At 40.6% G+C, this 117799-nt stretch overlaps 1 protein-coding gene across 2 annotated transcripts; it reads left to right on the forward strand.

The window, feature by feature from the left end:
- Positions 1-4885: 4885 nt before the first annotated feature.
- On the forward strand, positions 4886-117223 carry efr3a (EFR3 homolog A (S. cerevisiae)). 2 transcript variants are annotated; one of them, XM_064346865.1, is made up of 24 exons: positions 4886-5192; positions 5521-5662; positions 34857-34933; positions 40721-40848; positions 42943-43093; positions 52761-52882; positions 57630-57779; positions 65838-65972; positions 78327-78405; positions 84706-84841; positions 87254-87418; positions 89551-89665; positions 91722-91773; positions 93355-93527; positions 93671-93746; positions 99155-99316; positions 102455-102586; positions 103580-103647; positions 103996-104123; positions 108441-108526; positions 109420-109468; positions 110713-110816; positions 111063-111112; positions 112436-117223. In XM_064346865.1, the coding sequence occupies exons 2-24, from the start codon at positions 5653-5655 to the stop codon at positions 112539-112541; spliced, it is 2454 nt and encodes an 817-aa protein (XP_064202935.1). In that variant the 5' UTR covers positions 4886-5192; positions 5521-5652; the 3' UTR covers positions 112542-117223. The 2 variants fall into 2 exon arrangements, with proteins under 2 accessions (XP_064202935.1, XP_064202936.1); XM_064346866.1 differs by having other exon boundaries at positions 4886-5132.
- Positions 117224-117799: the final 576 nt, after the last annotated feature.

The following is a 117799-nucleotide window of genomic DNA, read 5'->3' on the forward strand; positions in this document are numbered from 1 at the left end:
ATGTAACATGCAAAAATGTAAACAGAAAGATTTGTGGGAGTGGAAGTGAATAATGAATCTTTAGGGCACATATGAGTTATATATTTAACTGTAGTCCATATTCAGATTACTTGCAATGCATTCTTCTGAGGGTGGTATGCTTTCTTTTTTTCAACTTTTCAACTGGAATTGCAGCGCTCTGAAACTAGCAAGAAATGTTTTGAAAAAAAAAAAAAAAACCTTTTGGTTATTGTTTCCATGCCTGGTTACCAAACTCAGTTTTTCGTCTTAGGTAGCTTAGCTGTACAGCCCCAGAGACATAAACAAAAGGCAAAAATATTGAGAGAATTAGCATCTCCATCACCACTTCAGCTCATTTTGTGAGTCACTCTCTTGAGTATGATGGGGAGGCGGGGGGGCAGGTTATGAAAAGAAAGCTGCTATTAATGCTGATGTGTCTACCACTGTAAGAGGCTTTCAAAATATCATGCACATCAACCAAAGCAATAACTTGAACATACATTTTTAGACATTGATTTTAATTGCCCAGAAATTATTCCTTAACACTTAAAGAAATGTATCTGTCCAAATCAATCATGATAAAATAGGTTTCTGTGTGAGTATCATAAACATAGGAATTTGGCAACTACATGTTTAAACAAAAGCCAGCATCCATATATTACAACATGAAAGGATAGTAATGAAACAAATGTAAAGAATAATGAACAGTGTGCCCAATGTGCTTATTGATCTATGATCTCTGTCTTTTAAAATTGATGAATTTTTCATCTCTTGTCATGTTTTCCCAGAAAAGGGCTATCTTGCCATTGCACACTCTGTGAGGAAGTTAGGGGATTCTTAACCTTGAGTAAAGTTAGAGCTGGTCAGCAGCTTTGGCAGTGCGATTAATTACCAGTTACCCTTAAGCCAATCAGCACAACTGATCAGCCAGACACAAGATTTGGGAGTTCTCTTCTTTGCTACTTGCATCTCTGTTCCCGACTGGAATGCATTACAAGGCCTTTGAAGCAGCAGGCCTCACCCTTGTGGTGAGCCCTTCCATCATTCAAGGCATTTTCTATCAGGCTGGGACTCATCTTTGCAAAAAGGAAAAACTCTTTTCACTTCAGTACTCGCAATGGAAGATTCCAAGTAACCCTGAGGCTAGGATATTGGTTTCAGTGAGAAATCTATCCCAGCAGGCCTTTTACAGAGAGATGTCCCAGAAGGAGATGAGAGTTATTTCAGCATCACTGCGTAGCCGAAGGACACCATCCAGCCACATGGCCAGCCATTCCCCATCAGACCAAACCCCATTGGACACCCGCCCAACAGCAGACCAGATGAACCCTTGTCTTCGGCGAACAACCAGACAGAGTATAAGAATCTCAAATAATAACAGACTTGAATGTATAATTAAAGAATTTTATTTTTGCATATATATCAGAACTTTTAAAAAATAAGAATTCTATGAATGCTATAAATTTTTTCTCAATGACTTATGACAAATGACAAATTGTGTTATCAACTGAATATTGTTGTATAAATTGGTAATGTTCATTCCTTAAATGGAGCCTCTTATGTACAGCTGCAAAGTTCTAATTAAAAGATGTAGATAAACACCTAATTTTGACAAAACTTCACAGTTTTCCTTTTAATCATAATTACTTTGGCCTTTAAAGCCCCGCTCTGGCATTTAAATAAAGTCTCCATCGCAGTACATCTTGGTTATTCATCACTGAGCAGTATAAGGCCAGTGCTTTTATGCCAGAGAAGTGTCTTGTGTTTAGTGGTGTGTCGTTTGTGAAAGATTAGTTCTTTTTGAACAAATTCTTTTGGTGAAGGAAATGTACTGACTCACCTCCGTGTAAAGATTTGTTAATTTGGCTGCTCTCAGTAAGCTGAGAATTTACCATTCGCCGAAGCTGCGGCTACCCCGATTTAACAGTTTTCACCATTGAGCTGTGTTCCAGCAATTAGCCAATGACAGCATTGATCCGCTTGAACAGGGCGTGCTCTCCGATCCCATCCCGTCTGTGTGATCAAAAGCAACAGTCCCTACACTGAAAGAAACGGCAATGTTGAAGAACAAATATGTGAAGGGACCAGATCCGCAATGAAATAGCAACACAGTTGCTGGACCCCTACCACTCTCCCTCACCCAAACGTCTTCATATTGCAATGACAAACACTTGCCTGCATAAAACTGAAACTGTAAGCAATTGGCTTACAACTTACCCCAGCTTTTTGACTGATTTAAGATTGATATTGCAGAATCAATGTTGTTACAGTTGCTAAAAATGTTCAAGTGTCATAAACTGTGCTTAGCAGTAGCTTCTGTTTAGATAGTTCTTGAACAGAGGGTGAATTCACACCATGCGAGAGTTGGCTGTGTGTGGGAAAGACATTGTTGCACTGAATAGAGCTGTTAACCTTGCTGGTTAAAGAGCATCTATTTAAGAGAAAGCTTGATCTAGTAGTAACTAGGCAGGAGAAAAGACATACAGTCTCTCCTAACTGTAATGCTGAATTGTTATGAGCACCTACATTTTGTCAGGAGCCGTAAGTGTATAATTCCAGCTAACAAATAACTCAAACAACTTGAAAACTCAAAAGTTTGATTCATTTTTATGTACAGGCTCAAATGTACTGAATCGTCAAGATGTTTGGGACAAAGCCATATTTTTTCTTGATTTAGCTCTATTCTTCATAATTTTATATTTGTAATCAAACAATTCATATGTGGTTAACATTCTCAGCTTTTATTAAAGGGTATTTTAATACATTTTGGTTTAACCATGTAAAAATAACAGTACTTTCAATCACTGATACCCATCATTGTGAAGCATTGCGAATTGGTCATTGGAATCTTTAATAAGTATCTAAACTATTCTTCATTGCACACAAAAACTGGGCCAATAGAAAGCAGACACATTTGAATAATGTTTCTTCAAATATTCAGAAAGTGAACTATCCTTTTAAAAGACATGTTCATTATCCTCCTAAGACTCGCAACTCATTTTCGTCCCCTGTATGAATCTCTGGTCTGAATCTCTAGAACCATATACTATGCTGAAACCTTGACAAGACACATTCAATAAACACTTTAAAGGCCTTTTGAAAGGATAGTTCACTTTCTGCATTATATATATATATATATATATATATATATATATATATATATATATATATATATATATACACACTCACCGGCCACTTCATTAGGTCCACCAGTTCAACTGCAAACTGCACCCGTTAACGCAAATATCTAATCAGCCAATCACATGGCAGCAACTAAATGCATTTAGGCATGTAGACATGGTTAAGACGATCTGCTGAAGTTCGAACAAAGCATCAGAATGGGGAAGAAAGGTGATTTAAGTGACTTTGAACGTGGCATGGTTGTTGGTACCAGACCGGCTGGTTTGAGTATTTCAGAAACTGCTGATCTACTGGGATTTTCACGCACAACCATTTCTAGGGTTTACAGAGAATGGTCCAAAAAAGAGAAAATATCCTGTGAGCGGCAGTTCTCTGGGTGAAAATGCCTTGTTGATGGCAGAGGTCAGAGGAGAATGGCCAGACTGGTTTGAGCTGGTTCCTCGGTCTTTTGACATAATTGAGTTCACCAGTTGTTTTTTTCTTGTTAATGATGAACCAAACTGTTGACCTGGGCATGCCCAGGGTTTTTGCAATGTTCCTGATTGATTGATTTTCATTTCTGAGCCTTATGACAGCCAGCTTAATTTGCATCGACACTGCTGTCTTCCTCATGTTGTCACACCACAACAACAATCTCCAAAGGCAATTGCAAATTCTAGAATCAAGACTAGACATCAACAGCTCTCTTCTGCATTCACTAACGACACAAATGAATACACCTGCCAAACGAAACACATCTGTGAAGCCAATTCAACAAATACTTGTAGTACCTTAAAATGGGGAGACCATGTACAAAAGGTGTTGTCATTTCTAAACGGTTCATCCGATATGGATGAAAATACTCTCAAATTAAAGCGCTAGAGTACAGAACCAAAATAACAAAAAATGTGTCACTGTCCAACGAATTATGTTGCTCACTATATATATATATATATATATATATCCATGTGTAAAATTTATAATATTTTTGAAAATATTTTCACTGCAACATATTTTTGTCATCCAAGATCTGCATCTTGTTTAGCCTATAGCCAATGTAAACGCCAGACACTTCCGTGTGTATTTGGCTGTCCATCGGAAAATCGCTATATACTTATATACTTATATATACTGGACATTACGGTGGGCCTTACCGAGACAATTTTCGTGATGACTCAGACAGACCCTGCGGTCATTGGATAAGTGTTGCTTGTGTTTGAAGATACATTAGGAAACGCTTCCCCTCAAGATTCTTTATTTGTCACATGGGCTTGATTTAATTGACCCAAATATCAGACTAAACGTTTTCATTTAATGATGTTCTACACATTGTAGTGCCCTGCTGCGCGTATTTAGGACATGTTTTGTTCTTGTTCTCAGGTAGGTTACGTTCATGTGTATGACTGCGATACAATCAGATAGTCCACAATTAAATTATTTCCCCATGCTCGTTTTTATTGACACGTTACATGCATTTGTGCGTAACAGTTTTTACGCAGTCCCCCAAGTTTTCATTCTGGTTATAAGCGTACGTATGGCTGTTAATGTTTTATTTTCACCAGAAGACACGGACGCATTGTTCTCAGTTTCTGTTCATTGTAATGCATTCTGGTTTTAACTTAAATGACTGAGTAATTTTGACATCGGAGAACTAACTTACAGTTTCATCACCGTTACCAATTTGATACAGTGTTACTGGTGCATTGCTATTCTACATGTCCGCTCTGGTAGTGGGAGGGAACGACTCGACTTACCCTCACTTCCTTATTTATAGAACAAGATTGACAGGCTTGACATCAGCGGAAGAGGACACCCTTTCTATCCCAACACAAACCGTTCTGATCCTATTAACTTTTATTTTTTCCCCCTCTTAGAGCAATTGTTGACGCTGCAGAGCGAAAAATGAGGTTATGCAGCGGACTCTGGACATAGGCAGCAGTGGGTGGAAAGGGGACCTTCTTTACGTTTCAAGAGAAACTCCTACTTCCGCGTTAACTCTGCTCCGCAACAAGGTAAAGCGGACTTTTTACAGGAAGCGGTTGTCTAAAGGGGTTAATCCACACCGTTCACAGGTATTCAGCATTAAAGCCTCTTAACATTGTTGTTAATGTTGCTGACAGTTAAACCATAATAGCGATGATAGAGGACACTAAAGCGACAGGCGATGTTGCGTAGAATCTAACATTGGCGAAGGTTTGGCGTGGCAATGGTAGCCACAGTAGCAGCGAATTGCAGTCATGTGTGTCCGATTTGCAGGTGAAAATGTTGTCACGTTTGAATCCGAATGAACATATGTAACAAACTGGCCTATGTCTACAAATTAAATATGAGTGTGTTTTTGTAATAAAACGCTGTGGTTTCGTGTATTGTATTTATACCATTCCTTATTTTACATTGTAGTGCCCTTCCCGGACCCACGTCAATGCCAAACTATGAAGTAAAGGAGACTCGACAGTTGTGAATTCGGAAAATAGCACATAATCTTGAAAGAAACTGTACCATCAGAGGACCTTGCAGTAAATTTACAGAAGAATGCCTGCTGGTAAGCAATGTGACTTCTGAATTATGACTGGGGAATAACGTAATCCGTTTTTACCTTAGGCTCACTGCGGTTTCGTGGAACCAGGAATAAATGCACCCAGAAATGATAAAGCAAGATGACAGCCAGTGCAATGGGAAGAAAGAACCTTTGCCGTGTATGTCAGAAATATCGGGGTGTTCCCGTATCCAATTAAACGTCTGTGTGAGACACAGATTACGTTAGGGTCCCAGAGTAAAACTGCCAGTGTAGTTTTGTAAACACAAAAATCAGGCGCTCTGCTTGGTCGTTTCAGACCCAGTGAACTTAATGCAAAGTGCACACCACATGCAGTCGCTGGTGGTCGGAGTGTTTTAAAACAGATTATGAGGATATGAAAATACCACTTCAATGCATGGCATAAACACACTTCGTGTGCGCCTAATTTTGTAAGTTTTGGAATTCTGTATTAAAATTGGACTCGTTTCTAAACCTAATTTAATGCCTTTGTGAGGAGCTACAGTAAACCGAAAGCGATCATTTCTCATGTCAATGACAAATGGTGTGTGAATAGACAATAAAAGGGTAGTTGAGATTAAGAGGCATATTTTTTTTTTGGGAGTGGGAGATGCGCTGTTAGATGGTAGCCATTGTTCAGAATGATGCCTTTCCTCCTAAAAAATGTCATTTATTTTACATGTAATGTTTATTGGTGTACATTGCACAGCTTACATTCTTTAATGTTTCCTTAATCATATGTGAAAACACAGGCCATGTGCAGATTGGTAACGGCTCTGCTGAACACGATTACATAGGGAAATTAAAATCTCTTTGGGGCCTTTTTATCAAACAGCTGTGACCTATCCTTGCCGATCCAGTTATTAATGGACATGCCTATATACATTTAAAAACAGACACATGTTCATTTTCAACTTGCCAAACAGACTCTGTGGATGTGTTTCATCAATAACTTACAATTTAAAGGAAAAAATGGAAAATTCTACAGGACGCAATATATGTTTTTGGGCTTAATGAAAGAATCTCTGTTTTCTCATGCATAAGGGGCCAGGTTAGAATTTCATATATGTAATTAAATCATATCACAGAGGATGCTTATTCAATTTGAGTTCACCTGTCGTTTTCTGAATGGACAACATAGTAGTTAAATGTTCCTTCCTTATATGGCTAGTTTGGCTAATAATGTGGCACACCTTCTCTGGGTTGTCTATATTCGTGTTTTGGGGTTATTTTGGGAATGCCTTGATTGCATACTGTAAGCCTTGTCTCCTTTTCTATTAATTATGACCCATCTGTCAGAGTTCTGCCAATACTGTAGAAGCTGGTGCTTTTGCTTTCCCATAAAACACAATTATTGGAAATTCCCAAGACTGATATTGATTTGTTCTCTCATCAATCACACCGTTGGCCAAACAGTTCTGATGCATGTGGGTTTGCATGACCTGTAGAAGTTTTCGGTTACTCTGGTATGCACATTGGGCATTCATTGAATTTTCTTAGGAGCATATCTCCCATCTCTGAACATTCTCACAATCTTGGCTGATGATGTCGGATGTTACTGGGTGGTTCTGAATATGATTTAAACCATATCTGTGTTCCTTGTGGCTGTAAACATTGTTTACTCTTGGCTTTTTATAGAGCCCTTTGGTAGCCTTTGATTTCTCCTTGTCACCCTAACTGAAGAGAAGACTTGCATTCAGCTGCACACTGCTGAACCGGTATATTTAGAAAGAACTCATTTCTGGCACAATGGAAAATCGCATGAATTAACTGAGGGGTACAGGTGTTCCTGACCAGCTCAGATTGGACACTATGGCCATGATTAGAAAACCATCAGACATTCACTGCAGGTGCTGGTGATGAAAATTAATTCATTAAACAATGATTAACTCTGTGCGCATTCATTATTAACATTTGGGAAAATAACACTTTGTTGATGTAGAAAATCCTCTTATGCATAGTTTGTCATTAGGGTAGGGACCCATATTTTCAAATGTGTTATTATCTTTGTTTCTGTATGCGTGGCATGTAGGATTTATCCAAATCAACCTGATCCACTTTGTAAGCAGCTGAACAAAGAGTTTTATGTATTTGTAATCCCTGTGCAGCAGGCAGTGCATTTTTAAAATTTATTTTATGATGCAAAAACAAAATCTGCAATATGTACTGTAGGAAGAGGCACATTCAATTTAGATTCAATAAATTGTATGTTGACTGTTGTGACTAATGGACAGTTGGGATGAAGAGAAGGGGTCACTGTGAACTTGAATATTTTCAGTTAACTCATTTCTGAAAATGTGAATTTAATTTCATTTGGCCGTGATATGAAGGATGGATTTAAGAAATCAACTGACCTGCCTCCATAATTTTAAATCCTAGACGATGATTGGTTATAGAAAATGTAATCCGACTTCTGCTGGGCATGTTTTCCATTGACAGGGCAATGTGTTACTATATTTTGCTGATATATAGCTGCCATTTGTTTACTTTAAAGAGTTAGCACATCTTAGTCTGAATTAATTATTGCCACTACCTTTTGCAACAGCCCATCCCAAGTCAGGTGTGGAATTAGCTGCATAGTCGCTCCATGCATCTAACATCTGGGGCAAAACCAACAGAAATGTGTAGTTTTGTTTCCCCATGTATTCATATTTACATATGTGTTAGCACAGGTTTGTGTTAATGTTTGTGAGTGCGAACCTACCTAAATGTATGTGTGTATGAGTGTGTGAGTGGGTTAGATATTGCTAATCTTTGTGGGTTTCCCCATTTACTATGTTGCATGCAACTACTTTAACATAATGTACTTGTTTGGAAGTCCTTTAAATAAGTAAATGTACATTGAACGGGCATGTGTGTTTGCATATGTGTGTGTGTGTGTTTGTCCAGAAGATTTTCAAGTATTTCACTAGTCTCATTCTCGAGTGCAATTTGAGAGCTGCGAGCCAAGGGTATTATTTGATCTAACAGATCATTAGAGCTGCTGTGTTTGCTGTCTTCCCGCTGGAGTTTTCCTACCAATGTCTTCCAGTTGCCTGGGTCAGAGGCTTTCATTATAGTTAAAGGCGTTAACAGCCTCAATTAAGTAATTGTGCCGTAACAGAACCAACCCCCCCCCCACCCAAAAGAAAAGAAAAGAAATCCACCACCCAACACAATTGTCTAAAATTGGTGCCTTTGTCAATTCTTGACACTAGTCGAGGACCGGCTCATGGGGTCTAGCAGCCACAGATTGTTCATCTACAGCTCAGGGTTGCCTGCCTTATGGTGTTCACGTTAGCTACTGTTCAACACAGCAGGTTGTACATTCTTCCAATTACGGAACTTAATTGGTAAGAACTTTTGCTGGCATTGCCATTGCGTTCACGTCTGGCCTTCCTCTGCAGTACCGTGTCACGTCCCCTCAGAAATAAGCGCTGCACTGCTGAGCTGCTTTGGCAGAATTTCTTGGCAGTGTCCTTGGAGTTTGGTGTCTTGGGCAACTGGTGATGATATGGAGCATGAAAGCATGTCTCTCATTGAAAGCCTTTACCAGTATGTAAATTGTGCGCGTTTGTGAAATTATGTATGCTGCTTTGACTCAGTGGTACTTTTGTAGACAAAAATCTTGATGATCAGTGCTTTATTATTTTCACTCTCTTTAAGCATGTGTTGTGTGAATGCATTACAGAAGGTTTAAGTCATAGCATTCAAAGCATATAGGGCTAAGCTGCCTAGGATAATGGTGTCTGCATTCAGGAAATAAGTAATACGGTTTTTTAAGCTGTCAGACAATTGTAATGACAAATAAAATGCATTTTAACCAATCAAATACACGGTAGAGCTCCCACACAGAAGTTCTGGTTTCTGGTTTCTATTAGTTTTTCATTGTTAAATATTTGGTTATCATCTTCCATGTGCATTTAAGACATTCCAGCAACTCATGTTGAGAGTTTATATAAATTTGACTTACTTGCCTCTTTCACCCCATATAAAATTCAGACACAGAGGGGACATAACAGTATATGTCAAGAGATTTATAGGCATAACACTCACAAATTCCACAAGAAAGCCATTCATTTCTGAGCTAAGTTGCACACTGTTTATTTCCCTGAGTAATTCTGCATAAATAGGCATAATGCACACCACAATGCTTCTCTGGTCTGGGAGTGAGAATATTCTGCCTCCTGTTTTCTCCCATAAAGCCTGAAAATTGCCTGAGAAATGAAAGTTTATAAGTCTGGATGGAATACATCACATAACAAGCGCTGCTGGTATGAATATCTATTTTAGGAAATGGTGTACAACAGAGGCTGTGTTCTGCTCTGTTTAACATTCAGTAAACTGTTATTACTTTAGTCAGTTTGTGGCACAAAGGTTAATGCTGACTAATATTAACCTTCTCTGCTTGAGAGGATTGAGGATTTGAGGAAAAATCTTGAGTGTTGCCTTGGTCTCTGAGGCCAGTAGCAGGAGTGTAATTAGAATTGTTCTTTCTTTGCAGGCCTGGCATGGCGTTTTGGTTTATTAGCATTCACGGTTGCTACACCCGCTTTCGTTTCTTATGACAATCTTTAATAGTCTATGTACATATATGTAGGTATACAGGTGGATCATTTTCTCTTAACCTCCAGGCTGTGGTTAACATCTTGTTACTCTAATGCTGATACAAATGGATTCAAAATCTGTATGTGCCTTTGCCTCATGCCTAGTATAAGAAAAGCATATTTGCTTAATGTATTGTCACTAATGATGAAGAGGACTTTTAAAAAATGTTTTTCAAAATCTTTGAACAACACAAATGACACTTCATTTGGTTAAGGCGAATGCCTAATGTGACAGCAGGTCATGTTGATGGTGTTGCCCAGAATCTGTGGTTTCTTATGTAAGTGAAGGTGCTATCAGTAGCGATCACAGGGACCTTGCTTTAAATTGGTCGATAAATAAGAATTCGTAATAAACAAACATCATGTTAACACCTGAATTAAAAGTTCAAACATATCATGCATTTTAATTTCTTGAAACATCTAACCCCTATGCATTATGATTAAAAATTAAACAGCCGCAAAAGCAATATGGGCCTATGGGTCTTTTTCTGCAGAATACATTTGATGGAATGTAAGACCAAAAGAAACCAGTTTCTTTCTAGCTTTAGTCTAATCCTATTCATGCAGCATATTTTGCATGAATTTGCAAATGAATGTTCACAGTGTTTTGATCGGTAGCACAATCACCACTCCAGTTTGTGTCAGAGGTGCTGAAAACAAAGCTGTCAATAACTTAGTATTTTTTTTTATTTCTTTTATTGCATTTTGTTTGTTAGATCATTATGTCAGTACAATACTTGATAATGTCAGAAGCCTCAAATGCCATTTTTTAATTGCCTGTAATGTCATAATGTCTATTGTCATCTAATGTCATAGTTGACAATGGCAGAATGTTCTTAAGCTCTGCAAAAACTGTACTATTGTAAATTTTACTGCATAAGACCAGCTACAACTGCATATACACAGTAGCTTAACAAAAGTCCAGGAGACTGCTGTATTCTCGGTCAAATAGAATCAATGTTGTGCTTCAAGATATAGGCCCAGGTACAAATTAGTTAGTACATAATTTGATAGCCATGAAGAGCAACTCAAACTGTTTGATCTTTTTTCAAATTGCTCTTGTTTCAGATATATTCTGCGTTTTATGCCATTAATTTTACAAAAATGATACATCCTTACACGCCCATTCTAGTTTTATACTCAGATCGGAAAAACTGACATACTGGCAAGAATTATAAGCTGCGATTGAAAAATGTAAGTGTTGCTGCAGTTTTTCATTGTGTTTAGTTACATTACATTTATTTAGCAGTCACTTTTATCCAAAACGGCGTACAAAAGTGCATATCATGGTCATTGGACAACTACAAAACACATGTCCAATAAAGTACAAAGTTGAATATCGTGGGTGAAAATATTTCAAAACTTCTGTATTGTGTTGTTATAATGTGTTACATTAATAATTGGTCAATTGTATTCAGTCATTAGTGCATAATTAGTCAATAATAATTAGTCAATGGGAAAGTATAATTTCTTGGTGTTTCATTGAAGTAAATCTAATCCTTTAATTCATGGTCCACAAGGGACTACTTTTTGTTAAATGTGTGAAAATTTCAGAGCATTCCATTGTGTTACACATGAGATATTAATTAAAGTTTAAGTGCTTTCAATTTCGGAAGCATTACTGATCATTTATTTATTGTGGTCACTTCCTTACATGCCATTTACACTTAAGGCTAGGAGTGAAATACACATTAATTGTCTTTACTCAAGATAACCTAAATATTTACTACTTTGCTGAAAGTGGTAAATAATTGACACTCAATGAACATTTCAATTGTTGTGCTATCTGGGTTGATCTGGCCCAATAAGACCTTTTATTGCAGTCTATCTGAGTGCTTGTTGGCCTTCTTATCTTTCCATTGCTTATTTACGTCTGTCAACTCAGGGTTCAGAAGGTTAGAATTGCATTTTTAATAAAAACATTGCTTGATAAGAACATATGGATGTACTGTCTAAATGCCGTATTATAAAGACCAGAATGGCATTTCCTGCATGTTTTGTTTTTAAATAAGCAGGGAAAACACAGTGACAGCTCTTTGTGTTCTTTAATTTTCAGTTTTTGTTTCTAATCTTTTGTTTGTAACTAATCCTTTGACGCTGATGAATTGTTCAGAATTACTGATCTGAAATGATTGTTTGCCAACATTCTTTAAGCCTCAGTGAGGTTGATATTTGTGTACCTAGAAACTAAAATGAACTTTCTTTGCCCAGTCAGCACCCGAAATTAGAAAGGTCTGTGAGTTTGGCCTAATTATAGTGGAGGGTTCATTCTGCACAATTACCCACAGGTCTGGACACTGCCTCATTGTAAATGAGAGTAAATGCTAAAACCTTCGTTATCCGCACCACACAGTTCTTAACATGCAGAACAATGTGAAAAATATATTTTTTAATTGTTTTGGGTGGATTTTCTTCATGGTTTTTCATTCGATGAGCTTCAGATGGCACTGCAATGGCTTCTGAAGCTCAGGTGAATGAAAGTGAATGGGTTTTGTTTGAATTTGAGTCTGGTACCAAACATTCACCTTGGTAAGCTCTTTCTTTTTCTGGATTATCCCTGTAGAGCACGGTTTTCACACTTTATGCATTCCAGATGCAAAAAGGTTTCTTTTGGGGCTGCAACAGGAAAAAGATGGGTGCACTATGAACCTGGAGAAGTTTCTGTTCTTTTATCTCTTGATATTTGCTCCCCCTCTCTTTGAGATGTAAATTACAGAAAAATCTCAAATTCAAATGCAGTGGTTGAATTGCTGGCATCAGCGATTACTTATCGTTTTTGATCTGCTGTTCAGTAGCTATATGGTCATTGTGGTATAACATGATCATAGATTTATGCTTTTTTTGTCAAAATTCAATTTGCATGCTTTGCGGATCATGTTCTGTGAAGTAGGAGCTAAATATAACCTTTCTGAACTGATGCTTTTGCATCTCCTTTATCCTGCTGAATTTCTCTTTTTAGAACATCTCATGTGCCTGATAAATGTTCTTACAGATTCTGCCTTTATTTTGCAAGTAAAAATATAACTTTGAAGTTGTGTAAGCCTATCCTTACATGTGATGAGGTTTTGTGTTAAAATGTTAATTCTTCTCTTAGAGTTACAACAAGTATGGCAGGCTTATAGCAAAAAAGAGGTCATTGTCATTGCTTTTCAGTTCACCAAGCTACTACTAACTTCTGCTTCTAATTTGCTAGCCTTTGCTATCTCAGTGTCTTACAATGGGCTCTGTTTTGAGGAAGCAAGAGCACTTCTTTAGCACAAATGGAGCTGTAAGGGTATATTTGTATTTATATTTGTTTGCACCAAGGTTTGTATTTTCACCCCCTGTTGTGCTGGTCATTTTGGGCTATGAATCGGTGTGAATGCATGGTACAGTGGTATTTTGAGTAGTATGTTTAGGAGTTCTGAAAATTCTACCACCAGAAACCTGGTCTAGGCACAGTGACCACTATGCTCTAGCAAAAGCAGAGGTGTCAATAGGGGTTATTAAGAGAAAAAATCAAAATGTGCTGCTATCCTCTCACAGATGTAGCAGTATAGTTTTTAAAGCCATCGTAGTGGAATAAATAATCATGATATATTTATTCTACAACCCTTATACATGTTACACTTTCCAATAGTAAACAACAAGGTAAAGCACATATGATGTATGCATTATGCCAATATCTAATTTCTCTCAGTTACAGACCAAAAGAGTTGAAGTCCTGAAATTCACACTGGCAAGGTGGTTCATAATGGTCTGTAGGCCAGCAGCAGTTCTACTTTGCAGAAACATATCATTGGTTGAAACAAAACAGTTAAAAGTATAGTGTATACAATATTGTGGCACAATAGCTTTAAATAAACAAGATGTTGCAAAAACTTGTGAATCATGTTAAAAATACGTGAACCCATACATAAAAGCATAATCCATTCAAGCCCAGTCAAGCTTCACCTCTCTCAAAGACCAGCTTCTGACATATGTCACTTTTTGAGCTTCCATTTGCCTTCTTTTATCTGTCAGTGACAGAATTGGATGACTCAGCTTTGTCATTTAAACATGTGAACCATAAGTTGTCCATTCTATCAATGTTAGATGGCTTGTAATGAAAAATGCCTCATGACTCATGTTTGCTAGCTATCCACGGCCTGCAGAATTCCTTAAATCTCACCAACTTGCTTTTCTTCAAAATTTCTCGGGTGACCGTAAGCGGAAAGAATCGCATTTGTGGTGCAATTATACCGTGACGGCTGACTGGACCAAATACTTCAAGACACCTTAAAAACTTCAGTTCAGTATTCAGCAGTGGTAACCTGTCTCACCATGAAAGTGTGGACAGGCAGATGAGAATTTTCTATTTGGCCGTTGCTCAGCATGTCCTCAATCTCATGGCCTTGCTGTCACAGGACAGAGCCAGTTTACTGCTTGGCCTCTCCAGTGCAGCATGCTATGGCTAGAATATTTTTTTTTTTTTTTTGGGAATAGGCGCCATAGGAGCCAAAATGACGTAGCCTCAGGCTGCTGTTCTCCCCATGCATTCACGTTCACAGAAGAAGACTTTAATGAAAACACTGTTGGGGCGCCTGCAGCAAGGACTGTCGTTAAGTGAGGTGCGCTCCTTGATTGCCCCTTACTCTGCGTGGGTTTTGCTGCACTGATTATCCACTGGCAGCTAAGAGCAAAGCCTGGACCACCCGGTTTAAGCTGTGGTATTGCACACTGGAATGTGTACACCGTTAACCCGGAGTATAAGCCCTCTAGCCCCACTCTGTGTCCACAAAGCACTGGCTTAACATTAGTCCAGGGGGTCATATCCCAACTTAATGGTGCTAGCCCTCACAAAACTATACTGGGTAGGCAGGTTAAATAGTCTGAAAACTGCAACCCCCTCCTCCCTTGGTGAGAGGCTAAATGCTGTACGCCACTTTTTTACTTATAGTAAAACAAAACAACAAAAAACGCTTATTTGTGATGTGTCATACTCGCTTTAAATCCGGACATGAAAAATAAAACTGTAGGCAAAGTGTTCCGTCTCTCGGTGAGGGGCCGGAGCTGACAGTGCAGGTGAGGTGAAGCAGCAGGCCATCGCCGCAGCTACCTGCACCCATCAGCGATTCTGCTGCAGAACGGATAAGGAAACTGCCGCAAGGTCACAGATTAAAAGCGAGCGGCGAGCTGAATGAGAAGAGAGACCCGCTGGGCCCGAAAGGAGTAACACAGCGCAGAGCCTTACCGCTGGCACAGAGATGGATTCTGAGAACAACAATTCTGGTAGGGTGCCTTTTATGTGTGTGTGTGTGTGTTTGTATGTTTGTGTGTATGCTTGCATGAAGAATGCCAAGGACGTTACCCCCCACGCGCGCACACATTCACACGCAAACACAAAACACGCACACAAACGTTCACATGCGCACACGCCCCACTTGTCCTTTAGTGCAACAAAATGCTTCTCCCTTGCTGCCCATTAGTCTTGTTTCTTTCTCTAACCTTTTTTTCTGCTCGATTGTGCTTTACTTTTTGAGGTGGGGTAGTGACACACCAGTTTTCACAGGTCTATTGGAAGGGATGGCAGGGGAGAGGGAGACACGGTGGTCTGGTTAGTGACCAGACTGTGTAGAAGTTTTCTACACTTTTAGTTTGCACTAAACCACTAAAAAGTACCTTAAAGAGCCTGCAGAATTCTGGAAAAAGTTCTTGTGGATAAATTACACTAATATTAACTTGTATCAGAGTGATGGCAAAAGCTGCACAAGGTCTAAAGCACCCCTCCTCTTCTGTGAAACATGTTGGTGGGGGTGTTATGGTTTGGGCATTTATGGTTGCCACCACAGGTACTGGCTCGCTTATTTTCAGTAATGATGTAACTTCTGATAACAGCAGCAAAATTACATAGTTCTGAAGAGTACAGAAGCATCTTATGTGCTCAAGTTCTAGCAGTGCCTCCAAACTAAAGCAACTACTAAATCAACAAAGGAGTTTTTCAAAGCCAAAATGGGAAAATTATTATTCTTAATCCATCTGAGCATGTATTTCAAATGTTATAGAGAAGACTTAATGCAACTAAATCCCAAAACAAGTAGGTGCTGAAAATGGCTGCGGTACAGGCCTACCAGAGCATCACCAGAGAAGATGCTCAGCACCTGGTGATATCTATGGGTCATAGACTTCAAGCAGTCAGTGCTTACAAAGGATATGCTGCATGACTAGTGCTAAACATGACTACATGACAAGTCCTACTACTTACAAATAACATGTATATAAATACCCCTAAATAAAAGCCGAGAATGTGCATCTTAACCACATGTGAATTGCTTGATTACCAATCTAAAAGTGGAGTACAGAGCCAAAATTACGTAGAAATAGGTCTTTGTCCATTAGAAAACATCAATACAACATTATTGAGCTCACTGTATACAGTACTATGCATGTACTAAAAATGAATCAAATGTATGAATGAATTCAAAAAGCAGTGATTTTGTGACTTCTCAGGTCCCTGGCTGGAACCTGCCAGAATGAAATCTGCAGCATTGTGTGGGGCTATTTCAGTATCAGCAGTCAGCCAGCTCCACACCTGAAAGGCTCCCTTTATTGTCTTTTTGAAAGGCGTTTGTCGGAATGTGGGCAGCTACTGTAGCGTGCACAGGGAAGGTACGGGGCTGGTTGCCGGGCAGCAACAGAGACGAGGTCATCTGCTGTCTTTCATGCATGATTAAGCCCTTCATCAACAGACTGCAGAGGGATGCCGGCCTCTAGCTCCCTGATTGGAGAGAAGCCACTGTTGCTTCTCTGGGGTCTGTCAGATCTCAAACAGACCACCAGGGATAGAAAATATTACAGAACTAATATATCTGTATGCTGTATGGGCAGCATATACGAAGTATACAGAAAATCAAGAATATGACATTTAAGAATACTGTATGCTTGGTACTAAATTCATCCTGAATTCTGATGTGTTGGATTATACAGTATCAGATTGACATATGCCTATAATTTATAGTTTATGACTGTATGACCATTTTATATTAAAGGGAGTAGCTGGTAGTTGGGAATTGCATTAAAGGGAGAATGCAAACCACACATCACTTTCTTGTTGGCCAGCCAGAACAGCACTTATTGTAATGCAGCTTACTGTTCAGCCTGCATTCCTGAGCTATTTGCTTAAATACTTTTCAGTATCGATACTGATGAACTGCCAGAGCTGTGGCATTATCGCACTGTGGGCAATTTCAGATTGAATATTGCAGTATTCACTGATGGAAATTCCAAGGTGAATCTGAGTTTTCTTTAGAAAAAAAAATGTATTCCTGAATTTCTGTAGGCCTCTAGACCATATGTCTGGAATTTGGCCATACCCATGCTTATGCTGACATTTCATTGCACTGTTATCTGTTATATAAATACAATACTGGATTATATGTTCTCTAAATTCAGCAATGTATGAGACCACATTTACATTCTGATAACTCAATCTTTTGGATAAGTCACTAATGAATTTGACTTGACTATAAGGTTCTTCTCATGAATCACTAATGCGCAATGTGATGCATGACATCTTTGTATTTTGCTTGGTTAAAATTGAGAAGGATGAAAAAACACTTTGGTACAATTATGTAATTTATGTAAGGATTTATTCCTAATCCCTTCCCTTTCATTTATGTATAGTGTTGTATATATTTATGTGTTTATGCACACACGCACAAAGTATTATTTGTGTGTACAGCTAATAAATATCATATTTGCTCAGAAACTATATAAATGTCAGCTTTATTTGAAAGACTGAAAACGAAGGAAATTTCAAAGGATTCAATGGTGTGCAAATTAAAAAAGGCTTTAGAGGAGGAGAAAGCAAGAAGTGGCATTAACAGTGGCATGTGATTTACTGAAAGAATGTGGTTAATATAGTCGCTTTTCCACCGCGTGTTACGGGCTCGACTCGACTCTGCTTGACTTTTTTGGTTTTCCATCGGGAAAAACTTGTGGATAGTACTTGGTACCTGGTACTTTTTTTGGTATGACCTCCGTTGAGGTTCCAAGCGAGCTGAGGCGATACCAAAAGGTTACATGAAAACACTGCAGACCACTGATTGGTCAGAGATAATCGTCACTAGAATCGTCGCTTTTGCGCAATCAGAGTCGTCTCGATGTCTGAGCTCTGATGTAGGATTTCCCAAACTCTCCTGTTTTTGTCAGCAGTCTTTTGTCTTGCTGCCTCTTCTGAAACAAAATTTGTCTCCTTGCTGTGACAAACAGCCACATACCGAGAATCAAGTACACCGTCCCTTTGATATTCTCCATTGTTCTTGTGTGTGTCGCGTTGAAGATGATGTCACGGTAGTTTCATGCGGCGTTGCTATGACGACCAGCTACATTGACGGGGGTACTATCTGCAGTGGAAAACGAAGTACCTGGCACCGAAAGCGAGTAGAGTCGAGTAGAGTCAAGTCGAGTTGAGCTGGTACCATGCGGTGGAAAAGCGGCATATGTGCTTCTAACTGCTGCACTCAAACAGCAGAAAACAGCCCAGGTCTGTCTTGTGTATATGAGCTGGATTATGTTTGTGGCCTCTCATTCTGGCAAGGCCTCTTGTGTTCTGATCCATCAAGAAATTGCACTCAAAACATCTTTAATCTTGAGTTGGTTTAAGCTCGATAATATGATGCCTAATGCATAAAGCACAGCTGCAAATGGCTCTACCGAAAGGGAAGAGGTTTACAATCGCTCAAAGGCAACCTATGGTACTCCATAGGTTTTCCTTTTGAGCCTCAATCATTAAAAAAACGATTTCACATCAAAGCAATCGCACGTTCTGAGAGTACTAGAAGGCAACGGTAGGGAATAAATCGGATGTTTTCTGTCAATTTCAAAGGAATTTCTGACTATGTAAGCTGATAAATTCTTTGATGGGGTGGGTAATGTATTGCTAATGATGTATGTGAATGGTGAAGAAGCTGTGTGTGTGTGTGTTTTATTTTTTGATCCGGTATGACAGAGCTGAAGTGCAGATCATCTCCTCAGACTGAGGCCTTGCCCAAAGACACGCTCCAAATTCAATCTGCAGTAGTGTCCATTCTGTTCGGTTCCTGCACCAATGTGAATGCACCTCTGTCTGTTTGTGTTAATTATGTGCTAAAAAATGTTCCAAATGCAATATTCCTTAATATAGTAACAGTCAAGAAATTGAATTTAATATGGCTGCCTGACACTTGTATACACTTGAAATTTTAATATATTTTTGTTATAATATATTATATTTTTTTCCTTCTGTTAATTTCTCTCAAAGGGTAGCTGAAATGCAAATTAATCTTATTTCATGAGCAACGGTTGAAAGCTGAGGTTTTTCCAGAGTATAGAGAAGAGATTTAATTGAATCTTACTGTACTTAGATGGACGATAGCTGTAAAAGGTTTGTGCTTGTTGGTGCTTTTATTTTATCTTTCAAAAATTAAAACAGACAAAAAATAAATCGCATAGTTGCAGGATAGCAAAATTCCATACTCTTCCGTCCTGGTCATCCTGAGGACCCAGAGTAGCCTGTGCATCACTGACATTCAAGATACTCAATGTATGAGACTGCCAAGCTCATTGGCTGCATGGACCCACAAGTTAACATTTTTATCCTTCTCACTGTGCATTTGTTCATGGGTGTGTATAGATTTGATCTGCTCCTTAGCAACCCAGATCATTATTATAGCTATTATATAACTCATTTAATCACCTCTCAGCACTGCGAGTGTTCGTAACTTCACCATATATGATAAATATGTAATTTTGTTGTGATTTACTGTATTATGAAATAGAGAAATGAAGTTACAGGTTTCTTGTTGGGTAGCTGATGCAGATGTTAAATCACCGGGCTATGTCTGCTGTCTTGAGCAACCCTAGTCCAGAACATGTTCCTCCTCTCTTGAATTCAGCCACACTCTAGAACTAGGCAGTGGAATCAAGACAATAATTTATCAAATTAGGTAGATCTGAGGTTTGAATGAAAACCTGCAGACACTGTGGCTGACGGGGCACAGAGTTTAGGAATCCAGCTCAGACTGCCTTGACTTGAGCCGCGGGCTGTTAGCAAATCATTGGGATTTGACAATTTAATGTTGTCAGAAAATAGAGCCGTGGAAGCAATAAAACAAATATATAGCCCATTACATTAATATTGACAATGGATGTTTGTTTTCAGTAATTGTTTGTCTCTTGAAATATGGTCTACTAGGCAGTTTTAAGGCTCCGATTCAATCAAAATCTTGACTCGCCAGCTATAATCGCGTCCTGCAAGCCAGCAATAGCGATGTTTCACTGTCAGGTCAATCTCATAATAGTCAGACATATTTTATTTGGGCCATGAGCACTATGTCTGATTTAAGTTCAGGCTCTTATATTCATGGTTGTTCGGTCGACTTTATGCCTGGATCTTTTTTCTCCTTATTTGAGCCATAAACTGTGAGGTTCATTATAAATAAAAGTTAACAGACAAACATATTTCTTCACTGACTTAGTTCAAGGAGTTGCTTTTTTTCTCGTACTGTTGTACAATACAGATATTTCTCCTGGGTGAAAAACATTGGTAACTGACTTTTTGAGTTGAAGGTAATGCTCCACACAAAATAAATCCGCATTTTATGGTGTTGTGTTTTGCATTCTTTCATTTTTCATCCTCTATCAAAAACTTGGCCACATTTTGTGATTTCACTCACCTTTCGTTCTTGTTTTAAAAAAATGTTAATTCAACTCCAGTTGTATTCCTCACCGATCATAATTGAAAAAATCTTGATAATTTGACAATTCGTCATCATTAATAAACTTGCTCTGTCTTATTGTGTGGTCATGAACAGTGACATCAGCTGAGGCTAGATAGGCCTGCAGCTCTTTGTATGTTCTTCTGGGATCTTTTTTGTATGCAATAATAGAGGGGAAATCAGGAAGGGGAAAATATTTGTTCACAGTAATGTAAGTAGCAGAGTGTCCACTAGTTCACGATCTGCAAGAAACTGGCTTTCTATGTCATTCCTGATTAAAAAAAAAAATCTGCAGAGGTCCATGTTGCAGTAGTGCTGGAGTGCTACCCTGGAACAGTTTATATAATGAAAATGTTGATGGACTAGTAACAGATTCATGCATCAGAAAATGCATGCACCGTTGGTTTATTTCCTCAATTTAAAGCAGTTTACCTGTGTTGCCTGATTTCAACAATCTCTTTACCACATCTCAACACGGAAAAAGTAAAAAATAGATCATAGCCTCACTGTACTGCGGCTGAAGATATTGCTTTCATGAATGCAGGCTAGCAGTTTGTACCTTTAAGTCCAGGCATTGGAATATGACCAGGGGGTCATGCTTTTAGAATGGACTGAATGCTGCAATTTTATCCCTCAAAATTGTGCTTTTGTAAGCCTGTCATCATGGACAAAAACAGCAATTGGATGATCCATTTTCCAGCTGGCAATAGTGGCCTGACTAACGGTTAGCATTGTCCAACATTATCATGGACATGGAAAGCGGAGGGAACCTTGCCAGCCATGGCCACTATCCTTATGTGCAAGGACCCACATCATTTGCACTAGTGTCAGCAGTGGGAGCTAAAGGACAGGGAATCAATCTGGAGGGAAGATTAATTGGACCCTGAGGTTTAGCGGCATGCTGTGCTCATAAAAAGGGGTTGTTGCCAGTGAGGAATATTCTTCATGCTTTATTAATGACTCTCCAAGCAACCCAACAAAGTCCTTTTTTCCCGTGCCCTTTCTGAATTTTAAACACCCTCTGCACAAAGCCAGGTAATCTTTCCTCATCAGCTGTCAATGCATTTCTCCTCCTGGGCTCTGAGAGGCATGACTGAAGAACTGGCAGATCTATGGCTCTATTTGACTGAAGGTAGGCACACTCTCTTTGCTATGATTGCCCAGGTCTGACAGGAAGAGATTATGTATCAGACACTTATGAGGTTGGACAAAAACCAAAGAGGAGGCTGTTAACGGGTTCATCGAAAACTGAGAGGTTGTTTAGGAGCATAATTGGAGTCCTGTGTGACTGTAGAATGCAAACGGGCGTGGATACCATCATTTGAGAATGAGGTAATTTGGTGGAGCGGCTGAGTAAGGGAACATCCATCTCCATTTGAAGTGCTGGATAGCATGCTATCTCTCACCACTCCTTTGGAATAGCAATGATTCTTGAGGAGGTACCCACTGTCCGTTTATGCACTTGTTTGTGTGTGTGTACATTTGTATGTGCATGTACTATGGCAGTTGATTTGGCCATTACTTGGCACTTAATTTCACAAGGTGAACTGTTTGTTGTTGAAATGGAGGCAGCCCCCCCCCCCCCCAACCCCACCCAAAAAAAGTCCAGTGTGGGATTTGGAGCCTTCTTTAGATCTGTACAGAAGTTTGCCGTCCTGCTTACTGAAGCGCAGGAGTGGATGCTGTCAGAAACCAAAACCATCTGTCCTCCCACGCATGCTGCAGGGCTCTGCAGTTTCAATGTCATCTCCCTGACCTTTTCCAACTGAGGCTGTCTCAGCCCTCCCTCGTGTTGCCTGTTTACGGAATTTCCCTCATAAATTGTTGAGGTGTTCACATCAGGTCTCCCTGCTGGCTAAGGAAAGGACATCAACTCGGTCGGAAAGCATTTCAGCGCAGTGTTTATGGACTTTGTTATCTCAGGATAATAGCACCCAGTGGTAGTCATTAATGGCCCCATTAGGTTTTTGTTGCCAGAATCAAACTGCAAATTTCAAATGTCCTTCCAGGTCACAGGAGTTACGGAGAAACTGCACAGATGTGGGAACAAATGGCTGCCATGAAAAACGTGCAGTTCTACTTTATTTGGAAATTGGAATTGAATTGGGTTGGGATAGTGGTTGACTGGATGTGTATACAAAAATCTGCAAGAATTCATTTGAAGCAGAAAGCCTAATTACCAGGCGGAGAGTACATTCCTGGCTGAATTAATTAGGTGGACAGATTTACTGGTGTCCTGACTTACTCTCATAAAGTAGTTCACAAAGGCAAAATACACATAGATACATTGCAGTTTGCACATAAATAACAAGCACATATACCATGAATCATCCAGCTCCTATTCACAAATTCTAAGTGTGAATTTATTAATATTATCAGAATTGATGTGGTGCACCCACCAGAACATAGCTAACTCACTAACAGAATTCTGTTAGTACAAGATCCATCACTCAAATGTTAGTCCTGCATATATATATTATTCATGCTTTTTCTCATGCTAAATAAAATAATATTTTTAAGCCGAGGAAGCCTTGCTTGTACACAACACTTCATCAACAATAGACTACATGGTTAGGAGTATGTAGGGCTGAATACAAAAGTTTGAAAAAGGACTGCCCATCAGTGCTCATTGGATTACACAGGATGTATAAGGGCCAAATAGTTCAGGAAACATGCAATTTCATGGTATTTACAGTAAGGGAAGTATAAGTAGTGTTCTCCAGTGTGCATGCAAGCTCTTTGAATTCATTTCTGTTTTCCTTATTTCAAACAGGTGGGGTTACAAGGTTAAAAAGAAAAGCAAGGAGGCAATCTCAAGGTGCATGAAATAAAGCACTTGTTTATCAGACCCACCAGGATTTTGAGGGGCTTTTTTTGTGAAAATGACTTAATTTGCAGCAGCTTTTTAAAAATGCGATATAATTTGTGGTGTTTTTTGTGTTGTTGTTTTTTTTACGTTCATTGTGGGAATTAATGTAAATTGCAATCAGTGGCAAAAATGTTGTTATAAAAATATTATAAAATGACCATGCAAAGGCATATCTATGGTGCACTGGCAATCTCTGTCTTTATGCACTTTTGCCGAATTTGTGCACCTTCACCTGTATTTGTTATTCTAAAATGTGTTTGGGATGTTTCTGGGTGTGGTTCCAGAGCCTGTGGTTTGGGATCAGTTTTCAGCGGTGTCTGTTGCTAGCTAGCTAGTTGCTGCAATGGCTGAGGCGAAGCCTAGATATAGTGAAACAAAAAGCTATGTTACATAGCTAGATGACCAAAGTCGGGTACTCGGGGAGAGTGGGCAGGGTTGAAGATGGAGGAGGCGACTTATAAACACAGGACCACAGCAAGGCTAAAAAATCCTGCATATTATGCGTTTAACAAAAATTTAAATGAACTCTAAATATTTCAAACTTTGAACATTCAACCACAGTGAGAACAGTTCATGTTATTCATGCCAGTGTGATCAGTGCGGAGGTGATTTTTTTTTTCCTGCAAGAAAGCATTTTTGTTGATGTATGTTTTTATTGGATAATGGTCGATAATTATGTCTCTGCGTTAGACAGTTTATGCATAGATTGTGATTGCATTTTTTTAAAACATTTTTTTCTGATTTGACCAGTATATGCAGAAATATTACAGTGATGGTGGCCTGAAGTGCTTTTTTAAAAATTTGCTATCTCTAATCCCAGATTTGGAATGCCCAATTTGGTAATTATGTACCAAGTGTGCCCATATTATATGCTTGTACATAGTTTGGTGAAAACAACTCAGGGTTATCCTCTGGAACATGCAGAGCCAGCCAGATGTTTCTTTTCACATTGCAGGAACAAGCTGCACATGCGCAGAGTTAGGATGGAGGAGACCCAATCATATACATGCACAGAGAACAAGCCACAGGTGCTCGGATGTCCAACAAGGGGGGTCGGTCGAGTGAACACTGAACACTACTATCCCTACTGACTGAATCCCAATGAACTGAATTGCAATGCCAATCGTGCTCCACCTCTGCAGGGTTGCCGGCCATAGTCAGATCACTGCACTTTTACCTAGTGAGCTGCCCAGCATCCCCAGCCTGAAGTGCTTTTAAATTTGAAAGAATGGCTGCTCTGTGAAATTCATCATATTGAAGGGTATGGGGAGCATGGGCAAAAAGGTATATATAGGTCACATGGTGGTTGGTCTCAGTATTCTGCCTTTGTACTCCTGTCCTGAATAGATGGTCTGGCTTTTGAAATTACCACCTGGCCCAGGAATGGATATCCAGGGATTTAAGAAGTCTTCCTATTTCTGATGCCATGCTGCACAGATAATAGGAAGCCTGGTGTTTGTTCTTATGTCTATAAAGTCCCCAGAGATGAGGAAAGGCTAGTGTCATTTATAGATTGACTTGGGTTTAATATGCTGGCAGCATGGGAGAACTCAAAGCAGTCAGATGTCCCTCAGACGTTGAAGATGGTGCAGATTTTTTTTTTGATTGCAGGTTTAGACAAACATTCATTAACCTTTGGTAACCTTGTAATAAGAGATGACCTTGGGGCCTCAGCCCTAAGGATTAGAGATCATTCAGAACTGGAAACCTCAGGGGATGATGGACAGGCAAGATAAGGGAATAGGCTGCAGCTGCAGGTCAAAGACAAGGCAGTAACACGGGTCTTTAGAACGTCAGTGTCCTCCCATTCATACAGACCTGTAGAATGGACCCATAGCACACTAAAAACCATAACAAAGCACGCTGATTATGCCAGGCACTGCAGGGAACAGACATAAGAGAAGATTAGGTTCCCCAATGGAAAGGAGCAGGGGAATTCCAAGGACACTTTCCATATTCAGGTCCATCTTAAAGTCCTTTTCTGAGAATCACCAGAGATTAAGACCAGCAGAGCACTGGCAACCGCTAAAATTACTTTTGAGAAAACGTCATTGCCTTATAAATTTAGATAGCAGCAGGGCTGTGTTGTATTGTGCTATGCAGACAGAGATTTATAGGTCATCATCTATTTTACATGTGGCCTTCCCTTCAAGGTTCACAAATCTTGGTGCCATACAGGGGACACCTGAAGCAACTGGATGAAGTACCACAGTGTCAGCTTTTATGCAATCAAGCAGTTGTGTCTGTTGATTTAGAGAAGAAGTAATAATTTGAGACTCGACTATGGTTATAGCATTCAGTTTTGGAATTTTCTGCAGTCTGTGTTTTTGTCTGTATGACTGTGTTTCAGAATCATTGCTAGCAGCACTCCAAGCAGGGTGTTATATAGTATGTGAGCTCTCACAAAGAATTTTACTATAAATAATAATGCCCAGCGTTTGATTTTCTGGCAACTTTGGTTATTATGATGCACAATTGTACATTTTGACATTTTATATAGAACAACTAAAGCGTTTTTTTTTTTTTTTTTAACAAAAAATCCATATGTAGAGATTAATATTTAGTATTTGTGGTCTAAGCCCACTGAACTTGGGTGGGCAGAGCAGGTTGGAAGAACAGGCCAGTGGTTTTATGTTAGAATTCAGTTGTTAAGAATTAGTCTAAACTCCTTGAAGGTGAGCGTGGTGAGTGGACTGGTTTTGTCACTTAGCTGAAGTCATGCATGTCTCAATTTTTCCTGGTGCTGGCAGTCGGCAAATGTTATGAGCTTATCAGAGATAGCTATTTACCTGAGAAATGAGACAAAGTAACCAACAGACATTCTCCTGTATACAGGTCTGTGTACAGTAACCAATCTTTAGTAGTAAACCACTAGGTTTTCACTTTATAAAAATGGAAAGTGAATTACTCATTTATTGTGTTGATTATTGGACTTGTGGAACCATGTTGCTTTTGGTGTATTTAACTGTAGCAGCAAAAAGATGCAGTAGCTTTTCTTTTTTGGCTTGGAGGTAAGAGACAGTTAAAAATAACATGCATCCAGACATATTTAGTAACAGCTAGCTAAGTAAGACAGTAAGTACCCTAAACATATATAATAGGCAATGTTGTTACCTAGCAGCACTAATTTATTATCCATCATGCTATCTCTTTCTATTTACATACTGTATATTCAGATTTTTATGGTATGAAATTAACCAAGAAGAAGCCAGTCAGGATTTTAATGTGCATTATTTTGCGCTGTAACACTTAGGACCTCCTAACTAATGCATTTCAATAACACTCACATAGCTGGATAAAGCGTAGCAGCATTCTTGCCAGATCTGCATGGTTGTCTTTCTTGGCCAGTCCCTTGGGTCCTTGTCACAGTAAGCCATGTGCAGTGTGTGACTGATGGGTTTCCCTTTTGCACAATATCAAACCACTCCTCCTCCCCCCGCACTTTCCATACATTGCATTTAATGAAATGTCACTGCAAAATCCTATCATAATCTTCACATGCAACACTGGGTAGACACATGCAAATCTATTTTCCGTGTGTCCACAATGATTGATTGCAATTCTGTATGTCTCTGTCAGCACTAATAATGTCTCGACTTAGTCGTGTCTGTGAAAAAGCAGCTTATAAAATGTGATAATTTTGGAAATATAACATTGGCAGTCAAGTGACATTTCATCATAAACCAGCTTTTTTTTGCTCCTGAGGTCCCAAGAATTAATCGGAGCAACACTTTCATCATCCAGCTTAGAAATCACATGGATTTTGCAGATTAAAAATGTACTGGCATGGAGCTCCACACACTAATTGAAATGTTCCAATGATGAGTACCACTCGGGTCTACTAAAAGGGAATCTTGTAAAGATACCTTGCCCAGCACAATTAACCTTGTTGGAAATTTTGTTACTGCTTTGTTCAGAAAGCAGCTCTTGTTCTTTTAAAATATTCTCAAAATATATGAGCGAATGGAACATATTGTTAAATTCATTTTCAAGAAGTTTCGATCTTAAACTCTGTACGTAGAGTCATACTGAAAAACATGAAATAGTTCTTAACATTACTGAATAACCCATATAACTGGATCTTATTAATTTTATGATCATTTAGTGTAAAAAAGACAAATGATAAGCAATACAAAACTATTAAAGGTTATGAGTATTGTACAGAGAGTACAGTATGTGGCCTTCACAAGGGTTTATTTGACATAATAAGGACCACCAAATATGTAATTCTGTAATTCACATTAGCCTACCCCCCATTAATTCCATATTTGCAGAAGGCCACATTGCACCATAGCTGCTGTAAATAAAGGAAATGATTAACCTTGGCTCTCGCTGCTCTCTGATCCATTGTGACCTTGACAGCTCCCAGGGAAAGATGTAGTGCACATGATGGTCATGCAGGAAAAATGTATGCGACCTTCCATTATTTTCCTTCACAGCAAAGCGTGTATTTCACTCTGCCCAGTGGTGCTTTCTTCCTCACCATGAAGCCAAGCTCCATCAATGAATTACAGAAGACAAGATGAATATGATGTCCCCTTTCTATGTTTACGCAGGGATTGCCTGTCTCTCTTCTGGCATTTTAATTGAACGCTCAGTGAGAGGATTGGAGAGGATGTGGTCCGCTTCGGTAGGCCATGGAAATTAATGATGTGATGGTCTTGGGCCGTCGGTCACAAGATTGTCATTTCAACACATAAATGCAGTCCATTAGTGGTCCTATCATTGGCCCATTCATTATTATGCTTTTCTATGTAAAGCACATTAAAGGCATCCCTTTTAGTAGAAACAAGGATTTGCCTGTGGTATACACATAATGTATTAATATTGAAGTCAAGGTCTTAGTCTAGGAAGATACTGATCCTACTGGATCACAACTCGGAAAAGGGTTTGGACGGAAGAAAATATGGTCCATTCCACTTTTAAAAGAAATGCTGGTTGCATTGATTTTTAGAATAGGTTAGTCAGTCTGGAGTTAGGAGAGTGAGTATTAGGCAGGGAGTTATTTCCAGAGCTCTGGAGCCTAATCTTTCATGGCTCCTAAAAAAAAGATCATGTGCATGCTTACTTTTCAAAACAAAACACATTTATATACCTGGAGGGGCTTGAAAGGAACGACCCATCATGCTCACACAAAATGTAACAGAGATTAATATCCCAGGGGAGAAGGAGGGAAGCAACATCCATTTTGTTTTAGAGTAGCAGGCATGGACTCCATTTGAAACCTAACTCTAATTTTCTGTCAATGCTGCATGCTGAATTTTATGCTATTCTGTCCTTTGTTGAGGGGATTTGGTTTCTCCTAGTGCAAGAATAAATTGTAAAGTGCAAGGTGCAATTAAAGTGGATGTTTCAAAAATAAATAATTAAGGTCTTTTACGAAAGCAGCTAAATCAATGTATGCTTAACTACTAGCAGGAAATTAAATTAACAACAAAATAATCCAATCTGATCAAGAGTGATTTTTATTTTCTTCATCGTCTTGGTAATGAAAAGGACAGGGAGGCTGAGGTAATTCACTGCCCAACCGATAACCCCTCTTCACTACTTGAGGCAATTTGACAAGTGAACGGCCACACATAAACAGTCTTGGGTCCACCCTTCCTTTCCGCTGTGGTATATTGATGCATCCCTCTCTTCGATCCTGAGGAGACATCCCATAAGGCAACCCGATACGCTCCAACCGGAGATCGGTAACGACAAACCGGCCTTCCAGCCACATGGGCTGTTAATTAGAGACTCGGGTGAGCGACCGCGCCGGCAGACTGCTATCTTTCACCGAGGACGAGATTCGACCCAACCCGGCGAGCAGGGAGGGAAGTTGAGCTACGTTCCACAAGCCTAGAGGCTGCAGCCCGACGGATTCTCCCCAGCATCTGTGGCCATGAGACGGTACATGCAGGTTTCTCGCTCAGAGGCTGACGGAGCCTTCACCTACAGCCGCGACAGGGAAACAAGCCCTTTCTTGAATTTGGGTAGGTCAGCCGCAGAGCTGGTTAACGGGCCACCAGGGCTAGAGGAGGTAAAGCCTCCTGATTCATGTCGGAATAAGCAAATCACCATTAGAAAGTCATTTTCCGGGAGCTCTCGGAAAGTACTTCTCAATGGTGTGCTCGTTCACTTATGAGTGATTTGTCACTCTTGAAGCAAGCTCATGCATTGTAGCCTTACTATAAATGCTGTGCCTTTCTCTCTTCAACTGTAGCTGATATGCCTTCTTTGTTCTTTCTTTCTTTCTTTTTGTCATAGGAATTTTTAAAAATCTTTTCGGAAGCAAGAGGTTAGTGTGACTTTTGGGAGTAAGCCAGGTTGTAGAAAATGTTGCTTCTTGTGTATTTAGCAGGTCTCTTCATTCAAGGAACAATCGAATGCAAAATGATCCAGCTTTCTGGTACCTTCTTTGTGCTTTCCATAGCAACTGTGTAAAATGAGGGGCCAGGAGGTGAATATTCTGAGTAATCGGCAATTCATTTTTGATGGGGAGATGGAAAACAGGATGAGATTGCTTCATTTATTGTTCCTGCCTCCAAGGTTTTGATGGAAATTGATTAATTTGTCCCACCATGCTGTTTTAAAAGATGTCCCAGTGGCCCTAATGTATACATGTGTTTTGCCAGTCACTGTGAACATGACTGGCATACAGGGTGTTTTTCCATTTTCTTTCATTCATTTGTTTTGTGAATGATTTAAGACACAAATTTATGAAGGGAGGGAGTCTGTTTACAAATGTAATGTTGAGAGTGTTCAGAAATTTTCCCTTGATCAGGGTGTTATTAAGGGGGGTGCCAGATTGTCTCTGGCCTTGCTCACACTGGGTACAGACAGCTGAGGCTCGTAGGGTCAGGCGGCATGAGGATCACGGGGGCCCTGCGAGCCCTTCACCCTGACCTGAAGGTTTGCTTCACCCCTCTCAGGCCTGCCGCCAGCATGGCCAGGATCACATCCGAACCCCAAAAAGTGTGTGCGGTGCCGACCCCAGGATTGCTTTTCTTTTGCAAACGGGGCGTAACTTTGTCGTGTGCAAAACGTGCCGGATGCTGAACCAGGATCAGTGCAGACTGCAACTGGGGGAAGATACCGAGCTGTGATACTGAGTTTGGAAGGTTACAGCTTTGAAAACGGGCCTTTTGCAGGACTGACGTTTCATTGACCCATGATTGTGTGCTGTTGATCCAAGTTTGTAACATATGCCTCAGTTGCAGTGTCTATGTAATACTGATGCAAGTGTGTTTCAGAAGTGTTGCCTGGGTGAAGTGCTGGTGGAATATTGATTTAGGTGGGGTACAGATATTGCTCTGGCAAGGCGCATTACAGGTGTTATTTAAACTCTGCTGTGTTACAGGTGCACTGAACAGGTGTGGTACAGGTTTGCACAAGACAGTATGTACAAGAACAGTCCTCTCCCCACTCAGTGTCCAGGGAGAATGCCCTGACCCAGAATGAATAAGGTTGTTTTTCCGCACACTTGCATCTTCCATCTGCTGTTTGTTTTTAGTGGATATAGGCCGACTGGTGGAAATGTATTTCTCTCACCTCGGCTTTTAGCTGCTGTGAATAAATCAGAGGCACTGCCAAGTGGCTTGGTGCCACTCAGTTGGAAGATTCAGTGGCCTGCAGGTTATTGCAGAAAGCTCTTATATTTTTTTTAATTGAAGACACTGAATGCATCTGTGATGCATAGCTGGTGCGTCCGTTTATGAACAGAAGTGTGCTGTGTAGTTCCCTTCAGTCGAGGCAAGACATTCTGGTTACATAATCAGCATAATGTGGTGTAGTAGGTGAAGATTTTGGCTTGCAAAGTAATGGGTTTTATTCTCTCTTGTTTAAAATGAGTAAATCAGTGTGGTCAATATGGATGTGAAAACGTATTGGCCTGGTGGACGCATGCAAAGCAAACTCAGTCAAGCAGCAATACGTGTGTAGTGACATGCATATCGGGTTGTGAAAGGGATATGTCGGCTCGGGCTCTGTCTGGCTGCTCGTATTGCAGCTGTATTTGTTCTGAATCAGTCCCCTCAGCAAACGCTGCCTGCACAAGCCAGTTAAACAAGCACAAGTTGCAATGGCCGCTCTTTCGCTTGTGCTTATCCCTACCGGGTGCGTCATTCCAAGTCTTGATTCAGTGACTAATAAGAGCGGCTGTTGTGTAATGGAAATGAAAGTCCTTGCAAGCCACTGGGAGTGCCACTGTCCTCTGAGAATTGAGCGGAGGGTGGCGGGGGAGGGGGGGGTGGAATAAACGGTTTCAGTTTCCTCTGTGGCACTAAATAATTAATCGGCAGTTGAGGACGCTGCTCGAGTATCCTCAGAGAAGCTTGGTGATTTGGGGCAGGAGAAGCATCGAAGAAACGGCGGCAGTCCAGTCACCAGAGCAACGACAAAAAAGCAGAGGAAGCCTGAGTTTAGTGGCTTTGATTCCCCTCGCAGCACAGGCATGCCGAGGGATGCAGTTAATCACATTTTAATCATAAGAAGTCGCTTGGGAAACATCGGGGGAAATTAGTTTTGGGGATCAGTGTCCTTATAATCCATTTTAATTTACACACGATTATATCGGTGAAATGTTTGCTCTCCTGGCCGTGTCTTTTTACACATGTTGCCAGATCCCTGTGTGTCTAGCTAAAGTAATTTAAACCTGGGGATAATGAAGAGAGCTTTTGCTGCAGTGATTTGACCGTGGGTTCAATCAGTCACTTGTGCTTATCGATGGCAATTCTGTTTGTCTGTGCACAGCGAATGTGTAACCACACATAATCCGCAGTTAAACCCTAGCAACATCAACCTGGTATTTTAATAGTAGTGTCCTTGTTTATTTTTATTTATTTATTTTTTCACATATTTGAGTGAAGCCAGGCCTCTCAAGACAAGAAATTGCACACGATTTGCTCATTTAATCTGACTTAAATCTGTGGTCATCACTGCGAACCACTGGTCAAGTTGCCGTTGACCTTAAATCTGTTGCTGTCATCAAAGTAAAAAATTTGGACTTCAGCCAACTGTCGCAAATAAATAACATAATTAATAACATACACAGACTCATTCATTATTTACCAAAGGCTCTGCCTCCTGTGCTCTAATAAGGGAGGTAATTGCTATGTTCATAATGAACATGTTTAAGCCAGACCTTTAAAGGTTGACTGTCGACGGGACCGTGAAATGAACATTAATGAATTGTATAAATCTGCAGCCCTGCGGGACTGTGCATTTGTATGCTATAAAATGGCTTTGACGGTGTATTTCTGACCACACCTGAGAAGAGCTCTCATTAAACAAACCAAATCCAAGAACGCTGTGCTTCAGAAATGCAGTACAAGCTGTATTTAACTTGCATTAAAAAGAGAATTTCGTCTGCACGTCTGATGGCTGGAGTTACTCGAAAGATCCCTAAGCAGGTGCTGTTTGTAATGTCCATCTCACTCTGGTCAATCTCTCTCTCTTTGTCTCTATCTGGCTATGTATCTCTCTCTCTCTCTTTGTCTCTTTCTCTCTCTTCCTCCTCCCCCCTTTCATATTAGCTATGCTTTATTTCTGGAAATCCATGGCAGTCTGTAGCTCTCTGAAGTCCACCTCTCTTAAAGACCAGCCTGGATACAGGCAGAATGCTTCTCATCAGGAGATTTCACAGATTTAGGGAGGACGGGATTCGTGAATTGCAGTGCTTGCCATCGATCTGCTTCATAGGTTTGAGCTATGCGTCCTTATCGATTTGCACATAAGATCGCGCACAGCTCTATGATTTGGCATTGATCTATGGTGTAAGGCCTTTTCTTGCCACGTGACCTTTAGAGCACAGTCGCCGGTTTCCGTCCGTTACGTGTAATCCGTAAACTGCACTCAGTTTGACAGTTCATCGCTGATGCTCAGCCTATACTATATATAGACTGCAGCTGAATTTGAAATGAGCTAACTTCAGTTGAGGTGGGTGGAATGAAACATATTCCTCCATTGGGGAATTAATTTGTTTGGAAGAAAGGAATTCAGTTTTTAGGTCAGGATTGGGGGTTGGGGGGCAGGACTTGTCCTCTGGTGATTGTTTTGTCTTTTGTTTTTTTAATGCATCTGGCTGATAGTGTTTTGCACAAGAGCCTACCATGACACATATTATGTCACCCAAAGATTTGGATGTATTGCCTCCTGTCCTTGCTGGCAGCCGTAATTGACCATAACACAAACAAATTGAATTTTGGAGCTTTGCCTGAAGCAAGTATTGGATGCCAACTGCTCAGCATACATCTCATTTTGATGTTAAGAAATGTGTTGTTTTTCAGTCTTATTATTTTTATCTGTTCTGCGCTATATCCTGGAATTGGAAATACAGGGGAAAAAATGGTTCTTCATATAATATTTGTCCTGAAAATGATGTCATCAAGCTTATTAATCCTAGTAACACAGAGGCTTCTTAACTTCTCAAGCTTAATTAAATTTCTTAAGGTTTTGTTTGTTTGAACACGTTGTTCAGTTTGTTGCCCTCCATTTGTCCTGTGGTTCTTAAACATCAATACAAAATCCAAATCTTTGCATATGCAAGTTCCAGGCTATATGGCATGACCTTGGAAGTTTTTTCAAGTAACATCACTGAACAGACTTATTTCAGGATGAACCATTTTGTTCAGGCTCTGGTTGTTGGCTTTGGGAAGAATGCTCTAACTCCAATCCCTGCTACTCTGGCTCAAACCTTAACAAATGTATTGCAGAATCAGGATCAGCGATTATGTCTTCTACAGACTCATCAGAGTCATCTGAGTCATTGATAATTTCCTTTGTTTTGTCCATTTTTGTAACCTTTTCAACCTAACGGTATAATAGCAGAGCTGTTTGTGTTCCTGTGACATCACACATTGCAGAAGTCATTTTCCGGCATGACATCAGGTGTTTCCATCAGCAGTGATCAATTTGTCTAATTTGTAGGCGTACTAACCGTGATTTCAGCTTAATTTAACGAAAAACCTCTAGATATCTTTTGGGGATGCTGTTACGTGGTGCTTACCCTTTAACAAAAGGATCTGTGTTTGTTCTTTTTCCTTTCCCAGGTGTATGCGGCTGCTGTGGCCCCCTGAGGCCTCGCTACAAACGCCTGGTTGACAACATCTTCCCCGAAGACCCAAAAGTGAGTGCCCATTGTCACTCTTCAATGACTGGCATGACCCTGAACTCGGCCTGCTTTGAGGAGAGGAGTCACAGCCTTTCTAGCAATAACCACTCGCTATGCTTTCTGGGCTCTGCTTTTATGAATATCTATTTACTTTCTTCATGGTATTTTGTATTTAATATTACATGAACATTTTATGTAACATTTGATGTAACCCTAAATATGTATCACCAGTTTTGAAATGGAAATGCTTCATACGATATTTCATCACAGTTCCAGAAGTATATGATGGTTAATTTTACATTTTTTATTGATAAGCTCTAAGCATCATTATGTATTGCTCATTTGGCTCGCATCAACTGAAGGAAAATGTTTCGTTAATCTATAAACATAACATAATGACGAGAACAAGCCGTTCAACCCAACGATGCTCGCCATTTTCATCAATGGTAACCCACCATTGTACCCCCTAGGCACGGTGGTTTCAGCTTTTAAACATACTCACACTTTAAGTTTTACTCACAGAACCCCATTTAAGGGTTGTGCCCACTGAAAATGGCAACATGGACTACTAGTCCTACTAGTGAGCAGGCTTTACTGTGAGTGAAAGTCCCATATCGGGCACCACCTTTCTGGCCTGGCTCCGGTTTATTAATCTGAGTGGCATTCATTACTGTACAGCTAGTATTTCCTTTCCACATTACCCAGTTTAAGGACCCCTGTTGAACATACTTTTTATGTATATTCATCCCACACCCTGATGCAATGCATCGGTCTTCATCAGTTTGTTTGTTTGTCACTCTGTAGTATTATGTATATTATATCCTAGAACTAGCTTACAAAACTTACTGTTTGAACAGTTACTGACTAACAATCTTACTTCTTGCAATGACCAACATACAGTAGTTATATCATAAACACCTTGATTTATAGAAACAAGATGTACTGTTCCCTGCCAGATTAACAATGTTATAGATTAACATATCAGTTCCTGAACATTTATACTTACCTCACAAGTTGGTTAGGTCGCTAGTGTTATCTGGATGCAGTTTTTAAATGCAGAATGTCCTTGGGTATTGTACGTGTAGCTTAGTTTTGGATATAGCCAAGACAATGAAGTGTTTCATTTTCAGAACTCGTGATCATTTATATTAAAATAATAATCATAATTATAATTTATTAGAGTGTAATAAAAGATTAAGACAATGACGCAGAGTCCAAATATCATATTAGGTCATCCAAAATAAAAACTGATACTTACATACATACACTTAATCATGCTCCAAAATAAGCTTAATATTATTTTCAACCATTCCAAGTCACAGGTTTTGATAAAGACCAGTGTGAAAATAATAATAATAAAAATAATAATAATAATAATAATCATTAGCATGCTTGAATAAAATATTAATCTTGTTTTTAAGTGTAAGTATGTGTGAGTGAGTGTTAATTCTTCAGTTTATCTGTTGCTGTTTCAGAGGAGCTGTCGTGTTTCATGAACATGTGACATTAAACCCAATTAAAGCCAGGGAAAGTGTTCTTCTGTATTTACAGTGTAAGACACCCACATCTTCCATGTAAGGGTCATGGGCCTGCTATGTATAATTCATTTGGCAAGCCAATCATTTTCAGTTAGTTTTATTGAAGTGACAAATGAATGTGACTCAAACTGCCTGAAAATTGTCAAGACAATAGAAACAGTATTTCTGTACTAGGAAGAAAAAACTAACCTCAAATAAAGTCAGATTCATTTAAAAATGTGAGATGATGAATGGATCTGCTTTTCAAAAAAACGGTTTCAACATCTTTTGTATCCTCCTTTTTTATGCCACCAATTTTTAAAATCAACTTGATGTCTAAATGTGTGTCTAATTAGTTTCTTTCTGGGTAATTGTATTCTACTTTGTGGTGTCTGCTGCATGCAGTCATGTACATGTTTTTGGAAGCTGTTCACATTCCAGTCCATGGTATCCAAAATGTGGTTTTGATTTCAGGATGACTTGTGTATGGTTTCTTCCCAGGAAAGTGAAATGTGTGTGAATGCGAGGGCAATATTTGGCTCATTATTAGGTGTTATTTTGCTCCTAAGTATGATTTCAAGATTTTTGTACCATTGACCTGATGCTAAAAACATGTTATTGATTCTGGGTTCATTTGACCTCAAGGAAATGTTGGCACTCCAGTATTCATCAGTGATGGTGGAGTGATTGAAAATGCAGGTGCTTCCAAATGCAGCTAACTTTCTCGTTAATGATTGACCATTCAGAACCAATCAAAGTCATTCACAGCAGTGAGGAAAGTATTTGATCATCTCTGCCTAGCCAATCATTAATGAAAATTTCACAAAGTCCTGATTTTTCCATCACTGATGCTTCTGTAAAAATCCTGAAGGTGCAATTAGTCCTGAACAGTGACAAATTAGTTTGAGAATGAGGCATTGGTGAAACATGATAAAACTGAGTGTTATTGTTCAGGATTGAGCAGTCCTTTCAGTAAAAACCACCAGTAGAAGTGAGATAGCATAAATCAACCAAATCCATATCCTTATGAGGTTATATAGAGGGATGGCAATTACATTTTGTTGAAATTATGCATGAGGTGCCAGCCACAGTCTGCTTGTTAGCTTAAATAGCAAAAAAAGGGGTGCCGTTTTTACCCCTTTAAGGAATAGTTCATTTGCTGGGTTTTTAATTTAATTTTTGGTATTATTCCAGTTTTAGTGTGTGTTTGACCCAGACAGCTTTTGTGTGCAATGAAGGACATTTCAGATATTTGGGAAACAAATGCCTTATACCTGCCATTGTCAAGTCAACTGGTCATTAGAAACTTCGAATATCTTTAATATCTAAATATCCTTCACACACTTCAAAACTTGACTGGGTTTATTGGAAACATGCACTAAAATTGAATTAATGTCAAACACATATGAAAGTGAACTATCATTTTTGATTTTTTGATGGAAAACCTCTTAATGGTGCCTCCAATAGAAACCTCCAGTACAAGCAATGTATCATGTATTCATTAGGATGTTTAGTGTGTGACCTACAGATACCAAAATGATTTTACCAGTACCCGTCTTTAAGAACATCTGTTTTAGCTGTGCCGGCTGGAAATGCAGACAAAAATACTGTTCCTTACTATGAGTTGGTACTTAATTTAGAAAATGATTCCATTATGATAGCATTACGTTTATCCCTTCTAATTTTCCTCTTCTTAACACTTTAGAAACTTGGTAGCCTGCAGCTATGGAAAGTACAATCAGATGCTTTTGCAACTGTACATTTCACACATTTTACATAAGGGCAAGGCTTTGCAAGGTTATTATGGCACCTTTTTAATTAGAGTCTACAAAATGAATCTATCACTTCTCCTGTTGGAACATTCTCCTCTTTCCACTACACTTTTTTTCTTAAACTTTTTGAAAAAGACATATTGCATGGCTGCCATGCCATATGCTTTCTTATTTTTTGTTTCTGATTAGACGTTCATTGCGCGGTGCACATAATAGAAAATGTCGATATTATTGAACAGGAAGGTTGCTTTGAAAGCCTGTGGAAGGGAAACTCATTAACTCTAATTTTAACCTGTGGTCTTGTTAATTAACATATGTAGGCATATATGGTCTTTATAAATAGATAAAAGCTTCATCTCATTCCAGGATTGCTCCACGTCTCTCTTGAGGCTCTCAGTGTAAGCAAAGATTTACTGAGGAGAATTTTTATGCTAAAACGGTCATGGCCTCGTTGGATTAATTATCGCTCATGGGGCTATAGGTGGTGTGTGTTCACAGGGGCCACTTTAAAGTAAACCATCCTCATTTTTTTCTCATTAAGCAAACGGTATCCCACCCCAGTCCCCACCCTTAAAAATCCCCTCTGTGCCAAAATGGTGTGAGGGTATGCCTTTATACTTTTTCACTGCAGCATCAAACATTGTATGTGGTGTTTTAGACAGACATGGCAGACTTTCACTCAATGAACCTCAACAGATTATGTCTGAGTAAAAATGGCTCCTGTACTGTGCATTATCTAATGACACAATGATTTCCAATTACTGTTCCACTTCTGCTATCATTGTAGTCGTATAAATTACTAACACTGAAAAACAACGGCCTTCAATTCCAACAGATATTAATTTTAATCATTTACTTTGGAGTGTGAGATTTTTTTTAAATATGTTTTTTTTTTCAGATAGTTCTGCTTGTTTGTCAATCCAGCTACAAAACATGCCTGGCCAAGGCAGAAGGGAGAAACTGGGATGGGTCATGCTTAGCAAACACTAACAGGCATAAAAATACTTTGGCGCTCTTCCTAGTTAGAAAAGATGTTTTTGATTGATAGCTTGTATTATGAGATAATTTCTCCATTCTTGTCTGTCTTGAAGACGTTAGACTGTGTGTTTTTTATGAGAAAAGGAGACAATGAGGTGACATGTGTTGCTTATTTAAAGGAAAGAACACTTGCATTCATTTTCCCAGGTGGTGGGACAGAAATATCACTTGGAAGCATAGGGAACAGAAACTCACACAGCCCACAGAACACTCAAGTTATTGTTTAGCTATCAGCTGTCCTCACAACTTTATCCCTGCCCCCCTCCCACCAGTTATTCAACATCAAGGTAGTAGGCAGTGCCAGATATCTTCTTGCAATGATGATTTAACAGGAATAGTTTCATGCTGTAATGACACTCCCAAAAATATTTGAGCTTTTATTGGTTTCTGCATTATTATTATTATTATTATGATTATTATTATTATTATATTGTCGATCTCTAGAATGTGATTTGAAGTCGCTTCCCATAAATTACTCTTGTTTTTGGAATGGCCCATCCTTTGTCAGGTGTCATACGTTGGCAGGAGCCCGTGGTCACATGGAGGTATGGGAGAGTGCTTTGACAGCACTGTCAGGGGTCCTGTCAGGGGTCACCACGGTAACAAAGGCTTGCAGGTGGCTCCTCACTGATGATAAATGAGCCCTGTCTGTAACGGTGGCTCCTGCTCCTGCGTCTGCCCTGGACTGACAGGTTTTCTTAGCGCGTTTTCCGTGACGGGTGCTCAGTGCCTTCCTTCGCGGTCACAGCTTACCTTTCAGGCAATCCTGTGGACTGTCTAATTTGACGAGCTCTGTCTCACCTAGCAAAAGACTTTATTTTATCTGCGAACAATTGAAAATTGTTTTGTTCTTTGCGGGTTGACATTTTAATTGGAGAATAGATTGCATTTACACAAAGCATGTCTTGGAAACAGCAACATAAAATTATAAGAGAAACGGTGCTCCCTGAAAAAAATGATCACTGTTGTCTTTAAAACTTTGAATGTAGCAAGTGTCTGTCGTAGGAGCTTGAAATGATCTTTTTTTTATAAATTTGTCAGTATTTGTACATTAACCACAAATTTCATTGGAAGCACACATGTACAGTATTAATGGTACTGTTCAAGCAGATGCTTAATAAAAGCTTTTCCTTAGTTTCATTATTTTGTATTGTAGGATGACCTTTGCTTTCTTTAAAAAGTTGGAAGCAGTTTACACAACTCTGTTCACATCTGTGTATCTTTCTAACACAGAGCAAGGCACCCGTTAATAATACAGAGGTGTAAGGAACGCACAGGTTTTTGAATGTGATTATTAGTGCCTACAGTATGCTTTCATCCTTCATGATCACACCTCTCCCTACTGTTGGTTCACAAGTCTAATTAAATCTCATTCCTTCCACTGCAGTGTTTCAGCTTAACTAAGATGTGAGAAAAGGGTTTTCTGAAAAGTGTTTTGCTCTTGACTAACGAGCCGTTGCCTTTTCCTTCGTTAGGATGGCTTGGTCAAATCGGACATGGAGAAGCTGACGTTCTACGCTGTGTCTGCGCCCGAAAAGCTGGATCGGATCGGGGCCTACCTGGCGGAGAGGCTGAGCAGAGATGTGGTCAGGCATCGTTACGGGTGAGGGGTGAAGATCAACAGGAAAGAGCGGCTTCTTTCTGAGTCAGTCTGACTTACTTACTGAGTCAGTGGCCTGGTCGTGCCGGGTGGCCATTGTTTCTCCGGATTGTTCTTCTAAACAAAGTTTTTTTGGTACAACGAGTGCAGCCATCGGTCAAATCTAGTGGCTCCTACTGTATATCAGTATCTTGGGCTTCATTTGTATGCCAGGGCTGTGCCTCAATGTGTGTGTACAGGAGAAGGAGGCATAGAACCAAAACTCTTACATACATCGATGACACTGACATCAGGTCTGTAATTGAGTTATTCATTTTTATGTTGTTTATATTGTTTATCGTACTTCAAAGGTTCTTTGTGTTAAGCAGATGCATTATATTTTCTTTTTTGCCTGGGTTGCCCAGAATATCCATTTCTGATAGCCTGAACTGTATGCAGACATTATTGGTTGCTTTCTCGTCAATGCAGATAAAATGACTTTCTTTCCACTCGTTGCTAAGAAACACGCCACTGTGGGATATGCAGTGCACTTCTCTGGAAAAGGGGTTGTGACTGTTTGAGGGAGAGTGAAGTCTTATTTCTTAATATGAAAAGCCCCATAAAAAAGGTGTAAACTGCAAATAATACATTTTTTTTAAATATACAGTATGCAGCGCACACTATATAGCTGAATACATTTCCACAGTTTAAACTCCTTTGCCAGAAAGATGGCTGTGGATATTCTTATTATGGTGTACTGTATGAGAGGTGATGCTAAATTTGTGATTCCACAATGCATCGAGTTCTCCTAATCAATACCTAACAACAGCAAACAGTGTGCCCCTGCTGAACGTAAACTCACCCAGTATGAATGCAAGATTGCTCTATTTCTGCAACCCCCAGCTCTCCCTTTCACTCTCCCTCTCTTTTCTCTGTCCTTTACACCTTCTCTGCTGTATGTCTACTCCTCTATTTCCTTTCATCTGGCCTTTTAGTTGTCTTTCTCTGCCTCCCCCTCCCTTTCTTAACTTTCAGGGAGGAACACTGTACTTCTGTGCTCTTCATCGGTATTCTCAGCACATTTTGGATTAAATGAATGGTGAAGAGTACGCCATTTCTAGAAAAGACAAAGCAAACTAAAACGCATATGTATCCAATCTCTAAACTGATGAAAGATCGCTTGTAGATACACAAAGAAATCTAAAGGTATGTGTGGGCAAGAGAATTAATTTCATATCCAAGTAACTCTTTAATCTGTGTTACATCATTAGAGGTATCTCTAACAAACTGGTTGGAACTGTAGGCTTCACTAAACTAGGGAAAGTCCATTTATAAAATAAAAAAAACATTAAAAGCATGCAAATGTACTTAATGAAAGTGCTTCATTATCTTGCGTATACTCCCTGCAACCATATTCATGTAGTAATTGGTTTCTGTTCAAGAGGAACTTTCTGAAGAAACCTCTGGGGACAATCAGAATTCAGATAATAATTTTTTTAAAAGGTACAACCTCCCCTCACCCACTGCATATTTAGCCATTCCATTTGAGTCATTTGTTGTACAGTGGTGCCTTCAAGAAAGTAATTAAAATGGGAGACGGAAGCTAAAAATAGACGCAACCGATGGGGAATACACCAAATCAATACGGCCCGATAGCTGGATCATTGCATATTAAAACTGGATTTAATTGGACAAGGTTTACATAAACCAGTCTTTTGAGCAAAAACAAATGAGCCCAAAGAGAATATCAGTCATTTTGGATTTTTCTGCTTTTGTTCTCTGTGGTGGGCGGGGATCGCCAGGCCTCAGATTCTGCCAGTAATACAGCATCCATCCAGATTCCTGGCACAGTTCCAGCACCTTTCCCTGCGTATCCTTTCCATACTGCAACGTTAATACTCACGCCTGAACAGCTTTTGTTAGACGGGTGCGCCATTAACGTTCCCAGTGGGCCACCGCGCGGTCCAGTCGAGGGGGTGTGCGCTTCGAGCAGGCATCAGGACGGTGCTCGCTCTTATCAGCTGCATGGAGCAGGCCGGTGTGTTGGAGAAGGGGGACGGGACGAGACGGGCAGGGGTTGTGTGTGATGATAAAGGGTTTTATCTCGCTCGCGCACAGGTACGTCGTCATCGCCATGGAGGCCCTGGACCAGCTCCTGATGGCGTGCCACTCCCAGAGCATCAAGCCGTTCGTGGAGAGCTTCCTGCACATGGTGGCCAAGCTGTTGGAGTCTCGGGAGCCTGACCTGCAGGTCCTCGGAACAAACTCGGTGAGCCCTCTCTCCCTCGCCCCTAATCATGAACCTCACGCTCCCTCCCTCGCCCCTAGTGAAGAACCTCGCTCTCCCTCCTTCGCCCCTAATGTTAGAACCTTGCCCTCCCTCCCTTGCCCCTAATGAAGGACCTTGCCCCTCCTCAGCCCGTTTGAAGTCGTTCGCTTGCGCATGATGTCCCCGGCGAAGGTTGCCAAGAACACAACAGCTCCTGCTTCGGCTCGGGCTGTTGCCTTCGGCTCCGGCTCTGGCTGTTACCTTATCCGGTTCTGTAACCCCCCAGGCCTATAGGGGGGTGCTTTGTTCCCCTCAGCTGTCCACAAACATACAGTCTCCTTCACTTTCTCTTGTGCTCCACGGTGGTCGCCTGACATACCTGTCTTTTATTCATGCCGTAGCTCTCAAATCATCAGGTACATCTTTGTTTTATTGAGCTTGTAATGAAAATGGGAAAAAGGTTCAACTCGTTATTCCGTCATTTCAGCTTTCAATCACTTGGTGCAAAAAAAACTATGGGATGCGGGGTATGAAGGCACTAGCAGTCCCTGGTTGAAGACGTACGAGGTTCCTGTAAATCTCAAAATATTTCCTGATCATTAATTGCTTTCATTTTGAATTGGTAACTTTAGGTAGGTGGGTTGTCCCAACTCTTTCTTTTCACCAGACAAAATAATGTGCTGTCAGAGTGTATAGAGACAACCTATTCCACCTATGAATAGCTGGGTGTAGCAGGCTGCATGGTCCGGTATGGTTGAATCCTCCTGATGTTGCACAGGAGGAACCTGCAGGACCATGATGTTGCTGTGATGTGCTCCTTGAAGTCCAGCTGGTCATTCAGGACCACCCCCTCGGTGTTTGTGCAGCAGACGGCAGCCACCTTAGATGATGGTGGCAAGCTCTTGAAGTAGTGAGAACCTGTGTGCGATGAAGAGCTGCTTCGTCTTTGTCACTTGTATGTCATTGCAAGATTAACTGAATTAAATTAACGCTATTGGCATGAAATGTAAAAATTTACACATGAAAATAAAAATGTTTTTCCTGACCTACTCAATGCACTATAATATAGTGCAAAGGTAATTAGCATGACCTCTTCACAGGATCGATCATGTAATATGTAAAATGTAAAAACCTTTGAGCCATCTGTGACCAGGCTTGATATTATACCATAGCAACCACTTTATAGAGCACAGTTTAATTTATCAAAAGACATTAATGCCCACATTAGTGCATACAAATTAAATGTGTGCACTCTAATGTAATTGCATAGCGACATAGTGATTGGTTTTTTTTTAATGCACGTCTCACATTTAAGCAGTTGCTTCATCATAATGGTAATTGAAAATGAAATTGAAAATGGATATTTCAGAGCATGTGATCCTTTTTTGCGAAAGTTAGCATGCCAGTGGCTCCGTAACCTTGTTTAGAGTAAAGGGTCACATTGACTTATGCATTCATGGACTTCATTTGTTCATCGATACATTCATTTGCGTAGTGAATTATCATAAATTGTTAATACAGTTTTTGTTTTAGTTATTTTATAGTCCATTTGGTCTAGAGGAAGCTACTGCACTGGACTATAGATATTAAGGTTTAAAGATAATGCCACTCAATGAAAAACGTTCGTTTTCAGAATGGATTATGTTGCTTTACATTTTTCTATGCATTAAGTATGCATTAAGTATGAAAAGCCAGGAACACTTTTAACTACAACTTGATACCCATGCCCTTACAGGAATTCATTTAATGTATGCTCTGAAGTATGGCATTCTCGCTCTTTAATGCTGACCTTTGCACCTGTGTTTGAATTTTAACTGATCTGGATTAGCGTGTCTGTAAAGAAAAGTTCCTGTTTGCATCCGATTCTCAAAATGCATTGTGAAACTGGACACGTTCTCTTCTGCCACATGGCTGCCGATCTGTTAATGTGGAAACGGATTAAAATATGTGATGGTGAAACACGTACAAGCCGACTTAGCATGCAGTACACAACACAGTATAAACAGCTTAGCTGTACCTTTGGACTCTATATGTATGCTTAAAAGTGAAAAAGGCTGCTCTTTTAAAGTGACTGATCTCTTTTAAAGTCACCATGAGAGCAGGTGAATTTGAGCACACTTTGCGGTTTGATAGAATCTGCCTGGCCAAAAAAATGCCAAAAATGTTTCAGCTGAGCTGATCTTCTTACTGTACTTAGCTGAAAAATAATGAACTACCCAGTATGGATGCCTACTGTATTAAAAGTAAGGAACGAACTATTTATTACTACTCACTGTACAAATAAATTGCACTATTCCCCATTTACTCATTCAAGTTGAACAGACCCATAAAGTGGTTCCATATTGCCCACACACCATTGGTAGGAAAGAAATGGGGAAGGCAGCTGAGGCAAGGAAGGGAAATTGTAATGGGTAGTGAAGGACAGAAGCAAAAATACACAGATGCATGGTGGGTAGAAAGAGGGGATGATGGTGAAGTAAGGAAGAGGTGCAGGCACTAAGGAGGACGCCATCACCTCCAGGCTTGTTTGCCTTTCAACAAGGAGACTCTGAGGACCATAGCTACTGCTGCATGTTATTTTGTATGAGGCTTCTGTGTCCTGACGTTAATGCAGGGTCATATGATTCCTCACATAATAATAAACCTCCTAAAGGAGAAGAGCTCATCTTTTTATAACCTGTACATTGTCCCATGGGACATGGTTAGTTGATGATGACAAGTGAGAATTTGAGGCTCTTAAAGTATGCCCCCCAGGAGAACCTTGTCTACCTGTTATTTAAGCACTCATCATTACAGTGGAGCGTTTGGCTCTCTTTTCTAGAAGTGAGAATGAAGTGCTGCTCCCTATTTTGCCCCGAAGGTCATCTAAACAATTTCACTAACCTGCCAGTAGTGAAGTGGGCTCATTTCTATGGCACACGCTTCCCCATTTGAACTCGGGCAACTCATTACCATGTCATTATGTCCTTCCCATTTTACACTGCATAACAATGAAAAACTGCCATATGGTAGGTTAATGAAAATTATCGATTATGCATTGTAATGGAGGTGGCATATGGTGGTGGAAATCTGGATGATTTTCAGTTTCACTGGGTCAGACCTTGCAGTATTTTATGTGAAAGTTGATTATATAAAAAAGTATTATTATTATTATTATTATTATTGTTGTGCTGTCATTTCATAATCTACAGTAAGAACTGGAATTCAAGTAAAGTTTTGGCCCATCAGGCTAATTTCAATATGTGGCCTGTTTTGATTTCCAGTTCAAATGTAGTCATTGGGAATTTATTTGTGATAAGGTGAGTGTTGATCTAACATGGCAATAAAAGAAGCATAAGAAGGACCAAATGACTTTTTTGGATGAAGGGATGATTGTTTTTTTCATCCCATAATTTGAAATTGCCCGCAGCCACTCACTACAGCGTAAAGGCATGGATTGCTTCAAAACTTCAAATTTAAGACAGTTTTTTTTCCCCCGGAAGGCCACATATTACAACAGGAGAGCTGGTGCTGATTGGAGGAGATGTGATCTCTCACATGCCTGTGGGTGTCTGGGGTATCCAGGGAAGCAGAAACTCAAAGAGCCCAGCCCTCTTAGGCTCTTCCGATCCCTCGCAGGACAATGGCATTTGTGTCCTCCTGCTGCAGACTCCCAGTCACAGTCATATAATGGCACAGCACAGACTATAGGACGCACCCTGGCTTTGTGGTGAGCACCTTTTGCCAACTGAGCCACACAGGAGCCTCTGTGTAATCAGTTATTGTTCAGAGAACTACATTTCCCATGCTTGTGTAATGTCCACTTTTTTCTAAGTCTAAGGGATATCCAGTCACAGGAATATCCCGACCGCTTATTTTTCCTCCTCTGAGTATGGCTAATCAGAAAATCGAGAGAGCGTTTTTGATCTGCAAGCTCATCCATTATTTATGCTTGGTATTTAGCAGTGGTTGGGGGGGCTGTGTATCCCAGAGGTGAGAGTGATATTAATGAAATGTCCTTTCTAATATGGCACAGACCGCTGAGCCCGGACTAGCTCTTGAATGTTTGATGATTTGCAATGCTTAATTAATTATTTTTCCTTTCTGAGGCCACAGGTATATGCAGTCCTCCTTATGGAGAATCCATTATATGGATCTTTCTGCTGCTAATGGCCTTCCAACAGCAATCTACTCCCTCTTTACACCTTTAGTCTTGCCTAATCAAATTCAGCTCAACAATTACTGTATTAGGACAACAATGGTTCATTGGTAGGAGAGAAACTCTAATATAGACTCCACTGTCTTCCCTAAAAGAAATCAAATGTACTGCAATATACAATATTGTTAATGGTAAGATACTATACTGTTTTTTAGCACATTTCAGAGTGCATACTCTATGATTCAGTGAAAATAAATAATTTTAGAAATATAAAGGTGAAATACCAGGGGCAATGCCAGGAAGTCATACGGCAGCTGGTCAAGCAATCATGCATGTAGGCTTTTGTTGGGCTATCTTCAGGCAAATAGTGTTAATATTTATGTGTGTGCGTGTGTGTGTGGGCGTGTGTGAGTGTGTGTGTGGGCGCAATAGAATTTGTGTGACAGCACAAAAGGGAGAGAGCATTTTCCTGTCCTCTGTCTCAATTTTAAGCTCATAATTAGAGTATATACTGCCCTTCTTGTGCAGCTGGTGCTGGGGCACAATGATGCTGGGGATTGTCCACTAACTGAAATCCTTCCCTGTCTGTGCAATGCTATAATCAGCTGCCCCATAGTACTGCCTGCATCAGCCAGTGCTAGGACAGTTTGTTTCACTGCCCCATAGCCTAATGGTTCAGCTTGATACACAATCTGACAGCTCGACTATGGATATTTCGGCTGAGCACGGAATCCCTTTCTACACATTATTCTTTATGCTGGCGCACTCTACACAGACTCCTGAGAAAGTTGCAAACCTTGTGACTTCGCTCAAGAAACAAGTTACAATGCCTGGCATTTAGCAGTTAGTCTGTCTTTCATTTGGATCATTTTAAAGGAGAGCCACTGAATGAATGACTCCATTTCTTATGTTTGGTTGCCCCATTGTCGTTTGCGCTGCACCACGAGTAGCTTGGCACTGCTTCAGTAATCCCTGTGTGCTGCGTTATTGGGCCAGTCTGTCAGCTTAAGCCCAGTCAACAGAAGCCCTTTTAATAGCCCACAGCAATGCTTCAGTCTGCTGGAGGAAATGGGGACCCGGTTCAAAAGAGACGGGGCCACGAAGCGAGGAGATGAGAGGAGGGGCTTTCTCCACAGCAGCGAGCAGCGCCGTGGCGATCAAGGTGTCGCTTTGCTGTTGTCCCCCAGCGGCAGAGGTGTTGTCTCTTGCCGAGTTACGCCAGCCCTCGTTTCCTTTTCAGAATCACACTCTCTCTAGTCCAACTGAGCATTTCCTTCCTACTTACAGGGGGGTGTTACAGCCATTTTATTTTCAGGAGATACAGTCTTGCATAACCCTCGTGAATTTTTTTTCCGTGCTCAGGATACCTGTGATTGAGTAAAGAGGTCTGGGAGGAACCTGTAACCAGTTTCGACTGCTTGCCAGCGTGCCGAGAGATTTCAATTGGGCCTTTGCCACTGATGCAATCCGTTGAGCTGTCCATGTCATCGTACGATCTGGTACACTTTGTAACACTGTTCTTGTGTTTTTGTGTCAGGTGGGGGGGGAGTTAGGGGTGTGTTAGGGAGGGGAGTGCGCTCAAACACCGCTACGCTGGGTTCTGTGGGCTTTATGCCGTTTTGCTTATTTGAACACATTCTGTAACACTGGAGATGTGCCTCAGTGCACTCTATTTCTGCCACCTGCAGAGTGGGATATAGCTGAATCGCCTGCGGTTGATGAAAGGACTGTAATCTGCCTCAGCGTGAGTTATATTTTGCCAATGATGAGTCCAGTCAGAGGCCTTCAGGAGGTTATAAGAAGTAGTTTTAAATTAAAATTTTGCCAGTACTCAGGCACTTCACCACTGAAAAAAATGTGTGTGTGTGTGTGTGTACACAGACACTATATGACCAAAAGTGGACATATCTGGACACCCCTTGGTCTGAGGCTGTTTTTTCATGGTTTGGCCTATGCCCTTGTGTGAAAGCATATCTAATGGCACATCTAGATTTCTGGATTTCAAGGGTATCCTCCTTTCAGAGCTGAGGCATTAAAGTTTTGTCGAACGTGTGAAGACTTGATGGCCTCAAGCCCTGACCTCAACCACACCCTCTGGGATCAACTGGAAAGCCAACTGCGAGCCAGGATTAATTGCCCAATCAGTGCCCGACCTCACTAATGCTCTTCTGGCTGAATAGAAGCAAATCCTTGCAGCAATGCTCCAACATGTAATCTAAAGCCTTCCCAGAAGAGTGGAGGTTGTTATAGTGGGCGGACCAACTCCATCTTAATAACCATAATTTTGGATGAGATGTTGGATGTCAGGTGTCCACATACATTTGGCCATGTAGTGTGTATATATTTATATATATATATTTTTTTTCTAAACCCAATGCAGGAAGCACTTGTCCACTCCCAGGAGTTGAAGGAAAAGGGGGGATGTGGGCTTAAGGAAAATACTATTTGATGAAGGGTCACACATCTAACAAATGCTTTTAGCGTCAAAGACCAGGCCTTCCACTGGTGCTCATTCCTATTAGGGCAATGAAAGCCGAAAAGCACTCTGACCCCTGTTCTGTTCACCCTACCACTTTGATTTCCCATATTGAACCAGGGAACTTATAATGGGCTCTTCCTTCACTCCTCGTTGAATCCATCTAGTAGTGTTTGTAAGTGAATGTTGCACAAAAGCAGGAATGGACACTTTGGTTTGTTTCTTTGAGCCAGCCTGCATCCATCGCCAGCATACGTCGGCAATGCTTTGTATAAGAATAAGCCACTCTCATTTCCCATAATGCAGCACACATCTTAATTTGACGAATGCCAGCAGCAAAGAGGTTCCTTCTTTTGACTATTATGGGTTTGCTGACTTATTAATTGAGGTTCCTTCTGTTGACTGTTATGGGTTTGCTGACTTATTAATTGAGGTTCCTTCTGTTGACTGTTATGGGTTTGCTGACTTATTAATTTTTGCTCTGTGAGTGGGAAATCGGTGATGAAGGTTCTAGTACTGAATTGGTCGGTAGTGTTTTACCATTTGTAAAATGAATTATTGGCGCTGCAAAGCTAATATGAAAAAAAATAATCCACTTTGAAAAAACAATATGCTGAGTTTCATTGAAAAGGTGAGTTTTATGTTTTGTAACAACGTGCACCTTATAAGAACTAGACTCAAAATTTATGTAAAAGAAGAGAAAAGGTCTCCCCAGACAGTTTTTTTCCCCTTAAAATCTCCACAAATAGCCTTGTAATCATCACAAATGACCTTATTACAGCTTTCTGTGAAAGGCAAGCAGGCTCATTCCCAGCCATTGGCACAGACCACCTTGGTCTTGCCATCTGGAGCATCTGTTCATTTCTTCCTTGGACCGAAGACTAACTGTCCTCCTCTCCATTTGGGGACGCTAAATTTAACCTGTCTCTCTGAGCTCTTCCTCTGAGGCTGCAGCTCCACATGAAGATACTTTTGCTGATTTACTGTCCTTAAGGTTTTGCAGCTTGTAAATCTGAAGGTTTTAGACTCCTCAAAACTTAACAATTTAAAGTCAGGATTCACACAAGTGCATTCTTGTTTTCTCCTCACCAGAAGCATTATCCTTAATATCTGATTAAATGGTAAATGGACTGCATTTATATAGCGCTTTTATCCAAAGCGCTTTACAATTGATGCCTCTCATTCGCCAGAGCAGTTAGGGGTTAGGGGTTAGATGTCTTGCTCAAGGACACTTCGACATGCCCAGGGCGGGGTTTGAACCGGCAACCCTCCGACTGCCAGACAATCGGTCTTACCTCCTGAGCTATGTCACCCCTATTAGACTCTATAATATCTGATTAATAGCACGATTAATAGCACAAATATATACAAAAATAAGAGTCTTTGTCCCAAACATTGTGGAGCTCACTGTTTTGTTGTTTTCATCCAGAGGACTGTCGCTAAGTGTTGGTACTGAATGACAGGCTTGGAGGAAACGGCTGGTTAATTGGAGGTAATGGGGGGAAGGGGTGCATTTATCAGGGCTCTTGAGAGGGGCAAGTAGGGCACTGTAGCTGAGGAGTCTGATCAACTGCCAGTCATCTGAGATTACCCAGAATCCAGTTTTGCCTTAATCCTGTTTTAATGCGGCACTTTTGTCCGGCCTGACTTGTGCCCCACCCATCCTTCAATTCCTTCCCCCCACCCCAATTCACCACAGGCTTACCAGCCTGATGCATCCACACAAGCCTCATATGTACCTGGGGCAGCTGCTCTGAGTCATCACATTTACAGGCTGCTGCCAAGACCAGTAATTTCTCCCTTGCCATTGCTGTGCATACACTCCCTGTCCAAAGCTGCCCAATTATCATGCAATAAGTGCTGCTATTTGATAAGGGAATCAACACAAAGTAACATTAGTAGACAGTAGCTCACAAACAGGATGTCCCATTTAGCGTCTGTTGAGTTCGAACCTCCATAAATAAGACTAAAAGCTCCTGTGCAGGCAGCAGTATAATAACCAAAGGAATTACGATATCTGTCATAGCTGTTTTTTTTGTCTGAGATTGAGATAATATGTTTCCATCTAAAAAAGTGCGGGGCTAAGAATTGCGAATGATTTTCTTTTCTCTTCAATGTGTTTGCCAAGCAGAGAATAATGCGCCGGGTCTATTTAACGGTCAGTTACCATTCGCGATTCATCACCCTTGTTTTGCTTTCACTTTTTTGTTTTGCCGATGGGAAAAAAGAGCCCAGACGATGGCTTATTTCTCCTCAAATGGCCTGCCATTATGAATGTGTTTCACTGCTTAAAAGCCTTACAAATGTGTTTTGTAAAGTGCTCTGCTGAGTAAATTAAAAAGTTTTAAAAAATGTTCTGTAATGAAAGCTGAATTATTTGCTGCATCAGACTGCCCTGTTGTTTGAATATGTGTTGCCTTCCATCCTTCTTGTTCAGATGCTGGCTGTAGCCATCAAATCCACAGGGGTCCTTCTTCTCTTTAGATGTGTGAAGCAGGCCTGAAACTTGGCATTACACAATAGTGATAGATCAATGCATGAATGTTGTGCAGCTGGCATTATCTGTCATTGTTTTTGGTCTTTCACTGTAATAAACAGCAGAACCTGTTGATGATGATCAAACTGACAGAAATGACTCCACATTTTTACAGTCACATCAGTGTCATGCATTCAGACTGATCACTAACAGCATGACTGGAGCATTGCTTCATCTTATTGCTTAACGTTACCTCGTTAAAGTTTGAAAAGAGCCTAAATCTATCTTGCAAATGGAAAATTCAGGGATTAGTGGAATTTTTATTGTTTAAGATCAAAATGTTGAAGGTCTGTAAAAAGCAGAAAAAAACAACCTAAGTCTTTCCTTGGGATGTATAATTAATATAATAATTTGGCGCCATTTTAAAATTAGGCTTCTGGCAGTTCTTGTTTTATCAGATTAGTTCAAAGATTGAATCTTGTTTTATATTGCATTATGTCCTATGAATTATGTTGGGAACACAGGCCTGGGAGAGCTTTGGTGGCCTGTGCTGAATTTGTTCTCTGTCCCTCCACAGTTTGTCAAGTTCGCCAACATCGAGGAAGATACCCCTTCGTACCACCGTCGGTACGACTTCTTTGTGTCGCAGTTCAGCGCCATGTGCCACTCTACCCATGAAGACCCTGCCACCCGAAGCAGGTGAGTGTAGAGGCACCTTCATCTTCATATTGTTAGGAACTTGTATGGTTTTTTCCCTAAACATGCTACATTTCAATTCAAACTGATGTACTACCCATACTATAGCCGGAATGCTTTTAAATACAATGTTGCCAAAGCCGTTTTTACAAATCATTAACCTGATAGTGACAGAGCATAAAGCAAAGTTGAGTAACCCTTACACGGGAAATTCACAGAGAATATTCTCGTTTACTACAATGACCTGCAGAATTGAGGGAAAAGCCATCCTGTCATAACATACCAATGGTTCCCTGTCTGTATCTGCATTAACAGGATTCTTTGAATGATTCTTTGGCCAGAACAACAGATTGACAGTCTTACAATAGATTGTGGGGTCTTATTTTTTATATTGACTACAAAATTATAATTTCATAAGAACAACCCAGGGAATATTCAGAACTACCCCAAACACACTGTGATGGAAAAAATTATGAAAAACTGATTCAGTTTTGGATCCTCTATTAGGGATCCTCATGTAAGACTATTGATCAAAAACATGAGACGATCCACTTTTTAGGTGAGCACTGTGCATTTCTTATTTACAATGGTCCCTGCTGAGGAAACAAGCTTGTAGCAGTACTGCCTTTCCATGCAGCATCATTTCTTGCTGTAGAACATTAAAGTCCTTAGCCTCCCCAGTGACTTCCTCACAAAAGGTGTTCCACGAAATATGACCAAGGACAGACAAGGGCATTTTGTTTCTGCGATTTCTCCGCTCACGCGCCTGTCCAAAGCTGCCTCACTCTCGCCCTCTGCTGCACAGCTTCCCATCGTCTCCGCCAGGATTCTGGTATATGCACATCACTCTGTTGTTGTGCTGTCAAATGAATTGGATGATGGAATCATGGGTCCATGGCTAACTGTGTAAAGGAGCTAGCTGTGTTAGCAGTGTTGCTTGTCTTATTGTTTGATAAAATCTGCCTTAATTACATCTCATTCAGCGCTGCACTCAGGCATGGCTTGGTGATTATATATTCAAATGTTCTTAATGAATGTTTTAAATATATATATATATATATATATATATATATATATATATATCCTCAAGCATTTAATCTAAATTTGACAGGCCTAAAATGCACTTTGATTGTTTTTTAATAATAACAGCTTGTTTTTTGGAATTCACAATACAGAAGGTCCATTTGCACGTAATTCCAATATAGGAAAATCTAAACTGTGTGATTAGTCTGGTAACACAGTAATTTCTCCACATTTGTAAATGCTGAACTATCTTCCCCTTGATGAATTTAGGCTAGGTTCATTGGGTCTCCTGAAGTCCCACGGGTTTGTTTTTAAATAAATTCCCATTCCCCCTGCTACTGTAGCCTCTCTGATTTTGTCTCATCTGGCCCTCTTTCAGTTGGAAATGAGAGGTCAATCTGTACCAGATACTCATTTTGATTGGATGCTTCACTGTCTGAAGCTGGATAATCAGCTTTGTGTGTGTGCATGTATGCATGTATTGCTATGTATGTGTATGTGTGTGTGGGTGGTCATGTAGTATAATGGGTCTCGTAACCTGAAGGTCACAGGTTCTATTCCAAGGTAGGACCAGTTGTACCCTTGAGTATGTTACTTAACCTGCATTGCTTCAGTATATATGCAGCTGTATAAATGGATCCAATGTAAATGCTATGGAAAAATGTTGTGTAAGTCGCTCTGGATAAGAGTGTCTGCTAAATGCCTGTAATGCAATGTTTGCATGCATGCCTGCCTGTGTATGTGTGTGTAAATCCATGCCTGCATGTGTGAGAGTGAAAGAGAGCGCCTCTCTCAGATTATCTATCAGGGCTTGTTAATTATGTAATGTATTTCTATTTTCTTTTTTTACATTACTGGAAACATGTCTTGCTGAAATGACAACATTGGATAAAAATGAGGGGCAGACTCTGAGAGCCATTTCAGTTGTGCTGACAGCTTTACCCCTCCTGGGGAAATGCCACAGCCTCCTCTGGAGTGAAAAATTCTGAAACGTCAAACGCAGAGCAACGTCACAGGTTCTTACTGCATCAATAAGATCGATCTGATTTTGTTATCAATTCCAGCAGCAAAATCGGCAATAGTTATGTGGCTTAGATCTTGTCGTTTGCTGTTCAGTGAAAAGATCTTCATGTTTTAATTAGTCAATTCCACGCAGCGGCTAGAAAAGAAACTGTCACACTTGGGCTCCTTGTGTTTTTGGGTGGAAAAAGGCAGTCAAGCAAACATCTGAATTTGTCACTTCATTACCATTGTCAGCCTCCATCCTCTAGTGACATCACCAGGCTTGTCATTTGCCCTTCCAAGACAGACACATTGATTTTCACATCTGCTCAGTTAGACAGTCACAGCTATTAGCTTTTCGATATATAAAAATAACACTCTTGCATTTGACATTACATTACAGTCACTGGGCAGACACTATTCTGAGTGATGTATAATAGTGGAGAACATTAGTGTTAGTCTCAGGAATGCAAAAATGCGGTATCATGTGCCAAACAATGCATTAAATAAAAACCTGCTTTAAAAATATGAAATGCAGCTTATTTTTTGGATCGTCATCAAAGGTGACTGTTGAGGGAACTGTGGCCGGGGCCGGTTGCTGCATCAGCGCTCGAGTGGTTTCTCATGCGCCTCTCAAACGTAGCGCGGCGCGTGAATAATGTCGCGTGTGGCCGGCTTCCAGCCCCGCGGGCCCCTGTGAGTCAGAGCTGAAAAAGCCCATCTGTCTGAACTATGACCCCGGTGCTTTCTGGGAAATCGGCGGCGTCGGAGTCGAGCACCATCCGCGCACGCATCAGCGTCAGGAAGCGGGAGGGCGGGCTCCGCGCGATGGCTGCGCTTCAACCCGTGAGCGTCGAGCTCTCCTGCCCCCCCGCCGCCAGGTCAGGCATTGCGAGCGTTCCCGCAGATTTAGCAGGGATATCAGCTTCTGAAAAACAAAAACCACTGCAGGTGACAAATGCCGTATGAACATCGTTGCTGATCCATTTTTGTTACCATAGCGCGGGTTGACTACCTCTCCATTGTGAGCCTTCAATCGGTTTTCAGAAGGCTGCTTTTTGATGTGGGGGGAGGATCGTGACCTGTGTCATTGTGTAATTTGGCCTTAAGATGCTACCCCAAAAATATGTTTTTTGAGCACCCCTTTGAGTATACTTCCTTTGGTTAAAGTAATGCTCTAAATATCTGCCTCCCACTGCAACTGCACCATGCCTCGTGAAATGGAAGCCACGAGTGGTTGTCTTCGGCTTGTGCCGCGGCTGGCATTAGAAGCCAAAGAGGCAGAAGTGGAGCGTGGTGGTGGACTTTTCATACTGTCAGCTCTTATGGGCAGGGCTCATATCTCCCCACAGGGGCTGGCAGAAATGCTTGGATAGGGATTTGCTCTCTTCCCACGCACAGGCAGCGCAGACTAAACAAACAATATCCACCCAGTGTGGCCGTGGCACATTATCGCCCTCTTGTGGTAACCCTTTTGTAATTGTTATTTTGGAAAACCTTGTCGCCCAGACCCAAGATTAAACATAAACAAGACCAGGTTAAAACCTAGTATATGGCTGGACAACACACGTGATCCGGCCGACCGATGGTGTAACTTCAACACTTCAGTCACTCACTCAGTCACAGACATTCGCGTTTGTAGGGCTGGCCCCGCTGTTGCGGTCCAGCCAAAAAGACATCAGCTATATTCACATGATGTAAGACACCACATAAGAAAATATGCAAGTGCATTTGATCCTGTTGCGTTTGTCTGTGAGAACAGAGATCTTTGACAGTGCATTGTGATTCATGATTCAGGACACCCAGACAGGACTTGATCTGGACTGCATTGCGATTAGTAATAACGCCAGAAAATTAGGATTTTTAGAAACTGTCTTTTCATAAGCAGCCGAGACAGCAAACATCAATGAATTCTATAGATGCTGACCTAATAAAGGATATAATACTGCAGTCACAGAGCATCAGTCATGGGGGACTCAGATTATGTTTCTCGATATTGCAGTTGTTAAAAAAAGCAGTGTCAGTCTGACATTCTGATGCCACAGAGGAGTATTGCTGTTGTTGGAAAAGTTAGAAGACTCATATTTGAAATCGGAAACTGGAGAGACAATATTGCTGGAACCAATGAAAGTCTCAAATGTAATAGGCAATAAACCAGATATTGCATGAATTTTCATTGCATTTGTTTTCACTGTAAGCTTTGATTTTGAACCACATTTCCTTGATATATGGCCTTTGACTTAACGGCACTATGAAGAAACATTTTCACTCACTGAAAGCACTTTATGTTCTTCACATATCTTGTTACGTTGTGTGAAGTATACTCGTATGTACTGGCCCTAGTTACATTATGTGGTTTATACCATAACGTCCACTACACATCAAGCTACACATTGAGTCACTTTGTGAATTATACACCTTGATGTTCTTTACACCTCAAGTTACTTTGTGCTACTTGTTGTCCTTTACTCATCTAGTTAGATATTGGGGTATTAATCTAAGACACCCTTACCCATCGAGTTGTGTGGTATACGTCTTACTGTCCCTTGCTCACTTATTGGTGTATACTCTACTGTCCCTAACAGGTCTAACTGTTCTCTGCGGTCTGTACTGTATTGTACGGTGAAGGTAACATGTATGGTTCACACTGTACTGTTCCTGTTTACATTGGCGTGTTTTGTAAGGTTTGCGCTGTGCAATCCCTCACACTCTCTATCCTGGGCAGGATCCGGGTGGCAGGAATCAAGGGCCTGCAGGGCGTGGTGAGGAAGACTGTGAACGATGAGCTCCAGGCCATCATCTGGGAGCCTCAGCACATGGACAAGCTCATCCCCTCCATGCTGTTCAACATGCAGGAGGCAGAGGACTTTGACAGGTGAGAGTCAGCTGACAACCTCCATCTCACCACGGCGTCGGCATGTGACTCAGGCTCAAAGCATGCACCGCTGTTAACTCTCTGCACATCTTTCTCTATATTTTATTGAATAAAATTTTATATTATTTACCCAGGATATAAATAGCATGGAATGGGTGACTGAGAATTGCTCTGGTAGAGGTAACTGAAAGAAGATGTTTTTTGAGCTAGGTCTGCCTTCTCTAGATCCCAGCCTCAGGTCAGTTTGAAGCAGAAATGCATCAGAGTTGTAGAAATTAATGTAGCGACAGAGCATCATCATAATGAGTCTGCCACATGCCAGCGTGACACCCCTGGGAGGGAGATGTGGCAGTTTTGGGAAACACCGTTGGTTGCCACATGGAGAGAGAGAGAGCGAGAGAGCGCACCCACACAAAACACGAAATCAAATAAACGGCCGGCGTGGCCGAGACCAATCCGCTTCTCTGACGGCCCAAATGCCAGACTGAGCCATAATCATAGACTCTGTGCAGTCCATGCTGAGTTAGGCCTATGTCAATTAATCTGACAAAAACAAGTAAAATTCATATATTGTGACTAATAATAATAATAATAATTCAAAGTTTAAATGCAAATTGGTTTTCTGGAGAAATTCAAGCAGTTTGAAAATGAAATTGAGTCTTCAGTTTGATTGCACGTGAATGAGAAATCATTCATAATGCTAAAATGTAAACGCGTTCATAAACTGACCACAAAACTTGCAGCCTACTGCAATAATGCTTTTTCTGCTACCAAAGTGGTGTAAAGCGTACAGAACCATAATGAAATTGTGGGGTAAAATTCACAAGGTAAGTGAAGGAAACCACCTCCGAATCCGAAAGTTGAACTCGTCCAGAAATTGTAATGGTCTTTTACTGAATTAGTCGTGTTCCGACACCATGACTCTGAAAATATGACTCCCATTTGGCTTCTGTCTGCCTATTACAATCTCTGCTCCGAAAGGCGACATTTCATTTCAGATAAAGAACCTTTAATTTCATTATCAGAGTCAAGCACATGGTTGCAGGATGTTCTGCACGGCGTTCGACAGGCAGCTCCCTTCTCTTCGGGCGGGCGTACATTATACGGTTTTCTCACGGGTTACGACGACGGGAGTTTGGATTCCATCTCACTCTTAACAACCTTCAGATTGTGACCACCGTTCAAATGACAGCGTAGACTATACGAGCTCCCGACCAGATCACATGTCATTACCGTCAGCAAGCACAGCGAAAACATCATACACGGATCCACCCCCTGATTGGTCAACGGGAATTGAAACACAGAATCAGCTCGCATGACCTCTCACACCTGACAAATTCAAGCCGCCTGCATGCATTTGACATGTCAAAAAACAATCGGGAGCCCGTGAACCAGTTGGATCGGCTTGGAATGGTATCTCATAGCTTGCGAGTTGCGACGTTACGACCTAACGTTTTTTTTACGATTTGGTTCATATAGTGGTTCGACCAGAAAAAAAAACAATCGGGAGCCCGCGACTCGTATAACGAATGCCTGCCTTTTCACGCGCACATGCAAGCACAAACCTAAATGTAGCTTATATTCTCATAAAGACTTGCTTCTTCACACACTACCACACATACACACAAATACACACACATGCACACGCACACACACACACAACAATATGTACACAAACTCATTTACTGTACTCCTACATATGGTATACACACAGTTCCTTTGTCATTGTGTAATATCCATAATCTCACTGATGTAAGATGTGTACACCTTCGTGACTCACTGGGAGAACATGACGATGGAGAAGTTTAGGGGGGTGAGCACCAGCCCCTAGTTTGATTGCCGCTCCTTGACAGAGTCAGCATGGGGAGAGCTGCTTATCCCTCCTCTCTGTAGAAAGTGAAGGGATGATGGAGATTTGTTTTCTTCCCTTTCCTCATTTATTGCTTGGCCCTGCCTTTTGCATGCCTGCCTGTCCATGAATCACCCTGTTTACTGTCCCTGGCATCCACATCACCAAAGACACAGCCCTGCTGGGGAAGCCGCACATGCACACATATATGCATGTATATACCTGTGTTTGGGGTAGCTCCATATTGCTGTTTGTACGAACTGTCTGCTGGCTGCTTTTTCACACTTCAAAGTGTCTTCAGATTATCGTTGCAGCAATTTATACCAGTGCAAAGATAGCATTGGATTCCAGCCTAGTTATCACCATGGCAACAAGATAACAATTTTTACCTTCTATGTAACCACCGCCCCCCCCCCCACATACACACGCACACGCATTACTCAACCCTCAGCAGAGTGTAAGGAAAAGTGGAAGAGAGAAAATATGACACATTTTACTTGTTAACAAAACATGAAATGAACCGTCTACTTTTGAAGCAGATACAGATTGTAACGTGCAGTCAGAGGGGAATGCGAGTCACTCTCTTTGTAGCTGGCTGTAATCGCCCAGCTTTATTGAAGGGTGCCTCTGATCTGGGATCAGTGCCCTCGCTGGCCCCAGCTGTGCAAGCAATGCGGGCCGCGGGAGGCCCCTGGCACAGCATCGATCTGAGGTGTCCGTTTGTACCAAAGCCATCCCGCTTTCTGTGATCCCCCTCACAGAGTGTGCACACAAACCTTTCTTCTTCTTTTCTGTCTTCTTGACTGTCATAAATCACCTTTTTCCATAAGCACAGGTTTGCTTTAAAAAAAAAAACAAATTAATTAAATGTTACTTAGTCGTGCTTTGGATATTAAATTTGATAAAATTTCCATTTCCATTCTATTACAATTTATTTTACTTAATTGAATCTATTTATTGTGGGCATTTTTTTAAACTTCCATTTTGGACACCTATTTATTGTACAAAAAAAGCAGCTTGTACTACTGAGTTTATCAAGGGGAGAAGTCAAACCTGCTACCTGCAAGTTTTCAGAACCAGTTTTCCAAACCTTCCCGCCATTCCAAGCATTTTGCGCAAAATGCTGTTCCGTACATTGACGGCATTACCATTATGCTTTTCTAACTCTTAAACAGGTCCTTGTCCTTTAAGGGACCCTCTTGGGTCCACTCAGACTAAATGTAGCCCATGAAAAATGAAGCTGAAATTAATCGTATCCATTAGAAAATGTCCTCACGGCCCCAGTGAAAGTCCAATGCACTTATTCTGCTGAGATCAATCATCTCATTCAAATAAGGCCAGGGGGCTTTTTTCTGTTCGGTTGATGTACGAATGGCATTACCTCGTTGGATACCCACATGGGTATTATTAGACAGGGAAAGTTTCCATAGATGCCCAACAGTCCTTCCTAACTCTTCAGGACAGCCAGGATAGTAGGGGTTTTGGTTCACTTGTTCCCTCAGCGTTGCGTCCATGCAGACAGGTCTATTTTCATTGCAAGGCTGACACCATTTTGCCAACCGTTTTACTGCCACCAGAGCTTGGGCGGTCACTCTCAGGTTTGAAGTTTATCCCTAGCACTTTTGAACCCTCAGCACAATGCATATCGGTTCTGCGTTTATTTTTCAATATTTAAATTTTTTTTGCTTCACACACAAACACACACGCATTTATCTTTTTTATTCCGAAATAATTGGATACAATAGATGTTCCAGTAGCCATGTTGCATTACAGGCTATGTAGCATACTTGACACATCCCACTCTGGAGTTAGAAACATGAGATGTCCTGAACATTTTGAGGTAGGTCGTTGCAAGGAGTTTCCCATTGCCCGCCTTATGCACGTCCTCAGGCGCAATTTGGCGGTCCAGCGGACCCTAGTGAGATCCTTCCTTGGTTCCAGCTCATTGCGGGGACATTCAAGTGTTCCTGTGCTAGAAAAGAGTGCTGAGGCAAAATAAAGGGAAAGGCATGTTAGAATGCAGTTTTGCCTCACTGTTTACTTCACTCTTGTCCTTCAGCAGAGGGACGTGGGCTGTGCAGAAACACACTTGTCCTAGAAGCTGACGCAGCCGTTAATCGTCTCGTAGAGTTCAGAATATTCAGTACTTCCCATCAGGAGGAGTACGGAATGCAATGTTTCTGATTCCCCCCCCCCCCCCCCCCCCGAAGTTGTGGGTAATATTTCTTTCTCGAGTCTCAGCCAAGATGAACAGATGACCTCTACGCTCGATGTGCAAAAATATTCAGCAGCCTCCCCGTCTGGCCTGTCAGAAAAATGAAATACTGCTCGTTCAACATTTCAAGAATTGGCTTTTGGAATGTGAAACAAATGTGAAATTCATGAAATGCTAAGTACAGTGTACTTGGATTTATTTGTTTAGTTTAACTATGTAGTTTTCATTTTAGATACAAGGTGTTTTAAGTTGCTCAAATATTTTCCTTATTGTTGCATTGTTTAGAAAATGTTTATATTTTTGTATTGCTGGTTTTCGTGATTTTGCACTCGAGATGTTGCAGAAGTTTGCCACAATTGGGAGACTGGAATGGGAGTAGAGTATCCGGATGTTTTAAATGAACTTTAAAAATGTACTTTTTAAAAACTTAAAAATGCCAGAAAAATAGAAATCCCCCCTCCCCCTGTTCAATATTTGTTAGCAACTCCCAGCTCCCAGCTGATTGGTGCGTTCACGGCGCAAGGGTCTCCATGCATATCAACAATAAAACCGGTACAATGAACTAGCATGACTAGAAAGCACGGCTTTGATTTGGCTAATGGCCTCAGCAGAGAGCGTACGTGACTGGACTCTGAGTGGGACACGTAAGAAGCCAGGACGCGCAATGGTTTTTAAGGAGGGAATGATGTCCATAAACGGGCATTGATCCGAGCTCAGCTGTGGCCTCGTCCCAATCGCTATCCCGGGGTGGGCTGATCGAGCTCCTCGCAAGGGCGGCGAAACTCCATTATTATTTATTTTGCTGTGGGGTATCCAAGATGTAAAGGACGATCGATTGGAGAACAGTGTCAAATATATGCCAGCTGCAAAACTCATTCTTGAATATTATTTTGATATACCATAGTACCCGGAGAACTTGAATCAGAAATGAATCAAAGAAATGAATCAAAGGAAAAAATACCTGTCTCTTGTGCATCTGTGTCTTATGGCATATTGTAAAATGTGACTCTAAAGCGAAATACACAAGGTTAGAAACACAATTCTTTCATGCGGGCTGGAAGACATTTGAGAAATCAAACCGCAGGAAACAGGTAATATGGCCACAGTGTCTTGGCATTGTATTAATATAATAATATAAATTTTTAATACAGCATGGATTATGACAACAGCACGTTTTATTGCCTCCTATGTTTAGAGGAGAGATTTGGTCCTCCCTGCTCAGTGGGCTTCCAAACCAAATATAGAACCACCTGCTGTTTTAAATTACAGAACTAACACATTTGCCAATTTATCTGTCTAAAAACCGAAAGCTCCACCAAATGCATCGGCTTTTTGATATTATTTCTGTTATTTTATTTTATTTTACTTTTTTCTTGGAGCTTAGTTTACATGCCAGAAATAATATTTTATCAGAGAATTTACCCCATCCCCCACCCCCTTGTAAAATGCAATTACTAATCACAGCAAGCATTTACATGAATATTTTATCTAGTGGTTGACCTTAAAAACACCTCAGAATTGCACTGAAGGCGCCTGAAAGGACTTCCAGGAAAACTCTGTTCAAGGATGCCCATTTCTGCTAATTGCTTCTCTGGAAATTGCTTGTGACCTGAATCTAAAAGGTGACTAAACAGGGGCCGGGTGGGAGGCAACGGCCTTAGTCTCGAACGAATCGTCATTCTGCGACTCTCTTTGTAAACGCTGCAAGCAGCAGGGAAGAAAAAGAGCCCGTCAATGTGACCTTGACCACAGCTGGACGGCTACGCTCTTATCAAACCTGTGATCCGGCTGCCTTTTTAACCGCCACCTACCGCCGGCAAATATATATCAGTGCAAGATCTCAATTACCGCTCTGTGTCAGAGCGCAGAGCGTGTTTATTGGCCGTACGGTGGTACAGCAAGCATCGGCGGACTCAAATGTCACAGCGTAAACAAAAGCATGGCCTCTTCACCTTTTCTGTGCTGGAGCCATGGCCCTTCATTACAAAGGGAAGTGCGTGTCTGCGTGTGTGTGTGCTTCTGCATGTTTGCATATGCGGACGCATGTGATGCTAACAACCAAAATTCATTTCATGAAATAATGTGTGAATGAATTTTGTTTTTAAAGTAGTTCTTTTGTTAATAATCTGCTGATTTATCCTGGAGTATAACAGGTTAATGTATTTTGTCAATTTTTGCATACGAGTGTATAGTGCGTGTGTATATATATATATATATATATATATGGTCGCTGTCTTGGGTACTTGGGAAGAGATATTGGATTCTTATCTAGTATTATGTATTTTCATTTCCCTTTCGTATATATTCCCCTGCAGACACTATATGAAATTAAACAGTGCTGAACCGTTGTTTTCTGTGCAAATACCATATCTGCCCTTCACAACTGTTACTTTGATTTGGCCTGTAATGCTCCATGATGTTTGATGTTTAATTGCATTTAATTTAATTTCTGTTAAGAAAATGAAAGAAGTCCAGCCATAAATGCATTTTTCATTTAGGTCTGTGGGTTGGTGAAGTTCAGAACCACCTTTTAGCCCGTCTGACAAAAACTCAACTCCACTGCTATGCTGGCCAGCTGGAACAAGTCTTGCCTTCACATTTATCAGTTATGCTGCACACTTGGTGAAGTGCCACATTGACATCCAGTCACCTTCACCCACAGAATTGGCCAGCACCACCGTAGATCAGTCAGCAGGCTTTGGAAACCATCGCTTTGCTCTGGCAACACAAAAACATTCCTCAAAGCTCTCCCTGTCAATCTGCATATTTGCAGTATACAATTTCTTTGAAATTTTTTTTTTTAAAAAGGTTGCACTGTTTTTTGGCTGTTAACTGGTTGGTCAACCAATTATGAATTTTAAATGTAAATAATAAATGAGCCGTTTCACACAGGGCAGTGCAAAGGTTCATAATGACGAGTGACCATACCATAACCGTTGGAGGTCTACCGTAAGATTACATCTGGGACTGCCTCTGCTCCTGGGTCATGTCTTTATCGCATTGCTGACAGGTTTGCTACATGCAATCGCTCATCCCTGAGGCAGGTTTAATGGCCTCCCTCATGCCGCTATAAAGGAACATTAGGCAGGGAGCAAGAATTGGCTGGGCCAAAGCTACTGTACTGCCACGAGATACTGACTGGTATTTATAATAAACGAGGACTAGGGCCTCCTGTGCCATCGAGTGGGCCGGGGAGAATCGAGTTCTTTCCTCCAGAGGGCTTGCTGCCCACAGACCATCTGGCACTGCTTTTCAGGGAGATCGTTCGTCATCTAATTGTCTTGAGAGGGAAACGAGACGTGCAGCTGCACCGCCGAACGTTCGCGCAACTCGCACGACTCATCTCTTACTCATTAAAGAGAATAAACTACAAGCGCTCTGAATCCCTTGCACGACTCGCACGCATTTCCTTACTTATTACGGAGAATAATCTACAAGCACTCCGACACCCACAGCGGGAAGAAACACAAAACAATGTCAAAGTTTTGACAAAGCACCTAGAACTCCCCGAAGAATGTTTCTCTGGGTGTATTCATTAGTTTCATGTTTTTTCCACAACTTTTCTTCCCTGCTCTAAAATCTTATAGGCTGAGATGTTTCCTTGCCTAGTTTATTTTTGCCATCTTCCCAGCAGAGCTGCTCTAAGCCAGCACACATGCAGAAAATGCAAGTGCTGTTGTCTGCAGATGGGTTGGTGGTACAGGGGAGGATTCTGCTAGTCTTTGAATGTCCCATTCCACCTGCTTCCCTTGTCATTGTTTTTTGTTTTTGCTTCAGGCTGTTAAGAAACTTCTGTACAGTTTAGCTGAGGACAAGTACTCAGGCTCTGTGTTCCAAATGCCATGTCAGTTGGACTCGGGCTTCACAAGAATGAGTATTTTTGAATAGTTGACATTCTCCATACATCACACTCTCTCTCTCTCTCTGTCTCTCTCTCTCTCTCTCTCCTGTGCACTGACTCGCTCACATACTCTTTCTCTCTCTCTTTCTACAGGACAGGACACCCAAGCACCCCCTCAGGCCACGAGCATGACGAGAACCCAGCTGCGCTTGCCGAGAGCTGCTTCAGGGAGCTGCTGGGAAGAGCCGCCTATGGCAACATGAACAACGCCGTCCGCCCCGTGCTAGTGTAAGTATTCCACACACCCTAAAACACGGACGCACTGTACAGTAGTCATTTCATTCGATACTCCTCTCAAAATGGCACCCTGACTGGATGTTAAGATGGACCATTTCTAGATACTATAAAGAATCCCATTTAAAGGAGTCTATCCATTTAAATAATACCACTGAACTCTGGCATTCATTTTAAGTTTATTTTTTGCTTGACAGAATAGTTTTGTTGTTTCTGTTTCTGTGCTCATGAGTCCACTTCATCCACCGTTGTCTCAGTAGTGACTTTTTAACTGGCTGACTGCTCATTTCTAATGCCCTAATACTGTATACCGCCAAAATATCCACTCACAGGCACACTATGAGCCCCTGCAGAGATGGGGTGCAGAAAAAGATGTGCTGTTTATCTCCCACTAGCCCCTTGGGCTTATGAGCAGCGAGTCTCGAGGGAGCTCTAGCCTGTGGAAGCATTTTGACCTCCAGCTGTGGGTGGGCGCGGTCCACCTCATTTGTGAACTGTCACAACTCCACCGCCCATTCTGCAATAGTGGACTCCTTCCCACATTGCATCAGTGCCACATCAAATTCTCACTAATGTGGATGATCGACTGAGAAAATCCATTCAAATGGTCATTAAAGCACCATTTCCTCACATCATATTAAGAGTTTTGGATTAGAATGTATTTATAAACCTTCAATTTAATTGACTAAGGGATGGAAATACCTGACTGTTAGCTAATATGGTTACTTCTCAGTTTTTTGAGCTACTGCAGCTTTTTCGGTTGCGTGTGAATGGGCAGAACCTTCAGCCAGTGAAAGGAAACTGAAGTGTGCAGCTTATAAGCTTTTCCAAGGCCCTTGTGTTGATGAGATTAGAAATGGAGGGGGGGCCTCTCTCCTTAGCATGGAAATTATATCAAGGTTCAGGTTAATATCTTAATATAAGATAAGGTTTTCAGCTCACTTCAAAGGGGATTTGCCTTTCAGCATTGAAGTGTAGGTGTGTCATCAGCAGACTGTCGGGCAAAGCTGGTGCAATACTTTGCAGCTGTCTGCCTAAGACAGTGTCTCAATCAAAGCCAACCATTCCAGTCTTCCCAGTGCTGTCATTCCAGGTGGTAAAAGTCAATTGTTTTGCCCCCCTGAGCAGTTTAAGTTCATTTACACTGTCATTTCTCCTCTAAATCAAATAAATAGGGTTTAATCCTGCAAAGAAAAAAAACAAAACATAATTATGCTGTTCCCAGCAATAAATCCCAGACATACTGTTTTGCAGATAGGCTGGAGAAACAATGGACAAACAGATGATTGTTCATTTAATATATTCCTGCTTTTCAAATAGAACACTGCGTTGCCCATGCTGTATCCCGTTAACTAGTTATTACCTGAGGTTAGAATTGTGGGTCATATGTCCAGATAGCATAGTTTTGAGCTATCACACTTTCTTTCTGTATACTCGTATCATAGTACTATTTTAACAAGTTGTTTATCTAAAATGAACTTGTTTAGTAAAATGACATAACAAATACAATATTTTAATAGGTAGTTACAGTACTTGACGGAAATATATAATTATAAGGTCTAGTGGCAACCACAGTGGCAACTAATTTCCATTATTACCCGCAGTTGGAATTTCGAGTTGGAACTGGAATGGTCAGGTTGTGATCTATTGCAGATTGTTGAGAGCTACTTCTTGAGCTCTAAATGCATCCTAGAAACCGTAGCTTGTAAAACATCCGCTAACTAACTACCACAGGCGTGTCTATGGCAACGAGGGCCTTCCTGTCATAGACTGGTCGCAGCGTCTCTGGCCCTGATGGTTAGACCTCTCCTCTCCAGCAGGCGAGCAGCACAGAAAGGCTGAACGCTCCGTACCCAGTTTGATCTGCTAATGCACACTTTGAAAGGATTTGGATAGTGCTGCGATAGAGAGACCTCAAAGGCTAATAAAGCCACCACAGGATAAGCACGTAGAGTAGGGCTCAAATGTGCCGGTTTGTGGGGTGGTGTTCAGTGATGCACCCTCGCTGACATCTTAAATCCAATCTGACTTTGCTACGCGTGTCTGCAGTCTTTTTTCTACATGATTTAACAGAAGAGCAGCTTTTTGTGGATGTTCTGCAGAATACATAATATAAATAAATAATAAATAATAATAATCATCATCATCTTCATCATTATCATCATCATAATCATCATTATGTAGAAGAATCATTAGTAATCATAGTACCTTTATTTAGATGGCACCTTTAAATTATGAATTATAACAAAAGTGCACAAAATGCATGACAAAAATATGATTTAAAGAGTAAATAAAATGCAGCAAGAAAACTAATTTCAGTTCAGGGAAAAATACTGCAATTACATGTCATAAATGTCTTCCCTTTTTCCTGTGGTAATTGCTAAGAGAACCAGCTGAGGACCTAGGGCTGCGTGGTTGTGCGTATGTGTGTGTGTGTGTGTGGGAGGGGGGCATTGGGGTTGTCTAGAGAAGATGTCATCACTGTCAACTGCTTATCATGCACTGATTAAGTGCCCCTGCATTCAAGTGATCTCAACAACTAATTTTGTCCCTTGACCTTTAAAATAATTGTTTCCATTAATTAAGGCTAGGGGAATCTTCCCAATCAGTTGGTGATGCCAACCAAGAACACTTTTAACCTGTCTCCATTGATAAGGATTTATTTAGGCTAGGTTATTTCATTTTAAAGTTAAGTTCATTGTGTAGATACTAAGCAGAGGCCAAGGAAGGCCTACTGGGCAGTTTTAGAGCGGGGAGGGCAATGGCCAGGAACAGCATAGGAACAACGGTGAAAACAACAGAGACATTAAAATAAAAATTTTCTGAGGGGTATAAAATATCTATCTATGATATGTATATTGTCACTTTAAATGAGAACACTGTATTTATTATCCCTCAACTACGTAATGGCATTCACTAAATACAGTGCGCTCCATAATACTTGGGACAGGGCATTTTTCTTGATTTGGCTCTGTACTCCACAGTTTTATGTTTGTAATCAAATAGTTCCCATTTTGGTAGAAATTACACCACCTTTTATACATAGTCCCCTCATATCAGGGCACGATAATGTTTGGAATAAGTGGCTTCACAGGTGTTTCTGATTAGTCAGGTGAGTTCACTTGCTTCCTTATTGCAGGTATGAGAGGGCTTGATTCTAGGCTTTTGATTCCCTTTGGGGTCTGTTATTGGCATTAGTCAACATATGAGGACCAGAGTTGTGCTAATGAAAGTCAAGAAAGCCATTATGAGGCTGAGAAATATCAAATTCAGTATGTTCTTTTAAATCACTTTTAAAAACACTCATTTATTCCGGTCTGCTTTTACCTGATCTTTTATTTCTGACTTGTGTTATTGCATTTTATTGTCAAGATTTTATCTTAATTTTGTTGTGACTTGTATTGGGGTGTTGTCTTTTGTGATTATTCTTTTAGTCACTGCATTTTACTCTCTAGCTCTTGAATCCTGTTCTCATCATTTTGTTGCTTTTACTTATTTTATCCCATTCTATTTGCTTTTAGTTTGTAAGCACTTTGTAATCTCTGTCATGCTTTCTTTGTCCTATTCATTTTATTTCATTGAATTTCTATGGTCTTTTAATTTTGTAAAGCACTTTGTAACCATGTTTTGATAAGTGCTATATAAATAAAGTTATTATTATTATTATGAATAAAAACCCAACCACCTGTTCAACAGATTAGAAACACTCTTCAGGAGGCAGGCAGGCAGGCATCAGTGACTTGTGTCTGCAGAAAATTTACTTTAAATATAAATTTAAAACTACAGAGGCTACACGGCAAGGTGCACACCACTAGTTAGCTGCAAAAACAGGATGGCAAGGGTACAGCTTGCTAAGAAGTACCTAAAAGAGCATGCAGAGTTCTGGAAAAAGGGTTTGAGGACAAATTAAATTAAGGCTCATTTGAAGAGAGCATTATCACTGATAGTGTGGAAGCCAAAGGAACTGCCCAAGATCCAAATCCCACTGCCCCCCCCCCCCCCATCTGTGAAACATGGTGATGGGGATGTTTTGGTTTGGGCATGTATGGCTGCCGCAGATACTGGCTCACTTGTCTTCGTTTTTTATGTAACTGCTTATAGCTGCCAACTTTAAGGGTTTGTAAATAAATGTATTGCAGGGCTCGTCTGCTAAGATACGTCAGTGCATTTTCACATTTTTTTTACAGACTGAAGTCGTTGTGTGCTTTACTGGATAAAGCACTAGTTCTTCATAACATCCAGTTATACCCATTTATATTTTGTTGTATCCTAAATCAAGTATGAGATATAAAAGGAGACCAGTCTGTGAATTTAGCAGTGGCTCAATGTTTAATAATGACTCTATGAAACGGCACATCCTGCGATAAGCAGTGTCCCTCGACCCCCATCACTCACTTAGTCCATTGCAGCCCCCCTTTGGCACACATAAAGACAAAATGTGCCCACTCTTAATAAAAATATGCCTTTTAGTCAGACTTGGGCATAATTCTTTCCTCTCTGCAGCCATTTGCCGTTAATGTAAGTCTTTTCATGCAAGCCGACCTCCTTCTGGAAATGAAACATTCAAAAATCAGGAGCTTTTACGAGCCTATTAGAAGTAATTGTAGGAACCATGCTATTGACGTGCATTTTAATTAGCCAAATGCCATTTAAAGTCTAGTCATTCTTGTGCTCTTATTATCTTTTTTCAATAAGGCCTTTGCCTCAAAAATTATGCTGACAATCAAATATGAAGATGAAGCTCACTGTTTAGTAAACATCAATATCCTGAAAAATAGCATAAAACTTTCCCTCAAGAGAAAGTTATTTAATCTGTGCCTTTTCTGCCTACGACTAAATACAAACTAGGTACTGTTATAAGAGAATAGATTAGATTGATTTTGCTGTTGGTGTAATTGGGGAGAGGTAAAAAAGAAAGGATTAGCTCAGGAAAGAGAAAAGCAGAAGATAACAGGTAAAAAGATTTGCGAGGCAAATTCTACATGGTACCTTGAAAAGATGGTACCTGAAACATCCCAGAAGACCGAAATGTAGGTGCAAACGTTAATCGTCTCCATTAAATCAGAGCGATGGGCTCGTCCTGTGTTTTGAGAGAACCAGTACTCTCTCCTTATCCGTCGGGTGAGCTGGAATTTCAGTGGCACAAGATGGAGAAGAAATGTGAATGAGCTGGGAAGGAATACGCGTGGATCTTGGAGAAGAAAATACGTGTTTCATTATGACACGTAAACGAGCATGACGCAAGGGCCTGTTACCCTCCAGGGTGATCGTATCAATCATGTGGCAGCATCAGTTTTTTTTTGTTTGTTTGTTTTTTTTTTTTTTGCTATTTTAAAAATGCCTGCGGAATTCATACTGTATGAACCCCGCCTTACTGGCCCTGCTCATTTCGGTACCCGTGCTCTCATATACTCAGACGGCTGTCGTCGATAACTGCAGCCAGCAAGGCTACTACGGGAGAAGGAGCGAAGACATTCTTTGCAGCCGGCTAAAAATAGAACAGCGGGGCGGAGTGGGGAGGGGGGAGGGGGGCAGCTCTAGCTCTAGCTCTTTTGATGTCACCCCTGGCGACGGTCGCCCTCATCAGCATGCGGCTAGCCACCTCTCGGATCAGATCCGCTCGGATGGCTGGCGTACTCGGGGACCTGGAGGATGGGAGGGGGGGGCGGGCGGGCAGCACCCGCAGCGGTGCTCGTCGCCCCGTCAAAGGGCTCGCGGAGCTGACGGCAAGCGAAAAAATGTCAGAGCGGGCAGCTGCGCAGCCTGTCGTCCGTGTTACCGGAACGCGCGGGTCGCCCCGTGTTACGGTGGCACCTACCTGGCTTTGTCCCCCCCGGTTGCGTCAGCGGCTCCGATGGCGGGTTGTGCTTCTGTGTCAGAGCAGGATGGAATTTAGCATGGAAACTGTGTCTCTGTGCATTCTATGTGCATTCCGATTCTCTGTGCCGTCACAAATCAATTCTCATTAGTCTTTCACTCTCAGTCTTGCGGGCTTGCTACATATTGACGTGGAACTGAGGATTGAGTAAAATATGTTTTATTTCTGAATCCAATAGCTAACATCCTTGTTTAGTGTTCAGCCCTCTCGATACCAAGCACTGGTGCATCAACCATTAAAACACCTCACTTATCCAACATGTAAAATATTTTTATTTGATTTAATTTGTTAATTATTATTAAAGATATCAATTATGAATTAAATCGCGAAATTGGTTTATAGGTGGAGCAACCCATTGGATCAACCTTTAAGTTACAAGTTACAACTTGTTTTCAATGTCTAATCTAAAGACAGAGGTTAAACTACTGTAAAAACAATGTTACAGACATTATACAGTAAGTTTCATTCACATTTTGATATGTTTTTGGGAGTGAATACCCTTAACCCCCTCCCCGCCCCGCAGTTCCTGCTTTCAGTGTTTTATCTCTAAGTCATGCAGGCCTAGCCCCCAGAACCGGCCAAATGGTGAATTAAAGGTCCAACAATATGTGGGAGTTAGGTGTTAAAGAATAGTGGGATTGCAGTGGTTGTGTGTGTGTGGGACGGTGGGTGGAATATCCTTTCACTGTCCGACAGTGATAGGTATTTAAGGGCTTACAGGCTGTTCTCTGATGGTTTGCAGTCTGTTCAGTGAACATGTGATAAAGTGGTCATATTCTATGTTGCATAATTGTTACTGGCAGTCAAAATATGCCATTTGGGCTATGGATTTAGTTGTACAGCAGGCATTATTCAGAGTATCTCTATGCATTGCATATACAGGTGTTGCTCTTTCTATGCAGGCAATGTTAATAACTGAGAAGTGAGTCATCCGGTGAGTGATATAAAATAATTTAAATTTTGACCTGAATAGAATAACAAATGTCGTAACTCGAGGAAATAGGTTCCTAATTTTCAGGGCAAAATCAAATCATTCGAACCAAGGTGCCAGTCAGAAATTGAATTGTTACAGGCGCAAGGCTGAGTTGATTAAATTAGATAAAGACTAAACTTTTTTGATGGAATTGTGTTGGCCCATGAAGTAACCAACTGTGTTTGATTGAATTCAATTACAGGGATGCAATGAACTGCCAAGCTTGTCTTAAAAACAAGCAAGTGTTTTCTTTATCTTTCCCACATCGTTTTAGAGAAAGAAAGTCTAATTATTGTGTGCTTCCAAGAGCTCAACTCTCACAATGTACAAATGTCCATTGTTTCTCTCTCTCTCAGTACAGGTCTGGCTGAGATCGTGCAGTTAATGCCAGAGAAGCATTTCTTACCACAATACAAGGTCTCCTGTGTAAAGATTAGAACTGTCATGCTTGGTACATATCCAGTATTTTATTTAGCCTGTCATTGTTAACGCACAATTAACAAATTAGCAAACAGTAAATACATTTAAAATAAATTCCCACAGCTGAAAGCGAGGCCCCATGCTTAAGCATTTATATAAATGTTAGTTTAGTGAGATTATATGCAGTGTAATCCAGGTAGACCTGCTGACGGCTTTGAACCTGGTTCCATGCCTTTGTACACACAATTGTCAGAGCTCCAAGCCCTGTTGGCTCTGATTTGTATTGCATTTCCCAGCATGAAGCCCAAAGAAGAGCTCAGTGGTCCTTTCCAAAGACCATTTGAAGAAAGCAAAATGAAAGCTAATCGTGCTTGTTTTCCTTCATCCATAATTTATAGATTTACCATAATCAGTTGAGACAATCCCACTTTGTTCTTAAATAATTTATTTGTTCAACCTCAAGGCTCATTTTTATTGACTCTTCAGAGGAAAATACCTTGCATTATCCACCAAGCGATAGTCCCCCGAACATACTGGAATTTGGACCTAATTCATATGAGGGAAGGTCTACTATCCCCTCTAACCAATTTACAAAGGGTCTTTTCAGGGACCATTTATCTTGTGTTCATTGAGGCCAGCTGTTGGAGCGTCTCGTTGGTATGAAATGAGGAAGGGGAGTCAGCCAAAGTCACAATGGACAGCCACAGGAGCAATTTGATGCATGGAGAGTGGCATGGAGGCAGGCTATGAGGCATGACTGAAATGCCGGAGGGAGCCGGATTCGGCTCTGGAGTAAGAATGATAGCTATCATTAGGCAGGCCCTGTTCTCATGGAGGACATGCAGAGGGTCGTCAAGCCATTGTGCGAGGGGAAATAAAACAAGTTGGCTAAAGTGGCGGCGGATCCCTCTCGACCCAAAGCCACCCGCCCAGATTTGCACCGTTCGCATTACAGAGGGCTTACCGTCGGCTCCTTGTTCGATTGGCTCCCCACACTGCGCACCCCAATTTGCATTTTGATTCCAGAAAGGTCTTTTAATATGCTGAGATGGTTCGGCACGAGATGTCTGACACAAGATGAGAATACTGCAGCGTATGGAGCTTTCTACCTTAATATTTCCTCTGAGGTTTCGAGAATCCAAGCAGGCTAGAAGGGCTCTGGAAACTAGGAATTGTGGTGTTAATGGGCACCTGAAGTCGTTCTTTCAAAAGCCAGATTATGGTTAATAGCAAACGTGTGGTGTTGTCATGGTAACGGATAATTTTAATCATTACCTGTATTTGCATTGCTTCAAGTTGAGGACATACTGCAAAGCCAGAGGCCTGAAGACCCATCTTTATTGCTATTATTAAATTATGATTGCTTATGCTAATACCTTCACCTGTTAAACTGGTTTTCTATAAAGGTGTAAATTGCCATGTAACTTTGCTCCCTGCCAGCTGTTTCTGATATCTATCCCCTTCCTCATCACCACTTTTTTTATTTTATTTATTTTTTATTTATTTCTTCTCCCCATTTATCCAAATGGGAATGAACAGCCTACAAACATATGATCATCATATTATCATAGTATTATGAAATATGATACAATAGTTATGATCCATTTTTTAAATGTAATTTCTGTTTAAATAAGATTTGTGAGATGTAGAAATGCTAGAAATAAATGTGTCACTACAAAGCATGGCCTGCTTTTGGCTTTCGAGATGAGGTGCTTTGCTGAAACATGTTTTGAGATTTTTTGTAAGGCGAGAAAAATAGATTTCCTTCATTCGTCTACTGTGTTTATGGACCTCAGTAGAACAGAGGAGAATCCTGTCAGTGAAACTTGACATGATTAATCAATCAAATTGAAATACTCGCTCCCTCACGCACTCCAGAATGAGAGCAACAAAAATACATTTAGGGTTCACAGATATGCATTTTGTTTCATGTCTCTCCTGCTTGGGTCCATTAAATGACGCCATTTTAAATTGTAGTACGTGTGTGTGCCTTCCTTAAGAACACAGAAAGTTCTTGTATTTAGTAGGCAACATACACATCCTACGCCTAGAAGACAGCAGGTGTTGGATGCACTGTTTTGGGTTAACCCAGGCGACGTGGAAAATGAGGTTATATAGGCGACCGGTTGCTGCCGCTCTTCCTGATCTCATTGTAGTGTCCCTTTTTTATTGCCTTTCCTTTAACACAAGAACACCGTCCTCCATGGGGAAAGCACAGCTTGGCCTTTTTTTATTAATGTTTGATGGCGGGGTGCACGCTTCACTTTTAAATGATTGGTTTATGGCGGATTGATGGAACCGCCTCTTTTATCTTGAGAGCGTGTTCCCAACGTCAAAGGTGAATTGGAATAAAAAAAGAACCCCCGCTTCCACCTTTTCCCCACTCTAATTAAAGTGACGGTTCCTCTCTGAAGTGCTAATACCTATATTGGCAAACCAGTCTGCCTTCTGTGAAACTCTGTGGGAGAGCAGGCTGAGGAATAGAGCCAAGTACCCCTATTCCGAGAGGTGTGTGTTTGTGTGAGAGAGAGGGAGCGACATGGAGATCTTCCATATTTAGATTTGTTTGGGGAAGCGGTGTGTCTGAGTATGTGTGAGAGCGAAAGAGAGAGAAGTACAGGGATTCCATATTTAGAAGTGTTTGAGTGATCACGGTTTGTGTGTGTGTGTATGTGTGTGCGCAAGAGAGAGCGAGAAGCATGAAAAGCTTTAATATAAAGTTATGATTGCACATACATGGTGTGTGTGTGTGTGTGTGTGTGTGTGTGTGTATGTGTGAGAGATAGAGATATTAGATTATTTTAAGCACGTGTATGCATATTCACATGGGAGTGGTACCTTTTTCTTATTCAGCATTAAGAGAAAATGTTTTTGTCATTAGGAGAAATAGACAAAAAAACTATTCAGAGCTGGATAATAATGGAAAAACGGTTTTCTTTTGCATACTCAGACAAAGCATACCTTCTGCAAAGCTGATCACATAAGCTGCAGCCCCTATTGGTTGCATCGGCTGAACATAAATATAGAGAGCGCTTAATGCATTTTCATTGCCAACAAACGGGTTAAGGTTTAGTTGCTCCCCTTATGCAGATAATAGTTTTAGAATTTAGGGATCTCAACGAGTATAACATTTACTCCAGCTGTGTTAAATCAACTCTAACAGAGTTAATTGGGGAAAGTATACTCTGATAAAGTGCTCTGATAGTTATATTACAATGAAGATTTTGCTTTGTGTCAATTACAGCTTGTCAGCAACGTTTTAATCAATGCTCAAGTTTGACGTTATGTAGACAAAATTATGGAGTGAGCTGAAGAGCAAGATCTAAATTTGAATTCCAGCAAATAAAATATCTCCTTGGCTCCTGGCTGGTGTATGCAGCTGAGGCAGAATGCAGTGGTGTGTCCTTAAATTCAGATTGAATCCAGACCCATGTCAGTGCTAACTGTCTCCATTCTTGTAAGTGACAGATAATTAGATTGTGTAACATTTCCCCCCGATCGCCGTTGAAACCATTACCTTATGTCTCTAATACCCCTTTCACACTGAAGCAACGACCCGAGTAAAACCCTTGTTTGCCTTTGGTGTGAAAGGGTGAACCCGCGTTATCCGAACCCAGGTCCGTGACCCTGCTCATGACCTGGGATTTACGCGGGTTCGACTCGGCTTGGCTTCGGTATGAAAAGGGTCACACAGGTTACTCTATGCAGCATGGTTACCTGACCCTCAGTCGTGTTTTTACTGGCTCAAATTTCCTGAATCAATGAATCAATCCAAGTGTTACAACTGCCCTCATGGAGAAACAATGTTCCAAAACCTTTATACAAATGTTGGAAACCTTACATTTATTCATATGAATTTAGCCTATATTAGATCTGAACTCCATGGGAAGTATCTTCATTTTCATTAGCTTTGCTTTCATTGCTCAGTTGTTGCAGGTAAATATGTAATGGTGAATATTAAATAACAAATAACATGCTACTTAAAACATTTTGTGACAGTTTTTACAAAGCAAGATTTACAAAGCACATCATTAGGCTGTCAATTTAGGATTTAACATGCTGGGTTTTGCCAGTGTAATGTCCACTGACCAGCTGGCTGCCAGACAATGTTAGCGGGAAAAAAACAGTACATTTGGAAGTAGAACGCGGTACTTCCCTGAGACCGTAGTGTGGTGTGAATGGGTCATGGCATAAGATGATATTCTCCAAATAAAACACGGGGAGGGTCCAATTAAATGCCACCAGCTAGACCCAATATTCTTTTTATGTATGCAGCTTTAAATATTGGCTAAATTGTTGGATCTACAATCTTTAAGCATACTCCTTAAAGTCTAACTCACATAGCTCATGTGTGAAAGGGTTATTATTCACATTTCTGGGAATGTTTTATCCTGAAACAAAAAATGCTGTCCAAAAATATTCTCGCTGCAGGCTAGCAATCATACAGTCATTCAAATATAGCCTCTGCCAAAACACAGACATCCATTTCACAGCAATTGAAACCCTGTTTGAATGTAAGCATAGCTCAGCAGTAAAAAAAATAAATAAATAGATAAAATAAAATGTCGGAAGCACTTTCTCAGATCAGCGGTTTGCTTGCTTGTTTTACTCAAAAAACTGATTTTTGCCAGCTCAATTCCACTTCAGTATAATACAAAAACCTTCCATTTACATTTTGCCTAACTTTTCAGAACGTTGTTTTGTTGATGTTTACATTTTTTATAATAGTGCTGCAATTTTTCCAAGAGGTTTAATCGTAGAGTTTGTTGTTCATTAAATATATTATATAAAATACTGATCTGCTTATTACACTACAGAGTTAATATCAACCTTTTTTAGTATCATTAAGATGTTGGTATTTAGTGTGTCCTGTTTTATATATATATATATATATATATATATATATATATATATATATATAATACCAGGTTGACAAATTAAGTCCTTTCTTTTTGGGTAATATGTGATAGAATGTCCTTCTGCCTGTCTTCTAGTCGACAATACCTTTATAAACTTGCAATCTGAGATACTTTCATTCTCTGGCGTTCTTGACTCACTTTGCATGTTATCTCTCCAGGCATCTAGACAACCACCGCCTGTGGGACCCGAATGAGTTTGCCGTTTCCTGTTTCCGGATCATTATGTACTCCATACAGGTAGGATTACTGAGATTACTGAGAGAAGCACACACAGTATATACCAACCTGCCAGCCATTGTGACCTGAAATATACTTTCTTTTTAATGTGTAAATATTGATCCATTGGCCTATTTAATAAGTTAAATGCAAGGATATTATGCTGTGGAAACTGTATTCTTGTTTATATTATTACATGCTTTGGAGGACATCCTGAATAAAGCCATGTGTTTTCTTGAAAATACAACTAAATTAAAAGAATTACTGACAAAAGAAATTATTATACCAACCCCAAAAAGGATATTTGTAACAATGATAATGATAATGATTGGTGGTTGGTGGTGCTTGTGGTGGTGGTGATGATGATGGTGGTGGTGATAGTTGTATGCAAGATGATAGCGATGGTTGTGAATGTTGTGTTGATGTTGACGACAATGTTGCCAGTCACCACTGACGTCCTTGTACTTTGCCCTTTCACTACCTTAATACTGATTTACAAGCGCCATTGTGTATTCTATGTAGATAATGCCTGATTGAAGGCAGATAATCCAATACTGGATAGTTGACCTTTTACATTAATCCCAAAGGTCACATTGCTACATGCTGAGAGTCTCCAGGCAAAGAACATATGAAGGACAAAGGAAAGGGCCAATGCTGAGAGAGTCGTCAATAGCAGACGTGCCCTTCAAAGTGAAGCAAGCTGAGCTTCATACATAGCAAATCTGCTTGAATCTGTAGACATTTGTACCTCTTAGATGTCAGGCCCGTCTCTGTAACTCCATGGGGATGCTATACAAATATAACTCATGTCACACTGTGGAAGCTTCTCTCGGCAGGCTTTTTGCAGTACAAGAAGAGATACATCCCGCTGTTCAGGTTTATTGTAGGCAGTGTTGTATAGGCTTTGAAATTCTTCAATTTCCAGCAAGAGCAATCTGTAAACCCAGAAGGGAGCCTTTGACCATTAGTTATTATCTTCAAAGATCTTGCAATTGTGACCTATTCATGTTGGAGGCATGCTGAGCTTGACCATGAGATGGGTGTTGTTGTGAAAAGGTGATTGGTCAGAAACAAACAGTGCCTCCCAGATATGGCGCATTGAAATTCAATAAAGGCTACAGCCTTGTGAGACCTGGAATTAACCGTGCAGACTAAAGGTTGTCTAGTGTCTCCAGAGCCATCTCTGGAGACACTAGACAACCTTTAGTACATTGATGCAACTTTTTTGCCTATTTGAGGTCAGGGACAGCCAAGTTTAGTAAATGTTAAGTTTAGGCCCACCAGAAAGTGGTGACTGGAGACAATCAAACAAAAATTTTACTATTTAATACAAGCAGACATTTATATGAATGTGAGGTCTTTCCACCAAAGCGAAACAGGTTTAAAATATGAATTACAGCAGTTGATTTAATATATTAAACCAAACAAATTAAATATTCCCTGAACCAATACATACTTATACTGAGGTAAATATGACCAGATAGAGGGTTAGGTAGGATGTTGGAAAAACCAGAAAAACTCCCTATTCTTTACAGTGCATTGAAACAGAGACTTAGTGTATGTTCTCATCCATATGCAGACATCTCCTGCCTGTCACTGTACTGAGATATTGGTTATTCTGTTCGGCCCAGGGGAAAGACCACTGGCACTAGCCCACTAACATCTCCTCCAGGAGCGACTTTATTCCCCCAGCCAAGTCTCCCATCCATGTACTCACTCAGCCGTGCCCTGTGGAGCTTTTTCCCTTTAGGCAGGAGAGTGTCACAGGAGAGGTGACTCCTGACAGCAGTGTGAAATCTCAAATAATACTGCCAGCTCCAGGCGTTGTCATTTTTGATAGTCAGATTCCACTAGAGTGGCAGGTGGCTGGAAGCTTTCACAGATTCCAGTGTGCATAACTCTTGTGTGAGTGTTGTGTGTGTGTTAAAGGCTAGTGTTGGAAATTGGGCCATCCTGTTGAAAATATAATACCACTCAAACCAGAATATCTCCACAAACATAACTGGCCTTTAATATATCTTATGTTCTATGTCAAGAAGTTCAGGCTATAGAAACAGAAATTTCCAAGACTTGCTCCATCAAAGCTTTCAAACAAGAGTGACTCATGCAACACTTAAGAGATTTGACCTTCTTTTCTATTTTGAAATTTCCATTGTAAGCTGGAAGAAACACATAAATAGAGCTGACACCTGGCTGGGTTTGAATGTTGTGTACATTTCCTTTTTTACTGAGCAGACAGGAGCTGACATTGCTTGCACTGTACCTGTGCTGCACACAAACCTGCTAGACCCATCGTCAAGTAGTGTCATTATAGAAGCAATGTACTTTCTTATCCTGTGTGCCTCAATTTAAATATTTATTTATTTGACTCTGTTTTTTCACAGTCGGCCTCAATGATCTACAACTGTGAAAGCAAATATGGTGTGTTTCTAAGTTTATGTTCCGCATGTAAGATGCAAGTAGTCTCCTACTAGTCATTATTTAGCATTCCACATTTAGCACTGTTTTGTGATGAATATAAATGAAGAGTTTGTTGTAGCTCGCTCATAAGTATTTGTATGTTACTACATTATGTGTAGTTTCTCATTGTCTTCCACAGCCTGTGCCGAACATAATATACATTTTTAGCGGTGGACTTCTGAACTAACCAGTCCACTTTCCTAACTATTACTGCATGCTGAATCACTGGCAGTCCATTTTATTCACCCCTGCCAAATTAAGCCACTTGCTAAACCGGCCCACTCACTTCACAACAGAAGCGCTGAGATTCTGTTGTTTCAATAGTCAGTTTGCAGTCTTCCTGCCACCTAATGTGTGAAGGAAACGGGGTACTTGTGCAGGCTGGATGTGCATAATGACTTTGGCATTGGCTTCCCTCAAACATGTGGGGTGTAAGTTTTTTTTTTTTGTCAGTTTCACACAGCAGTTCTTCTTTTATTAGATTCATTATTTTGATAATTTGACATTTTTCCTCTTGTCTTTTTTGTCCAACTTCATATCACAAGTATGTGTACTGCTGTAGTGATAAAAAGGTGGGCAAACTCTGGGCATGCGTGGCTGCCACATTGGCTGGGCCCAACTTTGCGTGGCCAGTTTACGCTGCAGTGCTAAAACAAGCTGACCCTTTTTTAAGATTGGCAAGTTAATTACTGTTCACCTCTGGGCTGGCATCAATCCCTTCTTCAGATCAATCTAGACACTTGGCAGTATAAATACGTGTAATTTGTTTCCCATTAAATCTTGTAGTATCGATTTACTCAAATAAATTCTGTCCATAACTGTTCCATAACCCTCAATGCAGTGCCCTCTCTACTAGCAGTATTTAAATGGTTTGAGCAATAGCACTTTTATTTGTTCTTTCATACCATGGTCATAGATCACAAATGGAAGTAGCCTACAGTATCTAGCAAGCCAGTGCTCAATAAGCAGGCACTGCCATCTTAACCTCCACTATGAAGCTTGGGTGAGAGAGCATATATTCATATCAGTATTTATAATATATTGTTCTATATTGAAATAAAAGTCCAGTTGAATGGGAAATACGCATTTTGGTGGTTGTTTCATACCAGTTGGCTGTTTCAATGTTTGGTTGTTAGTTGGCCAAACTTACCATTAGATATGATATTGTGCAAACCAACTTGTCACTCTCTGGCTAGCTAGCTTGCCATCATAGCTAGCTTCTTCATGCCTGGGTGGCTATATCACAAATCTGGGTGATCTCAGCCGAAATAACAGCCTACCATGCAGAAGGGGGGTGCACTTGTGTTTGTTGGGGCCAAACAGTACAAAAAATTTAAAATTTCTTATGTTAATTTTTATTACATTTGTTCGTTCCGTTGCGTGTAATGGTCTATATATAGCCTAGTCTGCTGTACGAGACGTTTTATAGAGATGTGGGTCACAATGATGACATGTCGCTCTCATACAATATTGTTAAAAGATGTAGAAAACCTGGAATAATAAAGCATTAGCGTAACTTTGTGGAAAACTGCAACAATGTTAATGGTTAAACAATGCTCTTAAACAAAAAATAAGTGAGCAAATGCGCCACCTCATTTTAAAAAGCTGGATAAATGGCATTTACGTACACATTGATAGTGTTCAGAGGTCCTAAATCTGTTTCAATCTTAAATCTGTTTCAAAACAAGTTGGTGCCCATTGGACTTGCTTAAACCTGATACAAAAATGTAAGGACAAAGTAGCTGATTAAAATAGCTGATTAACAGGAGCTTTGGGAACAGCCAGGCAGGATGGAATAGCAGGATAGCTGTGCCTTTCCTGTCCTGTCCCTTTTCTCTTAATCCAATGGCAATTGAGACACCAGCTTCAGAGCAGAATCAGTGCCATACTGGAGCATCACTGGCAAACCGGAGTCTGTGTGAGTCACGTCCCAACCGGTGCAACTCGGCCCCCAGGGACTTAGTCACCGCCAAGCTGGTACGAACGCACTCCCACTCCCGGCACAGGCTCCGACGACGCGAGCCTGCGCTCCCCCTTGAAATGAGGCTACGCCTGCATAAAGATCCATCAGGAAGCTGTCTTACTTTCGAGCTCGTGCTGACACCCACTGGCTTTTATCTCAGCTTAAAAAATATGTGTGGGATGCCTTTTTGCCTGTGTATACGTTGGCAAGCCTTGGTGTGCGTGTGTGTGTGCATATGGATTTATGTGTATGTTTGTGTGTGTGTGTGTGTTCTGGATAATTGCACTGCAGCAGCAGATTCCATAACTCTCTTGTCAAGAACTGAGATGTCAGGACAGCATCTGTAAACCCCTGTTTTCTGTTCTGTGGAACACATCCCCAGACCTTCATTGCTGGTCTTTCTGTTGCTCTCCATTTCTACTTTAATTCTCTTTGGATGCAATCAAAATGCCTTACAGACATAAAATATGAACCACTAAAAAACCAAAGTGCCTATATTTGCATAGATCAACAAGCCTTAATTACATAATAAAATGCTAATAGCAGCCTGTTTTATATATAATCTCACGTAATGTGCATTTTTTACAGAAGCATTCCCCATTTGATGAATATCTCTGTCTCTCCCTCTCGCTCTGTTTATATCTTTCGCTCACACATGTACACGCCATATTCTGTGGTTTTCATCTGTTGTTTTTTAATTGGCTGACTTTTCCTGGAGTCCCCAGGTGGCCAGCGCCACTCTTAAAGATAAGAGCCAATCGATCCACAGCAGCAGGGAGTGTCTGTCGAGCCTGGTTTGAGCAGATGCAAGGGCTTCTGGGTAATCTGTCTGGATTTTTGTTTGCTGTGTCTGCACAGCTTCGTAAAGGCAGCCAGGAGAGATGCGCTCTGAGATATGAGCCTGAATTGAGCCAGAACAGGACACACGGAGACTTGTGCACGGCATTGATTTGATAGTTTGTTCTATGAAATGGCCAGGGACCCTATTCTCCCTTTTCCATTGCTGGTCGAACAGAGTGACCATTTAAGAAACCTAAAAGGTTATCTCCATGTTTATAATGTTTATAAATTGAATACCCATACTAATTTATTCCAATAACAAAAAATTAAGATATTTTGCAATGTGAAAACAGCACAGTTTATTGATATTACAATCTTCAGGTTTGATTTTTAAACGCTTAATTCTTATGATAGCTCAGTGGTAGCATTAGTAGAAGGAGGCTTCAGAAACCCTATAATGCAGGGGTCTGCAACCCTGGTGCTGTAGAGCCACAGGCTGTGCCGGTTTTCCGTGTTATTCTGCACTTAATTAGAGCAATTGATTACACAGTTAACTCACTTCACCTGGTTAATTGGGTTTGAAATGGGTGCTGATCTTAAGGTGAAAACAAACATCAGCAGAGCCTTTGGCTCTCCTGGACCAGGGTTGTAGACCCTTGCTATAATAGTTGGATTTACCATCATTTAGTCACTGCCTGATTTTACCCAGTCAAATTGTGGATTAAGTTTTATCTGTCATAATTTTGGTTCAGGTATACTCTTTCACTTTTAACTTATCAATGCAAAACTATATTAACTGCTAACTTTCAATTTAGGTTAATGTGCGCTTTCATAACCGCTATATTGAAAACACAGATAAATGTTTTGTTGATGCATGTTGTGCTTTTAATCAAAAATAAATGAAAACTTTAAAGATAACCTTTTGTTCCAAGCGCACTCAGATGATTATACCAAATGATTGGTATTACGTATTTTTTTATTGAGATAAGAAACATACACTGCTGCTTCCTTACCACCACATTACCACCATCAGACTGGTTTCCAAGCACAGTAATCTTGTTGGAAAAACCTGATAGTACTTGTGAAGGGTAAGTGTGGTCTTTGTGCCCCTGGTTTAGGCCCAGCACTCCCACCATGTGATCCAGCAAGTCTTGAACCACCTGGATACCCACAGTAAGGACACACCGCGGGTGCGAGCCGGCATTGTGCAAGTCCTGCTGGAGACGGTCGCCATAGCGGCCAAAGGTTCTGTTGGTGAGTTTGCCGAACGTCTGCCAGCCCACGTAGCTTATTTGCAAAGACATTGAACCTCCATGCGCAGCCATAGTTGACAAAGACGCATGCCATAGCCCATTCTTTTTCTAAAAACATTTTAAAAAATGACAGTTCATGATTGCTGTGTGGAGGGAAAGGTACAAAAATGACATGCATATGAATTCAGCTTAGTTGTTCACATTCCCTGGTTTCCATGGTATTGAACAATGAATTCTGTTGCCTTTGTGCCTTGGAAGCTTCTAGATGTGTCTTGACACAGTAGCCAAGTCCACAGCAGTGATTTTAAACCAACATGTGCTGAGCTGATAAGTACAGATACACCTTTTCACATGCAGAATGATATAGTAGCAGACAGTACCCGTAACCTGACACTGCAATCCCCACTGCTTTGGGATTTTATTATACATTAACCCCCCTCCCCAAAATGCATTATTCATTAGACTAAAATGAGTAGCGCTGTCAGAGAGGATACAGTAATAAAGTATGATGTAATGATTAAAAATCGACCACCCATGTCTTTATAAATTCCCCCTGGAGACCCAGTCCCCTTAACAGATGACCTATCTGACCACTCTCCTTTCTCTATGCCTCCCAATGCCACATGCAGGACTCAACATTTCAAAAAATACTAACGTGTATACCTGGATTAACCCATCTGCTTCCCCACCAAACCTTTGGTTAGGTACGTTTAAGGGCATCTGACGGCGATGCCGTATCTGAACTTTGACCCCTTCTGGCCTTCGGATGCCACAAACCATGCTGGCATCGTAAATTTTGTCGATTTGTTTGGCACAAAGCAGGATGGGTCAAGGCGTCTATCCGGCATCGACTGTACTTCAGTCAGAAGTGACCTTATGACATGCCCCCCCACCACCCCACAGGTTGGAACTCCACCCCCATAGGTCCTCATTCCTCTGTGTTGTGCAGTTTATCATACCTCTAGTAGTGGTGAAGTTGTGGTCAGTACCATATCTGTACGTGTTTATTTGGCATTATGTTCCCTTTAGCTTATTTTTCCCAATGTGCATATTGTATATTCAGAGTTGATTTGTTGTTGCACTAACTGAATCGGATAATAAAAAGCAAAAAAAAAAAAAAGATTATAGGACTAAAACGCAACAGCCAATCAGCCGCAAGAACAATTCAGATCTGAATATTTGAGCTAATATTAAATATTTTTGCATTTTCCCATTACTGTTTCCATTAGTGCCTAAGCCATTATTGTTAGTGTTATTAGTAAATACTGTTATATCTGAGGTTGCATAATGCATAATGCAACATTAAATTGTGCTGCATTTTTAATAATTATGACAATGATGATGATGAAATAATATATTTACAAGAATATATGTTGTATTTTTTCTAGAGAGGTATTCTGCAGAGCGGGAATGATTTCATAAATATACATATTGTGTTCAATGATATATAAAAGAGTCTGCTCACTATGGAGGTGGATAGTCTATTGTAGCTTTTAATGATGTGAATCTTTTCCATTAGCTTATCAAGATGTAAATGTGTATCATGCCACTGAGGTAGTTTGCATTGAATTGATTGATAGATGCCCTGTACATTAGAGAGACAATCACCAATTAATTAGTTGCATTCTCTTTTGACCTGTTGCCCCTGATGTGCATTAATATGCCTGTGGTAGAGTACAGATATGCAGGCTATGGTGCTTTGGACTGACAGTTCAGAAATGCTTTAGTCAAATAATTCCTGGAATCCCTTGTGTTAATGAATACAATTTCAGTTAATTGCTGAATGACCATTCCCTCAGAATACAAACTGACCCATTTTAGTCATTTGCATTCATGTCATACAATCACCAGACTTGGTGGAAAACAGAACAGTTGACATCTATTTTTAAATTGGAAACATAGCACCCTATGCTATGATTTTGTGAACACAAGTGTTCTTGAAAACGCTCTGTCCTGCGATATAGCGTTAATGTTAGGTGCAGATTGTGCTTACACAGAAGAGTCTTTTTGTAGGTTGGAAATTACAGCCATTAAATCCCAATCTGTCTCCTATGTAAAACCCTAAAGGAGGTGGAATTACAGTCATTATTACGGTCATATTGCAGTCCCTGCACAAGCCAAGGGTGAGCCGTGTAACCTCCGCCATTGGGTGGATGACTGCTGAGCGGGTGGTTGCATCAATTGTTCAGATAAGCAGAATTGGCTTAGAGTACATTAATGTTACATCAGGGATGTTAATGCAGTGTAAAATCAATGATCTGATTATTACTGTTGTTAACAGTCTCTAGTGTCACTTGTCTGAGTGGAGTCGGTCTGAATGAACTTATCTGACCGAGTCTTTAGTGAGGTTTGCACGGTTTGCGCACTGCGGTGTTGGCCTCTCACCCCTGGAAGCATGCTGTTTGTCCCACAGGCCCCACGGTCCTGGAAGTGTTCAACACTCTGCTGAAGCACCTGCGCCTGAGCGTGGACTTCGAGCTCGGCGAGGGCTCCCGCCGCAACTCCAGCACCAGCGTCACCTCCCGCTCCAAGGAGAACGACGAGAGGATCGTCCAGAATGCCATTATTCAGACCATCGGTTAGTGAGGGAAAGGAGGAGGGTGTGTGTGTGCATGCGTGTGGGCATACGTGTTTGTGTTTGCTTTTTTTTGTTTGGGTTTGTTTGTGTGTGCGTGTGTGTGTGCATTTTTGGGTGAGGGGAGGTTGTCCGATAGTCACGCCACTGCAGTTACAACGCAAAAAATAAAATGGCTTTCCATTTGCATCCAGAGAACTCATTTTTATGAAAAGCTCAGCTGCAATGTATGAGTGTAGTTTTGAGCAGTTAGAATTTAACAACAGATACATATCTCTGTCCAAATGATAGGAAAGCACTTTTAACAAGGTCTGTTTTGAGGATGCAAAGAACCCCTCGCTTTGGCAAATGCAACTGTCACAAAGGCTTATTGATATTTTGGAGCATCTGGCTTGGTTGGTTAGCATTTTCTGGGTTGGGTGTTTATGTGTGCTGATTGGTACAAATGCATGGCACAGAAATTTAAGATTCCACCACTGGAAACCCATGCTTTGCAATGACAGTGTGCTTGATCATGAGGAGATTATAGGGAAAAAAAAGATTTTGTTAAATATGTTGTGGGGGCCACCTAAGAATGTTACTCCAGTAATAATATCTTATTTAAATTCATCATAACAAAACAAGCAGTCAGGATATATTTATTTTTCAATCGCATTTTCCTTGCGGCTCTAACATAAATAGAGCTCAATGAAATTCAAAAATAGAGCACAACAATAACTTTAAATAAATCAAATGAAATGTTGTCAACAGCAAAGTAATTTCTAGCCCTTGCAGATAATTTTGTTAATACAGACCAGCGGTTAGCCTGTACTGTGAGTTATTGTGCAGTGCAAACAAAGTGTCACCTCGCCGAATGATAAAACTAGTTCCAGAAAACCTCTATATTCTCTTTTTAATGGGTCAGAAATTAGGTAGCAGACAAGCCCAAAGTGCCAGTTTATAAATCTGTGATCTAAGTATCGTCATATTTGAGACCTTACAAGATCTGCTTCCCTCAATGGTTTTTTAGATGTGTAGCTTGTACAATCCACATTGTGATTTCTCTTACCTGCCAGTGTAGGGGTGAAAGACCTTGCATCGCTGAATAATGGCATTATGTAAACCAGTCCACTAGTTCTATGAATGTTCTATGAATGTACAGATAGATTCAAAATGAAAAATGCCGGCAGATAAGGTGACTCACAACTTCAAAACCACTTCAGAACATTAAATCATTGGCAGTCGGTGGCAGCTGCTTGAACTAAATGCTTATTGTGCCTTTCATATGCCTAGACTGTTCGTGAAGTATACTAAAATTACTATTAATATCACAACCCTCTTTTGAAAAATAGCTGCATGTGCTTGTGACTAGAAAGGGAAATATATTTTAAGGATGTCATTGAATAAATAAGCAAACTGCAACATTTGTAAGAGTGTGCTATTTACCCTGCTATTTATAATATCTTTATTATAATTATGATTGCCATTATTAGATATATTAGATATATTTATTTTATTAGCATGCATGTCCTGTTTAACATTGTAACAGAATACATTTAATAATTTAAAGAAAAAGGAGCACCTTTTTATGGTTGTTTGGCAGCAGTATTTTAATGTTAATTTCTTAAGTCAAATAAGAGTAGCTGGTGAGCATCAGAGCAGAAAGACAGGCTTCATAAACAAAGAATGGGAAAAAGGATGCCTGACGCAACCGTTCAGTTAACAGAAAATGTAAAGCGTTCTGATTGGCCAGTGCACAATCACTTCTTTGCCACACCCAGAATCTAGACTAGATACTGAAAGCTCTTATACCTGCACTAAGGAAGCAATTGAACACTCCTGACTAATCAGAAATATCTGTCTATTTGTCCAAAACATTATTGTGCCCTGAAATTTGGGTGGATAATACGTAAAAAGTGTTGTAATTTCTATATATGAGGTGAAACCAAAATGTATAAAAATTCCATACACAGAGCCAAATCAAGAAAAAAAATAACTCTTTGTCCACAACTTTATGGAGCTCCCTACATATTTGATTAAAATGTAGGGAGCTCCATAATTTCTCAGCTCGGTTTGTGTAAAAACCCAATGAGCAAAAGTGGGCATGATGAAGGCACACATATTTGCGATGGCTTTCATTTTGTAATTTTTCACAGGATTCTTTGGCGGTAATCTGCCGGACTACCAGCGTGCTGAGGTGATGATGTTCGTCATGGGCAAAGTGCCCGTCTATGGAACCCCGTGCCATACGCTGGACACAGTGAAAATTGGGTAGGTTACCTTGGCAACAGGATCTATAGTCATGAAGAAAATAGTCTGTTACTGCAAATGCCCATGCTGATACGTGAACTTCCCTAGCCTGTATATGAATATTCCAAGTCTTAAGGGCAGCACGGTGGTGCAGTGGTTACTGCTGTTGCTTTGCAAGAAGAAGGTTCCGGGTTCAAGTTCCGGCCAGCCAGATCCTCTGTGCGGGGAGCTTGCATGTTCTCCCTGTGTTCATGTGGGTTTCCTCCGGGCTCTCTGGTGTCCTCCCACTGTCCGTAGACATGCAGCCTCCAGGGCTGACTTGCAAAAGATCAAGATGTCAATGCGACTGCCCTGGTTACAGTAAATAAATACATTTCCGTTTCTGCCTTTTCCTTGTTGCCTTTGTGGTAATGTTCTTCAATTCCCTCTGAAAAACACAGTTTACACTTGTTAAAATGTACAACAACTGTCTTGTATTGATTGATTTATTGATTGATTTGTTGATTGCATCTAGTAAATCAGTTCCAACATGCTCTGCTTCCGCTGCAATTGCTCTGTTTTGTACTCCTGGACAATCTATTAGATGTGAAATCAATGTGCAGCCTAACAGATGGAATGCCTCTGCTCCCACACACCACTCAGAAGTGGGAAAAAAACAGAATGTTCCACCTTCAGCCTGCATGCTGCCTGTTACTAAAATAAGTCTGTCTTTTTTTGAATGTTCACACTTTCATACATTTTAAATTCATTGCGAAAACTGAAATTGACTTGAATCAATGTATTTTTTTTTTCTTTTTGGAAATATAGGCTGTGAGCTGTAATTGGGAATTCCAAAGGGGAAGGGGGGGGGGGGGGACAGAAAGATGGGGAATGAAAAAATGTTTTAAGCTGCGCTATCATGGTTAGTGTTAGAGAACAGACCCAAAATATTCATTGAAAACTCATCAAAAGACCTTTTCTGGGCCCTTTTTAAAAATGTTTTTATCTGGGGATAAGCAGTGTAGTTACAGTACAGCCTGTGCCAAGGGAACACCTCACTCTTGTTATTTTGCGTGCTCTGCCGCAGCTAACCTTTGCAACTGAATAAGCCTGAGAAGCCGTGCAGTGAAATTAGCCCGATGGTGTCAGAAAGCTCGTTTCCTGTAAGCGGTCCCCATTGTCTTCTTTTTCATGCCGCACTATTTGTTCGTCTCAGAGCAATTTTCTTATTCTGGGTCCTTGCGTAAGCGTCCCCACTCCTTTCGAGCATCTAATCCTCAGGGGGGTTTTCGGCGCATGTTCGGATAATCCGAAATCAAAAGAACTTTTCTCCTCCAGCACTGGAATGTCAATGTTCCTCGCTTCCCCGGGCTGGGTTAATTGCCGGAGGAGGAAAAATTAGATCCACTGTGCATTTGCTGCTGCGGACATGCTGATAGCGGCTCCCATAAGTACTTTAAATGGATCAGCATCCAAAACCCACCGACAGTTAAGGGGCTTTTTTCTCCTTCTTTTTCCTGTTTCATTATTTATTCATAGGTCAATTTATTTTGTTGGGATTAGAGTGTTTTCAAATTTCCCTTTTCCTTAATGAGCCCTGAATTCTTGAAGTTGCTCGTCACTCATCTGGTTTCAACACTTATAGGCCTCTTCAATCTGTTTGCGATTTACCCTTTACTTGAGGAAATAATTTAAGAAGAATTTTCTTCCCAGAAGAAGAGGTTATTCAAGTTTTTAGGGTGAAAAAACACTTAGGCTCATTGCACCATACAGGACAAAGCACTTTGCTGTTGATGAGTGAAGGCTTTTAGTTCTGCTGAGATGCTGAAAGGTGGAGGGTACTTCTGGTTTGGCTGAAGCTTTCAAGGCCCTTTTTTATGTGAAGTGGTTATCTAAAGAAAGATCATGGGAAAAGTTACATGAATATTCTAAAACCTCTCAGCTTCCTCCAAAAGCCTTGCAGTAAAGGAACATTTGTCATAAAAAAAATAGTCATTTTTCCCCTCTTCAAAGCTTGTGGACTGTATGCATTTGCCATGCAAGAGCAAAGCTACCTTTATTCACGCACTCACTTGGAACTTCTGGATGTGTTCTCTAGGGATCTTGGAACCAAGCGTATCCAGGCCATGCTGCTGAGCTCCCTCATTATGGTGAGTGTGCTTTACCTCAGTCTCTTAATACCCATCGTCACCGTTTTTATTTTATTCTATCGTCAGATTTGGGGTCAGTTCCATTTCAGTTCAAGTCAATTCGGTAAATTATCGCATAAAAAATTCCTAAAGCTTTTTTTTTTTTTTTTAAATCTCCAATGAAATTTGACCTTGTTTCTAGATTTGACTGAACTGGAATTAAATCGGCCCCCTCCTTCCCCGACATTAATATTCGGCATATGTTCAGCCCTTTTTTGCCTTTTGCTCCTGATCTGGAATGTGCAGACGTATCTTCGGGCCTGTCTGTGACATCCTCCATTAATCCAGAGTGTGTGTGTGTCCGGCTGCTGCTTATTATAGCATGCTGTCCACGGGTGGAGCAGTGCAGTCACTGTGCCGTAGGGAGAAGTAATATACCGCATGGCAATAAATGCTTTGAGGCAGAGAAAATGTCAATATCGGGCAGGCATTATAAAAGTGTCAGTTATTGCCATCCTCATATGTGCCCTAAAGTACAAACAAGCTGATGAAAAAGTTTTACTCTTTTACATCTATTTCTTTGGTGAGATTTCAAACGGGTTGAGCTGAGGGGAAGGGGGAAGTTGAGGACGAAAGAGAAATGGCCGTTCCTTCTTGGACCGGAGAACGGCGCCTCGGGAGCCTGGCTGGGGAGCAGTTACCCCGTCGGGTCTGCAGCGGGAGTGCTGGCTGGCGTCTCCCCGCTTTGATCACGGGAGGAGGCGCAGGCGTCGCGGCCGCGGGCCATCAGGGCTTCGAGCTCCTGGGGTGGGGGCGAGGCCCAAACCCAGCGCCATTTCAGAGCGCGGTTTACTCCGCCAGCTTCCGGCTCTCTCCCCCAGCGCTCGGAAATGGAAAAAGGTTAAACTATTTATAGCAGGGGGGCCGCAGCTGCGGAGATGAGATGAAGCCCCTGCGCGGTGGCGGCGGGTTCGATCTAAAGCGCTGCGGCCTCCGATCGAAGTGGGTGAGAAGGTCGCCCGCTTAATCTGAAGACACAAGATTAGACAACTCTTTTTTTTTTCCTTTGTTCTTTCAACCTCTGGTTATATATACAGTGATCTCCATAATGATTGGGGCTAAGCCATATTTTTCTTTTGTAGTCAAGAGTAGAGGTCTTCCTGGGCCTACCAGACCCTTTGCTAATGACTGACTTGATCAGCGCTCTATTTGGAAATGATGGTCCAAAAAGTACATTTTGGTTTGGCCTATGGCTGTTTTTTACTTGTTTATCAACCTCATAATTTTTTCCTTGACTTTCATTGGCACACCTCTTGTCCTTATGCTAACATATGTCACAGCATCTCCCTCAGGCAACTTCATTCATTAAAGATATGCTTTATTATGCACTACTATATAATTATGAGAGGGCATTTTTATTACATTATTATTATGTTATTTATATCAATAATAGCATATAAAATAGTTAACATAGGCTATACATTGAAATGACAAGTGACATGATCTCGAACTTGCTTTTGCTGTACCTTGATATACCGCAGTCAAAAATGAACAGACCAATTAACTGACTTCTGTCTACCTGCCCCCATGCCTCCCCCCCAGGTGACTTCTGGTTTCAAGTCCAAGACCATGTCAGCGGCCCTGCCCCCGCCCTTCCTGGACCCCCTGTTCTCCATCTCCCTGATGGAGGACAGCGAGTTGAGACAGCTTGTGCTGGAGATTCTGCACAACATCATCGATCGCCACGACAACCGCGCCAAGCTGCGCGGTATCAGGTAACGAGCGCGTCCACGGAAGACCGCAGACCACACTGGAATGCGTTTCAGCATCCGCCGTAGCACCACATTTTTAGCGGTAAATTTGATGGTGCCTACTGTGTAATGCGCAAAACAAATGACTCCTGTGCTTGCGCTTGCAGGATCATTCCCAACGTGGCTGCTCTGAAGATTAAGCGGGAGAAGATCTCCAAACAGGACATTGGTTTCATGAAAAAGGTAAAACGTTTATTGCAGTACAGTGCATGCGCAATAATTTTTTGCTGGCTGACCAGCACTGCCCCATTGTGAAACCACTGCAATATGGTAAAGCCTGCACTGGTCTTGAACAGATGGTCATGCACATTAGCTTTCATTCTGTGAGAGACACATTTTCTTTATGTATCTGTGCACATTGCAGAGCTTATGGAAGCTGTGCTAATTGTGCATCTCAAAATATAATTGGGGGCGAGGAATCTCAGTCCTGACATCAACATTGCAGGCAATGTGGCCATCCGAAATTTTATTTACGTACGTCCCCACAGCTAATAACAGTATCTCTTGGAATATCATTGATTAAGATTTTATTTTTCTGAAATTAACCCAGTTTCCAAACCTCATGTTGGAAGACAGCCTATGGCTTAACACAGCAGCTTCAGCTTGCACTGTATTTTAAGACACGCAAGCATTCATGAATTTTACCTCTGAGCCTTAATTTTATCAATTTTTGAAAAGAATGTCAAGGGACGTCTAATGAATAGGCCCTGTTATTTGTGTTTGTGTGTGTGTGTGTGTGTGTGTGTGTGTGTGTGTTTCACTGTCTATGCTCTGGGGTACAGTTTCTTTCTTCAGAGTGGCAGAAAATCAGAGACTCTTGCTGCATTCAAGATAAGAAGAATGTTCAAAATGGTTTTATAAATGGAAGGCTGGTACTGTTGCTGCATATAGGGCAACTGCAAGCCGGTTATTATTATGACCGGTTTCTTAAATATGTCATGTACTGGTAACGCTCATACTTTCGCTCCAGCACCCTCGCCAAATGGGAGTAAACATATCTCAAAGATTGTTGAAAACTGTGTAAGAGGTAGCATTCCAGCCGAACCACAAATAAACAAATAAATTAAAAAATGATTCTTTTTCAAAAATGCAGTTTAACTGGAACGCTACCTCTTACACAGTAAACTGTTAACTGTCTGACACAGCCCACATTGCTACCATAATGCTAGCCTGCATGTTTTCACTTTACAACATCACCCCCTTTTGCCTTCTTTGTCCCCCTATGTGTACACTGACTTTGAACTTCTTTAAAAGTTCTCGATGATTTCTAGAATTAGTGCTGGGGAGATAAATTAGAGCAGTGTTGTTGATGCCATGAAGAGTGTGGCAAGGATGCGGTCGAGAGGGCAGGCAGTAGGCTGACCCGTGGAGATGAGCTTTAGGACATCATCTGAGGAAATAGTAGAGAGAGACATTAATCCAGAATCAGAAGTGTTCAGACAGGGTGTGTTTGAGAGACGGATAGGGGAGGCTGGGGAGAGGATGTCAAAAACCTTCTTCTCAAAGAAGGAAACAAAATCCCTGAAAGAAAGAGAGGGAGGAGGAGTACAGTACAGGAATACTGAGGAGAGAGGGGCAGATGGAGAAGAGTTTCCAGGGGTTAGAAGCAGAGGAGTGAATTTGAGGGAGGTAAAAGGTTGATTTGGCAGCAGAGATGGAAGCAGAGAAGGAGGGGAGATACTGAAAGTGGGAGAGGTCATTCGACAAGTCGCTTTTGTGCCACCCTCTCTCAGCGCCTTACAGTAAATACTCATTTTAGACAGCCAAGGTCTGGGATGAACTCCTACCATTGAGCCATTCATTTTCAGACATGGCTTTTTTTATACCAACATCTATATTTTCCAAAATTAGAAAAAGTATTGAATGAAAATTAATGCATAATGAAGGACTTATTTCCATTTCACTTGTATGTACAAGAGGTCACGGAATATGGAGGGATAAAAACAGGAAAGGCAGAACCCATAAACGGCAGTTTAGGGAAACATGCAATGCGGATAGAATGATGGGCTCATGAGATAGAGTTCTTTCCTCTTGGGCATTGTATTCATCTTAACGACACTATACACTTTTTAGAAAAATGAACATAGGTCAATGCTCCAGCAATGACACCCATTGGAGCATTACTTTTTGAAGGGAAACTGTCGTCTCCCCTACAGTAACCATTTGCTTCACATGGTTTTCTTAAAATTAACAAGCTGTTCCTTTACTGCATGTAGATGCACTTGGAGAGCGGGGACGATTATTCGGCCATTTTGCAGTCCCTGATTTGTAGTTTTTTACTGGCTGACGACAGCACATTAAAGCGGAAGCAATATCCATGCTTACATCACAAAGCCCTGGGTTTCCTCAGAAGTGTAATGAAAGTTCCAGGAGGAAACTGTTATGAGACTGGATATGAGATTTGAAAATCGTGCCACTAGGCATAATGGAGTTTTATGATGCTTCTTTAAATTGGAATAGGGGGAACAAAAGAGGCAAGTGAGTCAAATTAAATGTTTAATTTTGGGCTAATTGAGCGCTCCTCTTCAGTCTTAAATGGCCACAAGACATCTATATGTTCTAATTCGGCAGATCTTATTTGCCATTGAAAATTAATTCACTTTAATACATTGGGTTGTAACTGCCATGAAATCCAATTATAGTAAATGTAATTTTGTACCTTAAATAATGTCAAATATATACCTCCCTGTGTATGACCTCATCCATGTTCATTCCAAGACTTGGGCAGAGTTTTAAGTTGGTAACTTCCTGTGGCATGCTGAGGTTTATCCCTCACAAGTGGCCTGCCTAGTGGCTAAATCAGTGGGTGGCATGGTGGTGCAGTGGATAGCAAGAAGGTTTGAATCCCTGCCGGGGCCTTTCTGTGTCTCTCTGTGCCTGCGCGGGTTTCTTCCAGGTACTCCGGTTTCCTCCTGCAATGCAAAGACATGCAGGTTAGGCTACTTGGGGGGCATTCACAGGGTGTTGCTGCAAAAGAGCATGCATGCTCAGTCAGCCTGCCCTGTCAGAGTTTGATATGGCCAGCGCTGCCTGAGTTACTGGTGCATTAGCTACGCGACCATAGGCCACCTGTCACTCTCAGTGAAAGGTACACTTGTCATCCAATCAGTGCTCCCTCTCCCCGTTGTCTGGTATGGAAGTCACTGGCTCTCAGTGCGGTATTTATTGTGCATGTGTCAAGGCACAGCAGTGACTAAAGAGGCTTGGTTGGCAATTACAAATTGGGAAACCTCAAAAATGGAGAAAAGGATAGTCCCAAAAGAGACAGCAAGTGAAAGAAGTGCAGCCCCAATTAACAACTTGTCAACAACCCAACCGAACATTAATCTAAGTTATATAAACAAGAACAAAAATAAAAATGTTCTTTTTTAAACTATATTAAATTATCAACAGTAAAGGAACTACAGGCTCTAAAATCCCCCCCAAAAAGTTGTTACACAACACTGACCAGGTGTTATGGATAGATAAAGGTTCTGTATGTTGATTTACATGTTTCTGAGGTTGCTAAACCCAAATTTATTTTTAGAATGAACAAAATATGGAAGAACTCCTCTGACTTTCTGGAGAGTAGAAAGTAATGACTTGGTCTTACTCATCCTCTTTTGCTGCTTTAGTTCATTTTAATTTATATTGTTATATTGCTATATCGTTTAACTCCTGACATTATCTCAAAAGGATGATTGTCAGTGGTGTAATTTGAGGCATATGGTTGATTTGGTATTCTCAACAAGTACAAGACCATATATTAATAAACACAGTATTTATGAATAATAACTTTCTTCCAACCAGGACTGCAGTGCTTTTTAACACCTCATACCCTGATGTACTGTAGCTTTTGCCTCACTTAAACCTTCCATCCGTTCTTGCATGGCTCACTGCTGCCCCCTGCTGGTGAAGTGGGAAGTCTTGCGTCTCTCCGAGCCATTGAGCCGTCGGCATTTGTACGGACACGCCCTGCCAACTGGGGGTCGTCCGAAAGCCTCCTCCGTTTGTGCTACAGTGCGGTTAATGAATGAAAATACCAAGAGCTCAGCTCCTCCAGGCATGGAGTGACTAAAGTAGAGCAGGAATCTAATAAAGGGCTGGATACAATCAGCGTTTTAATTCTCCTGGTCGCCTCTGTCTCGCTACACAAAGTTACAGACCAAGGCAGGGCCTCCCACCACAGCACCACAGCAGTCCCTTTAAAGCCGTACGGCTCCAGTCACAGCGGCTGTTCGAAATACGGATACACAGTGCAACATAAAAATCCACATAAAAACAGAGAGTGGGTTTTCACTGTTTTGTTGGATACTGCTGGGCAGTATATGTAATGCAGAGTGAGGGATTTTTATATCTGCTTAAACTCGCAGTACTTCTTGTAAGCATATAATCGTAGAAAGTGTTGTGTGTGTGTTTGTGTGTGTGTGTTGATTGACACGGCAAAGAGCATTTTATGTAGCATTCATAGCTTTAAAGGTGCAGCCTTATGTATCTTGCCTATTACTATGAGCAGCATAAATATTGTAGCCTACTAATGCCACCATGATTTCAGAGGACACGTGACATGATGTCAGTAGCGTCATAATGCATATTACATGTTTGTGTATTCTTATTACAAGGATTCCAGTTTATGTCTGTGCACAAGCATATGCTTTTGTGTATGTGTACATGTTACAATCTTTCTGTGTGTTTGCGTGTATATGTTTCTGAGGCCCCCCTGGTTATGGAGCCACAGGGCGTACAGTACATTATATGTGCACCTTTTATTTAGACCTGAGCTCCATTGATTCTCTCAGCCCTGGTCTCCCGCCCCTGGTGCTGCAGCTGTCTGCTTTAATATGGCCGCAGTGGTCTGGCTGTGCACTGTGCAATTATTGCTTGTTCTGTCTGCTGACAGTGGTAATGAATGAAGCCTAATTACATGCATTATCAGCGGACGCAGGTCCTTTTCCTTTTCCAAAGGCCTTCGCTTCTCATTAGACTCTGTCTCTCCGCTAAGGCCATTAACTGAAGCCATCCTGTTGCTGCACAGCAGTAGAGCAGTTTAATGAAGACTGCTTCTTTACCTGTTAGCAAGATAGCCGTAGTTACCTTGTAGCGCTCCATCACTGCTTTAATCTGTCACTTTCAAGGACATTGGTTTTGACTGGTTTTGCTCATAGCCAGTAATTGCCAAGCATTCCTCCTGAATCAGGAGTTATTTGAAACTACTAGCATCTGGTTAAAAAAAATAAAATAAAAAATTGGAATTTGAATCTGTAACAAAATGAAACAGCAGCTCGGTCTAGCACCTACCCAGGTTGAGACCGTACTCCTGGGGAGAACTGTTATACGAATGCCAAATTACAAAACAGGTTTGCCCGGCTTCTGAGTGTTTCATTTGAGAAGGTTCACAGGTTAGAGCTCCCACTGTGACAACAGCCAACTAAAACTGCTCCGTTCGGCCATTAGGACACCAGGTGCCCACGGGCTGCTCGTTCTCCGCTCTGTTCTGTAGCATTGATTGCCCAGTCTAAAATAGTCACCCCCCTCCCTCTTTTCCTCTCCCACTCCCCCTTTCCCTCCCTCCCTCTCACTCTTGCCTATTTTTTCTCTTTCTCCTTCACCAGCATGGCCAACAGCTGTACAGGCACATCTACTTAGGCTGCAAGGAGGAGGACAACGGCCATAAGAACTTTGAGCTTCTCTTCACTGCCTTGGCCCTCATCACCATTGAGCTGGCCAATGAGGAGGTGGTCGTGGACCTCATCCGGCTGTCCATCGCTCTACAGGTGATACCAGCGTCTGCTGACGAGGCTTCGTGATCCCGTCATGGGCCCACTACACAGCTTCAGCCCATTTCGAGATTCATGAAGCCTCATTGTCCCTGTGCTAGTTGTCCAGGCTAAACCAGTCTAAACCAGGACCCCGAAGTGAGGCACCTGATTCACCAGTCTCAAAATCCAGATTTAAGGATTTAAAGAAGGGGACCTAAAAATTTTGACCCTATACAACTGCTCCTAATATGCCAATTGTGCCTCATTTTAATCAGTGCTTATAAAGCATAGTAGCACAGGTACTGCGGAGTAGAATGCATATGGCAGCTGTCATACACCAAGTTCCTACACCAGTCTTATATCAGAATTCCATCCACGTAGGCCAATGCACCTGAACGGAGGTGATTTTAAGGCCTGGGAGGAGCGCACTGCAGCTGTCAGTCATTCCCTCGGGGGTCAGGTGATCAGCTTTAAAGGTCAGACCAAGAGAAGGGAGAACGCAAACCGGGACCAGCACGCTCAGCGGATTATGCACATTTTAATCCCAATAAAGGGGTTTTCAAAACGCAAGTAAATTGTTTCCGCGGTGAAAAGGTCACCACTGTCACTGTTTATAACGTGCCGCTATCTATGCGGCAGAAATGGGGGGGGCGGTGCCTGAGGTGAAACCAAAAAGATGAAAACTGTCACTTTTTTATTTCCTCGTGGAAGCACCGTAGAACAAGATAGGATTCCCAGGTGTGGCTGTGCAGATACGGGCATTTAAAATGGACCGTTTCTTATGCACGCCATAAACGAAGCAGGGCTTTTGCTCTTGGTTTTTGAGCTTCTGATTGAATATGAAGATCCAGGTAACATTCTGTGTTGTTTTCATAAAATGACCGTATTTAACACCTAAAATTCTTTTTTAATAAGGTGTATTTGTTTTGTATAAATTGAATGCAAAACAATCAATTTGTTTAATAATTTGGAATGCTAAAGCTACATACATTGTGTGCCGCATTCAAAATGGAATTTATCTTATCTTAGATATTTCCATATTTTATAAATATTACTTTTAAATTTGGACTTTCTTGTTCACTGATTTAACAGGACTTGAATAATATTTACTGAAGGCGTACAGCCATAGTTAATGGTCCAGAAACCTGCAATGCAGGTCCACAGATATGTGCACATACTGTTAATGTGACACTCAGTTTAGCCTGGGTGAATGTGGAATATGGTAAGACACTGTCATATTCAATTTGGTCCTTGTTGTTACAGCTGACCTCTCTAATCATCGCACTTATGGCCATTTAATGTTTTCACAGGTACTCAAATTTAGGTTTGCAGTACAGCAAATGTGTCAAATATTTGTTGTATGTGTCATAAACGATGTTGTTTATGTTTGATGAAGACATATGACAGATACTATACATTTGTGTCTGACTATCCTACACTCTGAGTTAGTAGCAGTGCTACTATAGACAGCATTGTTAGCATTGCTACCCTGGAATTTTAATGGATTTGAAAAATATCCCCCTTTGTTGTAGCAGAGCAGGGACATACGTTTGGGGAACTGTGTATTACTGTACATAACAGCTGTGAGTACTGATGAATGGTCACCGAATCCAATCCTTATCCTAATCCACAAACACTTTGTGCCATACTGGGAAACTGATCCAGGACCAGCTAACCCAGTCCTTATCCTAATCTCCAAACTTTTTCTGGAAGACTAGGAAACCGATCTGCGGCCAGCTAATCTAATCTTTATCCGAAATCCCCAAAGCTTCTGCCAGACTGTGAAATTGATCCATGTCCAGCTCTCAGTCCTTATCGAACCTCATAAATGATTTGTTCTGGACAGGAACACTGATCCAGGAACAGCTAACTCCGTCTTCATGCAAGCCCCCAAATCTTTTATGCCAGAAAAAAGAAACAGATCCATGGTCAACAGCAGTGATGACTCGACCTTCTGGTTCAAACCAAGGAGTGCCTGATTCTCCTTGAAACGCACTGGGCACCAACTCAATCAATATCCCTGCTAAATGGTTAGCCCAAGCTGAGATCAAGGTCGGGGCTGTATGGTGCTAATGTGGACAGTACCCCTGCAGAGCCCGGGAGCGGTTGTAAAAATAGAAGTGGCAGCACTGATCCTAGTGAGGGAGTCAAGGCTATCGTAGCAGGTACATCTGCAGAATACAGGATCCGATATACGACATTCCACTCGAAAGCCAGACAAATCAACAGTACTCGCATTGTGCATTTGCATTAGCAGACGCATGATCACCGATGATTATTAATACCAAGCAGCTTGCACGAACAGTGAGTTTGTGTTGCCCTATCCCTCTGTGGGTACCTCTAGGTTGTGGGGATTGAAGCATCAATGCTAGGCACCATCTGGCTCTACCTCCCACATGTACTTCGCCGATGCTGTTTCTAAGACATCTTTATCCAATAGCGCTGTCGCCAAATGGGGTTCCATGTAAGAAAATAGGCTCCTCCCATCACTTCTCGTTTCACATCGCAACCGAGGCCATTCTGTGAATTCAGAGGCTATTGATGCTATAATTAGGTGCATGCCCAGCACCATTAATCCCGCGCTTGTTGTGAGCACTCTGCTAACTCCTGAGGGGACGCAGCTGGTGACGCCTTTGACCTGCCTGGCTGTTTTCATCGCATTTCAACAATTTCCATTTGAGCAAATGTGAAACGTGTTTATCCTCTAACAGCAGAGGGGCTGGAATCACTGCAGGCACCTTCCCCCCGGTACCATTAGCGGCTTGGATGTTACAATGCTGTGGTCACACTAATGCCTTCTGATGCATGTGGGTAAATAAACGAAATGATTATCACTTGCAGTCGTAGCGCTCACAGCAGTTGCAGTTAAAAAGAAGAACTAATATTGTTAATACCACATTACTAGTGGAAGTGGTAATACTGTATTGCTGTGGTTGCTCAAGGGTTTATGTGTGAATTGTTCAGACGATTTTACTACCAGAAATATCTTTCCCCCAGGAATGATGAGACTTTATGACCTTTTGCACATGACCTTCTGTTTCTATTGATCAATTGGCAAATGCCCAATATAGACATATGGCTATATGTGTGGACGATCATACGAGACTTATATTTCTTCTTTATATATTTGTTTATTTGTGTATTTGTGTGTAGGACATGGCCTTGGCCAATGAAGAGAACATGGCTATGTTCATCCGCTGCAGTATCATGGCCTTAGTGGCAGCCTACCTGAACTTCCTCAGCCAAATGATCGCAAACCCACCCTTCTGTCAGCATGTCAGCAAGGTAGGGGCCACACCCTTCTGTTTCCATGACAGCAAGGTAGGAGCCAAGCCCTTCTGTCTCCAAGGCACCTCTCTTTTCCTCTCTGGCTTCCTCATGGTGGAATTCCCTTCCCACTACAATCAGAACAGCAGAGTCACTGTCTGTCTTTTGTCACAGTCTGTGAATTTGCTTGTTTAAATTCCCTACCTGATGCTAAACATTTTTCATGGCTTTAATTGGACCACCTATGCTGCATGTAAAACAGTATTCTCAAACCAATTTGTTACCTGAAGTACTGCACTCTGTCTCCCTCTTGCATTGACTGTGGTGCTTAACTTTATGATGTAGTTTATGTATTTACAACTTCTTAGTGAGTATGTATTAACAGCTACTATAGGTTGTAATTAGTTGGTTATCAATTCCTCTTTACCTGAATGATTTGTATGCATGTATGTAAGTCACTCTGGATAAGAGCATCTGCTAAATGCATGTTAATGTAGAGTTGGTTCCACACCCTTCTCTCCATGCATCTGTAGATTAGGGGGTCTGAGTTAATCTCTGTTCTTTCCTTTTTCTTTCATTTTTTTAATCTGCTTTATCTTCTCAGAACTGGAGTCTTTCTTCCAGTATTGCATTAAAAAAATTAAGTATCTTGACTGTAGATGTTCACATGTCTAGTATCTGAGATGCCATCCAGAAATCCAATGAAAAAATAAATAGCCATGAAGTGTAGTTTAAAAAAAAGGTGCAATTAAAATGGTATTTCTGTCGTACTATTCCAATATTATGTTTTTGTTTCAGTATACTAAAGGTGGCAGTAATGTGCTTTTAGTTTGAATTCATTGTATTTATCAATGTTGTATGTTGCTCTACAGTTAGCGTAAGTGTATGTCCTAAATCAATGACCATGCAGTAATGCGTGGATATATAGGCTCTTTAAGTGATACTTGTTGTGTACTGACCAGTGCTGCCTCCTCCCTCTCTGCTTGTCTCCCTCCCCTTGCTCACCTACAGGTTCTGGAGATGCGGAACTTAGAGGCACCTTATCTTCTGCCTGAGCATGTCTTCAGGGAGAAATGCTCGTAAGTTTCCAAACCACGTCCCTCCAATGTGAAGATGCTCATTATTAAGACTGGAGGAGTCTCCTGGAGAATATGAATTATCCTGGCAATGTGGCTCTGGAAAAAGGAAGTACTTTGTATAAAATTATTTTTGTCTCTAATCTGACTGCATTTGCAGGTCTTCTAGATTTACAGTAAGATAGGAAATCAGTTGTCTTAAATTTCAGCATACCTACAGTGTGCTGTGCTTTTTGGCCAAATCATGTATTGAAACACTGTTTAGGAAATAATGTGTGTGCTGCATGGCTGCGATGGCTTGGAAAGTGCTCTCAGCTTCCTGCTGTTTCATTCCATCTTGCAAACGTACAGGCTGCCTAGCACCCTGGACAATGAAGACAACAGCCTGTACTTCCTGACCAGCGAGATCGCCGAGTCGTTAGCGGGCCCTGGTTACAACGTGGACAGGCTGTCCGTGCCGTACGTACCGCAAGTGACAGGTAAGTAGCCATCCCTGTCCCTGTTCCTGAAGTGCTGTCAAGGGGAACGCTGTAAGCCATCAGCATACAGAAACGACTGTGAGCAAATCATTTACAGAATGAACATTAAAGGGCACCTTGGCTTTGTCCCTGAGGCAAAGTAAAATTATCGTAAAGGCGCTGGGCCGAAACATGACTTTCTGTGAAGTTTCTGAAAATGATTTTGAAAGTGTTAATCCATGTCAGTATATACAAGTCACAAGTTAGGATGCACCAAGCATACATTATGTTAATCCTTTGTATCTTTAATTGCTTGGTGTATGCATGCTCCAGAGCAAGGCGGATAACCTGTATTAATCCTTAGAGAGCGTTTGACTTCCTGAACTCAGATTTGCTCTTGGAGATTCAAAAAAGTCAGCCTGCCTTTGAAATTGCTGAATTGCTTGGAATATTCTGTTCTTTGCTGCTATGAGAGTCAGCGCACGCAGACACATTTTCAAAGGCTTCCAGTCATTCAGACTGTGCAGATATCTGTGCTCGAAGGAAAAGTATGTATAAATTCAGTACAAGTCCATTTGGATTGTACTGAGGCACAGGAAGTTTCTCAGTTGCTGACGTTATCACGGAAGCTTGAGCAGAGGAACTAAGTAAATGTTAGTCTTAAAATAGTCTTCCAGTGAAAAATGAATTACTGATGCAAGATAAAAACAGTGCTGCCATTTTATAATGCCACCGTTATGTCCATAATTAGGGCCTGCGCAGTTTTTATTTATTTTTTATTTTTCTTCTTTTTTTCAAATCTTTTCTTTTTAATCGTGAGAGTTTTTTTCACATGGTAACATGTGTTCTATGTACATGAAAAAACTTATTTCTATTCATTTTTTCTTTCCTTCTCCCACATTTGAATCAGTCCTTTATACCGTAGGGAAGATACTGCACAGGTGCAGACAAACTTCCAGAGGTAACTCGTCAAATTAGCCATGTGTGGATTTGGGCATGTCAGACCACAAATCTCCCTGTAGTTCTGCAGATGTACAGCATAGCTTGTGTAGAGATACCCCCTGTTCCCTAAATCCCAAACCCCAAACCCACATACTCCCATTGAGCTTTGACATTTGAAAGCCGTGAGGCACCATTACCATTCAGATTAGAACCCTACATCATAGCATCAAGACCCATGTTGTAACTATGACTGTAGAGTACCTCCTTTGGTTCACTTTGCAGTATTTGTTGTGTAAACCGTTGTGTTACTAAACTCTCCCTCAATTCGTCACATTTTCACAAGTGTAGTTTTAGAGCAATGAGTGGCTAAATTATTACCACGTTTGCCTCTTATGAATCTGTGCCCATGTGTTCCTGAATATGTCCTCACTGTCAGGCCATGTGATAAATGTCATCATTGCGATAAAGTTGTATAGTGGCCTCCATTTAACCCCATACTATTCCCGGGCTTAGTGTGTCCCTTCCCAGCTGCACAGCTACAGCAAAACTCTCCTCTCCGTAGATAAAATACTGTAGAACTCCTAGATTACACATCCCATTGAATACACTATTCTCTAAACACTAAACTCCTTGCTTAGCCATCCCACTGCAAACAACGGACCTGGTTATGGATATTGCACTGTGATGTACACTTCAATTTATAACAGCTGTTTTGAATGTTATTGTGATAAAAAAATACTATAACTATACAAGTTAATAATACACATAACTATATGTAGATAACCATACTGTAGCAGGTTCTAAAAGTGCCCATTCAATGACAGTTCCTTATAGGGCAGAGATTTTATGAGCACCTCTAATAGTACGATGTGTCTTACCTGTAAATATAGTAGCATAAATTTTTTGCCTTCCAAAAATTGGAGCCAAGGTGCACCAGCCATATGTTTAGGATATAAGAATAAATCCATACGTAATCCACAAGTATACCAAATATACCCATCTCACCATGGAAACAGTATCTTTTGTTTTTTCCCCCATTTTTTCCATCGACTGACAAATTGGAACCAATCACCTATTAGATTACCCCCCTGTGAGGAAGGATAATGATAACAGTAACTCCTAAAATCGGGAAACGCTCATTTTCCTAAGCTTTTGATCTACCTGAAAATGGTGGATCTATTTCTCCCTTCTCTTTCACAGAATTTATAAGGCATTGGTAAGGCATCAATCAATACTGAAATAGTCAACTATTGACCAGTATACAGTTAGAGTTGTATGGCACAAAGCAACACCAAACTGAAGTGCATTGCTAAACAAGGAAATAATAACGACTATGAGCTGTAACATACTTCAGAATCTCACTTCCCCTCCCTCACTGAAACTCAATGGAGCCTTTTTGAAAGAAAATATGGTCAGAATCCTCAATAGTTTTTCTTCAATAATCTCTGCTCACACATGGATGACCGGTATGGTGAGTAAGCACTTCCTCCCAGATTGTTTGGTTTTAGATGTCAGTGTATGTGATTATCTGTGCAGTAGAACCCCCTCCTGTAATCTCCCCAAATAGGAAAGTTTGTGTTTAATAAAGCAGCTCTGTACAGTAATATCAGTGGAGTGTAGTCCTATATAAGTTTTTTTGTTGTTCTTTTTCCTTCATAATTCTTATTCTCTCAAGGTTTTCTTCCTGAAAGTATGGGGATATGCCTCGGTCCAGCAGGTGGCGCTGGCTAGCTGGAACTTGCTCCTCAATGAGACCCTTTCAGAAAAGCCCTTCACACTTTGCAAGCAGGAGTTTAAACCGTGACACCTGCCATAATTAGCAAACCAGCTTTAATGAAAGCAGCCGCATGGCGCCCTACTTCCGCTGTCCTCATTATCAGATACATCTACCACAGAGTCTTTTATCCTAACCCATTAAAGTTTTGAGACTGATCAGAGCCAGACTGTTTGATAGTTGATTAGCCACAGCTCTTCAGGCCGGCCATTAAAGCAGCAGGGTGCCATGTTATTGACGGGTCATTAGCCACAGTCAGGGACACCTGTGGACCGGAGAACCCTCATCACCCACAATTTTGTCCTTGTTCGCCACCTGTCATGTGCCAAGAGTGGAGCTGTTCTTAAAAATATCTTCTTCTCGGGAATAATGAAGCCAAAACCAGCATGGCATTCAAAATAAATGATTGCCACTGTTGTGTTGTGAGCTTACACTGTGTGTGGCCCTATCAAGCATAGTACATATAATTTATGTTTAATAAGCCTATAACCTTCACATAATTAGACGTATATGACCGTTTATGACGGTGTGTGTGCCTCCAGTATTAAAGATAGATTGTCTTCAAATTTGTGTGTATATGTTGTAATTGATTCATTAATTTATTTATTTTCTTTCAGTATTGCATGCCATATTGTGTTTGTTATTAATTATTATTGTATCTATGGTCTGATTGTTTGCATAGTAAAGTAGTTTTTCAGTTGACCTTTGCATCAACATTGTAAAAATCCCTGTTTTCATTTTGAGCCTCAACCACATTTTTTTAAAATATTGTATTTGTGCCGTGTTCATGCGCCGTGAACATAATGGCCTGAAGACAAAACATTCTCATCAATAGTCTCCTTTAAGCATCTGAATACAAGATCTACCAAGGTGATTTTTTTTTTTTTTTTTACGAGGGGCATAATGATTATAAGAACATTTCTTCCTATGGCTCACGTTGTTCGTCCAAATAGTGTGACTCAGTAGGTTTTTTATTCTTCTTTTTTTTTCCAGGTAATTTCACTTGGCTTTTTTCAGTGTGAACTAGTGTATCTCAATGACAACATTTGTCATTGAGATACACGGATGGTCCTCAAATGGCTCCAAAACAGTCTGTCACTGTGTTCCATGGAATTCATTAGAGAAAAAAATATCACTGAATTAGTTCAATGGTCAGGGGAAATTTCTCAAATAATCTGAACTACCATTCCTTTGAGGAATTTCCATTCTTTGGTGTGCAGGCCTCCACGAGAGTAGCTAAGCAGCTCTGGTGCATGGTTGTGTCTCAGCAAATTAAATGCAAAGTGAATATGACATTTTAGCTAAGTGCAAGTGCAAGTGAGGCTTCCACATTTCACACATTAAATGGTGGACCCATGATGTAAAATAATATGCAAAAGTATTGATTGTTCATTGTTCATTACTAACATTTGGGATTTAATTCCCCATACATATACGACATTACCTCAAAACAATACATGTTTCGTACTGTAGCAGTTTAGTCACCATTTAGACATCATGAAATATTAAATATTTCAGTATTAAATATGAAATTATTTTATCCTTGATCTTAGCAGAACATTCTTTGCTGAGCTATGGATCATTGTTTGTCTGTGAAGGTCTTCTTTCTCCTCACTCCTCAGATGAAGACCGCCTCTCTAGAAGGAAGAGCCTTGTTGATACCATTTCCCTTCAGGTGGATATCCTATCGAACAACCAACCAGAGAAGGTAAAACCCTAGCTTCTCTACCTTTCATTGGCTACCTTAAAGAGCACACATTGTTGTCATATTACATATAACTTAAAAATCATATTTTCATTTAGTTGATGAATAAATAATTGCAATTGTATTGAAAAGCAGACCAGGGCTTCGTTTAAGCACAACATAGCACAGAAGGATATGAATGTAATGATTTGTGCTTAACTGAGCAGAACCAAGTAAGTACACTCTCCACAGCAAAGCACATTTGACTCATTCAAAATAGGTTTACTGTTAGTGAAATTAAACATGTGGTGAAAATTTGTCCACAGCTAATTATATGTACATTAAAGGCCTTTTGGCACAGAATTTAAGTCAGGACTGCTTCTCATATTAGACTTTCAATAAATATGAAGTAAAAAATTCACAAAGAATGTATGAGCGCTAAGTGTGAGCCTAATCCAATTATCCCTGACAACATTTTGCAATATTGTGCTATGCATGTAAATAAGCCTGCAAAGAATCTGTTAACAGATTGGAGTCGTTTTTATTAAGATTAGAGATGAGACAGCTAAAGCTAAGTGATGGATGGATGCAGGGTTTCATATGCTAGTTGGAAAGCCTCAGGCTTAATAGGCTCTTGTCTGCATAAATTAAACCTTCCCCCGCCCACATTACATTAGATGGCAGCTTGTTGTAGCGAATCTCAATGGCCCTTACTGTCATGTCATGCAGCTGGCTCAGTTTTCCAAAGCAGACCATTGGTTCTGGGCGGCTCATCACCAAGATTGATGATTTTGCCCCCCAGCTGTTAAAGTCTGCTCAAAGTCTGACGCACTAGAGCATCAGCCCAGGGGGGTTCATCAGTTTACACACAACTGCAACATTGCAAGTACTGAGGTTTCTTTTTCCTCCCATTGCAGTCGCAGTTGGCTGAGGAGATAACATTCGAGACTCTGAAGAAAGCCATTGGTGAGTCCAGTTAGTGTAAAATATGCCACCGTGGACTAATAGATTGTCAATTTTGTGTAAGCCCTTCAGATATTACCACATTGCTATAAGAGCCAATTCCAGTGAAATACCTGGACATGCCTCCTGTTTGAAATGGCAGCATCCATCTCTTGGACCAAACCCTTGTCTGTTTAGTGACACCTCAAGTAACAATGTCTGTGTCATTCCTTATTGTAATTTGAGATAAGCATATTTTTTTGCCTCAAATGAATATTTAGGGAGGCTTGGGGACTTTATTTATTTACGTAGACTAATAAGGCATGTTTTTAAAGCAATTTTGTAAAGTGATTTAGATTTCTATAGTCTTTAAAAATGTTACAAGAATGAATGCCATCGGCAGTTAATTTGCAGGTAACAGATATGTAAATTATAATGATTGGAGTTTCTTATGAAATAACCATTTTCTTTGATCTGTTTGATGTAAAAAAAAAAAAAGAAGCTATTAAATATGTGTGCACTCATCGTATAAAATATTCAAAAATGTTCATTTGATTCATTGTTATATTTCAGTCTTCAAACCACTGTGATGAATTATAGAATACACTTAGAAGAATTTAAGTTTGGTGCTGTTCAGTTAGTCAAATATAGATGAGAAACATTGAGATTTTCAGTTTTTTTTTCAGTCATTCTAATTAAGCTGAATGGCTAAAGGTTTTTTTTTAAATCAATCAATAATAAACTTTAAAGACTCTTGCTTTTCTTTCCTGCTGTTCCCAGTTTTACACTATAATACATCATGGCATCAAGCCTGAATACTCTCTCACTTGATTGATTGTGTACAGAGAAAAGGAAAATGCTATGGTTTCTAGCTTCTGTAGCATTGCACCAAGCTCATTTTAAGATTAAAGCAGCGAACTGGAACTCTGTGAGGTACTGCCTGACAAATATGATTCTAGTAAAGCAAGCAATAACAAAATACTACCGGTTTAATACTTGATTCCTGCAATACAGGAAAGGCAAGACTTTTATGAAATCTACAAATGAACTTTTCAGAGACTTTTGCCTTACCAAAGCTATTTGTGTGGGAAACTTACTTTAACCACTAAAAGACCTCTGAGTCCAAGAAAGGAAATGTAATTCAAAGTGATTTAAGAGAGTATATGTAGATATACCCTAGGGAGAATTTACATGCTAACATGCAACATTGCCATGATGCCCCCATGGACATGCCACAAGGCCTGAGTGTATGTGTGGCTCCTCCTCAGACACCACAGGCATGGAAGAACAGGAGAAGGAGAAAAGACGGCAGGTGATTGAGAAGTTCCAGAAGGCTCCATTCGAGGAGATCGCTGCCCACTGCGAATCCAAGGTGAGGATCAGTTTAGTCATTTAACAGTGTTATGAAGTTCACATGCTTACCCTTAAATGGGTAAATATCTCCTGAATAATATTTGAATGTTGGCAGTAGATAATAAAAAAAAAAACTTGTCTTTTTAAGATAAAAAATATATTATCCCTATTTATATACATTTAAATATAGTCGGAAAATAGATTCTAGATTGAAATCTACTATTTCTTTGAAGGAAATGTTGTAACTGATGTATTGGTTTTACAGGCAAATATGTTACACACCAGATTAGCACAGATCTTTGAGCTCACAATCCGGTAAGTGTCCAGTATCAAGTCATTGTCCAGTTTCACCAAACCAAGCTTCCCAACTGACATGTTATTCAGTATTTGTTGCAATATATCCAACATTTGCCTCTTTCATACATTGCATTAATTTTCCAGATGCTCTTATCCAGCATGGCTTACAATGTAAGGGAACATAACTGCATGCTCTTGAGTTGTATGAACAACAGCATCAAATCAAACTTTTCCAGACCAACAACTGTATGTAAAACATCATTAAAGCACTAAATGTTAGCTAACTAAAGCCACCTTCTAACTTAAGTTAAACAAATCATAGATTTTGTTTATATCCATAGCCATAAACCACACTAGAACAATTGCATTACATAAGATAAGAGAGTGAGAATAGGAATGAAGACATAGTACAGTCTGAAGATGCCCATTGATTCTGTTGTCCTGACCTCCGTGGGAAATTCATTCCACCACTAGGTGGGCAGTGCAGACAGGTATTGTGACTGGGACAAGCAACCATGCAGGGAGTGGACTGACATATATAATCTTAAACAATATGTACTTTTAAAGTCAGTCTTTTTATCTCTCTTTCCCTCCCTCTTTCTCTGGTAGGAAGTGCACGCATTCAAAGGTGCATTTAAGTATTTCTCAGGAGGAGAGCAGAGGGTCATGTTTCTATAGCTAGTTTCCAGGCATATTGTGAACTGGCCTAATTTAAGGCTGATGGATTGTCTGAGAACAAGGCCGGTGCATTCTCTCATCATTGGGTCAAAGGTCATGATAGAACAAGCAGGCAGTGTTCCATAAATGTGTCTGTGATGGCTGAATGCATTATCTGTTCATTATCCAAGGACAGAGTCTTATAACTGAAAACTCTTCTTATTCTGTGGTCAGAGCCAGAAATAGTGTGATAAATTAAGATTGTTTCCTCACATTATATGAGAGAAGATCCATAACGCTTTGTTTCAGCAGTAAGCTCCCATAGGAATGCCTGCTACCAGGTCCTGTAGCTGTACCAACATGTCTTAAAGGGCACAGTGGTTCTTTGATGTGCTTCAGAAAAACATAAACTCAGCAACACACTGACTTTGTTTTACCCTTCACTCCTCTGTTTTTTTTTCAGTTAACAATTTTTTCACACAATGAATTTCACTGTCCATTAAAGTCTCTTGTCGGTTAGTACCTATCGTTAAAATACCGTATCATACACAGTGATTTCAGATCAAGCCAAGGACGCTGTTGTTTTGTTGTGAGAAGTACCAGATAAATTGTGCTGAATTGTGCATTAATGGAATTATTCATATTCTAATTGTCAATCTCTACTTTTGTCACTCTTCATCTCAGGCCTCCGCCCAGCCCCTCAGGTGCTGTGACGATCACATCTGGCCACGCCCAGTACCAGTCTGTGCCCGTCTACGAGATGAAGTTTCCAGACCTGTGTGTCTATTAGCATCTGGCCAATGGTGTAACGGCTGCGACTGGCCTCAGTGGTTTAGGTCCTAATAGGAAACAAATATGCTGAATAAGGAAATCAGTTTTATTTACTTAATTTTTCATTTATTTTTTACAGCTATCAAAGTGGCCAGATTAAGCTAGCTCAAAAGGCTAGCGTTAAAAAAGCAATGCCTTGTTACAAGAGCTGTTGCTTACAAGTTTGGTTCACTTGGCTTGTTCACATAGCTGCTGCAACACAAATTTCACATTCAGTTGGTACTTTTGCATTTCATGAAGATTCAGGCAGAGGAACTATTCATATTGGGGTACTCCACTTGTGACTAGGTAAAACTCACTTGCCAATGTAAATGGAAAATGCACTAGGAAATCTACATTACGAGTTAAAACCTACAGGTTGTCTATACAGTCATATATATATATATATATATATATATATATATATACACACACACATATACATACATCCATACATATATATGTGTGTGTGTGTGTGTGTGTGTTACATAGGAATATATGTCAAGGTATCTGATCCTGAAATCTAGGGTGTCATTTTGAGCTTATATTGGATGTGTAAGTCTTAATAAAGGTAAAGGTTAACATTCACACTCACTCAATTTAAACTTGCTGCACACACCCAGATTGCAAATGCTTCAGAAACAAAGAAATGGTTTGCACTGAAAGAAAAAATAATATGGCTTCACACTACAATATAGCACCCATAATCGTACCACTACAGCATATTTTTCCACTTTCATCATGGTCATTTTTGTACAGATAAGAGAAATTGTTAGATTTGACATTAAACAAAATGTATTCTTTAATATATATGCATTGATTTAGGTTAGACTAATTGGAGACTCTAAATTGCCCACAGGTATGAGTGTGTGAGGGATTGGTGTGTGTGCCCTGTAATGGTTTGGCTTCATGTCCAGGGTGTATTCCTCATCCAATGCATACTGGGATAGGCTCATATACATTTTGAACATGTCCATTACATACATGAGAAAAAGTTCAAATATAAAGTAGTAAAGTATTCATAAATTCTACATGTAGTCAGTGTGCTTTTAAATATAGCTGAAAATAAAATGCAGTTTTGAAAATAGAATAGTTACTTTTTCTCTCACGTGTTTCTTTTGCAATTATTGCAGGATGTACTGAAAATAATTTTAAGTATTGTGAAATGCATTAGATAATATGGAAAAGAACATTTGAGAGTGGTAATATTGCTGTAGAGTTCCATATTTTATCTAAGTATGTTTTATCTCATACTGTGTCTTAACATATATTGACATATATTGCTTTTCCATAAGGAACTTATGATGGACATTTGACCATGTGATGGGCAGTTGGCAATAGAATACAAAAATCTTTGTTTGCAGAGTGTAACTTATAAATTACATCATCAGTTTGAGGCAATGCTGTCTAAAATATCAAATCAAATATCAATCAAAATGACTACAGTAGTTTTTGATCACAATCTCTGATGAGACCAATTAAAAAATGGGTGTATTTGTTTTCTGCACTTCTTAAAAATTTTACAGAATTCACGTTTTTTTTGGAACACATATGAAGTGATCTTATAGAAAAATATTGAAACGTTAGAATTAGAAGATCTGTGTCTATTTGTGTCACATGTGCAAAAAAAGCTGTTAGTGTGTGGGAAACTGTTAAATTTTCAGTCTTACTAAATCAGAGAACTATATAGTCACTTTCACAGCAGTAAGAGCCGTAGACCTCTTAAATGTCAGCTTCTTAAGCAATCGCAAGGGTTGATTATGTCCAGGTAATCTGCAAATTAGAAGATTTCGGACTCAGATAAATGCATTCAGATCCACCTGGGCTAGAATTGTGTATAGCCTTTCAGCCAAACAAGTCACCATACAAAATAACAATCATAGGTATACATTATAATGGCAGACTAACGGCAAGCCTGAGAACCTCAGGCCTCAGTATTCTGTGGTATCTTTTCCATACAAAGCATTTATTTTGGTGTTGTTAATGTGTTTTCCAGGACAAAGTCTTAAAACCAAAAAACTACATCTGTGGTTACAGCCAACACGGCTGATATATAAATATTTGTTTTCCTCACATTAAATGAGAAAAGTGCCAGGTTTTTGCAAGTGTTAGTAGAATGGCTCGATAATATCAGAATGTTCTGTGCACGGTTAACAGCATTGCTAGCTTGTAATGTTTTGTAACATCGATAGAGCATAGGATGAGCATGCGTTCTAAGTGCTCTCAAATGTTAATTGTTATTGGCCAATAGCAAAATGCAAAGCACAAGTTCAAGACAGTGATTTTATATCTGAAAAGTAAAAGGAAGTGCCAGGAATGTGGTAGTGTGGGCTAAGGAAATTGCTGACATTTTATTGATGGAAAAAATGGTGATTCTGAATGTAATGACAGCAAGAGTGCTAGGGAAGGTTTTTTTTTTTTTTTCTTTTTTTTTTTGGTGGTTTGGGGACTTTAATACGATGCTGAAAGATGCATTTTAATCCTGGTAATTATTAGACTAAGTCATGTCTAGTCAAACCTAGTAATAATAAACTCATCTGTAGATGCAGCTATTTGGAGCTTGAACAGCTCTGGTCTTAAACAGTGCAACCCATCTGTTTGTGTTTGTAAAATTGAGTATATGGTTGGCAGTTCTCTCGTAAGGTACAATCGTAGATGTAAGGCACTGCATAAATGTAATAGTCTATAAATGTCTTAGTCTAGAGCTAACAGCACTTAATAATCTTAGATTTTAATGATGTAAATGAACAATGTTTGTCATCCAGAGACTGAACATTACATTGCAATAAGGTTTATACAGATATCTGCTGGAATATTGCTGTTTTAAATGTATTAACTGTGCAAATAGACACGTTTCTCAAGATGAAACTGAGCCAGTTGTCTTGAGGATTTTTAAGAGATTTTAATCACTCGGTATTTTGAATGTTTGACACACTGTAATGTATCTTTGCAGCTGGAATGGTAGCTTCATGTACCATAGCACAGCTGCTGATGTAGTTGGTAAAGCAACATCGTATTGTGGGCTGTTTCTCCCTTTAGTTGCCTGAGGTTTAAGCACAGGAAGGTTTCCTTTCTGTATGTCAGGTACAAGTTGAATGTTGCCGTCATTGCACAGTTTTGGGTTTTGACTATGTTTTTACATGCTAGTGTCAAAATGAGCAGCCATCCGCTTGGCAAATTGCGCTAAAATAAGAAGGCAGTTGCATGAGTTATGTAAATGTACACACCAACATAATGCAACAGTTGAACTGAGGACAAAATTCTGCCATCATGCAGATTGAAAGCAAATTTGAACACCCTTTGTTTTCTGCAGCACCTGTTGTCTGTCAGCCTTGTGTTTTCTGTAGAAAGTGCATTGCTGAAAGGAGTCCTCTCAGCTGTCGAACAAATAAATTCTGACTGCAAATCCTTCTGCTAGACAAGCAGCGCAATGGATACTGCCTCGCTTTCCCTTCTGATTGACTTCCTATGATTGAAATGCTACCTTCTTATCTCGTACAAATATGCAGTTCAGCATCGATGCAAGTGATTGTGATTAGATAGCAACATTGCGGAGTGTTTGAGCCATTTAAGCTGCTGTTAATTCATTGGCTAATTCTGAAATCAAGATTATGTTGTAAATAATGCAATCTTTCCAATATGCCTGGTACAGTGGGAAATGTAGTTAATCATGCATTTGTTATTTTGCAATGGGTTTAATGTGTATTTTTTGTAGAGGGCTGTGATTTATGTGGGAAGTTCAGTAAATTACTTTAATGTGTGATATATTTAGATACTGTCTTTTATTATTGGGTTTTAAATTCTGGATGTTCCAGAATCATACAAGAATATGTCATATGTAGACATTCCACAGTGATATATACACCTGAAACCTGAAAACATTTATCAATACAATGTCTTCTTCATACATAGGCCAGATTCTCCTTTTTGCTTTTTAAGGCTGTGTTCAATTTTAATCTTCTCACTCTTTAGAGGTTTCAGATAACATGGCAGCTGGAATTGCAGTACCACTGTGGTTTTAATTATCATTTCCTTCGCAATGTTTGTAAAAGACCTGTTTATGTTCGCCTGGGCTGAAATTAACTCTGAACAAAATTGCTGTGCATAGTTTTGTACTTAAATCTGTATTCAAAATCTGAAAACATACCAAAGTCAATGTTTGATCTGATGTGTATCAAATTGGAGCTTGACAGCCATTTAGCTCCCATTTTACACGGTAAGATGTGTGGATGTACAGTAATCTGCTTGTGCTATGTTAGGGAGGCTTTTTAAATGCTCAGTTTATCCAGAAAAACACATTCCTTGAGTTCAGTTCGTTTCATAGAAGTTGTGTGGAACATTTAAAATTCAATATGACCACTGCATTGTACCAGGCTATTGGTCCTCATATCATGTTCATGCTGCAGCATGCATATTCTAGATATTACTTAGAGTCTATTTTTAAAGAAAAGATACTGATCAAATATTGATCCATAAAAGGTCTTTTGTATAAATGCAGTGGTGTCATTGAATGAACTGCTAGTGCTTAGCCTATTACACACTGTTTGGCAAATGAAACCACTATGTCAGAGATTATCTTCAGTAGTCCATTGTGCGTTAAGTACAGTTTATTGTAAGAGAAAAATAAAGAACCTATTAAATTTTCTATCAAAATCTGCGGAATCTGAGTTTGTGTGTTCTTGATACTCTCATTCAATTGATGGAGTGTTAAATGGCAATAATTGGGTTCAAATAATTTGACCGTAGTGCTATGCTAAAGACTTTTTAAAAAAGTTATTGGGCTTTAAATCTACATAGTTTAAAATGTTTTATGTAGCTGATTTGAAGTCACTTTTTAATGTAACACATATGCCTTTCTATAAAGATAATTAAGGTGTCCCTCCCGGTTGTCAGCAGTGCAAGAACTACAGGGTCTGCTCAGGCACATAGGTGCTTGTTAGGAGTGTTTCAAGCCTTTGGGTCACCTCTCTAATCAGCCTTCAGAACCACAGCAAAGTTCCAGTTACATGTCAGAAAGGACCATCCAGTAACGAATGTCCCTCGGTCACTAGGTCCCTAGGACTTCTTCCTCTGAAATGGATCCATCACCAGTCCAGTGTGGTTGCAATTTGCATGCAAAGTCGGCAACCAAAAATGGCAACCAATAGTTGTTGAAGCAGCCAGTCCTTGAATACTTACTGATATTGGAGGGAATGGCCTCTTGCGATCATTGTCCAATGACACAGCCGCTTTAGAAGT

This window comes from Anguilla rostrata, chromosome 8, assembly GCF_018555375.3.
Source record: "Anguilla rostrata isolate EN2019 chromosome 8, ASM1855537v3, whole genome shotgun sequence".
NCBI classification, from domain to species: Eukaryota; Metazoa; Chordata; class Actinopteri; order Anguilliformes; family Anguillidae; genus Anguilla; species Anguilla rostrata.

Coding starts and splice junctions, on each gene's coding strand:
- efr3a (XM_064346865.1), top strand. Junction 99,317..102,454: donor GGCTGTCCATCGCTCTACAG/GTGATACCAGCG, acceptor ATTTGTGTGTAG/GACATGGCCTTGGCCAATGA. Junction 111,113..112,435: donor ATCTTTGAGCTCACAATCCG/GTAAGTGTCCAG, acceptor TCTTCATCTCAG/GCCTCCGCCCAGCCCCTCAG.